Source organism: Acinonyx jubatus, chromosome A1 (assembly GCF_027475565.1).
Source record: "Acinonyx jubatus isolate Ajub_Pintada_27869175 chromosome A1, VMU_Ajub_asm_v1.0, whole genome shotgun sequence".
NCBI lineage: Eukaryota > Metazoa > Chordata > Mammalia > Carnivora > Felidae > Acinonyx > Acinonyx jubatus.
In genome coordinates this window covers 105,138,486-105,247,697 of record NC_069380.1, presented here as the reverse complement: position 1 = coordinate 105,247,697, position 109,212 = coordinate 105,138,486, and the positions used below count along the sequence as shown (strand labels likewise).

The following is a 109,212-nucleotide window of genomic DNA, read 5'->3' as shown; positions in this document are numbered from 1 at the left end:
ATCATTTTAGAATTTCGCATTATATTCTTTCATATCTACCTCAAGTTTGGATGCAGCTACTGTTGAAATGGAGAACTATCAACTAAAAAGACAAGTTAACACCTTCCAACACACACACACACTCACCCACCCCATACATTAGTGTAACAGAAACAGGTAATCATGCTAAGGCTGGAAGCATTACACGTCCGGGGCAAAAAGTAGAGAACTGCTGAATACCACTAGTTTAGTGTGGTTTCTGTGAATCTTACCAATGAGCAGGATCAGGAGGCTGTCTGGCATCTTTCATCCAAAGCAAGGTTTACGGCGGTACCTGGAAAAGACAGAGACAACGAGCTTCCACTAGTCAGTGCTTTGCCAAATTAATGGAATGAAATAAAACTTTCTGTAGCATGTCCAAAGATGGGTAGGCACCAGGATAGGATACAGTTCACTTTTATCCCAGGCTTGTTTGTCAGCTTCTAGATGCGCAAAATTAAGCTCCCTGGTGGGCTGACGAAATTTAAACCCCAGGACTCCTCTGGCAAATGCATTTCGCTTTTATTTCCACCTCACTTTCTTCCCGCCTATGCAGTCTGCAGCCCCTGAGCTCATTTAGACTGGAGTCTAATATCCGTGCTTCTGGTATCTGGTTTGTTTGGTCCCAACTGAGTCTTTCCCTTCAGAAGATAGATCTATAAAAAGAAAACGGATATTTTTAATAAGCGTGGAAAACTTTCTGGTTACAAATGTTTTCATGATGAGACCACTGGCTGAAAAATAAAATTTGAAATGAGACAGTCTGGGGGCATTTTTTAGTGTGTAGATAACACTCCAAGAAGGATAACACCCTGGGGTAATAACCTGGGAGGAAGTACAGAATGCTAAACACCAAAGGGAATAAGCAATTGAAAAAAAAAAAAAAAAAGGCCTGGGGAACTCTTAAACAGAAGTCAGGCAAGGAAGCTGACCCTTCCTGTCAAACAATGAACTGAATGCTAGAAGCACGGGTATCATCTGGGAGGTGGTGAGAAGGGCATAATCTTAGGTCCTGAACCTTACAGTGTCAGAGTCTGCATCTTCACTATATCATTTGTTGATTCAAATGCGCGCTAACGTTGGCACTCAGCAAGATTTTAATTGTTAAAAGTTGTTGTAAGATAGTAAGGTGTCATTGCTCCTGTATTCTTGCATTCAGAAATCAGAACCTAACACAGTTACCAAACCTAGCACAACCTAACTAGCTGGTTATCAGTAACTGTTTATTATTAAAATTAAATCACCGCTTTTGTACTGAAACCATTTCTTTTGCTGTATAGACTATCACTGCTGAGATAAAGTTTATGGCAAAGCAATAAATGTAAAATTTGAAAAAACAGCTTGAAAGGGAGGAATGCCTTATCATTTATGTATTTACATATGCCTGTGCCTGCCCACATGCAAAAGTCATGTATAGAAATGTATAAAATGTGATATGAATTAAAAATGTAATGTTTGTCATGTGTCTTTATATAATAAAGGATACCTAGATACAGAGAACTTAAATGTATCCAGTGTCATGAAACTTTTTTTTAATCTTTTTTTAAATGTTTATTTACTTTTTTTTTACTTTTTTTTTTAACGTTTATTTATTTATTTTTGAGACAGACAGAGACAGAGCATGAATGGGGGAGGGCAGAGAGAGAGGGAGACACAGAATCAGAAGCAGGCTCCAGGCTCTGAGCTGTCAGCCCAGAGCCCAACGCGGGGCTCGAACTCACGGACCGCGAGATCGTGACCTGAGCCGAAGTCGGACGCTCAACCGACTGAGCCACCCAGGCGCCCCTATTTATTTACTTTTAAGAGAGAGAGCACACGTGGGGGGAAGGACAGAGAGACAGAGAGAGAGAGAGAGAGAGAGAGACAGAATCTGAAGCAGGCTCCAGGCTCTGAACTGTCAGCGCAGAGCCCAATGCAAGTCTCGAACTCACAAACTGCAAAATCATGACCTGAGTTGAAGGATGACGCTTGACTGACTAAGCCACACAGGTGTCCCCAGTGTCATCCAACTTTTAAGTGGCAGAATATGGAATAGAATCTAGTTCTCCTGACCATAATATTACATTGTATCTAGTAACTTTGATGCTTAAACAATTTATTAACTACAGTAGTATCTCATGATGAGTTTCAAACAAGAATCAAATTATAGCTTGAATGTTATGGACATTATGTTCATGTTTTTCTGGAATTTTTAATAAATGAAATGCTCATCTTGGAGGTAAAAATACTTCTCATTATTTATAATCAGATTTTTAAAAAAATTTTTAAATCTTTTTATTTATTTTTCAGAGACAGCGTGTTAGCAGGGGAGGGGCAGAGAGAGAGGGAGACACAGAATCCAAAGCAGGCTCCAGGCTCGAGCTGTCAGCACAGAGACTGACATGGGGCTCGAACCCACGAACCACGAGATCATGACCCTAGCCGAAGTCAGATGCTCAACTGACTGAGCCATCCAGGCACCCCTATAATCAGATTTTTATGTTTATGCTATTGTATTATTATGGACTTTTCTACTTTCTAAATAAGATAGGGTAAATTTAATTTAAACCTTAAGGTTTTAACTCAGAAATTTTAATTTCACTAAAGGGTATCACAAAATTTTAAATATGAAAGTGTTTCCAACACTTGATTCATTTTAATCTGTTCAATTTTTATAATGTAAACCATGAAATATATGAATAATAAAGACTAATGGGTATTTTCTGTGTGTCATGCACTTAGACCAATAAAACTTCCTTGTCTTCAAAATACTGATATATATTAGTTTCAATTTTTATTATATATAAACAATACCTTATTTATATCTATACTTTATTTTTTAAAATTTTTTTTAACCTTTATTTATTTTTGAGACAGAGAGAGACAGAGCATGAACAGGGGAGGGTCAGAGAGAGGGAGACACAGAATCTGAAACAGGCTCCAGGCTCTGAGCTGTCAGCCCAGAGCCCGACGCGAGGCTCGAACTCACGGACCGTGAGATGATGACCTGAGCCGAAGTCGGATGCTTAACCGACTGAGCCACCCAGGCGCCCCTATATCTATACTTTAAAAATAAGGAATGTAGAAAATCAAAACACTTGTGTTACAATAAAATAATCCAAAATTGCATGTACACCATGATTGTAATATAAAAATATTCATACGTATAAAGAATGAAATGCAAAAGTAAGTTTATTTGCTAATACAGACTTATAGATTTGTGCTCCTCTAGACATTTACATAATGTTATATATTATTTTCAATAAAAATTGAGTGCTCTGTGTGTGTTTTCAAATGAGAAAACAAGTGTTTCCTCCTACTGTGCTTAAATTTTTATCTTCTTAGTGATCAACTTAGGGAAACAGAACTTAATTTCAATTGAATTAGAGACATTAGTCTTATTCATATGTTTTGGTTCTGTTCAAATTTTTACAGATCACAAGTTCGTATTCTCTTATCTTCTAAAAATGTCATAGTTTTCTTACTTTCACATTTAAATTTGCGATTAATTTGTAATTGATTTTTGTTTGCGGCAGGATGTTGAAACAAGTTTCATTACTTTTCCACGTGGATATCCAATTTTCACAACATGGTATTTTGAAATCAGTGTCATTACCCCACCGATCTCCAGTACTATTTTTCCACAAGTCAAGTGTTCATATGCACAAGGCCATGTTTCAGGCTTCCCTGTTCTGTTCCTTTTTTAATTTTTCTACCTTTGTGATACCATGATAATACCTTAATTGTTTTAGCTGTATAGTAAATCTTTCATTACACATTTTATTTACTTCATAGAAGAATATTCAGATTAACAACATCTTTTTTATTGTTGTAATATGTATTTGAGAGAGAGAGAGAGAGAGAGAGAGAGTGTGTGTGTGTGTGTGTGTGTGCACGAGTCAGGGTGAAGGACAGAGAGAGAGAGAAAATCCCAACCACAACCCTGAGATCATGACCTGAGTCGAAATTAGGAGTAGGTTGCTCGGGGTGCCTGGACGGCTCACTTAATCTTCTCACTTAGGCTCAGGTCATGATCTCGCAGTTCAGGAATTCGAGACACGCATCGTGTTCTGTGCTGACAGCTTAGAACCTGGAGTCTGCTTCAGATTCTGTCTCCCTTTCTCTCTGCCCCTCCCCTGCTCATTCTCTCTCTCTCTCAAAAATAAACATTAAAAAAAAAAGAGTGGGTTGCTCAACTGACTGAGCCCATAGAAAGTCTAACATATATGTAACTAAAGTCTCAGGAGAGAAAAAGACAAAGAATGAGACAGAAGGAATATGTGAAGTGATAACAATTAAGAATTTCCTGAAACTGATTAAATACTTCAATTCATAGATTCAAGAACACTAAATTCTGATCAAAATAAAAATTTACAGGCAAATAAGTGGGAAAATGGTTAAAGAGGACACAAAAATAGAAAAAGGAACAAGAAAGAAATCACATAAAAAGCATGTAGATACATTATAGGTTTTAGCTCATAGAGGCATAGAGTCTACCATTTCACCTTTCTAATCTAGTTCGAATGGCCTCTTCATTTCTTAAATTTATGAAAAATAAGGGTTTTAATATCAAATAGCATAGAATCTCATTAAAAGTCAGAGAATCTCTGAGTTCAGTCATTAATACTATATTCAATACTTATAAGTCAAGGATTTAACAGGTTTATTGTGTGCATTGCCCTAGTATTCAATTCCATCAAGATTCAAATGGGCCGAAGCTTTATGTACACACATTTAACATCAACTTTATTTAGCTTAGCTAATTCTAAAGAAAAACATAGTAATAATAGATATAATATTAGAGATATGGGGCAAATGGTCTCCAAATATTTATAATCTGGAAGACACTAAAGAGATAGGGAAACCAGGAACTAAAAGCAAGGATAGAAATAAAGATGAATATGTGCAGAAGACAAATTCCATTTTTTCTGTTTTTCTAGGCTCTACTACAGTTCTCTGGAGCTGCTCGTTCACCTAGTATGCAAATAATGTGGAATTGGGGGTTCGTGTGAGTATTTCTCCCATCTCATTTTCCTAGCTTTATGCTTGCTTATTCTTGATAATGAAAACAATGCCAGATGGTATGGCCAGTTAACAGGCTCTAAGAGACAGCTACCAGAACTTAAATGGGAGTTAGTCTCAAATAACTCAATTCAGTTGCTTTCCTTACTGTGAACTGGAAATGTGCAATCAGTTGGCCAGGGATAGATTGACTTACTTTATGTTACTACTTCAAGCTTTGTTTAATGCAGTTCTGTTCAGAAACTGCTTGTGGAGTAGAAAAGATTTCTTGGTAAAGACAAAGTCTGTGATGATTGTTGAATAGTGACTATGAATTACCAAGGTTGAAAAGGGTATGGGGGAAGGGTGGCTAACACGGGGATATATTTAAGAGATGTATTTTAAAATCTTATCATGGGAGAAGCAAAGGAGTAATTTCTGCCTCTAATCAGACAAAAGTTTCTGACCTGATGAATTGGGTGAAAGGATAATGGTGCAGTTTACTGTGATTAGAAATACAATCGATTGAAATCGTAAGATGCATCAAATTTAAGAAATTGGATTACAAAGAGGTGCAAGAGGCTTTGAGAAGAAATGGAAGAGAATCCAGAGAAAGCAATATTCTAGAAGTCAGGAGATTTGAGAGTTTTGCAAAGAAATAAGCACCCAAAGATATCAAAAGAAGCCTGGGAGTCTAAATAGAAAATAGTGAGAAGCCATTGGATTTAACACTATGTTGACTACTAAGGAATTTTAGAAAGCAATTTTGACATCATTATGGCATCAAAAATGAGATTTCAGGGGCGCCTGGGTGGCTCAGTCGGTTAAGCATCCGGCTTCGGCTCAGGTCATGATCTCACGGTCTGTGAGTTCAAGCCCCACGTCGGGCTCTGGGCTGACAGCTCAGAGCCTGGTGCCCATTTCAGATTCTGTGTCTCCCTCTCTCTGACCCTCCCCTGTTCATGCTCTGTCTCTGTCTCAAAAATAAATAAACGTTAAAAAAAAAATTTAAAAAAAATGAGATTTCAGTGAGTGAACATGCAAAGGAAGGTAAGGAAGTAGAAATAACAAGGCCTAGTAGACGTTCAAAAACCTAGGCCACAGTGACATGGAATGGTAGCTATAAAGGAATCAAGGTTGAGGGAAGGTGTCCCCCTGCCCCGGCCCCAGAAGGAGTAAACTGAGAGATCAGAAAGTCCCAGGGGACTGGTAGGATTAAATAGAGGGGAGAAAGTACACAACTGATAGAGAAAATACCAAGTGAGAAAGAGTGGTTTTCGTTTTTTAATTTTTAGCTGTTCATTTATTTATTTTTGAGAGAAAGAAAGAGAGAACAAGCAGGGAGGGGCAGAGAGTGAGACAAAGAATCTGAGGCAGGTTCCAGGCTTTCAGCACAGAGCCTGATGCAAGACTTAAACACGTGAACTGTGAGATCACGACCCAAGCAAAAGTCAGATGCTTAACCGACTGAGCTACTCAGGCACCCCTGACAAAGGAGGGTCTTGACGGAAAGTAATGGTAAGTGGTTGGTCATAAAACAGAAGGACATTTTGAACATCTGAGAGTAGGCAAAAATTGTTTAATGAAGATATAGATGTGAATGTGTTTAGAGAGGCTTAGCTGTGTAGATGATGCATGATCATACCTTAAATGATGAAAGATACATTGATTAAGCTTTACTCTGAAAACTTAGTTGAAGTTGGTGTTTAATACAAGGGATATAATTAAGAGAAATACGACAGTTTGTAATAGTCATCCACATAATAGAGACTCTAAGTAAGATGAATGATACTGTGAACCAATCCAACAAGAATATTCTAATTAAAAAATCTTGCATTCCAGACTGAGCTTGAATGACAGTTATGGGATGGAAGGGAGTTGCTGATGTCGTGTAACAGCTATGTTCTCATCAGGAAGGCTGCCCTTAGACTTCAAGGACGTCAATTCCATCAACCAAAGAAAAGGCCAGCAGTCATGATGGGGTAAATACCTGAGATGGCAGAAGTCAAAGAGGAGGACATGCCTAAAAATATGTAGAAAATAAGAGCTGAGGAAAGAGTTTTTGAAGTATTCACCACAATTCACTGCACCTGGTAATCTTCTATTTATATTGGCCCCTGGGATTTCGATAGAGCTCATACATCCCTGTTTGTCTGGTTTACATCTGTTGTCACAGCATCCTTTCCTATTTAACATTTGTCATGTGGTGAGCCTAGATTTAGGCACACCTGGTTGAACATTAGAACTAAGAAAGGTCATGCAGAAGTTAAGTGAATATGTCAAGTTAAGAGGGGTAAGAAAATTTTAAATTAGATCGCCATGTCCACTGGTGTTTGCCTGAAGCCACTCCCAGCCAAACCATTTTGCTTTAAAGTAATTTGACCTTGATATGCTTGATTTTATAAGCTTCCCTGTTCAAACTGCAGGAGATTAGCTAAGGCTGAACTACTGACCTGATGATAAAGATCTAATCACAAGAAAAATGCCCCAGAGGCTCATAAACTGAATCCACTGAATCCAATGCTTTTAAAATTAAGAGCCAGCCACCTAAAAAGAAGTAGTTATTTGTAGCCACAAGTAAAGGACTGTATTAGCATTTTTTTTTTTGAGGAGACAAAAGGGAGAAAAATCAAATTAATATCTCCTTTTCCTATTAATTTGCTTTGCCTTTCTTCTTTTCCCTCCCCATTCTGGAAAAGCAGCTTATAATTTGAATATTGTTTCTTGAATACAAAATCAATACAAAAGCCTCTATAGACAGATAAGGGATTTTATACTTCAGTGCAGGATTTTCCAACGTTGGCATTAAACATGCTTAGGAGGCTCATTAAAACACAGGTTGCTGGGTCCTGCCCCCAGAGTTTGTTTCAGTAAGTCTGCCACTGAGCTGGAGAGTGGAGTAAAACTCGGGGATTTCTAATGATGCTGCTGATGCTGTCCCAACCCACACCTGAAAGCCTCTGCCTTACTACAGGTAGCAACTCAAAATACTCTCTTCCTTGTGTGGTACTCGAGAAACCCTGACTCATTCTTGCCCCATCACACTGCTGCCCAGATGCGGTGAAAATTCAGGCCTGCACTGAAATCCCACATCACTCATGATTAGTCACATGCTTCAGGAGACTCTGACCCTCAGCGGCTTATGTGAGAATTAAGTGAGAACATAGAAAGTTAAATGGCTACCAAAGTAAAAGGCCTGATGAGAAATCCAAAAGTCCACTGGTTACCGACACAAAGCCTACGGGAGCCAGAGGGATTAGCTTAAATGAGCTCATTCCCCCATTTGTTAAGTGTGCTCAACATGGACGCCTGATCAGGGCAGAAATCATCCATCTGCAGTCACTAATCAGTTTCTTTCATATTTTGATATGATTGCAATCTTAGTGATAATGGGAAATTTTACAGATTTCTTTTCAGATTACTTTTTTTTAAGTAGGTTCTACACTTTTTTTAATACAGCAATTTTACAGATTACTTTTTTTTTTTAATTTTTTTTCAACGTTTATTTATTTTTGGGACAGAGAGAGACAGAGCATGAACGGGGGAGGGGCAGAGAGAGAGGGAGACACAGAATCGGAAACAGGCTCCAGGCTCTGAGCCATCAGCCCAGAGCCTGACGCGGGGCTCGAACTCACAGACCGCGAGATCGTGACCTGGCTGAAGTCGGACGCTTAACCGACTGCGCCACCCAGGCGCCCCCAGATTACTTTTTTTTTTATTGGAGCCCAACGCAGGGTTTGAACTCATGAACCTTAACCAACTGAGCCACCCAGGTGCCTCTCATTTTACAGATTACTTCATAAAAGGAGACAAACAGTAAGCCGTTGTTCTAATGTAGTGCTTCTTAAAGTTTTTTAGGTCCTGAACTTTGAGAAACTGAGGAAAGCTATGGACATTTTCCCCAAGTAAATACACACGGTTTGTTGGGGGAACAGTTCAAGACCTCCTGAGAGATCTGTATTCTCCAAATTCAGAACCTCTTGTTCTAAGCGCTTCAGGTTGATCCCCTGCTAGTAAATGAGCTTTCCACAAACCTAGGATCTGAAAGTCTTCCTTCTGGGAGGATTTCAGAATCAGGAAGGGCTAGGCTCCCCGCCTTAACCTGACAGAGTCTGTGTCTTTAACTTAATCTTCTTTTGTCCTAGAATTGTATTCATTTTAGCTGTTGTGAAAAATTACCACAAACTTTGCAGCTTTAGAACAAACTTATTACCTTAAAGCTCTGGAGGTCCGAAGTCCTAAAATCAGAGTGTCAGCGAGGCTCTAACAGAGCATCTGTTTTCTTGCTTTTGTTTGTTTTCTTGCCTTTGTGAGCTACAGGAGGCTACTTGCATTTATTGGCTGATGGTACCTGCCTCTGTCTTCAAAGCCAAGGGCCTAGCTTTCTTAAATCTCTTTTTCACATGCGTATCTCTGGCCTTCATTCCAAGGTCTCTCTGGCTTTCCTCTTTTCCTTTGTGAGGCTTCTGTGATTACACTGGACCCACCTGAAAAATCTAGGATACTCTTCACATGTCAGTATCTTTAACTTAACGATTTCTGTAAAGGCCCTTTTGTATGTAAGGAAACACATTCCCAGGTTCTGGGAATGAGAACAAGAATCATGGGGTATGTGTGTGGGAGACATTATTCTGTCCACTAAAGCATTCATTTTATTATTATCCCTCTAACATACACTAGCTCTTGGTTGATTATCATTATTTACAATATCAGTCAAATACAATTAATAACTGCGGATTTCAGTTAAACATTTTAAACTTACTAGTAGTAAGGAAGGACACTGAGAGCTGCTCCGTGAAGTGTAAAAAACTTCTAAACTTAGATATTTATACACATAAATTAATAACGTTTTTAGTTCTCAAATCTAAAACTTGCACATTGTGGACACATGGTCAAAAGAGCCTATATTTTCAGAGCAACTGAAAAAAATAAATAGAAAAAAACCAAACTAGTTTATCTTAAAAGCACATGATGTAATCCATCGAAAATTCTTGAGCTCAAATATAGAAAAACACTACGAAATGCAGGAAGAAAGACATGATTACACAGAAAGATTGTCAAAAATAAAATGTTATTTTTTTAATTGACTCCATGTTCAATATGATTTTTAAGATAATATGATTTTAAGCTGAATTATTAGTGGTATAATATTTAGAAAAGGAGATCACATTCATTCAAAAAAGATTATTTTCATTTTTAAAAAATTTTTTAATGTTTATTTTTAAGAGAGAGAGAGACAGACTGCAAGTGGGGGAGGGGCAGAGAGCAAGGGAGACACAGAATCCGAAGCAGGTTCCAGGCTCAGAGCTGTCAACACAGAGCCGGACGTGGGGCTCAAACTCACAAACCATGTGATCATGACCTGAGCTGAAGTCAGACGCTTAACCAACTGAGCCACCCAGGCGCCCCTAAAAAGATTGTTTTTAAAGCATGTATCCACCAGACACTATGCTAGATAATGAGGATACTCTCTACTTTGTACTGTTACTATGTCCTCATTTTTAAAAATTTTAGATTCATAAAACCTGAGTAAAAAATCACATTACAATGACAGGAAAAGGCCTAAGCTTTAAACTCAATAAAATCTTGGTACAATGAATTTTTTTTTCTGAATTATTGTATCTGACCATGCAGTTTTATTAGCAAAAATGCATTTAAAACTTTTTTTCTATTATTGGTTGCATCACGCAAGGTTTTAAACCATCTGCTTTTCAAAATGCTCAATTTGACATCACCATCTGCTGAAGGGGATTAAGAGCACAGTTACCTTGATGAGCCCTGAGTAACATACAGAATTAGTGAATCACTATATCATACACCTGGAACTAACTTAACACTGTTTTAACTGTAGTGGACTTTTAAAAAATTTTTAAAAGGAAGAAAATTCTGACACATGCCACAACACACATGAACCTTGAAGACATTTTGCTAAGTGAAACAAACCCTCTGCAACATTTGAAAACTTTTTTTTTTCATTTTGTCCGTATGTCTCATGAACATCTCTCATTACACACTACCGTATAACCAATTACAGAATTTACCTGCAATCATTACTTTTAGCTAAACTTTTAATAGGTTGAGATTTTAAGCTGCAAGAGTAGTAAAGATGGCATTATAAAAATCTTTTAAACCAATAATTATTTACACGATATTCTAAATTGTCTCAACCTTTTCCACAGACTCATTATTGGATTTGGGATGGACACATATTTTTAAAATCCTTGGGGCGCCTGGGTGGCTCAGTCGGTTAAGCGTCCGACTTCAGCCAGGTCACCATCTCGCGGTCTGTGAGTTCGAGCCCCGCGTCAGGCTCTGGGCTGATGGCTCAGAGCCTGGAGCCTGTTTCCGATTCTGTGTCTCCCTCTCTCTCTGCCCCTCCCCCATTCATGCTCTGTCTCTCTCTGTCTCAAAAATAAATAAACGTTGAAAAAAAAATTAAAAAAAAATATAAATAAAATCCTGAGTTGATGCATACATAGGCAGATGCATAAGAGTTGTATGACAAGAAGTAATTAATTCCTCTTCTTCAATGAAGAAAACATGGAAAAAAAATAGAAAAACATGAGCGGTGACTGGTGAGTTTATCAGGCTGCAGACTCAGGTGCACAGGAAGGGCACCCAGGCCTTGGTCGCTTTGATCACTTGACGCTGGCATGAGCTGACCTGTCCATCATCCCACTTCCCCCATCTGGTCTGCAGATCAGACCAGAGGCAGGCACATCAGTGGCAGCTGAGCTTCCTCCCCAACTATGAAGCTTTTTGTTCCAACTCTTTCATTATGACAATGACCCTCTAAAAGCCTTGGAACAATACTTGGCTGGGCTCCTGAACCATGCTGGCACAATTGGAATTCTCTCAGACTATCTCAGACCACTTTTGCTTAGACATGCCACAGACAGTTCCTACCACACCACGCCATATTGGATAAAGGGGTCCTTGACATCTTGCTGCCTCCCAAGGCTTTACTTGAACTGGGGTTCAGACTAGCCCCCTCCAACCACTGCTCCAATTAGGGTTTCTACTGTTCTTTTCTTTCCTGGTATTTGGCCTCAAACATCAGCTGTTGTGATTCCCTGGGAATCACAACAATATTGAACCCTTTGGTATCCCCTACTGCCTCCCCTCCCCAACTTCTAGTCTGGTAAACTGGAATATTATCTCCAGAGACGGGAAACAGTAGCCCTGACTGACTTTGCAGCTAACCCTTGTGAAACTCAAAAGTTATGTATTGACTTCTTTGTTCTGTGTTCTGCTGTGTTCTTCTTTGTTCTGTGTTCAGGCCAAATCTGAGGTAATGGCTGCCTGTTGCCCTAGCTGGGTAGCACAATGGTGAGGAGAGAAGGGGAAGGGAGGAAAAGCTGGTTCCTGGGATAACTAGGAGGTGGATACATATTCAGATTCTTAGTCTCAAACTTAAAAACACAAGAAAAAGGACAAATGTGTGAGTGCATATTTGGAGGGGAAGCACTTAATTTATGTGGAATTCTTGAAATTACAGGAGTTGTGAATGAAAATAGCTCCACCTGAAAGGGCATAGGATTGAGGCTAGCATAGGAACTTACCTATTCAGGTGAGAGGGAGAAAAGTGTTGGTTAGTAAACCAGCTTTTCAAGGTTTGTGTAGTTTGATTTGTTGTAATTTTTTCTGATAAAAGTTAAATTTTAGATTCTTAAAATGCTATGAGGAATGACAATGGGCTGGGCAGAAAGGAATTCACTCCCATTTTTACAAGTTCTCTTCTGGTCACATGGTGGTTGCAAAATTTTTACCTCAGGAGGGGTGCCTGGCTGAGTCAGTCAGTGGAGCATGTGACTCTTGATCTTGGGGTTATAATGTCAGACCCGAGTTGGGTGTAGAGATTCCAAAAAAAAAAAATCTGGGGCTCCTAGGTGGCTCAGTCAGCTAAGCGTCCGACTTCGGCTGAGGTCATAATCTTGCAGTTTGTGGGTTCAAGCCCACATCAGGCTCTGTGCCACAGCTCAGATCCTGGAGCCTGCTTCGGATTCTGTGTCTCCCTCTCTCTCTGCCCCTACCCCACTTGTGCTCTGTCTCTCAAAAATGAATAAATGTAAAACAAATTTTTAAATAAAAAATAAATCTTAATTTTTTTTTATTTCTGAAAACAATGAAAAAAAAATAGGGAGAATTTGTCCTCATCATCTTCTCTCCCTCTTGTTGAAGACTTTCAATCCTAAACCTCAGACACTGCCAAATATTTGAGAAGTTGTCTTTCTGTTTTTCTTAAATTTATATATATTTCATTGTTACTGAAGCAATGCTTGTGTTTTGCTAGACAATTGTATTTTTCAACGCACAATATAAATTTTATCCTATACAATAACAAGGAAAGAATCCAGGCACCAGCCCCAAAGGGCCTTATGATCTCCTGTCTAAGAAAATAATCCACTTAGTTCCATGGAGAATAAGATGCCATGATTCCATAAGGGGAATGATATGAAATTGATAATCTGAGCCTAGGTCCCCCAGGGACACAGAATGACCCCCAACCTATCCTGGGCACTCAGGAAGTATGCTGCCAGCTACTGATACCAGGAGAGCAGCAACCCATACAGAGATATCCTTACTCATGCAATCTATTTTGGCATTTGAAGGCTTGTTTAATCCATCTCTTAAAGAATCGTTTACAGAAGGTAATGCATGACAATGTTTATTCTTATAAATTATTTCTTCACGATAACAGCCACATCCAATTTCATTGTCCTTTTCCCCTTCCGGTTATGGCTTAGTACTACTGCTAATAACCTCAGACTTTGTGCTTGACTTATATTTGAACCAGATTTAGCAGCTTTCCTCGAAGTCCCTGATGTGTTTCCTAGTAGATACTGAGCACATCAGGATACTTTCAATGACAGGTAATAGGAACCCCAGTCAAACTAAAGGGACTTCATTGCTTCCCATAACTAAAGGTCTAGATGAAGAACAAATTACTTGAGAGGTCCAGTTTGGGATTTTGCTCCATTTCTCTGCAGTGCTCAACTCCACGCTTCTGTATGTGTTTTTTTTTTTTTTCTTAGCTCAATCGCACATCCTTGTTTTTTTTTTTTTTTTTTTTTTTTTTTATTTTATTTTTGAGAGAAAGAGAGAGAGAGTGCAAGCACGGGTAGGGGCAGAGAGAGAGAGAGGGAGACCCAGCCTGGGAACAGGGTCCACCCAGGCTCTGAGCTGTGAGCACAGAGCCCGAGGCCCGGCTAGAACTCAGGAGCCATGAGGTCATGACGTAGCCAAAGTCCGACACTTAACCAAGTGAGCCACCCAGGCATCCTGTCAATTGCCACATTAATTGTAACACAGCTGCCTTCAACAGTTAGGGCCACTCGCTTCCTCATTCACCTCTGGCTAGAGAGTGTGGCTTTCCATTGTTCTCTGTTAAAAGTAAGGAAGGACTTTCATGGAAACCCCCAGGAAACTTACCATGGTGCCTCATTAATGAGAATGTGAAACTCATTTCTAGTCTTAACAAGCCCACTTAACAAGGGAATATCAACAGCAACTTGTTCTACCCCATAAACTGAGGTCAATTACACAAACCTTATAATTAATAGAAGGAGAAAATCATCATCATCACCATCATCATCACTATTTCAGATAGGTTAAGGAAAGTAAACGTACTGGCCTTCATTTATGGACTTCTTTTTCCTATTAGAGACTCCCATCCCTGCATCTTGCCAGTAATACTTTGGTGACCTACTCCCTCAGCATTTAGCTTCACATAGTCTTTTTCTGAATTTGTATGCCTAACTCCTTCATTTCCATGCTCCTCCTGCAAGCCTTCTCAATCAAGCACACTACCTCTTCCTTGGTTCTGCTAAATAAAGGCGAATGAATATCCTGTTTGGTATTCATTCCTGTTTTAACTTGCTCATTGATTGACACATAGATAGCTTTGTGATGAACAATATGAGGGAATATTATTTGTTACTTATGATCGTTGTTGTCATGTCTGGATTATTAAGGTTTGGGAATCCACCTCTTCAGGAATGTAACCCTCTACTAAAATCTTGTTTCCATGGGAAAATGACTGCATTTTTATTATTTCCATTGCCATTAAATCCATTTATTATTTGAATTAGTATATGGCTCTAAAGTTAGATACTGGTTTTTCTAAATTAATGTGTTCATTCATTCATTAAGAATGATATTGCATGATCTAAATCCTGTACATATGAAATAGCCATCTATGTTTTTGCAAAATGAAAATTACACACAGTTGTGTATATTCAGTAGGTAGACGCAACAAGCATTTTTTTTTATTACTGAGTGTACCCAGAACCTTCACATTTGTTGTCCATTTCATCTTCACAACATTTTTGTAAGATTTATACTTAGAATTATGGATTTATAACTCCTATTTTACAGGTGAGGCAAATAAAGTTTAGAGAAGTGACTTCCCAAAGGTAACCCAACTAGGTAAGCACTGAGGCTGTGAGAGAAGAGAACAAGTAAACCTGACTATAATTACACTTTACTCCTGAGTTTATTTTTTATTTTTTTAATGTTTATTTACTTATTTTGTTTGAGGGAGAGAGAGCTTGAGTAGGAGAGAGGCAGTGGGAGGAGACAGAGAATCCCAAGCAGGCTCTGTGCTACCAGCTGGAGGCTTGAACCCACAAACCGTGAGCAAAACCAAGAGTCAAACGCTTCACCAACTGAGTCACCAAGGTGCCCACTACTCCTGAGTTTAAATAGAAAGTCATAATGCTGGACACTGGACAGCGCAATGTCAAGGTGGCAATGCATTTCCAAGAGCCACATATTAAAAGAATATTTTGGTATGCATTAAACTTCTACATCTGCAGTGTGGGCCAGTAGATATACACCACTGTTTGGGAAGTATTTTAAGAAATAAAAATCACTACAGATTAATAATAAGAAAGATCATCATTTGCTATTCCATAGAGTTTTTAGAACTTGTTAATCTGATATCTCTCTTACACAAAGACAATAATTTTCTTAAAATTGCCCAATATTTTACATTCCGAACCTAGACACAAGCCTATACATCTCTGGGTCTTTACTGACCTTAAAAGTTTTGAGGAGTGCTAGTCAGGTATTTTGGAAAGTGTTCTCATTTGGCATTTTTCGGATGCTTTTTCTCACGATAAGACTGGGGTTATCTGTGGGTTACTGCCCACAGTCTTTTTTTAGTCCAGTGTGAATGACTAAAGGCTAAGAAAAACATATGAGAAAACTGTATTATTGCTTTGTTCTTTTTATATATGAAACTTCTCCCATTTCCCAGAAAAAAATTAACTCCTTTTACTACAAAACCCCATTTGATCTAAATGGCTTTTCATGTTTTCATAGCAGATGCATTGTGATAGCTTCAGATAATGTTTTCTTCTTGGGTTTAGAGTATGAAGGTAATTAAATAGCAAAATCAGATATTTTGATGCAGATCAAAAACAATTGGCTATTTATAGACTTCCTTTTTATTTTTATGTATTTTTATTTTTTACATTTTTTTAAAAGCTTATTTATTTTGAGAGATGGAGACAGTGTGAGCAGGGGAGGAGCAGAGAGGGAGAAAGACAATCCAAGCAGGCTCTGCACTGTCAGCACAGAGCTTGATGCAGGGGTCAAATCCATGAACTGTGAGATCATGACCCAAGCTGGAATCAAGAGTCAGACACTTAACTGAGCACCCAGGAGCCCCTAGATTTCCTTTTTTTTTTTTAATTTTTTTTTTAAAGTTTATTTATTTTTGAGACAGAGAGAGACAGAGCATGAACAGGGGAGGGGCAGAGAGAGAGGGAGACACAGAATCTGAAACAGGCTCCAGGCTCTGAGCTGTCAGCACAGAGCCTGACGCGGGGCTTGAACTCACAGACCGTGAGATCATGACCTGGGCTGAACTCAGACGCATAACCGACCAAGCCACCCAGGCGCCCCTAGATTTCCTTTTTAAACATAATAGTTTGGCTTGCTTATCAATCACCAAAATATTTGACTACCATAGTTTGTGCAGATTTGACCATTCTCTTTGATATGAACCAATGAGGTCATATTTTTGCCTTCTTCGTTTTCTTGGCAACATTAAGAAAGAATTACCTTTTTGTTTGTTAAATTCAGTCTGACAGAAATTTGTTCATTATGGTATTGCCTTTCTGGCATAAGCTTTCACATATTATCTTCAATATTTTTAGCTCATTTTCATGAGAGTATAATATCTGGTCTCAATACTGCAACTCTTAGTATATGGAGAATTTGCTTTAATTTTCCTTTATGTCATTGACAATTTACAAAACATATGCCTGTAGAAAATGGCATTTTTTGGCTCAGATGTTCACTTATAAAAGATAGTACATTCAAGAAATAGAACAAAGAAGAGCCATAGTAAAAAAAAAAAAAAAAAACCAATAAATAAATAAATAAAATAAATAGCAATGACTTACCTAATTCCATTCCCAAATCTGGCATCACGATGTCAGCATAAGTCTGTCATTGGCCCACCCATTACTGGTATGGGTCTCTTCTTCCCATCCATCAGGTACATGGAAGCCAAAGTAATCCCTTGGCTGCTCTTTCTATTCCAGCCCTAATTCATAAACAGGTAGAAAGAGGCAAAATATCTGCCAATTCTAAGAGAAGTTCCTCATGAATCATACTAGAAGACCCTCAGAAGCACAATTAATGGACAATTCTCTGAGTATTTATCTGGAGAGTTCCTTTATTGCAATTCTCTTCCATATCAAGAATTAAAAGTTAAGATACTTAATATCAGTTTGAACCAGAATTAATCTAATTTACATTTTGGAAAGCAAGATGGCAGCACTTAATTTCAGGTAACTTTGGCTTCTCTTCCACCTATCATTTCCCTCACCTTTGGGTCTATGTCCTGAAAAGTATGCCGTGGACACTTGGAGAAGAGGGCGTGTATTGGGTTACGTGCCATACAGTGGTCTCTGAAAAAACCATTGTTTTATTTGGCTCCCAAAGATCCATGCTGTTAGTCACTAAGATGCCCCTTATTTCCAGCCCCCAACCCTCTATAAGCCCAATGTCCTTCTCACTAATCTCCTGCTAAAATGGAAGTTATGGGAACCATTCTATTTCTGAAATAGCCTCATCTCTGTGTCTCTAACATCAGAGGCTTTCCACTCCAGGAGGAAGTCTCTTTTCTATATTCTCTTAAGGACTTTTTTTTTTTTTAATTATAATCAGAAACCTCCTTTCCCCCTGCTTCTATCCTAGCAAAGTTGGATCTTGGTAGGAGTTCCATTTCTCATATTCTCATATATATATATATATATATATATATATATATATATACAGATATATCTATATAGATATAGATATCTATATCTATATAGATATATCTATATATCTATATAGATATAGATATAGATATATATGTTTTGCAATTGTTCTTAACAATACATGTGGCCAACTTCCTTCCCCAAGTTTCTAGATGTTTTGTCTTACTTCCCAACTCTTTAAAAACGTAAATCCTTAGTGTCTTTTGTTTGAAAGGCATTTTGAATGTCATGCAGTCTTATTTTCTTTCTTTTATGTCATGAATTATTTTATGCGCTGATGGAAATTTTTTATAATCAAGAGAAAAGCAGAGAAACTCACTATCTCAATTTGCTACAATTACACAGAGGGCCCATCTTGGTCTTTATATGTATTTTCAATGTGGCTGGAGTTTCTTTTGCCTTTGAAGCAGTTTTCAACTGCTTAATTGTGAGGCTTTGTTTCCCCCATCCTGCTGTTGTTTCTTTGACAATCTGATCCCAGGTATTTTCCATTTTCCAGTAATTTCTGACAACGTTTTATCTACAGAAGACAGACTCTCTTGTCCGCCCCCCCCCCATCTTTTAGTGGATTATTGTCTTCATAATATTCTGTCTTTTACTGTAATGGATTTGACAGGAAAGGTGTGGGTAAGGGAGTGAGATGTGTATGCTAAATTCACCATCATGATCTAATCTCCAAAGATTTTAAAGAGGAATTAGTAGAAAAGTGTTCAGATTTATTGCAGTAAAGAGCACCCATAAATTAAAAATATGTACATAAAGGCAAAGCAGTTTTTTAATGGGAAAGGTAAAGAACACCAATCACCAGTATAAAAATTAAATGCTAATTTATTCATTCACTTAATACTTTTTTAACAAACAACATTTATCCATTCTCAGATAGTGGGAGAATACACTTATTTAATTCATTCTACTTATCATTTAAAAACTTTTATTCTCTTTTAAAATTTTTTATTTTTGCAAAATTGATTATATTTTCTTTTTTGTTTTCCTTATCCTAAAGTTTGGCCTCTTATTTCTATGTTACTTATGGTTAACCTTTACATTTAAAACATATTTCAACCTTATAACCTTTGTTTTTCCAACAATGACAAAAAGGAACTACAAGATCTGCAAATTCTCTTCCAACCAAAATAAGCTTTTTAGCATGGGAGGCAACCTGAGGCAAAGCCAACTTTCCTTCTGGTTGCACAGGGAGCCGGGTTTACGGGCAAAGGAGCTTCCTGACGAGCTCCGCTCCACTTCTCAGTCCAGCTCCACACTCCCCCCTGTGGGAGAAAGCTCGCTTTGCTGAGAGCTGTTCATGTGGTTCTAGCTTGAAGCACACCTTGGAGCTTGGCACTTGCAGATTGAAAGAAGTGCAAGGGTGCTTATTACCCTGTCCTTGCGATAGTGTTCTCAGTTAACAACTCACAAGTCTGCTCACACTCAAAGCCTTTTCCTGCCTCCGATCTTGGGGTACATACCTGCATTCTTGTTCTAGTCCATTCTTTCTCTGTATCATTAGTGGTTTCTAGAGCTCTGTTGGATTTTATAATGAATTTGATCCCATTTATGTATCTTTCAAAAGTTCCTAAATGTTTCGAGCTTACCAGTTTTCTTGTTTTGCTCTCTCACACTTCTGTTTCTTCTATCATCGGAATGTGAATTCAAGAGAAGGGGGGATAGAAGTGCATATATTTTGGCCAGTCAGCTTCCTCTACTGGAAGTTTATAATTAAAAACATCAGAAAAAAAAAAAAACCCACCTCAAAACACATATTAATGAAGATGATTTTATTGAGTTTTAGGACAGGGCAGATAAAAATCAAATATTGGAGTAAAAATAAACCCATTTTTCAAAACTAGAAACTAAATATTTAAAAGTACATTTTTACTAAGTGTCTAAATTGTTACCCACTTATGTATCATTTAGAATCTTTACAACTAAAGCAAATATTAGTTATGCACTAAACCCCAAAATAGGTAAAACAAATAATCAACTAGAGTTTGTTTTGAATTAAAACAAATTAAAGTTCCTACTAAAAGAAAAGCTGTTGCATATTAAAGAAAATACAGCATATGTTGATTAATGTCCATTCCCTTCCTCCTTTAATGTTAAAGAATCACACTCTCCTCTCCTCTCACCTGTCCTAAGAAAACATATGAAAATCCAATACGTAAAAAATCTTAAAGTTTGACCTCCCCTAACATGATCTGATCACAAAGTTCTTTGGTCAAGGGAACATAAGACTTTTTCAAGTTATCCATGAAATAAAGTGGGTCAGAAATTTTCAGTGGACTAAACCCTTCTTCCACCAAGTGAAACTTCTGTAGTTTGAATGTCCCTGTTGTTTCCATCTTCTCCTGTAAAATAATTGCCAGAATTAGTGGAATCATTTAATATTGTCTAAATTATATAAACAAAATATTCAGTAATGAGACTATAACGTTTAATTATAACACTTTCATAACCATTGACCATCTCTCTATTTACTACTAATAATTCAACACTAGAAACTTTAAAATGCCCTCTAAAACACTGAAATCTTTAGCTCAATTTACCGCTGAACTTCATTCAACCTGTAAGAATTACGAAAATTGTCGGGTCACCTGGGTGGATCAGTCGGTTGAGTGTCCGAATTTGGCTCAGGTCATGATTCGTGGCTCGTGAGTTCAAGCCCCACAGTGGCTCACTGCTGTCAGTCTGTCAGCAAAGCCCACTTCAGATCCTCTGTCCCCCTTTCTCTGCCCCCCTCACTTGCAGTCTCCCCAAAATAAATAAATATAAAAAAAAGAATTATGAAAATTGTCAAAAACTAATTACGCTTGATTATAAACCCTCTAAAACACACAGGCTTATCACTTTAATTCACTGTCAGTACATTATGTACAGAGAAAGCTATTAGACACCAAGAAGATAGAAGTTATAAAAGAGAACATTCTATTTCATAAGGCAGAATTCGATAAAAACCAGAAGGGGTAAAGGATGATCTAATACTTGGGTTGCCAAACTCTGCACTAAGGTGCTTTGCAGTATCCCTGGTGAACTTCCAGAGTGTCCAAGGGATATTTTAAATTTTCTAGGTAAACCCTGTGACATCTCAGTCACCACTTGCAAACTACTAGCTCAAGGTAGTTCACAGTTCCTATAGTAGTTTGTGATACATTCTTTCCAATGGTGTCATGTTTTTATGAAACAGGGTTTTCAGTGGTTGGCATGATAAAAGGGAAGTACAGCCGAAAATCAATGTGGGACAAAGAATTAGGCTGGTTCTGTTCAGTCTGATCTAATCCCAGGGTTTGAGGAGTTGTATAATGCCCAATTTACATCTCTTTGGTACATCTGGTTATTAAAGAAAAAAAGCATTTTTTCTTTCACGTTGTATGCATTACTTTTTCAAACAGCAACTAATTTGTTAGACTTATGAATTTGTTTTGACCCAAATACTGAATAAATCAAAGTTTAGGTATTTGCTTGACTGCAGAATGGCAGGAAATATTTGCTGAGACACTATAGATGCCATGAATCTAGAAAATTTCAGAAGCTCTGCTTTAAGGGATTTAAAGGAGATAAAATGGGGGCAGCTGGGTCGCTCAGTCAGTTAAGTATCTGACTTTGGCTCAGGTCACAATCTCACAGTTAGTGAGTTCAGGTCCTGAGTCGGGCTCTGTGCTGACAGCTCAGAGCCTGAAGCCTGCTTCAGATTCTGTGTCTCCCTCTCTGTCTGCCCCTCCCCCAATCCAGCTCTGTCTGTCTCTCTCTCTCTCTCTCTCAAAAATAAATAAACATTAAAAAAACACAACAAAAAAAGGAGATAAAATGTAACCCTTTGTGGTTGTTTCAGGCATGGAGAAGGAGCTTGTTTTAAATCAGATGACTATGTAGAGGTCCTTATAAAGGTTCTATGAGTAATACGGCCATTTTTATTCAACCTTCCGAACTAATTCAAGAGCCAAGCTCTCTGTGAATCTCCTTCCCTGATCTCATCCTCAGTGTCCCCACCCTTTCCCAATACTGTCATCACAGAATTAGATCTATGTAGAAACACATACTCTTTTTCTCATTTTTAGAAAATTAGAAGCTCACTGTACTTACACTATTGATGTTCACCCTTAAAAGAAAAAAGGCTCTATAATGTGCCAGGTATATTTCCCCAGATTAGGTAATTTTTCATTAGGTAATGAAAAATTATTAGGCAATGGTTTAATAAGATCTCATCTAATTATAATATTTTAATTAACATTACTCTTATTCTAACTTATAAAGAATATCACAAATTTTTATTGCTATAAACAATACTTTGAAGAACATCTTTATATATAACATTTGTTCATCTTTGATTATTTCCTAAGGATATATTTCAGAAAATGAAATTACTGAGTCAAAACATGTAAATTCTAAGAGTCTGATTATATATTTACCAAATTGTTTTCTAGATAGATTATAACACCTTGTGTTTCTACAAGCAGAATGAAAGGACCATTTAATTTCATTGTACCCATACTGAGCAATACCATATAAAATTTTTTTTTGTAAATTTATTGGCCAAAAAAGTCATTTTTTAATTTGTGCTAAACGGACTTCGATAAGATTTTATTTTGATAATACAGTTGCTTTATTCATTTTGTCAGAGGTGACCTATGCTTTTTGCTCTGCTTATATCACATCATTTATAAGAATTCATTTGTTAAATAAATATTTCGTCTGCCAACTATCATGCATTGTAATAAATGCTGTAATACAAATACTGTAATAAATACAAATACTGTAATAAATATAATAGTCACGGCTCTAGTTCTTTGAGGTGTTCAATGACACTAGAATATTTTCTAAGTTTGTCCAAGACTGATTTAGACTTCTAGAGTAGTTCAAAGCTAAAATATTTCTTCTGCTTCATGAAAGTGAATTGTAAGGTGCCCTAGGGGAAAAATGTTTAAGATATTATTTAATCTATCAACTGTGTACTCCATTATAGTACACTATTTCTAGGGTGGTATGGGGAGGGCCAAGAGGAAGTAGGATATGCTTATAAAAGGGAAAGAATTCTTGTGGTATCAGGAATGCTCATATCTTGACGGCAGTCAATGATGAATGAAGCAACATGGGTGATAAAAGTGTATAGGCCTTAAAACACACACACACACACACACACACACACGTGCGAATATAAGTAAAGCAGGAAATTTAATAAGATGGATAGATTGTATCACTGTCTATGTCCAGGTTATAATAGTTTTCAAAAAATGTCACCACTGGAGGAAATCAAGTAATGAGCACACACAGGACCTTTCTGTATTATTTCTCACAACAGCATGTAAGAATGTTATACATTGTAGATCATTCTACAATGATCTCACTAAAAATTACAGTTGAGAATGTGTTCTTCTGCTTTGCATCCACTTACCTTTAGTATTTCAGAGCGTTTTAATGAAAATAATCTGAGGCAGTGTATACAAACAGAAAAATAGAAAATTATGTAAATATGTATTTATGACAGTTAAGATGATGTGTCCCACTGGCCAAGTAATGACAGGCCACAAAGATGCTCAACAAATGCTTTAAAGATGAATATGAGGCCATCAACTGCTCCCCTAGGAATGTAACAGTGATACGACAAATGTATCCAGAAAAGCTCTATGTGATTGGATGTTAAGAGGTGATAAGTATGAGCTTTGGGTTCACAATACTAAATACATGAATGGCTGAATAAATGGGCAAGCAAACTGATACAGTAGCTAAGTAAATTTTCTTTTTACTGTTTTTTATTCTAATAACCTAACAAGAGAATGCCCAGCTCTCACAACAAATACATTCAGCAATCCCTAAAGGTATAAAGTCCCAGAGGGAGGGTAGACAGAAGGAGATAAAAATTAAAAGCAGAAGTGCTTAAAGCCATTTGCTTTTAGGCTCTGCACACATCCTGCAGACACCTTGAGGTCAGCTTGGTGGAACATAATTTTAGGCACAGAGCACCAAATGTCTTCACAAGGCTTGGGTGAGACGTAGTTTTGGCTTGAAACCATCTCTGAGGTCTTGAGTGAAGAGGCACAAAACGATCCCATAATGAGGACAAAGACAAAGACATCCTAGCATTTCATCACACTCCCTTCTATAATTAGGCTTCGAACATGGCATAAATTAGCATCCTAATGATTTTCAGTGTTCTTGAGATTTTCTAATAGAAATAAAGTGCTCACAATATCTAAAAGATAAAATATTATTTTGTAAGTAGACCATCTCCTGGATTCCTGGTCTTGTAGTTCAGTTGAGTCTTTACCCAAGTACAATTACCTGAATTCTTAAAGGTCAAGCAGTAAGATTACCTGAATTCTTAAAAATCTTGGGCAGGCATAAGCTGGTAGAAAAGATACAACTTGTTCATAAACTTTCTCCAAGTCTAACGACTTATTTGGTTTTAAAGTAATAGAAGCCATTCCTGCTTTTCCTTCATAATCTGAAAAAAAAAGTTGGAGGTAGCATTAATTTTACAGGTACTAGGTGATTTTTAAAATGGTCCTGTTAGGGGCGCCTGGGTGGCGCAGTCGGTTAAGCATCCGACTTCAGCCAGGTCACCATCTCGCGGTCCATGAGTTCAAGCCCCGCGTCAGGCTCTGGGCTGATGGCTCAGAGCCTGGAGCCTGTTTCTGATTCTGTGTCTCCCTCTCTCTCTGCCCCTCCCCTGTACATGCTCTGTCTCTCTCTCTCCCAAAAATAAATAAACGTTGAAAAAAAAAATTAAAAATAAATAAATAAATAAAATGGTCCTGTTAATTATATACTAATTGTTGCAAATAGAGACATTAATCATGTCACAGCAATAACAATGCAACAGTAGCATAAATGAGTGGGTCCTTCCTGGAGCATATGATTTGCTCCCCAGAAATAAGTTATAAAACAGGGAATGGTAGACTCTATTCTTAATCATCCACACCACAAAAATGAAATAGATGGGGTGGAAAACACCATAAATAACCCCTAGTTTACATCCTACAACCATTAATGTAAAATATTAAGAGGAGACATTTATTTACTGGTGAATATATTCCAGAAATATATCCATGTTAAGAGTCAATGCAAAAAAATAAATAAATAAATAAAAGACAACATTGTTTTCAAATTTAAAAACTAGACTGCCATTTCCATAACTAATTCCACAGATCACTTACTGCTGATCATGCCACCTATGGATTTTTCCAGGGAATCAGAATCTCCTATAGCTTTCCTCCAGCACCCAATGTCTGTTAGAGTAAATATCCCCTCCTCTGCCCCCCACTTAATACTCCCACCTCATGTGTCCTGGGCACCTACAAACATTAGTTGGAAAATATTGTTGTTTATCAAAACAGCACAGAAGAGCAAAGGGACATAGCTATCCTCTAATTCCAAGCTGGTAACTTTTCTTTGCCATTTTCGCCATCATGAGAAATCCTCTTCTGCATACTTTCAAAGATAAATGAGGCCAAACAGACTTTAAAATTATTTTTGAAGAAGACTCAACTTAGCTACAAGTCAGTGTCATAAAACATTTAAACTAGAACATGTCCACGTTTAGTAGCATGTATAAACTCTAGTCATAAAGAGAACAATAATAAACTATGGAAGAGCTGTAACTATTTTCGAGCAGTGAGTCACTAACCAGAGTTTCCAAGCTTTACCTAAAAATACACACATACATTAAAATTAAGTTGGTACCTGATGGGACCATGAAATTTGTTAGCCTGGTCTAGAGTCACTTGCCAAGACAAGACTAAGCTACTTATTTTAATTGATAAAAAAAATGAAATGTGGCATTAGTAAGATCATTGCAGAAGTGAAGAAACGTGGCACATTCTATTCGGAGGATTCTTCCCAAACCTGAATTATATTCATACCTGGCACCACCACCCCATACACGTTTGTTTCCTGTATGAAATCCAACATCCCAATAACATCAGCAACCTCTGTGGTTGCAACATTTTCTCCTTTCCACCTAAATGAAAGAAAGAAGTTCTGATTAATACACCTATATTTGAAGAAGTAGGTACCCAGTTTTAGTTTTAGTGTCTTGTACGTGGCTCCGTGCCAGTACCTAGTAACTGAACACAATGGCAGATTTCAGAACGAACGGAAGGCATTTGTAAGGGAGCACACTGTTGACAAGTCAACAAAACCAGAATCGGTGTTTTAGTGAAAATTACTTTATCTGTGTTTCATTGGTATAAACTGGTTACTGTAAAGTGTTTTTTGGTAATACGTCATAAAAGGAAAAGAATGATAAATTCCTCTTTATTTATGAGATGTATTAACAGTTAGTACAAAACATTCCCTGTCTCCAATGACAGAGATAGAAAAAAATGAAAGGAAAGCTATAGTGGTCTCTCCACGTACCGACCCCCTTCAACTTCTAGGGATTAACCCCTTTGGTTCCCTGAATGCCAATGAATATTCTATTTCAGTTAAAATAATTTTACGTATGGTGAGCACATAACATGGTACCAGAAGGTGAGGAAGTAAGAAGTATGACTCATTTATTCATTCAAACATGTTTTTGAATGTCTCCTGTATGTTCTTCACGGTTCTATAGTCATAGACCATGACTAATAATTTCATAAACCCAAAATAATCTTAAGGAATTAAGAAAGAAATGTAAAAAAGATAAATTTGGCTCTTTCACTGTTTTTATCATTAGGTCAAGAATTAGACCATATTTGACCAGATTGGTTTCTGTTTCAACCCTGCCATTTAAACACCCAGAGTGGATGAGGTCAAATATAATAAAAATAAGTTCAGAGGAGATATATATATACACACACACACACACATATATATAATATTTTATATATATGATATAAACATATATATATTTATATATCTTATATATTTATATATTTATATTTATATATTTTATTTATATTTATTTATTTTAAATATATATTATATAAATATATAAATTTATTTATAAATATAAATATATTTTTATTTATTTATATATTAAATATTTATACATTATATATTTTTATATATTATATATTATATTTTATACATATATGAATGTCTAAATATGTCCAAAATGTCTAACGTTTATTTATTTTTGAGAGAAACAGAGACAGAACGTGAGTGGGTTACGGGCAGAAAGAGAGGAAGACACAGAATCTGCAGCAGGCTCCAGGCTCCGAGCTGTCAGCACAGAGCCGGACGTGACAGCTCGACAAGCTGTGAGATCATGAAGTGAGCCGAAGTCGGACGCTCAACCGACTGAGCCACCCAGGCGCCCCTGTCTATTTTATATTCCAACGAAAGGAGCTCAATGATTTTGACCACACTGATTCATTAAAGTAATGATAAAAATTGACATCAAGATTTAACTTACGTTTCAATCTCACAACAGATGGTCCATGAATTTTTAAATGAGGAGACATTATTGAGATAAAAAGCGCTCTGTCTGCCCTGAAGGTAAAGACGAGGGCATCTAGAATGTTTCCATAGAGCCTTGCTTAGAGCACGGTTCACAGTCACAGAACCAGCAGTACAACCAATGTTATTTCATACCTGAAAGTGTCTCCAATACGGTCCCAAAAATAAAGGAAATTCTCCTGATCTTGGACCATTAAATCTCCTGTGTTAAAGTAAACATCTCCCTTCTTAAAAACATCACAAAGCAGTTTCTTTTCTGTGTGCTTCTTATTCCCAGCATAACCAAAAAAGGGATTATTCTCAGTCACTCGAGAAATGAGAAGTCCAGGTTCTCCTGGGAGAGAAAAGCATTTTTCAGTGATTGGATTAAAACGATTATTACACATATCAGGCACGTACCTAAATGGTATCTGACCAACACAACCAGGGTTGCCGATCTTCCTCTGAACTTATTTTTATTATATTTGACCTCAGGCACTATGGGTGTCTGCATCCAGCATATCCTTTCACAGACTGCCACAGACACAAATTACTTTGGAAAAACTAACAAAAAAGGAAAGCGAATGTCAACAAAACCATATTAAATTTATTTTACATCCTGCATGGATGACCAAAGGCTACTTTTCTTTTATGTTAACTAGATTTTAACACTAAAAATAATGACAACCCTATAAATAACCACAATAATAATGTTAATAACATTATGACTGTAGCGATGTTTATTGAGCATTTACTATGTAGCAAGCCCCATGAGCCCCTTGCAAATGCTAGCTTGTTTATTCCTCACAGAAATCCTTTGAAATTGATCATTAAAATTCCTATTTCACAGGGAAGAAATGGCCCAGAAGGGTGAAGTAAATTACCAAAGACCAAGAGATGAACAGGAATGGACCCAGAACTCAAATATAAGTCTAGGATTCTGCAGCAAGGTTTCTGTTCACTACTATCTCTGGTCTAGAAGTTATTAGAAGTTTAAGAAAATGTTTTATTCTTATGGGATGTTGTCTGGAAATCTTCAATGGGCAAGAGACAAGGCATAAAAGTTATTAGTATTACTTAGAAACATTATCTGAAAAAATTTTTCGATCAGATTTACTCAAATTGATCAGGATTTTGCCCAGCAAGCTGCGTGGTAAAAAACTACTTCTATGAGAATGATAGAAGACAAAGGGAAGCAGCAATCACTGCCTGAAAAAAATTTTTTTTAAATGTCTATTTAGTTTTTCAGAGAAAGAGCGGGGAAGGGGCAGAGAGAGGGAGACAGGATCCAAAGTGGGCTCTGTGCCGAGAGCAGAGAGCCCTATGCAGGGCTCAAACTCACAAACCATGAGATCATGAGTTGAGATGTGAGAGCATGACCTGAGACATGAGATCATGACCTGAGCCGAAGTCAGACGCTTAACAGACTGAGCCACCTAGCTAGGCACCCCTGTCCCAGAACATTCTAAGGCCATTGTTGACTTCCTGTGAAGAGAGGCAACATCCACATGATTGATTAGACGGGGTTAATTCCAGCACATTGGAGAGTGATTTATATCATTTTAACATTCTCTATTCAACTCTCATTGCTTCCACTCATTCTGGACATCCTGGCTTCCAAAGATATACACCAGTGGCAAAGCCATGCCTGCTCTACTACAGAAAAGGCTCCTGGTTGTCACTGTCATCACTGACACCTCCATCATCATCATCGTCATCATCATCATGGCCATTGCTACACTTTCTGAGCATTTTCTGGGTACCAGTCGTTATTCTGAGCACTTTATTTTATGTATCCCATTTGAGTCTCATCACAAACCTATAACACAAGCCCTCATATCATCTCCATTTTAGAGGTGAAGAAACCGAGAAAGAGAAAGTAACTTGCCCAGTGTCACATATTTGCCAAATGTTGGAGATGGTTTTTTTTAACCAGGTTCATCTGACTTCTAAGCCTGTCTTCCATCACATATTCCTTCAGTCTACATATCCTCTATTTCAGAAATTTCCAAGCTTCTCTTATTTCCCTTAGAATTTATGTTCTTTTTTTCTTCGAAACACAGGCTTATAGTTTCTTCCCTGACAATTAATTATTACAAATGCTTAAAAAGATCATAGTGTTTCTTCTATCTGTTCTAGGCAAATGTATGCAAGGCAAAATACCATTAATAGAAAAAAATACTGAGTAATTCATAATGAGAATTGCAAAACACTAAAGCAGATGTTTGGGGACAATCTGCTTTTTAAAAAACCCTGAGTTTACATAAGCAGTTCTGGGATTCAAGTTCCAATGTCAGATATGATTGTAATTGTAATAAGTAAAATACACCAGGAGTGCTTGGCTGGTTTGGTCGGTAGAGCGTGTGACTCATAATCTTGAGGTTGTGAGTTTGAGTCCCATGTTGGGTATAGAGATTACTTAAACAAATAAAACTGTAAAATAAATAAATAAAATAAAACAAAACACACTAGTTAAGTGTGTGTATAGTTTAGAAATGGCTTTTTTTCTTGGACACAACTTATAGAGTTGCATTAGGGAAAGATATTTTATAGATGCCCTTAGGCTTGAAATTCAGAGAAGAAGGAAATTTGTGTTTTAATAGATAATGCTTATATTCTTCCTAAGCTTTCAGCTACCAGAACAAACCAACTGACCAGGCTTGCAACCTTTATCTCCACATTTGAAGTAACAATTTAAATGAAATCATCTCTGAAATGTAGTCCAAGCATATTCTGAGGCGGCAAAAAGTAATTTTGGCCTGATTTATTCAGACTGAATGTCTAAACAATTCCAAATGCACATATCTACATTTAAATTCCTAGACTGATTATATGCAGCAGCAAGTTAATTGGGGCACTTGCTTTTATTAACATGTCTAACCAAAAATCATCATAAAGTCCTTCTTGGGGGAGGAGGGAAGCGAGAGGGAGAAGAGAAGTGGGGAGGTAGCAAGCCACATGCCAGGCTCTCAGTAGGGTTCTACATCTATCATCTCATGTAATTGTGAACAATAACCTCATAAATAAATATTGTCACCTCTACTCTACATATGAAGAAAATAATCTCAGCCTGAGTGGCCTGCCCAGAGTTGGACAGTTTCTAAGTGTGAGAGCCCACATTTAAATCGAAGTCTGCCTGACTTTCCATTATACCTAGAATGATAACTAGGGCATTGTTTTTCATATTATATCTTAGTCATATGGGACATTAGTGCCACTATTACAGCTAGACATGGTGGACTGAGAAAAATGTAAGCCCAGGAGTGCCTGCATGGCTCAGTTGGTTAAGCATCCAACTCTTGATTTCAGCTTAGGTCATGATCTCACAGTAGTAAGACTGAGCCCTTCGTCAGGCTCCACTCTCTCTCCTTCTCTCTCTGCCACTCCTCTGCTTGCTCTCTCTCTTTCTGTCAAAATAAACATTTTTTAAATAAGGAAATATGAGCGCAATAGTAATCTGTTCTAAATTTCAATATCTTACTGAGTGACCCATCTGGGATCCCTAACATCTAATAATTAAACTCTTCTCCCTGCACTGAAATTCCAAACAAGTCTCATCACATATTAGTAAAAGCCATTCATTCTAAATTCAGTAGTAATTAAACAGAAATTCAGAAACATTGCCTGAGGGGACGTGGTCAAACACAAGAATCTTACCTTTTTTCACAGGAATACACCAGCCCTGTTCATTTCTAATGGGTTCATCTTTCTGAACATCATACTTTATCAAGTCAAAAGTGAATAAAAGCTGCCAAAACAAAATTAAACACACAATAAAGACAAAAACAACAACAAAATATTCATTTGTGCAGTGACACCTACCGGTTATGGACTTTTTGTTCTGTCAGTTGAAATAAAGAATGAGAATGTAGATTTATCACTATAAGTCATCTTTACTGATAAAAAATTAACTATGTATTTGAAACTCAAAACTGAAGGCAATAGTAAATAGCACTTGTATACTGGTATTTACTTCAATTTCATTTTATGTTGCACATTATCTTAGGAAAATGTTAATTTTATTCTTTCTTCCTCAATTACATATTCTACTAACTCCAGGTAAGAGGAACACTTCTTGCCTTCTCCTTCAGAAATCATTCAGAAACAGCCTTTGAAATAAAAGTTTTAATAGAACTAAAATGTCAACTATGTGAATGCAAGGATTTTGTTGTCTACTTTAAATTTACAATCCCTTGAAAAGGGAGGGATCAGATGCCTAAAAAATACTTATTTGACACGGACTTTGAACTTTTTCCCTAGGCCTTTCACCTTAATGTCCCTAAACTAACTCGGTACCTCTGTGCACTCATGTGCTATGAGATGGTAAATTGGTAGAACACACTCACCAGATTGGGAAGCAAGCTAATTGGACATCTCTCCTTGTCCCCAAATATTTCCAGCTACCCTGCTCTTGTAATGTCCATGTTACCATGCCATGCGGATTCACAATCCACTAACCTGTGACCCTGGGAGAAAACTGCAGAGTGGTTCAATCCAACTCATTTATTTTATATATAAGGAAACTGAGGTTTTCCTGATCCATTAAACAATCTTATTAAGGAGAACTAGAAAATGGTAAGCTAAGATGGAGATAATAAAAGGAGGTAAGAAAAAATAATAAGGAAGGACACAGAGAAGACAGAGACCAAGAGGAGGAGAAACAAAATGAACAAATATAGAACAAGTAAGTGGGAAAAGATTAATAAAATTACTGAGGTAAATGTATTATTTACAAAAACAAATTTTTAATGTTTATTTACTTTTCAGAGAGAGAGAATACATACACACAAGCAGGGGAGGGACAGAGAGAGACACACACAGAAGCCGAAGCAGGCTCCAGCTCTGAGCTGTAGCTCAGAGGCTGACACAGGGCTCAAACTCATAAACCATGAGATCATGACCAGAGCCGAAGTTGAACGCTTAACGGACTGAGGCACCCAGGCACCCCGAGATAAATGTATTATTTATCATTGAAGACTAGACACAAACATTTGTTTTTGTTTTTTAAGTTTATTTATTTATTTTGAGAGAGTGAGAAATAAAGCACACGAGCTGGGGAGAGGCAGAGAGAGAGGGAGAGAGAGAGAATCCCAAGCAGGCTCTGTGCTGCCAGCATAGAACCTGATGTAGGGCTTGAACTCATGACACCATGAGGTCATGATGTAAGCCAAAGTCAGGAGCCGGAAGCTTAACTGACTGAGCCACCCAGGCACCCCTATTTTTAATGTCAGTAAAATCCACATGTAATTAGAATCACAATTCATTACTTGTGATGAATATAACTGACACCAACTCATGTTGATTGAGTGCCTACTGCATGTCAGACACTGCTACAAGCTTAAGAACAGCATTTAATTTAATGGGATAATTTAATGAATATTATCCCATTTTAAGATGTGGGTCAATGAGAGAGGAGGCAAAACAAAATATATTGTAATTCTAGACATAAAGATCCTTTATTAAAAGGCAAGCTTGCATCTTGTTGGTCTTCGTCTGTAATTGGGATAACAGCTTTCTGGCCACTTGCCTAATGACTGGTAAAAGGAGAGATTCCAGAAGTTCCAGAACTGCATTTATCATTTTGATCAAACAGGAACAGCGCCCTTGTTCATTACCAATCTCCTTTAACATGTTTTATAGTTTGAAAACTTTGCTCAGGAGCTGATGATATCAGCATTAGTGTTGTTTCTTTCAGATTAATTGGTCAACCGCATTCATGGATGTGATGCATTCTACACCAAACAAACCATTGTGCCTGTTGTCACATATAGGGGACTTGCAGGTCACAAACTGGGTAATTTTATCATACGAATGACATTTAAATATATCGAAGCATCTTGAGATGGTCTGGGTCTGAGTATTAAGTTTCAGCTAGAGGGATTTCTATTTTTTTCTTGCCTTTGAGATTCCACATGATTACAAAAATGGCTGTGTTATAATAACACAAATAAAAGTAAATAAATCCCCACCTTTTAAAAAAAATTTTAAGTTTATTTTATTTATTCACTCAGAGAGAGAGAGAGAGAGAGAGAAAGAACAGTGGGGGAGGAGCAGAGAGAGAGGGAAAGAGAATCCCAAGCAGGCTCTGCACTGTCAGCGCAAAGCCCAATGTGGGGCTGGAACTCACGAACTGCGAGATCATGACCCGAGCTGAAGGCAGGCGCTTAACTGACTGGGCCACTTTAATATCCCCTGATTGTATATGCGCACACACAGGTATAGGTATGTGTGTCAAGAGCAGAGCTGCACGGGATCACATTCATAACAGACTAGGTAAACGGATCCCCAGCACTGTGAAGCACACACCGGGGGGCTGTACACAGTGCCTCAGAGTTCCCATACATGTCCGCATGCTTTTGTCTATTCACATCTGTACATTTAGAAGCTGGAAAGGAAATACAAAACTCACTGCCTCTGTTAATCGGTTATGTTTATCTTGTTTGTTTTCTGCCTTCCCCAATAGAATATAACCTGCACATCAACAGGAATCTATGTCCACTGTGTTCATTGGGTTCACAGGATGAGGCATACTGAAAAATTTTAATAGACTGTATAAAGGAGTTCATTTGATGAGCATCATTACAAATGTGTTTAAATTGATAGAGAGAAAGGTAGGAAACTGATTAATAAAATATACTCTCTGACAAATGAAACCATACCATTTTAGGAAGTGAAACCAATTTAAATTTCCTTGAGTTTAACCAATGAAAATGGAACTCAAGTTAAATTACAGTGTTTCTTTAGTGTAAAAGATATCAGTCCCTGTGAGGTAAAGAATTTAACCTTAACCGCAGAAGTTAACCGGAGGTCTGGCTTTCACTCTCAGCTTCTGGCAGATAATCTCTATGCCCCTCCAATGCCATGGCCAACAGTATGTTTGTTAGCCTCAGGCTGTTTGTTCGGCATGTGGATAGTGACAATACGAGTTAGATTTAGTGTCTGAACCACACTGATAATGTGATGTAGGGGCGGGGCCTTGGGTCCCCTAGCTTGACCTCTTGAGGGATTGGAGATGGAGGTTAGCCCCAGAAGCAGCCAACTACATGTAAATGTGGACGTCAAGGCTGGTGAGTTTCCCTAGCTGGCAATACTCCATGTACATTGTCATCTGTCAATTCCAGGAGAGTAATGCCATCCTGTCTCCACAGGAAAGGAGTAGAAGCCTTGCAATTGGTGCCCTCCCGATTCTGCCCCATTGCTTCCTCCTCCGTCTGATTTTAATCTGTATCCTTTAGATCCTTTAGATGTAATAAATGGTAATTATTATGCATAACAGCTTTCTGTGAGTTTTGTGAGTACTTAGTGAATTATTGAACCCAAAGGGGGCTTTAGGGACTTCATAACTACAAGTGCTGTCAGAGGTAAGGGAGGGCTTGTATGGATTATTGCCTAACTTCATAGTTAGCTAAATTTCCTAGTCCATAAAAAACACCTACTTTTAGGGCACCTGGGCGGCTCAGTTGGTTAAGCAACTGACTCTTGGTTTTGGCTCAGGTCATGATTTCATAGTTCCTGGGATCAAGCCTCGCATTGGGCTCTGGGCTATCAGCACGGAGCCTGCTTGGGAGTCTCTCTCTTTGCCCCTCCCCCACTCTTCCTCTCTCTCTCTCTCTCTCTCTCTCTCTCTCAAAATAAATAAACTTAAAAAAAATGCCTACTTTTAAGATAATAAAAAAGTTTAAAGACATGTGAAGGAGACTTTTATTTACACTGTATTATGGACTTACTATGTAAGATGAAAGAATTAGCACTTGTGTTTCGGCCTCTGCTCCCACCCAATTCCCATCATTGTTAGTGCTATAATTATTTTTATATTTTCAGGATTTATACTTCCATTCCATCTATAAACATAATTTGGAGCTGTTCAATCTTCTATATTTAAATGGATTCAATCAATCCTGTTAACTGAAGGTGATTCCTTCATTTCTAAGTTCTGTTTTATCTTCAGGATGACTGGACATTTTCACTAAGTGAGTTTGATAAAGTATCGCGTTCCTGTAAATACATGGGTGTTATAGTCTCTGATTTCTTAACTTTTTGAGAACACCTCTTTCGACTCAAAGAACAATGGGGTCAGAAGTAAAATTCTTCGGTGAATACATTACTTTGTTTTTTTGTTTCTTTCTGGCATTGAGTGTTTTGTCCTCATTTTGAGAGAAGCCCTAAGCTGTTTCGCATCTTCAACCTACAGTTTGTACAACCTTTGTTTTCTCTGCTTCAGCATCTCCTTAGAGATCTTTAATTCGTGTTCAGTAATTTCAACAGCATATATTTTTCTGATGATCATCCTGCATTAAGTTATTTGTTCCTGGAACACAATGTGCTCTTTTGCTAAGATTCAAGTCTTTAAGGAAGTTTTCCTCTATTAGGTTTCAAATAAGAGTCTCATCGGGGCGCCTGGGTGACTCAAGTCGGTTAAGCGTCCGACTTCGGCCCGGGTCACGATCTCGCGGTCCGTGAGTTCGAGCCCCGCGTCGGGCTCTGGGCTGATGGCTCAGAGCCTGGAGCCTGCTTCCGATTCTGTGTCCCCCTCTCTCTCTGCCCCTCCCCCGTTCATGCTCTGTCTCTCTCTGTCTCAAAAATAAATAAACGTTAAAAAAAAATTTTTTTTTCAAATAAGAGTCTCCTCTTTAATTTTCTTTTTCTGCAGGGACACCAATTAGCACAAGTCAGATAACTGTCTATGTTTCCAAAATCTTTCTAATTTATTTTGTATTCCTATTTGCTTATTCTTTTTATTGTGTTTGTGTGATGCCTTAATCCCATCTATCTTGCTCCCTAACAATATTACAGCCTATAAAGCGGTGTTCATTTGTGCAATACTTTCATCTTCCCTTTTATTTTTTTTTCTTTGAGCTGACTCTATCTACTTTCCAACTCCTTTTGTTGATTGACATTTCCCTGGAACTTTCCTCTCTTTTGAGCTCTTATTTTTATTTATTTATTTTTCAATTTTTTTTAATGTTTATTTATTTTTGAAGGAGACAGAGAGCATGATCAGGGGAGGGGCAGAGGGGGGGGGGGGGGGACACAGCATCCAAAGCAGTCTCCAGACCCTGAGTCTCCAGACTGTCAGCACAGAGTCCAACACAGGGCTCAAACTCACGAGCCCTGAGACCATGACCCGAGCTGAAGTCGGACGCCCAACAGACTGAGCCACCCAGGCACCCCTGAGCTCTTATTTTTAAAGAGAGTATCATTGCAATTTTTGAAATTAAGGGGAATTAAGGGAAACATTCCCTGGCCATTTCGGAGGGCTTATTATTTTCTGTGCATCCATATTATTTTTTCAGCTACCTTTTATTAAGATTTATCTTTTCTCTTTTTTTTCAAGTTTTATTTTCTCTAGGGATTTTGTGTTTGTTCCTTCCCAATTATGTTATCCGTGGGTGTAGGGATAAGGAAAAGCCAGTCTGTTGCTGTTATCAAATGCAGGTTCGTCTATCAAAGGCACTGTCACAAAATATAGTGTTTGCTCTGAGGGCACAAATGGCACACATAGCCCTTCAGCTGTGTGCGTTTAAATGGTAAATGTGACACACAAGAAGGACACTTGGGTCACAGGAGCTCTGTGTTGATACCTCTTCTTTTTCCTTCTCTGTTAATATCCCATCTTTGGAGGCTGATTGGTCTCTGAGACAGTAAGTGGAGAGGAGGCCTCCATGAAGTTTAAATTTGTGAGAGACAGACTTATCAAATCTCCCCACACGATCATGAAGCAATTATTGGTCCAAATTTTTCAGCTTCCCTGCTCTGTAACAAACTCATATGCAAATGAAGTGAGAAAAGATAAGGTAGAATTCATATGATATGAGGTACCATGTTTTTCATTTTCAAACTGAAAACATAACCTAGCCTAAGTTTAAAATCAGAAGTTTTCCAAATCAGTTGGAGACAATCATGCCTTCTTGCTTTATTGACAGTATTGCAGTCTGACAGGGAATTTAAGACATTATAAAATTATAATAAAGTCAAGCCAGTAATGTAAAATACAAATCTTCTTCATTGTGCTCTTGTTGGATGATTACTTTGCAATGACTCAGCTTCACTAAAGAGCTTTAACATGAATACCAAATTTTTAATGGAACCATTGCAATGAGTCGAGAAAATTAACTGGAAGGAGTTGTAAACCTCGGTAGTGTCAGCACTTATTTTCCCAAAATTACTTTTCAGAATGTACATGCATGTCTGTGATGTCAATAAGACCCTCAAAATCCCAAAGAGCACATCATAAAAATAGTTTGTATCTTCTCAAGGTTACAAACATCAGAGCAATTTCTATCAGCTTTGAATCTATTTCTCTGGTTTTTAAAAATTATATGTTTATCTCTTTTGATGCTCCTCACTGTTTATTTTATATTTCTTTAATTTATGTTCTTGACTACTTCCTTCTTTTTATTTTCTTTAGGTTTATTTCAGTTGCTTTTTATGTATTTAAAAAACACTTTTTAAGTGTTTATTTATTTTTGAGAGAGAGAAAGACTGTGAGCAGGGGAGAGGCAGAGAGAGAGGGACACACAGAATCCGAAGCAGGCTCTGAGCTGTCAGCACAGAACTTACAAGCCATGAGATCATGAACTGAGCTGAAGTCAGATGCTTAACTGAGCGGCCCAGGTGCCCCTCAGTTGCATTTTAATTAACCCCCAGAAATGGATATTTAGCTCACAAATTTTCAACCATTCTTATGTGAGTCCAAAAATTGTGAAATACAATGCTTTCATCTTGATTCAGCTCAAATTACTTTTTAACTTCAATTATTTTTTTTTTGTTGACTCAGTGGAAATGTAGTGATGTTTTGTTTCCAAATATATGGGAGATGAACTAGCTGTCATTTATTTATTTATTTTTGGGGGGGGGACAGAGACAGACAGAGCATGAACGGGGGAGGGTCAGAGAGAGAGGGAGACACAGAATCGGAAACAGGCTCCAGGCTCTGAGCCATCAGCCCAGAGCCTGACGCGGGGCTCGAACTCACGGACCGCGAGATCGTGACCTGGCTGAAGTCGGACGCTTAACAGACTGCGCCACCCAGGCGCCCCGCACTAGCTGTCATTTAAAACATTTATTTCCACTTGAATTAAAATGCTGTTGGAAACATCATCTATATTCAACCCTCTGAGATTTGCTGGAATTCCCTAAGTGGCCCAGTAATCTTTGTGAATGTTTCATAAGGGCTTGAAAAGAATGGATGTTCTGCAGTTTTTTTCAAATTACTTGTATTTATTATTATTATTATTATTATTATTATTATTATTATTATTATTTGGTAGGCTCCACAACCTGTATGGAGCCCCATGCCGAGCCCCACGTGGGGCTTGAACTTATGACCCTGAGATCAAGGCTTAAGCTGAGACCAAGAGCTGGACACTCAATGGACTGGGCCACCCATGTGCCCCTATTCTGCAGTTTTTAGAGGCAGTGTCCTATATATATTCATTAGCTCAAGTAGTTTATTTATTGCATTATTCTGTATCATTGCAGATTTTCTTTGGCTTCTTCTATCAAACATTGAAAGAGCTATAATATAATATCCTACTATGATTCCAGCCTTATTTATTTTCACTTGAGTTTACATATATTTTGCTTTATAAATTTAGAGACTATTTTCTTTACTTTCACTTTTGTTCCTTAAAAAAATCGATGACTATAAACTCTATTTTGACAATTACTTTCACCAAACCAGCTGAAGACATCTGTTCAATCTTTTGTCTTCCACAGTTGTTAGTGAGAGATCAGCAGGAAGTTGTTTACTCCTAGATAAGTGATTTGGGGCAGCTTTTACGATTTTTAGTAGTATCTTGATTCATTAGAAGCCTGTACATAATTTTTGAGTGATATAAAAATGAAGGGTAAGCAGAAACCCTGCATTGAAAATACTCAGGCAAAATAAAAAGAGTCAAATTAACAATGTATTAGAAACTTTGCTTGCTGTTTATACATTATATCATTAAATTTGAAAACAGAACAAAAGACTTAGGTATCATTATCCCTACATTATAGAGGAAAACATGTGAGATGGTTGAGATTTTCATAATCTATGTTCACCTAGAGGCCATGACTTTATAGAAGTTCTCAACTTAAAAAAAAAGGAAAAAGAAAGGTGATAATATTTACCATAATTTACAAACAAAAAGTCTAGAAGAGAGGTAAGCAGATCTCAATATATTTCTTTTGTAAACAAAATACCGTACTTACTTTGTGAAGGAAATTTGTTCTCCCAACGGATCCAATTTTCCCATTATGATTCATTAAACAAATGTTTCCTTCAGTAGCTCCATAAAGCTCACACATCTTAATATTTCCAAATCTGTCTAAAAATTCCCTCCATACATCACTCCGTAGGCCGTTTCCAACTGCCAAACGCACTTGATGATCCTTTTCTCCTTCTCTCTGTTAGAGGAAAAGATTTGACTTGTAATTGATTCATTCTAGTTCTCAGCTCTTTCTCTCATTATTATGACTTAAATGGAAATATCCAGAAGTTGGGTGCATATATGCAATAATGGAAGGGAATTTAAAAACAAATCATGCTTAACTCTGTTGCAGAACCACATCCAATAGCTAAGGAAACTAACACTGGCCTAGAGTAATATAGCTTTTACTATCTGGTAAAAGCTCTTCCCACATTCCAGATTATGAAAGCCTTATTTTGGTAGAGATTAGGTAAGGAAGAAAGCTTATTTCAGGAAACAAGCAATAGTTTAAAAGAATTATAAAATGTACCTGAGTTTATCCTCTCCGCTCTACTACTTACTATCTGTATAACTTGGAACAAAAGATTGAATACCACTATAATACTATAATTCTCATTTTATTCACTTGCTGATAACTGAGAACATCTATCTCACCTATGTACTGCAGTAGTCATGTAAACCCACCACATAGCAGGTGGGAAACAATAAACTGAGGTCATCTAATCACTATAATATATGACAGTGCAAATATTATGGCAACTACTTGTAAATATTATTTTTGAATGCATAATATTCTCATATTTTACTTCTAATTTGTATTTTAGAATTGAAAGAGAAAACAGAACTATATTTTCTTCTACATTCAATACAATACAATACATTAAGTAACATGAATTATACACTGACCAAAAATGAGAACCTCATACCTGTTAGAATGGCATTTTTTTTAAAAAGATAAGAAATAACAGGTATTAGTGAGGATGTAGACAAAAAGAAACATTTGTGTACTGTGGGTGGGAATGTGCATTGATACAGCCACTATGGAAAATGGAATGGAGATTTCTCCAAAAATTAAAAATAAAACTCCCATAGGATCCCATACAATTCCCCATCTGTGTATTTATCTGAAGGAAATAAAAATGCTAACTGAAAAAGATATGCACCCCCATGTTCACTGCAGCATTACTTACAGTACCCAAGACACAAAACAACCTAAGGGCCTACTGACATGTTATCAGTCAATAAATAGTGGTACACACACACACAGGACTACTATTCAGCCAAGAAAAGGGAAATATTGCCATTTGCAACAACATAGATGGACTCAAGGGTGTTATGCTTAGTGGAATAAGAAGGAGAAAGACAAAGACCATGTGATCTCACTTATATGAGAAACCTAAAAACAAAAGCAAAACCCAAAAAGTCCCCAAACCCAAAGCTCACAGATACAGAGAACAGAAATGGGGAATGGGGAAGGGTGAAATGGGTGAGGGGGATCAAAAGGTACAAATTTCCAAATATGAAATAGTCATGGGGGTGTAATGTTCAGCATGGTGAATGGAGTTAATAATGCTGGGCTGAATATTTCAAAGTTGCCAAGAGAGTAAATCTGTTTCCATCACAAGAAAAATAAATGTGTAACTATCTGTGATGTTGGATATTAACCAGACTTATTTTGGTGATCATTTTGCAATATACACAAATACTAAATCATTATGCTGTACACCTAAAACTTACATAACGTTAAATGTCAATTATACCTTACCAAAAAATTAGAGTCAGACTATACTATCAATGTAGTTATGGTAAATCCATGATTCCCACTGAGCTACCTCCATCCTCATCAAAATACAAACTTAACAAAAAATAATAATACATCAACAACAGTAATAAAATAGAGAAATCAATGTCCCTGACACTTAGAATTAAAAATGATTGGTTGATCACATTCTTTATCTCAGTTCCTTCTCAGTCTTAAAGGAAAGATTTAACCGATCAATTCTCAAGAACAAAGAGAATGTGAGTGAAAGGTCATTTTGGAAACCGCAAAGTAAATAGGTAACAGCCGTGGGGAAGGCTGACATCAAAGTCCATAGGTGGGGCACAACAAATGCCCTAAGGTGTTATGGAAGCATTCTTCAAATAGAATGAAGAAGGTAGAAGCCTGGGTGGAAAACAAGCAGCCACACCCACAGATAACGTTGGCACGGGTGATATACATCTGGGCACCTGCCCTTGCTACACATTAGGCAAATACTGGAGATTTCCCCTCTGGAGAAGTCCATCCAGACAGACACCAGTCTGGGTTGAGGAATCTACTGAAAATAGTAGTGTTAAATAAAAGGTGAGATCATTAAACTCAGAGCAAAACTAATCTATAGTGATAGAAATCAGAATATTGTAGGCATTTGGTGGGACAACGATTCTTAAGGACATTCAGGGGGAAGGTCTTCATGAAAAAAAATAAAATTGCTTAAAAATACTTGAAGTGTTAAATCATAATGAGAAATTTCAGCTTCAATGGAGAGTTTGAGATGAATTAGTATTGCAATACTAATTCATTTAGATGCTAACTCATTCGGCATTTAGAAAGCTCAATGCCTTTTTAAAAAGGCTATTATTAGAAATAAGATGTTGCTGCATCCCAATGTTTATAGCAGCACTATCAACAATAGCCAAAGTATGGAAAGAGTCTGAATGTCCATCGATGGATGAATGGATAAAGAAGTTATGGTATATATATATATATATATATATATATATACACACACACACACACACACACACACACACACACACGGAGTATGACTCAGCAATCAAAAAGAATGAAATCTTGACATTTGCAACTACGTGGATGGAACTGGAGGGTTTTATGCTAAGTGAAATTAGTCAGTCAGAGAAAGACAAATATCATATGACTTCACTCATATGAGGACTTTAAGACACAAAACAGATGAACATAAGGGAAGGGAAGCAAAAATAGTATAAAAACAGGGAGGGGGACAAAACATAAGAGACTCTTAAAAATGGACACCAAACAGAGGGTTGCTGGAAGGGTTGTGGGAGGGGGGATGGGCTAAATGGGTAAGGGGCACCAAGGAATCTACTCCTGAAATCACTGTTGCACTATATGCTAACTAACTTGGATGTATATTAAAAAAAAAAAAAAGAGCAGAATCTGGTAATTCATCACTTACATACAATATCCAGTGCTCATCAATTTTACCTAATTTTAATGAATTGAGATTTAAATTTAAAAATCGATTCTTGGTTTGAGTCATTAGAAAAATTTTAACTGTATTTGGAACAACTTGGTCATTTGAATCTATTTGCTTTAACTGTAAATTTTGTGACCTCTACATACACACCAGATTCAGGCTTAGTTAAAAAAAAAAAGGGTTATAAAATATCTCAATTTTTTAAATATCTGTTATATGTTGCAATGATATTATCTTGGATATAGTGGATTAAATAAAACCTATTTTTAAAATTAAAAAAAAAAAGGATATGTGTCATCATTGTACATGGCAGGGGTGAGGGGGGTGGAAATTAGGGAGTAAATCTTTTCTCCTGGGTTGTGAAGACTTCCTAGGGGAAAATGGGCAGGACAATTTATTCATATGTTAATTTTTAAAATTAATACATTTCAATTTTTATATTAGATATTTTCTGTTCATCCGTTGAATTTGCTTTATGACCTGACACTAATTTATGATTAAGTCTAAAGAGTCTACTCCAGACCTGGCATGCAGAAAACTCTCAATAAATATTGTTGACCAATTAAAAAAAAAAGAAATAAAATGTTGCAAAAGTCAAGTTGTAATTATATTTTAAACACATTCTGTGCCTCAGCTATGAATAAAATTTACATATTATAATTTCTTTATAATAAAAAACTGATGATCAACATATTTTAAAATGATCACAATCATATTGGTACCAAAGAGGGAGAAGAAATGTATGTATATATGTGAGTAGGAAGTCAGGTAGATGACAATTAAAAATCAAGGGGTGCCTGGGTGGCTCAGTTGGTTAATTGTCTGACTCTTGATATTAGCCTGTGGGACTGAGCCCTGCATAGGGCTCTGTGCTTACCCTGGAGCCTGCTTGGCATTCTTTCACCCTCCCTCTCTCCCTGCCCCTCTCCATTCCCCGTCCCACCCCTTTCAAAATAAACTTTAAAAAAAGGAAGGAAAAAACCTGAAAAGTCAATAGTCATATACGTATTTTATTGAGAAATACGTGACTATATAACAACCCAAAATATCTTAAAATAATTAAGAATGTTTACCTGTAGAGATCAGGTATTGATAGCAGGGGGTTACTATTTATCTTGAGAGCAGATTGATTTTTTAAAACTACAGAAGTCCTTATTTGATAAAATAAAAATTAAAGAAACTAAATAAGAGGCAAACAAGAGTGTGGGTACATCAAAAGTAAGACTCCAACTTGCTGATTTCCTTAGTCCCACATCAATAGCGTTTAAGGTAAACATTCTCCAGACAGAAAAAAAACTCACTCAGACAAGAACAGCTCCTTCTTAGACAGAGGATTCTTTTCTACCACTAAATATAACCCTGAGCAGTTCTGTACTGGCTCCCAGCTCCCATGGGCATGTTGGATATTGCCTACCTGGCATGGAACTAGTTCTTAGATTTTCCACTGCCATTTTTCTAGACAAAACAGTAGTGCTGCAAATCTTAAGAGTTATTCTGCTTGAACAGAGAACAATCTTTTATATGGTACAACTCTTGGAAGCTTTTCAGGTCAGAGATGAGTTTCAGCAAGTATCATTATTTCTAAAATGTGTTGGCACACTCCAGAAAACAATAAGTAGGTGGTTTACAAACCAAATTTCATAGACTTTAACCTGTGTGGGCCACAGCTATAGAAGTTTACTAAATAAGGACATTCATTCAAAATAATTCAATTGGTAGAAAAATCAAGTTATCAAAACTAGGATAAGGCTTTTGTCTGAAAAGATCAAATGCTCTTATCTAACTCTCAAGGTATCTTTATTCTATCTACTTCAAGCAGAGCCTGATGTAATGACTACATTAACCTGGCATCCACTGGCATGATGAACTGGGAGGTTGGTAGGGGTCAGGAAATGGAAAAAGGGGGTCAACAGAAAGGGAAATGTGAGAAAGAAAACATAATAAGGATTGGCAAAGGGAGCTTTAAAAAAGTGACCCTGGAATGTATGGAAATTGGAAGGTGGGTCTAAGAGTTGCTAATTATATCTGGTTTTGTATGTGTACATTTTATAATTGCTCAGAAACTAGCCAGTACATCATCTAAAACACAACCAAAATTTGTCAACTCCTGCCTACAATTAAAAAAAAAAATCCCCTTCTCTGTCCATAAATTCCTTCAAAACTTCTTTTTTTATTAATTTTTTCTAATGTTTATTTAATTTTGAGAGAGAGAGAGAGAATGCAAGCAGGGGAGGGGCAGAGAGAGAGGGAGACACAGAATCTGAAGCAGACTCCAGGCTCTGAGCTGTCAGCACAGACACCGATGTGGGGCTTGAACCGACAAACAGTGAAATCATGACCTGAGCAGAAGTCAGGTTCTTAACTGACTGAGCCACCCAGGCACCCCCCTTCAAACCTTGTTAGAACAAATTCCTATTTCTTCTAATTCTCCCTGAGGCAGGAGGTTACTACCTAAATATCTCTAGATATCTGAGCTGCATCGGGAATGGAATGAGGAAAGCATGCATAAATATAAGTACAATTAGATGAATGAAGGAATATATAACACTTACATATATACATGTGCAAGAGAAAGACACAGACTGGCAGAGAGAACAAGTAATGAGAGAGACAAAGTGATGGAGAGAGAGAGAATACATAAGGGACAAACAGAGACCCATGGAAAGCAGGAAAGACACATAGTAAAAATGAAAGAAAGTGAGAGAGACCTACACAGAAGAAAGCAAAAGTGACACACAGAGCAAGGGACAGAGGGCAGGGGGAGGAAAGGGTGGGGAGAAAGAGAAAGACAGAGAGAAAGGATAGAGTATAAATAAAAGAGAGAAAGGGACAAAGAGTGAAATAGAGATACAAACAAAAACACAGTCGGGGCACAAAGACAACAGTGCTTGCACACAAAGGGATGCGATCTCTCTCTCTCTCTCTCTCTCTCTCTCTCTCTCTCTCGTGCACACACACACACACACACACACACACACACTCACACACACATAGGCAGAAAGGTAGGAAGAAAAAGATAAACCAGATACAGAGAAACATATTCAAAGAGAGAGAGAAAGATGTACTCACAGAGACACAAAAAGAGAGACACATGGTTGCCCAGAGAGACACAGGTACTGAGACATGCAGAAAGGGATACAAGCAAATAGAGAAACAAACAAGGAAAAATAAGTAAGGTAGACACAGACAGAGAAAGAGGGCAAATACAGAAATCCAGAGGATGATGTTGGACAAAAAACAAAAGACATGTTTGCAGCCAAATCAGCAGAAGCAGAAAGATCGAGAATATGTTTGAGTCCCTGTGTCCAGGTTATTGTATTACCTCATTTTAATCACCATGATAACCCTATAAAATAAGATTATTATCCCCATTTTGCACACTGGGATAATGAAGTTCAGGTCCAAGGTCATAGACATGAAATAAACAAGAGACAGAATTTGAACTCATGAAAATGAAAACCCTGTGTGGGCAGGGCTGTTGCCTTTTCTCTCCTCTGCTGTGCTCCATTGACTAGGCCAGTGCCTGGTATATAAGAGATGTTTAAAACATATCTGTGGAAGGAAGAAAGAAAGAGAGGGAAAGCAAGTCAAAAAAAAAAAAGGAAGACAGGGAGGGAAGGAAGGAAAAAACAGAAGAGAAAAAAACAGCTCAAGCCCCCTAACCCCATACCCCCCAAAGCCCATGTTCTATTTTTCCCAACCTTTCCCCAGGATTTTAGTAATAGGAAGCAATCAAAACATGGGTTTCTAATTCAGTAGTTAGTGCCTAAATATTTATAGGCTTGCACACATGCAGAGTAAGCCATTTTAGAACACACACAAAGTATTCATTTTATCTCCAGCCATTTAAAATCCCATTTGAATTTTTTTTGAGAGAGAGAGAGTGAGAAAGAGAGAGTGTGCAAGTTGGAGAGGGGCAGAGAGAGAAGGAGAGAGAGAATCCCAAGCAGGCTCTGCTCTGTCAGTGCAAAGTCGGACGCGGGGCTCAATCCCACAACCTTGGGATCATGACCTGAGCCGACCTCAAGAGTCAGACACTCAACCCACTTGAAATTTAAAAGTGAATCTGCTGGATGAACCTTTTAGACAGACCTTTTAGGACAGAGATCCCAAGGTCTTGGATTTCAGGAGAGCACTTTTTTCATGTGCCTTTCAGTACCATGTATCCATTCCAACTTGGACATACAATGCCCAACAGATGTGACCATACAGCAGTCACATCAACTGGAACCAAGGCTCTTGTTTCTCCAAAGTGTTCTTGGGGAGCTGTTTTTCCAGCAGCGTCTATCGGTTGAGCTGCTACAGGGCAGTCAGCGGTTGAACTACAGCAACCTCCTACTGAGTCATTTATTTATTTATTCAACTGCTGAAGTGGGCAGGCCTCTAACAATACCCTCCTAGAAACAAAGTCTTCTTCTTCCAGAACATGTGCTTAATCCTCCTCAGAAAATCTAAAACACACCCAAGCAAAATAGCCTCTTTATGTGCCTATGAAAAATGAAACTCTGGAGGTTCTGCTTAAACACAGGTAATTTGGCATCAACTATGATTTCTCAGGAAACAAAGAGCATCTGTTGATAGATGGACACACAGAAAAGAAATAGAAATTGACAGTGAAAACAAAGGGGCAAATCCTTTCTGCCTTCAGTCCCGGATAACTAGCTGCTTAGTGCGTAAAAAAAAGTATGGTCTAATTCCTAAAGGATCATCTAAAATTTATAACAACACATGTTAAGGATTATGATTCTTCCATCTTGATTCTCTTTAACGTCAGACCTCTTTTTCCCAAAGCCCACTGATAATTATGCATGCATAATTGCATGTGTCACATCAGTGCACTCCATATAATAGGAATGAACTACATTCCAACAGTTTGCTTCCTTCACAGCCACTCCAATATTATACCTTGAAAAAATAAAGGCAGTGAGCCACATGGGTATTACAGAATGGGTACAAGAGTAACACTAAATGCAAACAGGCTGTCAGAGAATCCTGGGGCAAAGATTCCAGGCCAAAAAAAAAAAAACCCTGCAGCCTCTCTTTTACTGAAGGGGGAAAGGAATGGCGGGGGACAGAGTGGAGGCCTCTGTCGAGAAGGGACCAGAGAGTACTTGAAAGGAGAGACCTGTACTGCTAACTGGGTGCGGGCTCCAGCACCCCATAAGTCTTTGCCTCCCCAGCGTGGGTTTGGGCAGGCCATAGTTTCCGAGATGCCAGGCCACAGTTCCACAAACCATTTGAAGGCACAAATAGTAGCTTGAAAAGACCTCTGTGATTTCAAGTGTTAAAGCAGAAATTTCTGCAGCCACATCGTGGGCTTATTTCACACTTATCTTTTAGATATAATATTAAGAGGAACTGCCATTTGCAATCTGCTTCTGAACAGGTGTTTTCTAACCTGACAGCACTCGGGGTGGGGAACTCAGAGCAGGGGGAGAGTCCTGCTTTAGACCGGAGACATTTCAAAGTTGCCTTGTTTGAGAAAGACTGGTTCCAAGAGTCTCTGCAAGACTTGCCTTGAACCTGAATTTTATTTCATCTAAGTACAAAAAGGGCTGTGTAAACATAGAGGGGAGGGTAATCTTCTCTGGAAACCCAGAAAAAGGGTCACCTGAGCCACAACTACTGTGATTTATTAATGAAATGTTCTGAAAAGTGCAGGGGCCCATTACCAAGATAATTTCTGCTCTGAGCTGGATGCAGCAATGGTCTCACTTGCTCCAGGCAATGATGCAAACCTTTGATTTATCCAAACTCCCTCCGAGTTCTGTCCTCAGGAACTTGACTTTCTGATTTTTATAAAAAAATCTTTAACCTTTTATTTTATTTATTTATTTTGAGAGACAGAGCTGAGCAGGGGACAGGCAGAGAGAGACAAAGACACAGAATCCAAAGCAGGCTCCAGACTCGGAGATGTTAGCACAGAGCCAGACACGGGGCTCAAACCCACGAACTGTGAGATCGTGACCTGAGCCAAAGTCAGATGCTTAACCAACTGAGCCACCCAGGCACCCCTTGACTTTCTGATTTTAACTGAGCTTACCATGCAGGGCTGGGACTAGTGAAAGATCGTGCTGGTCATGAGTACATGAGTATCCCAGCAATGAGGCTTCTTACATTGGTTACTTTATTTAAAAAATAATAATAATTCAACAGGGGAACCTGGGTGACTTAGTGGGTTAAGTGTCGGACATCAGCTGAGGTCATGATCTCACAGTTCAGGAGTCTGAGCCCCGGGTCAGGCTCTGTGCTGACAGCTCAGAGCCTGGAGTCTGCTTCATATCCTGTGCCCCTCTCTTTCTCTGTCCCTCACCCATGCACACTTTGTCTCTCTCTCTCAAAAATAAATAAACATTAAAAACAATTTCAAAATAACTCAACAAATTTTTACTGAGCACCTACTATACGTCAGGTGCCATTGTGAGTACGGAGGATATAATTATAGATGAAAAAGATAAAGTCCCTGCTTTCCTGGAACCTATATAATAGTAGAAGGGAGGGATTAAGAGAGAATAAAGAACAAGTACATATAAAATCTATAACAGGGTAATAAGTTCCATGAAGAAAAATAAAGCAGTAAACAAAGACTATGGGATAAACATTGTAATGGAGTCTGACTCCATTCTTGGTGTATGACTACTGATAGCCTTCAAGCCCCAACACTCCCTTCTTCCCCCGCCTCACATCTGGGCAAGCAGGAGAGAAAGCCCAGCTTTCCTTCCCTTGGCAGCAACAGGAAGTTCAAAGCACACAAGCAGCCCCACCTGCACAAGACCACTCACCCTAGTGCCTCCTCCTCATCACAATAAAAGCTGAGCCCATCCCTTTCTTCTGCTTTCTGAAGCCATTTTTAAAACATGTTTATTTATGGTGCGACAGACAGAGAGGGTGAGTGGGGGAGGGGCAGAGAGAAAGGATCCAAAGTAGGCTCTGCACTGTCAGCACAGAGCCCCACGTGGGGCTTGAGATCATGACCTGAGCGGAAATCAACAGTTGGATGCTTAACTGACTGAGCCACCCAGGTACCCCTGAAGCCATTTTTGGATTCGCTTGGAACCCTGCCCTGCTCTCCCCAGAAAGCCCCATTATGTAAGTAATAAACCTGTTCACATTCTCTTGATGCGTGTATGGTATCATAATGTGGCCACCACACTACACATCAGTAGGATCTGTGGTCAGAGAAGCTCTCTCTGGTGAGGAGGATTGGGATGGGCTAGGCAGTGAGTCATGCAAATATTGAAGGAACATTCAAGGGGAGGGAACTGAGAGCCCCCTTTCATTGAAGGAAAATCAAGGAGGGCAGCAAATGTGGTGGAGTGAACATGGAGAGAGAGCAGTGTGGCAGGGAATTGGGGGATGAGGGGACATCCCAGTAATGGAAGCAGACCACATAGAGCTGTGTGGTCTGTGATAAGGGAACTGAGATTTTCTTCCAAGTGAACCATCAGAGGGATTTCCATAGTGGAGTAACACAACCTGACCTATATTTTAACAGAAACATTCCAACTGCTATGCAAGAACAGAATTTAAGGGGACAAGAGTGAAGTGAAGAAGAAGCCAGTGGTAAAATATCAGAAGGAACCATAGCTGGCTCAGATGAGAGCAGCAGGGAGGTGTTAAACTGAGGTTTGGTTCTGGATGTATTTGAACGTCAAATCTGTAGGGTTTGCTCAAGGATTAGATGGGGTGTGAGGGAAAGAGAACTCCAAGGGAGATCCCAGGGTGTGTGTGGCTGAGGACTTGGAAGAATGGAGTTGTCATTAACTCGGAGAGTCAGGTTGGGGCAAGGAGAGCATGCCAGAGGAAGTGGTGAAAAGTTGGGCTTTGGCCACTTTTGAGATCAGGTGTCAGGAAGATTAAGGAAGATCCAGCAATGGAGACCATGTAAAGCTCTCAACTGGCATTCTTGAGCTTGGTCGATATGAGTCTAATCTAAACACATACAATGATAAAGGGCAATCTGAACCTATCACGCTGGAGACTAGCTCTTCAGTTTAGGCATATTCCCTAAGGTAACAAAAACTATCTCCGGAAGCCTCTTCCAGGGAGTCCCTGGCCATTGTGATCAATCTGTTTCCATTTGAATTCCTGCACTTAACTCATTAACCCTTACATCAACTCTGGACATAACTGCTATTACACTCATTTTATAGATGAAAAAACTGGGGTGTTGGCTATTCAGAAAAGCAAGATAATTTGCTCAAGATCACAGAGCTTTTGAGACATGGAAGTTAGGCTTGAATTTCAAACTCCCTGATGCCAAAGGGCAAACAAATCAAATTACTTGCCTGATGTCACATGGTGAATTAATGGAAAGGTTGGAATTAGCCCCCTGACATGTTTACTCTAAATTTATTGTTATTTTTTTCCATTGGGAATAAAATGATCATTTGGAAAATTCTAGTCATTTATCACTTGCTGAAGATTCTTGTACTTGATCATTGCAGGGTAAAGATTGGCCATTTCTCACTTTGATTTTGTATGTTCATAGCAAGGAAGTCAGGAACATACTATTAAAGGAAGAAGCAACGTGAAAAATTGCAAATAAATGATAAAATAATCTTAGGTATAATTTTAATATTTTAAATCAATTTGGACTGTAGGAAAACCTCACTCACATACCATATATACAGGAAAAATAGTATATAATCCAAAAGGAAACAGGCATCATATTTTCAGGATTTCTAATTTTACATTTTTGTTTTCAGTGTTTTTAGTTGTGAAAACACAATATTATAAAATTACTAATATGTTAATATTTTAAAGTTGTACTTAAAATTTATGCTGTATTGAAACTGGCTTTTATAATTAAAGTGTGATTTTTATTGGTCATAGACCAATTATTTTCAACACTCACAAAAATTACTCTCATTTTACAATGACATATGCAGAAAACATTACCACATTCTGTTTAAAAATAAAATCCTTCCATTTGTATTGGGCTTCCCAGTTTAGATTTTTTTCACATATATCTCATAACTGGATTATGTGAGGGACAAGTGAGGACAAGTAAGTACTGTCACCTATTTTAGATAAAGATGGCAAGTATGGCTCAAAGAGAAGTGACCAGCATAAAGTCATACGACAAGAATTTGAAACTGAGGGGCACCGGGGTGGCTCAGTCTGTTAAGTGTCTGACTTTAGCTCAGGTCATGATCTCATAGTTCATGAGTTTCAGCCCCACTTTGGCTTCTGTGCTGACAGCTCAGAGCCCGGAGCCTGCTTCAGATTCTGTGTCTCCCTCTCTCTCTGCTCCTCCCCCATTCATGCTCTGTCCCTCTCTCTTTCTCTCAAAAATAAACAAACATTAAAAAAATTTTTTTTTAAGTGGGTGCCTGCGTGGCTCTACAGTAGGTTAAGAGTCCGACTTCAGCTCAGGTCATGATCTCATGGTTCATGGGTTCAAGCCCCATGTCAGGCTCTGTGCTGACAGCTCAGAGCCTAGAGCCTGCTTCAGATTCTGCGTCTCCCTCTCTCTTTCTCTCTGTGCCCCTCCCCTGCTCATGCCCATGTGCGTGCTCTCTCTGTCTCTCAAAAATAAACAAACATTAAAAAAAATTTTTTTTAAAGAGTTTGAAATTGAACCTGTGTCTTTTGATTCCATAGTTAATGAACTATCTGGTGACTTTGTGCATAAAGTAAATTTCTTGGGAAATTTAATAAATAAGGGATATGTGTACTCTTAATGGAAATCATAACATGAATGGTAAAAGCAGATAGACAGAAAAAAATATGTGTATTTTATATGTATCACTACTAATGAAATATGAATCATTAAATTTTAAATTAGCAATTAAAATCTTTTAATAATTTACACAGTCTAAAACATTCTCAAAATATTCATTAATTCCCTGCTAATTCTACTAGCATTTAGGGTGCTTGTAGTGATTTCTTATCCTAGTCCTTCTGAGGACTATATTTGTATATTTGTAGTTTCTAAGCAGAAAAGAAGGTTCTGGGAACCTGCCAACTTTTCTAAATGCTTTCATACCTAGTATGAGAATATTAAACACACCTTTGATTTACTTAAGGAAAAGTGAGTTTTAAAAGAGAGATGATTTACTCAACCATATAATAATATGTTTCAAATATCTGGGAGAAACAAATAACAAAAAATGTATAAATATCTTAAAATGCCTAGGTCTTGGAGATAAAATCAATTGTTTTGAGTGTTCCAGAGAAGAAAATGGTGATGAAACTAAGGACATCTTAATAACAATTATAGGTCACATTAATTTAAAAATGTCATTCTTTAGAGGTTATTAAGTGTGATGAGAAATGTTTCCAGACCTTCACGCTTTGATAAACTACATCTTTTACAAGAGGTGGAATAAGGAAAACATGATGATAAAACATTTGAGGTTATGTAGAAACTAAGAACATGAAAACACGATGAAAGAACAAATGTTCTTCATATACCCATTAAGGTGCATTTATTCACCTACATCAACTCAGCATCATTTAGTATCTTCTAGTGGAATCGTATCCTTTGACACTACTATATCTTCTTCATTCCCACCTCCTACCTAAATACGACAAGGAAAAAGCTTGTCTTGTCTGGTCTTAAAGCTTGGAAGAAATGATGGGCGTTCTTCAGGGAAAAGAGGGTGGGTAGTTTTTCAAATTGAAGTCTTAAAAAAATCTCACAGTGCCAATACTTGATCACTGTTACTCAACATTTTTGTTTTGTTACACTCAAAAAAGCCCAGCAATCGCTTAAAGGTTCCCCACAGGATTGTCCAAACACTGCTAGTGAAAAAACTCAGTAAAATTTATATGGCTTTTGATGAGCAATAATTAATAAATATTTATCAGTTATCCAGGTCCTGCAAAATGTCTCTCTTTTCATAATGGGAATCGAGTGTAACCCCTTTTGTCAAAGTTTTAATGCGCTTTAACCCAAGTATCTAGAATCCTAAAGATGCTTTCTAGCTGCCAGTGAATTTTTTGGCTTTTAAGAAAAGAGAAGGAAGAGGGGCACCTGGGTGGCTCAGTCGGTTGAGCGTCTGACTTCGGCTCAGGTCATGATCTCACAGTCTGTGAGTTCAAGCCCTGCGTCGGGTTCTATGCTGACAGCTCAGAGCCTAGAGCCTGCTTTGGATTCTGTGTCTCCCTCTCTCTCTGCCCCTCCCCCTCTCATGCTCTGTCTCTCTCTCTCTGTCAAAAATAAATAAACACTAAAAAAAAAAAAAAGAAAAGAAAAGAAAACAGAAGGAAGGAAAGGGATGTAACTTATGATGTATACACTAGAATACATATACCAAAATACATATACTAGAAAGTACAGGTAGGCTATGCCTTCAGAATGTGAAAACATAGGTGTTTTACATGGAGACAAACTACATTGCCCAAATGATAAACCATAACAATAACTTGAAAAAAAAAAAAGCATTTCATATGTGCACCATAACATAGGTCTTTGTTTTGCTAATTATATCCTGCCCCCTGTATACTTTGGGCTCCAGATTCCCACATCCAACTGTATATTCCACTTCTTTACCTTGATGCCTCATGAACAGACCAAAATTAACAGATACAAAAGGAATTTTATTTTAATTTCTCAAATCTTGATTTTCCTCATCTCTGCAAATGGCTCCCAATTTACCTATTTTCACCAGAAACCTGAAACTCATCATTGATTTTTTTACTTCACTCCCTACCCCTGAATTAACAAATCTTATTATCATTCCCTCAAATAGGTCCCAAATCAGTATAGTTTTTTCAGTTAGCCTTCGTGTTTTTCCAAATGCTCTGATGGGAATGACATGCAAATTTCTCCTTCACGTAGACTGAGCCCTTCAAGATCTGGTCTGTCAGTGGCCTGGCCAAAACTTCCTTCTCTTTAAATACTCAGACTGTGTCCTTTATTTTATTTTGCTTTGTTGTGACTGCAACCCCCCAGCTTTTCCACAGCTCAATCCCACTTGCCATCCCAATTCCTCAGCTCATAGGTCGCCATTTCAGGGAAGCCTTCCCAGACCCCTCAACCTAATTAGCAAAGTCTCACCCTCACTACCCATCATCCTCCACCGTCTCACCCTCTTTTTCTTCATCACACTTGTCATTGTCTGTAATGAATTTCCTTCATGTGTTGGCTGGTTTATTTTCTCTCTCCCCAAGCTAGAGTGTGAGATCCATGAGAAAAGGAGTCCTGTTTGTCTTGGGTGCCCCCATATATGGAAACCTGCAATATTACCTGAATGAATGAGTGAGTGACAGATATGATCCTATCCCTAGAGAAGGCTGCCTGCTGTCTTAGGCAGAATTTATTTAAATATGATGAAATGCTGCAGGAATCCCCCAAACGATCGGTGATATGTAGCACTCCCCCGCGTTCCTCACCAAGCAATATTAAATGCAGCATTACTGGTATGAAACCAAAGAAGTAGGTCCAGTCAGAAGTTGTATGATGGCACTTTGGTAACGCAGAAAACGTGGAGGATGGATGTGAGGAAGAGCTGCTTTCCTACTCTCCAAGGAAAAGAATAATTATTCCATCCCTCTGAGTAAGAAGGGCCAGAACCTTGGCTGTTTTAAAAGGGCAGTGCTGCTGCCAGAAGTTTGAGGCATATCCAATGTGTACGCCACAGGAACTTTTGTAATTGGACTTTTGAAATGGAGAAAAAAGACAGGGTTTAGGGGGTGGATAAATGCTTCCATCCAGGGAAAGCCAAGTCCAGGGTGTTTTTATGCAACTAAATAAAACCACATACAGCTTTGGGCAAAGCTGTATTTATTTTCCTCTCCCCTCCTCCATTTGCCTTCAGGTAATTGCTTTAAGATTATTTCACACATACTAACTTTTCCCCCAAAGAACTTTGGTTAAGAATTAAAATATATAGGAATTCTGCTTTTAAACACTCGACTCAGGTGGTGAATTCTACCTGCAGGTAAATCTCCTTTGGAATATATCACTTACACTTGGATGGACAACAAATCCAGATGTATTTGTAGAATAGGTGATTTTGCTTTCTTTTCTTCAAGGATTTATTTTAACCAAGTGTCTAGGAGGCTTCAAACCACGGTTTATGAGACATACACTTTTAACTCCCTGAGGGTATGGACCCTATCATCTGTTCACTGTCTGGCTGTACCAGAACTCAATGCTATGCTCACAGAAGACATGGCCCCTTCTCTGCAGAAGCAATTCACTGAAAAGAATAAATACTGGACAGGGGGAAAAAAAAAAGACCTCCTTGAAAGTGTAAGATGTCATAACAGAATGACTTTCTTCTTTTCCTGATCTTTAATGCCAAGAACTGTTTGTTCTCCTTCTGTGTGAAATCAGCAAAAGTGATTAGGTAATACAATGCATCCCTGCTTAAGAAAATTATTAAGTTTCTGTCTCTCTCTCTCAAAAATAAAATAAACATTAAAAAAGTTATTAAGTTTTCCTTTGGGCAAAGCTACTTTTATTTCTTTCTCTTCTCCACTTCCTTCAGGTGAATGCTTAGAGAATATTTCACAAACACTATCTTTTCTTTGAAGAACTTGGGTTAAGAATTAAAATATTTAACTAACAGAAATCGAGTGCTCTACTTTCAATTCTCGGTTCTCTCAAATTCTCTGCAGCTATAGCATTTTCTCAAAATTAGTGCATTAGAAATTCAGAGAGGTGAAAATGATATTTCATTTTATAAAAAAAATCAAAGGAAAACACTCTGAAAAAAGATTTTTAGTGAACATGACAAACTATTAATACCTTTATTATAGGAAATGATAGCTCAAACAGGTAAGAGAAAATATTATGTGCTAAAGACATAGATGAGTAAAAGGCTCAGAAGAGACATTTTCAGGTGAAAAAAGATAGAAAATTATTCCACCTTGCCAGTAATCTTAACAGAAAATTTAAAAACATGTTTGTTTCTAGTCTATAAAATTATAAATAAAATTATAGTTTTCCCATTAAAAAAACAAGACATTCTTTGTGCGAACAAAATATTATTAAGAAGCCCAACTAAATTGAGTTTCATCTATCATATCTGAAAGGGTGGATCTTGAAGATTGGTCTATTTTCCCTGTTCACCTCCTTCAGGGACTTTTGAGGAACCTCGAAGGAGGTGCTGGTTCCCCATGAAGCATAATTAGAAAACCATATTTTTAATATCACACAGTACTGATAAGAGACCGTACAATATGCATCCTCCCACAATGGTCAATGAGACTCTAAATCATGTTAACCATTTCGAACGGCAATTTGGAAATATGCCATAAAAATCACCAAAATATCCACGTCCTTTGTCAGCCTTCACTTCTGAGCCCCTATACTGGCGATCTTGCATAAAGATATTAATGGCAGCATCATTTAATACAGTAAAATGTTAGAAAAAATTGCATGTGTTCAACCATTCAGTACATACTTAATGAGAAAAAAGTCTTGCAAAAAGCTAATGTTGTTACTGAAGGATAAGGAGGAAAAGGAATGGATAGGGGCACAGTTCAGAAAGTTCATGAAGAAGTACCTAATCTATCCTTTACTGAAGGTGGCTCCTATTTTACTGGAGGGCATTAATTCCCTAAATTATCTTAGTCCAGATACCACATTACCAAAGAACACAATGAAAACTAGAAGAGAAAATATGTCAGGCTGTGGCATTATACTTAATTGTTCTACCAGGTCTTTTCAGAAGACCACAACACCGACATTGGCAAAGCCTCCCGAAGAGAACAAAGGTCAGAAAAGTCTAGAACATGTCTCTGAGACTCTCTGTCTTAGCGATAGATCGAGGGAATCTGTAGCTAACTGAAGCACTCCTGACCAAGGAAAGAACAAGGATGGCTTCTGGCCGCAACGGGGGTGGGGGGGTGTGGGTCGGGAACTAGACGGGAGGTCTCTACATGGTAAACTATGAGCTTAAAGTGAATGAGAGCATTTTATAAATAAGGTTATCCAGTTTCACATTCTTTTTGTGTTTTTCTGCCCTGTGTAATCCCATATCTTCAACAAAGTCTTATTTAAATGCTTCCAGCCTAGTCTCAGCTGTGCTGTGGGTAAAGGAAGGATTACATGTCCATATTTTAGCCAGCCAGAGAAGACATCTGACCCACCATCCATGCCTTAAGCTGGCATGATGATGGCAAAGGTGATGAGAAATGAACAAAGAAATTTAGCAAGGGTCAAGGGCAGGTCATCAATTCTGCTGCCCGTCCTACACAGGGGGCATTGTCTATCACCATTATTCATGGGGCTGGTGGAGATTTGATTACAGAAGCCCACTTCTCTATAGCCTCAAGAATGTTTAGAAAACCAGACAGTTAAAAAATAAGCACCTTGAAATATAAATGAGATCAGGAAAAGGAAAATAACCTCTGAGGCAAAAAAGCAAACAAACTAATAAAGACAAACTTCAGGCTCTTGCAACTCTCTCTGCTTGTCTATTTTCAGAAAGGGGCAATTTGTCAATTGTCTGTGGAAATGATTGGTTTAGGTGGGCAGACAAACATACATCAAAGCAAAATTTCTTTTTAAGTTGAAATCAAAACCAAACAGAAAGATATATTAATATAATCACATATTCAAAAGAAAAGAAATAGAAAACAAGTCTAATCCATGTCATTAGTTTTGTTTTGTTTTTTCAAAGAACAGCATTTTAAAAGATTGTCTAATTCAACCTTGTAATCACTGCTTTCTGTGTGCATCATCTAATGTCATAATCAGATGTGTGCTGTGTTTACAGAAATTTTAATCAGTCTAAACACCAAGTGGACTGGATTGTGGGTCTGTCCTATCCTGCCACCATAGAGAGCACATTAGTACAATCCTGCCTAGCTCTCCTTTTATTTTTTCTGACTTGTTTTACATTCATTTCATCTTGGGGTATTGCAAACATCTGTCAGTCAGTCAAACTATGCTCTGGAAGAAGTAGAATATACACGAACAAAAATTAATTTTCTCCCCATGCTTTTTCTTTCTGAAATTACTTTTCCTTTCTGGTAATGATTATTCTTACCTTAGGTTGTTTGCAAAGATAGTGACAGAGTTCTCCAATATACTGAAACACAGTCACATTGTACTTTCTACAGTCATTCCAAAACTGACTTGCTGAGAATTTCTTCTTTAATACACAAGTAGCTCCTATGAGAAAATGCAAACAAAACACAACACAACACAACAACAACAACAAAAAAAAACAGGCACTAGGGGAAATATTTGAGGGCAGAATGAACAGAAAACTAAAATGATGTTGCCCTGTCTGGTGCACTTGTATTCAATTTCAAGACTTTTATAATCTATCAGTGGCCATTTATATCAAGCTCATTTGAAAACATTAATCTTACAGTCCAATAAACTTTTTAAAAATTCATGTTACAATTCTGTATTTTGGCTACAAATATATTCTTTTTGGGATGAAAGAAGCAATCAAAATGCTTAGGGAATTGCAAGCGTTAGAGGATGACTACAGATAAGGGTTAGTCTTCTCCACAGGGATCAACAATATTCATTTACTTTTGACCTTGAATATGTACATCTTATTTACTTTTAAAACCTTAAAGGAGCCTTAGTATTTCTCAAGGTTGAGAGTTAGTAAGGTAGAGTTGGTAACATAGCACCAAAAACAAGTTCACTGATGGCTGCAGAATTTAACTGTAACAACCTGATTTTCACAACAATGTAAATCATACGACTTTTTCCAAGGAAAATGCTAATGTCTTGACCCTCATCTTTATTTATTTTGGACACTGATCATAGTCTAAATATGCTCCTCCATAAAATTACTTTATTGTAGTTCAGACATATACACTGTGACATATAAACACACACATAACTATAGTTAAGTACTATTTCAGGGCCAGACACATAATCTGAGCATGTTTATGAATGAAATCTACTGAGTCACAAATTCTACCAACTGAGTTACTGGATGCCCGGGTACCTTGTCTTCAAAGACAGGCTCAACAATTCCTTCTATACACTTACCTTTGCAATGTGCATTTGCCACTCTTCCCTTCAAGGGATAGGGTCTATTTCCCCACCTCTCAAATCTTGAATCTGGACTGGCTTTGATCATCAAAATACAGGTGAAATTATCTAAGTGATTTCTGAGGATAAGCCTTTAAAGCAATGCAGCTTCCACATTCACCCTTGTGGAAGGCTCCTAGTACCATCTAAGGAGGCCAGGGTAGATCATCCAAGGATGAGTGACCGCATGGAGAAGGAAGCCCACTCAACAGTCAGCTCCAACCACAAGGCCAAATTTCCAAGGCACTGGTCTTTCCAGTTTCAGGAATAATATGCTATGCCATGAAATTATGTCCTTTTAATAAACGTTCTGTTGTAATTATATAATAAGCACACAATCACTCTGAATTCTACTGATAGAATTTCAAACTTTAACACAAGTTACAATTAATAGGCATTTTGAAAACTTACCAGATATAAAATAAAAACTTACCTAACTCAATACATCCACCAATTCCCAGAAGAGCTCCTGAACTATGATACAGGGGAAGGGTTATATAAATGATGTCATTAGCAGTACAACCAAAAGCCCACAAGCCAGCAGAGCCCTTTAAAGTCTGCATCTGAGTGATCACAGCTGCTTTTGGTAGCCCTGGAAGACAAGAAAAGAAATATATGTAACAGAAAGTTTATGCTGGTATCAACTACAGTGGCAACTGAGACAAAATACATCAAAATATTACATGTGCTTTATAGGGACCATGGAAATGTGAACTGCCACTGTACTTAGTTCCTAGAATCTTGGATCTACCCAGAAGAATCAAAAGTCAAATTATATAGAGTTTGGGATGCCATAAACTTCAAAGAGCCACAGCTGCTACAAGAATGACAAAAATGTCCCAAATCTGAAAACGTACACCCAAAATGAGGCAGATCACAACATAAATCTAAATTATACTTAAAATAGAAATTTTCTAGTGAGCAATTCTAATTCCAAGATTCTGTCTCAAGAACCAGTAGTTTTATCATGTTTCATATGTCCTGAATTAAGATCATTATAGAATATCAGATTCAGTAATACATAATGTTGAAACAGTTCTAAACATTCATGAGCCAAACATCGATCACTTTCTTTTTCCCTTCCAGTCTTCTTCTATGTACAATGGGTTTCTTAAAAACGTTTGTAGTTGTGATTAATATATAAAACGTTTTGCTTACTTTTTTTAATTTTCCATATCGTTATAGTCTTTTGGATTACAATGCCAGCATAATAAATTCATCCAGTTAGTACACAATGTAATATGAAATTGGCTTATCTGAGATTGAATATCAGCAATTTCATGTTTCAACATACAATTCCTTAGCATGGGACACAACTTGTTTTCACAATGATAAGTACTCTCTCTTAAATTCATTTGTTAGATTAAATGCTACTTTAGTCCTATTTTGTTTCACTTCAAAGAGTTCTAATATTTTTGGAATGTCTTCACTCAGAGGGTCCCAGCCCAAATCTACCTCATCAATAGTTACTTCACTTCACAAAACGCAACGGTGACAAGGAGTATCATTTGTTGTTCCAGAGATGCAAGTGGAAACCAACGTCAGAAAAGCCACAGGAATAAGCAAATAACAGGATTAAAAGTGAAGAGCAGCAGATAGTGGAGCCAGAAGTATAGCCTTTTTCTCTACCCCACATACTGATACAGTCCTACTCACTATCTGTCAAAGGCAGGTCACTAATGTCAGTGGCTCTACAAACTTACTGCTGCACCTAGGTGGACTTGATTTCCCACTTCTAGAAATGGAGTCCTAAATTTCACAATGTGTTTCCCAAACGGAAGTACTTCCTTATTATTTTCAGCTTGCCTTGAAGTCTTATAGTAAAATATACCCCTACAGTGATGTCAGCTGCGAGGCTGTGTGAGTCAGTCCTTGTTTCTCTTCCCTCTGATATACAACTAAGGGGACATGGATAACTATCTCCCTCCAAAAGTGCCGCGGCGTAGCTCACGAAGACACCCCAGAGATCCATCCACTGGTGGATACGATCATGGCTGAACTGGACCCCAGAGGCAATGACAGAGAGAGGGAAGTGGCACAGGAGCCGTGGAGGCAGAGAATGAGGTAGCTGGCCAAAGAGCAGGCCAGCATGACCCTTGTGGCGGAGGAGATCCAAGGTGAATGAGTGGTGAATTGGCCTGGCCACATGTGCTGCCGCTGGAAGGACCAGTTGCTCTCTCTCAGGAGTGACCACAGTGACTGAGGGGAGGGAAAGGAAAGTCAAAGAGGCAGATGAAGAGAAGTGAAGCAAAGTGACTCCTACTGGTTGCCCCAGGACTCAAGAGGACCACCCATAGATCTCTAGGATACCCTTCCTCCCAACACTTGATGATTCCCCCTACAAGGGCAGAGGCACACCCAAAGCCCCAAGCGCTAAGTAGACCCCCAGGCCCCCACCACTCTGCCTTTTTGAAGTGCTGCCAGCTCCAGAAAGAGAAACCAAGAACTGGTGCTATAGCGCCACCTTCTGGAAAACAAAAGGAAGGCTCCTAACTACCTTTGTTTTCAACTGTTTGTATCAAAGAAAACAAAACCTTGCCTGGGACACCTGGCTGGCTCAGTAGATGGAGCGTGAGACCCTTGATCTCTGGTATGTGGCTTGGAGCCCCACATTGGTGTAAAGCATTACTTAAAATATTTACCAAAAAACCCACCTTGCCTACGTAAGAAAAGTGTCTGCCACTTTAAATACGGTGCCACAGGCACTTTTCATCAAACATCGTGAAAAATCAGGGTAATACAGTGTAACAAAAAGAAAATGACAATATTTCATGAACAGAACCTCAAAATATGGAATAATGGAATCTAACTGGTATGGAATTTAAAATATCTATCATGAAGAAATTCAATGACCTACAAGAAAACTCAGAAAGACAATATGATGATCTCAGGGATAAAATTAATGAATAGGAGTACTTTACCAGTTCTGGAGCTGAAGAATTCAATATATGAGATGAAAGATGCATTAGAATTCACTGGAAATAGACCAGATCATATGGAAGAGAAAATTAACTAGATGGAAGATAAAAGTATAGAGATGATTCAGGTGTAAGAGTAGATAAAAAGTAGGATTTTTAAAAAGTGAAGAAAACCTACGAGAACTATCTGATTCCATTAGAAACGCCAACACAAGAATAATGGGTACCCCAGAAGGAGATGAGAGGGAGAAGGGGGCAGAATGAATATTTAAAGAAATAATAGCTGAGAACTTACCATACCTGGGGAAGGAACTGGGTATATACAAGTCCATGAAGCTAATAGAATACCTTAGTATTTCAATGCAAAAGATCTTTTCCAAGACACATTATATTAAACTGTCAAAAGCCAAAGATAATGAAAGAATGATAAAGGTAGCCAGGGGGAAAAGAAGACAACAGTCTACAAAGGTACCCCCATTGGGCTATCATCAGATTTCTCAGCAAAAATTCTACAGGCCAGGAGAGAATGGAATGAAATATTCAAATATTGGAAGATAATGGAAGATAAAAACTGCCAGCCAACAATAATCCATCTGGCAAAGTTCTTTCAGAAATGAAGCAGAAATAAAGGCTTTCCCAAACAAACAAAACTGAGGGAGTTCACCACCACACGAAATATTGAAAGGAGCTCTCTGAGCTGAAACAAAAAGACAAAAATACACAAAACTCTGATTAAGTCGCTAAGTAGTCAGAACTAGAATACTATAACTCTTTGTTAAAATAGTATAATAAACTCCTAGTTATAACATAAAGGATAAAGGAAAATAGCATTAAAATTAGCTCCTGGGGCGCCTGGGTGGCTCGGTCGGTTAAGCATCCGACTTCAGCTCAGGTCATAATCTCGCAGTTGGTGGGTTTGAGTCCTGCATCCGGCTCTGTGCTGATGGCTCAGAGCCTGGAGCCTGATTCCGATTCGGTGTCTCCCTCTCTCTCTGCTCGTACTGTGCTCACTCTTTCTCTCTCTCAAAAATAAACATTAAAAAAATAATAATAACTAGCTGCTACAACTTGGTAATAAAATCACAGCATAAAAAGAGATAACTTATGACATCAAAAATATAAAAGGGCAAGAATAAAAAGACAGAAACTTTATAGGTGAATGAAGATAAATCGCTATCAGCAGAATAAGAACTATTTTATCTAAGATATTTTATGTAAATGCTTGGTAACCACAAAGCAAAAATCTAGAGCAGAGACATTAAGCATAAAAAGGGGGGAGACTGAGCAAACCAGCATGGAAAACCACCAACTTCCAAAGGAAGACATAAAGGGAAGGGAAATGAAACAATGGAAACACAAAATACCCAGAAGGCAAAAGATAAAATGACTGTAGTAAATCTTTGCATATCAATAATCACCCTGAATGTAAACAGATTGTACTGTAAGTCAAAAGGCACAGCGTGGCTGCATAGGTTAAAACAAACAAGACTCAACTATATGCTGCCTATAGGAGACTATTTCAGCTCTAAAGACACACATAGGTTCATAATCAAAGGATGAAAGATGATATTCCAAGCAAATGGAAATGAAAGGGTGGCAGGCATAGCCATATTTATATAACAAAACAGATTTCAAGCCAAATGAGTAATAAGAGAGAAAAGGTCATCATACAGTAAGGGGTCAATACAGCAAGAAGATACGATGATTGTCATTACATGTTCTCCACACCTGAGCATCAAAATGTATTAAGCAACTAATAACAGATCTTAAGGGAGAAATAGACAATATAATAATTGTAGGGGACTTCACATTTGATCTTAACCAAAAGACCAAGAAGCAATTGTAGGGGACTTCAATACCCCACTATCAACAATAGGTAGATCATTCAGTAAGAAAATCAACAGGGAAACACTGGAATTGAACCACATTTTAGAACAAATGGGCCTAATAGATATAAACAGAACATTCCATCCAGCAGCAGCAAAATACATATTCTTCTCAAATGCAATGCAAACATCTCCAGGGTAGATCACAAAACAGATCTTAGCAAATTTAAGAAGAATGAAATCATACCAATTATCTTCTCTGACCAGAATGGTATGAAACTGGAAATCTGCAACAAGGGAAAGTGAGCCTCCATCTACAAATGGTGGAGGCTAAACAATACACTTCTAAACATCCATTGAGTCAAAGAAGAAATCAAAAGGGAAATAAAAAATGTATCTCAAAACCAAAGAAAAGAAAACACAACATAACAAATATGGTGGGATGCAGCAATAGCAGTTCTTAGAAGAAAGTTTATAGCTATAAATACCTACATTAAGTAATTAGAAAGGTCTCAAGTAACCTAACTTTACACCTCAAGGAGCTAGTAAAAGGAAAAATTAAGCCCAAAGTTAGCAGAAGGAAGGAAATAATGAGGATCAGAGAAATACAAACCAAAATAAACAATAAAAAAAAATCGACAAAACTAAAAGCTGGTTCTTTAAAAAGTTCAACAAAATTGGTAGACTAGAGAAGAGAGAAGAATCAAATAAATAAAATTAGAAACAAAAGAGAAGACATTACAACTGACACTATAGAAATAAAAAGGATCATGAGAGACTAATATGAACAATTATATGCCAACAAATTACATAACATAGAAGCAATGGATACATTGCTAGAAGCACACAACGTACCAAGACTCAATCAGGAAGAAATAGGAAATCGTAACAGATCAATAATGAGTAAAAAGACTGAGTATAAAAAAACCAAAAACTCCCCAAAGTGAAATCTCCAGGACCAGCTCCTTCACTGGAGACTTCTACCAAACATTTGAAGAAAATATTGACAAGGAAGCAACACTTCCAAATGCACTGTACAAGATCAGCATTACTTTGATACCAAAACCAGATAAAAATACAAGAAAAAAAAATAGTAACCAATATCCCTGATTAAAACAGATGCAACAATTCTCAATATTAGCAAACTGAATTCTAGAACACATTAAAAGCATGATACACCATGACCAAGTGGGATTTATCCCTGGGATCCAAGGATGGTTCAACATAGGCGAATCAATAAATATAACACACCACATCAATCAGATGAAACCTAAAAATCACACGATCATTTCAAGAGACCTAGAAGAAAAGCATTTGATAATAAACATCCTCTTTTAATAAAAACCTTTAACAGACTGTGTATTGAAGGAATACACCTCAACATAATAAAGGCCATATGTGACAGTCTGACAGTTCAACAGAGAGAAATTGAAAACACTCCTAATAAGATCAAGGACAAGGCAAAGGATGCCCACTATTACAATTCCTATTTAATACATTACTGGAAGTCTTAGCAAGAGCAATTAGGCAAGATACAGAAATAAATGTTCTCCAAATAGGAAAGAAAGAAGTAAAATTGTCATTATTTGCTGATGATATTATCCTATATAGAGAGAAAATCCCAAAGAATTAGGCAAAAGACTATTGGAATTGATCAACAGTTTCAGTGAAGGGTCAGGACACAAAATCAACATACAGAAATCAATTGTGTTCCTTTACACTAATGATGACTCATCTGAAAAAGAAAGAAAACCATCCCATTCACAATAGCATCAAAAACAATAAAATGCATAGGAATAAATATACTCAAGGAAATAAAAGATCTGTACAATGAAAACTATAAAACTTTGCTAGGGGGTGCCTGGGTGGCTCAGTCGGTTAAGTGTCCGACTCTTGATTTCGGCTCAGGTCATGATCTCATGGTTTGTGAGTTCAAGCCCCACATCGGGTCCTGTGCTGACTGTGCAGAGCCTGCTTGGAATTCGTTCTCTCCCCTCTCTCTCTCTGCCCCTACCTCACTTTCTCTCTCTCTCTCTCAAAATAAATAACTTTAAAAAAAAAAAAGAAATTAAAGAAGACACAAATAGAAAGACATCCCATGTTCATGGATCGGAAGAATTAATATTGTAAGACTTGCCAAACTACTTAAAGCCATCTACAGATTCAAAGCAATCACCATTAAAGTACCAAAGGCATTCTTCACAGAAATATAGGAAACAGTCTGAAAATTTGTGTGGAACCACAGAAGACCCCAAATAGCCAATGTAATACTGAGAAAAAAAGAACAAAGACAGAGGTATCATATTTCTGAATTTCAAACTATACTACAAAGCCACAGTAATAAACACAGTAGGCACTGGCACAAAAATAGGCATATCTACTAATGGAACAGAATGGAGAGCCCAGAATTAAACCCTGGCATATATGGTCAACTAATATTTGACCAGGAAGCCAAGAATACCTAGTGGGTAAAAGGTAGTCTCCTCAACAAATGATGCTGGGAATACTAGAAAAACATACGTAGAACAATGAGGGGCACCGAGGTGGCTCAGTCAGTTAAGTGTCAGCCTCTTGATTTCAGTTCAGTTCATGATCTTACAGTTCATGAGATCGAGCCCCACATCAGGCTTAGAATGTTCTCTCTCCCCTCTCTCTGTCCGTCCACATGCTTGCTCTCTCTCTCTCTCTCTCAAAATAAATAAACTTAAAAAGGTGTTAACAACATATAGAACAATGAAATTGGACCTCTATCTCACACCATAAAAAAAATGAACTCACCATGTATCAAAGACTTAAACATAAGACCTAATACAATAAAACTCCTAAAAGAAAATATATGGAAGAAGCTTATTGATATTGCTCTTGGCATTAATTTTTTTAACATGATACCAAAAGCATAAACAATAAAAGAAAATTCAACAAATGCTTCTTTACAGCCAAAAAACAAAAAACAAAAAAACAAAAAAAAAAAACAAAAAAAAACCCAAACAACCAGCCAAATAAAAAGACAACCTATAGAATGGGAGAAAATTTCTGCAAACCATATATCAGATAAGGAGTTAATATTCAAAATATGTAAAGAAGTAAATCAACTCAGTAACAGAAAAAAAAATACAGTTAAAAACTGGGAAGAAAAACTAATAGACAGTTCTCCAAAATGTACATCAAAATGGCCAGATACCTGAAAAGATATGCAACATCACTAATCACCAGGGAAATGCAAATCAAAACCACAGTGAGATATCATCTCACACGTGTTAGAATGGCTACAGCCAAGAAAACAAGAGACAACAGATTCTGGCAAAGATGCAGTAAAAAGGGAACATTTATACATTGCTTGTGGAGTGTAAGTTGGACTCAACATTATGGAAAACAATATGGAGGTTCTTCAAAAAATTAAAGAACAGATTTACCACACAGTCCAATTCTACTTCTGGATATATACCCAAAGGAAATCAAAATGTGATTTCAATCAGATAATCTGCTCTCCCATGTTTATCACAGCATTATTCATAATAGTCAATAGATTAAAAAAGATGTGGTCCATATACACAGTGGGATATTATTCAGTCATTAAAAAGAAAGCTATTCTTCCATTTGAGACAACATGGATAGACTGTGAGCACATTATGCTACGTGAGATAAGTCAGAAAGAGAAAGACAAGTACTGTATAATGTCACTTATATATGGGATCTAAAAATGTTAAGCCTGCAAAAACCAGAGAGTAAAATGTTGCCAAAGGATGGGTGTGTATGTATGGGGGGGGGTGGGGGGGATAAAAGTGATGGTGTTTAAAGGTACAAACTTTTAAGGAATAGTCAATAAGCTGTAGAAATCTAAGGTATAGTACAAGGAATATAACAGTAAAATTGTACTATAATTATGTGATATGCTAAATATCACTATATAGAGATATTATATAAATGTTTCAAAGTAATACATTATATACTTTAAATTTACAATGCTACACATAGAATTTATTTAATAAAAATAAGTTATAAAATAAAATACACTCCCATGTCTGATGTTTGAATTTTATAGCCAAAATCTCCTACTGCCCACTACACGCTTCTCTAGGTATTCTCTGGCCCCATGTAATGCCCTATGGCTGGTACTTTCTCCTGGACCTCCTACTACTGATCATTTTTACCTGTTTTGGCTCAACCTCTTTGAAATGATACTTGATCTTCCAACTGAGATTTGACTCATGGTGCTATTTCTATCTATCTCCCAACATATATCTCACTGAGACAACGAGCACTATGTATTGCATACAAACTAAACTCCAGTTTGCTCTGGTAGGCCTTCTCTGATTTCATCGTATATTTAATGCTTTGTATAGTAACCAAAATTATTTACACGTTGCACAGTCAACTGGGGTACCATCTTACTAATAGTAGGACATCATTCTTTCCTCTGATTCAACACATTCACTGATAAAAAGCCAACATTCTCATGGGGTTTCTGGTCACAGCAGCACATAGAGCTATGAACCAGAGGCTTCAATGACTCCTAGACATTTTACCCAGGTGAACCTTAAGTCCACCCTGTTGCCTCACCTGCTTTGACATATTCTGACAAGCTTTGTGTTCCATGTCTACTAAAATGGAAGATAATTGATCTCATATGCAAAGCTGGCATTGTCTTGCATTTTATCCTAACTAAAATTTACTAATTTTTTTAAAAAAGAAATCTCTCTGGCTCTTCCTGATAGCTTGGCATCTCACACCATAGAAGTTTGTTGTCCTTCTCATGCATGGGGAATCTCTCCAAATTTTCTTGTTAAACCCATTGGGTGAGACTAGCTCCATCTTTGGCTTTTGGTAATTCAACGCCTTTCTCTTCTTCATCCAGAGGATCAAGCATTTATGTGTTGTCTGCTTCCAAGAAGTTCCCACCCATGGTCCTTCAGTCACTATATTCCCTACTTCCCACACTGTTCCTGATTTCATGGCAACCCAGCTTTAAAAGTAGCTTTTTACTAGGGGTTGTGACCAAAAATAAGGATGCTTTATCTAGGTGTTTCCTGTGAGCTTATGTACCTCCTTCAAAGCACACTAGTAAAGTAATTAGCCATGTTTCCCTTCCTAATCTGGTTAGCTTTAAGTGATAATGACCTTGTTAATGTATTATAAGCCATCCAAAGTATTCAGTTAGATTTTTTGATAAGAGACAACAATTATGAACTTGTCCGGGAAATGAAAGCGATCAAAACTTGATGGAGGTTAAAGTTGGAAAGAAGGAAAAAAGAAATAGGAGAATAAAGTTTGTTACAACAGCATTTTAAAGTCCTGCCTTTAAAGAGTTAGAAAGCACATTAACATATTAAAGCCCTTGTGGAGCCCAATGGTGCAGAAACTTTGATATTTTTGTTATGGTGTTTCTCAAACTTATGTGGTCATAAAGTCCCTTTTTGATTTTTATTTCATTTTTTTAAGTTGTGAAGGGATATGCTGTACAACAGACGTGGAGAAAAGATACCTACTATGGTCTCCAAAGTGCTCTCCTAACCTTCTATGAATCCCTAGCATTGGAACTCCTCACATGTCCAGGAGGAGGTCCAGGCATAAAGGTGGGAGGGAAGCTGTGTCCAGTGAGTTGAGGATTAGGAGGATAAAGAAGGGAGAGATGATCCAATTCAGAGGTAGGAATAAATAATTTAAGGAATTCTGGGATAGTTTTGGAAAAATGAAAAAATCCATAGGGTCAAGGAAAAGGAGCGACAAAGGACAGAGAGATTGAGATGGTGTTAGCCACTGGCTTCCAGGCATAGTGTGGCAGGCAGTGACCTCGTTTTCTTCTTCCCCCTCCTTCTTAGGAACAGTCAAACCAATGGCTCCTCTGTCCAGGCTTAAACAGCTTTCCTAGAGATTCCTGAAGCTACCTAACCAAGCCCAGTGAACAATAAGAGAACTAGATGTTGGCAGATAGAACACATACACTCAAGGCAAAAAGAATGGAATTACAGATGAAAACAACCAAATTTTGGAACAGCAGAAGGACAGCTGTGTACACAGCATACCCAAAAAGCTGACACAGGAGATAAACCTTGAGGAAAGCTGATCTGCCCCCACAGAATCCCAAAAAGGCTCAGAAATTTCATTAGCAGGCACCCTATTGAAATGGAAGATAAATATGGAACTATAAACAAGGAGCTTTATAGAATGTCTAAGAAACCATGATGTCAATGTTATAGAAAAGGGAATCTATATAATTCTCAACCTTTGTTCATTAAAATATCACATTATCACTTATGTCAAAGAAACATGAATGCCATCAAAACTGAACTCAATCTTTTTCTCACTTGGAGACAGAATGTGTCTGCTCAGATCCAGGAATATATTATTTTGGTGACCTTGGGCAAACAGAACTTGGCAGTGGTAAGAATGGATAGGAAATGTTTAATACCAGCTGACAGGCTTCCTTATAACCTGCCAAAAGGGCTTATGAGAAGATTCTCTCTCCATCATTCACTTTTTCAAAGCCCACTTTCTTTTTTTTTTAAATATGAAATTTATTGTCAAATTGGTTTCCATACAACACCCAGTGCTCATCCCAACAGGTGCCCTCCTCAATACCCATCACCCACCCACTCTCCCCTCCCTCCCACCCCTCATCAACCCTCAGTTTGTTCTCAGTTTTTAAGAGTCTCTTATGTTTTGGCTACCTCCCTCTCTAACCTTTTTTTTTCCTTCCCCTCCTCCACGGTCTTCTGTTAAGTTTCTCAGGATCCACATAAGAGTGAAAACATATGGTATCTGTCTTTCTCTGTATGACTTATTTCACTTAGCATAACACTCTCCAGTTCCATCCACGTTGCTACAAAAGGCCCTATTTCATTCTTTCTCATTGCCACGTAGTATTCCATTGTGTATATAAACCACAATTTCTTTATCCATTCATCAGCTGATGGACATTTAGGCTCTTTCCATAATTTGTCAAAGCCCACTTTCTATATCACTTCCTAACTTGCATCAACACCTTCTTCATTATCAACATCCTAAGACTTTATTGTGTGAGAATCAAGTGACTTTTATAACATCAAATGGCATACTAATATAAATGATCATATTTATTACCCTTACAGTCACTTAATTCAGCACAAGATTTTGAGTTGCAAAAGCAACATTTTGTATTAGAGAGAGATGCCTTTTATAAAAAAATATTAATTAAATCTTCAAGGAGGCTCCATATGGTTTTGTCAGACTCTTCGATAGCATTATATTATTAAATCGTGATATCTGTGACCAGTTCTGTACATTGCTCTGCTCTGTTCTTTATAAGAGGACCCCACATTGCTTAGACTTTAAGTTAAAAGGGGATGACATTTGTAGGACACTCCCTGTGTAAGATCATTCACAAACCAATTTTAGAAGAATGTCAATAAATGCTTCTTGATATTTGTTTTACAATTCAAAAAATAATACAAAATTATAGCCCTAGATTGCTTCCACTATTCTGGTAGAAATTATGAGATTTACCCTCCGGAAAAGAGAAGCCTCCGGAAACCTCGGGAAGAAGAAATACTGAGCAAATAAGGGGAATAAAAAAAGAAAGTCTGCCTTTGCCTTCAGCTCCCTTTCACATTTGACTCGTTTCACCCTTTGAGAATCCTGTCTGAGGAATCTGAATCGTCCACAAGTAACAAACTGAAAGACACTGACAGTCATGAATTCCCTGACAAAATGTCCTTTACGATGAAACCAAACAGTCCATAAATTCCACTCAGGCACACAGAGACTCTAGTCAGGATTTGTTTTGGGGGGGTTTATGTGTGTTTCTTTGTATGCATTTTCAATATGAAGTGAATATTTAAGGAAATCCTCTAGGATAAAGGACAGAGACCAAAACAAACCAAAAGATAAAAGGATGTTGGCAAAATAGAGACAAGGTAGAGAGGAGAAATTTTCAAAAAATTATTGGTAATATTCTGAGAGATACGGGATAATAAATAATAACACAAAAATAACATGGTGGAAAAAAGAGGCATTTTCAGAGAACAGAGGTTTGGAAGATAAATCTCTCAAAAAGTAGATGAAAAGTAAGAGAAGGAAAATGGGATAAAAAGATTAGAAAATTAATTACTCAGTCCAGGAGGACCAATCTTTAAGAAGTTACAGTTTCAAAGACAAAAGAATAAACAAACAAATATAATAGAAGGAGTACATGGGCAGAAAGAATAGAAATAAAAAAGGAAAGAGAAGGGGACAGAGAACTTTTTTCTCTTTATTTTCCAAGTACCTAGACTTGTAAGACATGAGTTTCCAGACAGAAAAGGCCTATAAATTTCCCAGCAAAATGGATAAGTAAGACCAGGCCCAGTATAAGTCATCACCTCATTCGGGACCACTGAAGACTCACAGGAGATAATAAAAATCCCCCACAAAGAGAAAAACAACACCAGCTTGGATGTAAAGGCAAAGAAATCAGAAAAGAAATGATGTCTCACTATGTATCCTGGAAGTCAGAACATGGAGCCATGTCCTCAAACCCTGGCATATAAATTTTCTTCTAACCTAGAATACTACGTGGCTAAGCAGAAGGGTAGAAAATAAGACATTGCTGGATGTGAGGACATAACCATTCATCTCCTAAATACTCCTTAGCATATAGCTACTGGAAGCGGGGCAGTGAACTGAGGAAACTAATTTAGGATCTAGGAATTGGGGGGTCAGAAAAAAAAACTGAAGGGAATTCCCAGGACAATGGTGACAAATAAACCCAGGATGGTCAGAGAGCAAGGGGTTGAGACTGAAATCATAGGGAGGCTCCAGGCAAAAGGTGGCCAAGAACACATGCTTGACAACATACAGACTATGTTTTCAATATCAAAGGTGAGCATTCTTTTTGACAAAGGGGTGAATATGAGTGATAGGTGTATAGATAACTAAGTAAGCAAGCAAACAAAAACAATAATGTTTAAGTCCAGGTTGGGGGGAAATCTTACACAAAAGGAGATAATAGTGTTTACTAAGTTATGATACTGATACCAATCCAGTCAAAATTAATGATGACACATTAGCAGGATGTTGGGGAAAGAAAGTGTCTGCACCATAGAGAAAGAAATAAATGGAGAGAAAGAGTGGCTGGTGATAGAAGGCAAATCCTCATTTCCATCATGGGAAATCAGTAGATACTTTTCAGTAAGAATCTACTAAATATCCAGTAAGATACCTGTTTTGTTTAGAGAAATGGAGGTGATTCCTAAAAAGAAAGATCTAAAAATACTGAATGCATTTGGTTTGGGGAAGGAGAAATTGAGGCGGCAGGGGGTGGGGGGGGTGGGCATGCCAGGTACTTTTCTCTAAAATTTCTTAAGCTATTAGAATTTTTCATCTCTGTGCTATAACTTTAACACAAATAAGTATCAAATAAAATAAAAATTAGTAGTACTTTTGCTTTCAGCCTGTTGTACAATGCATTAAACAATCTGGTTTCAATCTTGAAAAACAAAAATTGTTACTAGTGGCTTTGGCATGTTCTCTTTGGGCTGGGGGAGTGGTGAAGATTGTTTGGAAGACCAGTCACTTTCTGTTTTTAGCAAGAAAACAGCCATACAGATAGATTGGTTAAGTACCTTCTGTTGGAAGTTTTTAAAACATATCATTTCTGAAATTTTATTGTCTCTTGTAAAGTCCAAAGTCAGACTAAATGTATGCAGACAATTTGATACGCATTAGCATTTTCCAGTTCATTTATCAAAGCTGTTCTAAATGAAGTTAAAAGCACAGCCTACTTTCCAGTGTAAAAGAGATCGTTAGCCTCCAAAGAGTAAATTTAAAAAAGAGAGAGAGAGACAAGCACATACATACACAGAAGAGGAAAGAAAAAGAAAAATGTAAGAAAACTATTTATGCAATAATAGTTTGCTTATATTACTGCCTGTGCCCAGGAAATGAGGAACAGAGTATTTTTAATGTACTTAATTCAAACACCCAATCATCTTCACACTAACTGCAAAAGTGTATTTAGCCTACCATAAAGACCATTCAACTTTTCCTAAGAATCAACTGAGTTTAATATTTTGTTGAATTCTTAGGCAGTTTATTCTTTTTATTTTGGTGTGTTGTTATTTTTACCAAAAAAAAAAAAAAAGGTGTGAATGTTTAGTTACTTGATCCTATTTTCTATCTTCTCCAAAACATGCAGGGCTTCCAAGACTTCCTATTTGTCACGTGTTCCAATGACCCTAAGGAAAAACTGGGAGAGCCTGCTATAGGTGCTTAAATTACAGCTATAGCTGGATTGTGTTTAGGATTTAACATGGTACATGAAAATAGAGAAGACCTTTAAAATAGACTAACGGATTTTTGAATCCAGTAAGATAATTAGAAACTACTTCAGCTAATTTCTTCATTTTATGCATCAGGAATCTTAAGGAACAGAGAAGCTACCAGGTATCTTGCCAAAGAGGCTGGCCAAATTTCACACTCCGAGCAACTGGGTTGGGTCAAACTGTTCAGACATTCCAGAGTCCTTCGTCGAATCAAGTTTGAAGAAAATCTTTCTAAATGAGACAGTGGCCAAGTGAACAGGGTAATTTGCCACGTTGTGGTTAGAGCAATTAACTTTTTCATCCAGGTTTGAGGGTTCTAAGATCTAAGAGCCTCAGGACTTCTTGGATGCATGCTTTTTCAGATGTTTGCTGAGTACCCATGGTGACTACAGTTGCTTTGCAAATATGTTGCTTTCTTTTTAATTCTCAAGATGAAAGGGATCGTACCTGTTGTTCCAGAGGTAAAGATATAAACGTGAGTAGACCTAAGGCTTGAGGCAACATGGTGGCTGCGTGCCACAGGTTTGTCAGATGCCGTCCTCAGTTTTTCTTTGAGTGAAATCACGCCTCGTGGAACAGAATCATTCATTGCCCAAACACTGATACCTTCTGGGATTCTCGGCAGGATTTCTTCTATAGTTCCAAGCAAATCTAAAAACCAAAGGTTTAGGAATAAATAAATAAACCATAAACCTCAAATGATTAACCTGTGTTTTCTTTTCTCTGTTGAAACAGGGATAGAATGTAAATAGAACACGGACTTCCTTTTCATTAGGATAACTATATGATTCTGATTCAACCGGACCAATTGAAAGGGAAATCTGGTTATCACCTGACTTAATACATTCAAATAGGCTAATTCAAATTGAACTTCACAGACACCATTATTCAGATTATGGTTTTTTCCAATATTTAAGTGGAACTCTTTTTATATCCTGCTTTAAATCTACACTCAGGATACTAAACATTTTCCGTGAAATACATCTTAGTGGCTCATTATACCCAAAAAAACCATCTGTCTGTCACTGTTTAATTCTACTATTCTGCAATACATTCAGGAGACTCCCCTGACTCTTCTGGTATCATAAGATCATTATGGTTTAGAGACACTTTTGGAGTCAAAAGTTAAGGAAATTAGAGATGTCCTTTTCTCTGGATCAGGATAATGGAAAGTCGGCTTGGGGTCGCCTGGGTGGCTTAGTCAGTTCAGCATCCGACTTCGGCTCAGGTCGTGACCTCATGGTTCACGAGTTCAAGCGCTGCATCATGGTCACTGCTGTCAGCCTGTCAGTGCCGAGCCTACTCTGGATCCTTTGTTCCCCTTTCTCTCTGCCCCTCTCTTGTTTGCACTCTCCCTCTCAAAAAAATAAATAAAACTTTTTTTTCCTAAAGTGAAAGTCTTTGAAAGCAAAAGGAGGAAATGAATGTCTTCCAGAAAAGGTAGTAAGATCCTCAGTTCCCAGCAAGGTGCAACAATGGCAAGCAAGTAGGAGCAGGTTGATGACAGCAGCACCCTCCATCAGCAGCAATGGAATCCAAGGCTCAGCTAGAACCAAGGTCAGGCGAAAAGGGAGGCAGGGGAGTAGAAAGAAAATCCTGAAACACTGGTGTCTTCAAGCCTGAAGATCTTGAGAGTCTCATAAGACAAAGAATCTGGGTTGCAATAAAGGTTTCAGAAAGGAGAAAGGGACACCTCTCTCAAGAAGCATCTACCGTACAGATCACAACAAAGCAGAGAGAGCCTATGTTACATTAACTTGGGAGACTGAACTAAATCTTCTTAATTTGGTCATTAATGTAGAAGAAAATGTAATCTGCTCATGGGGAGAGGTGGGTAGAGAAAAAGCAAGACAGAAGGTGGGCATGAGTCCCTGAGGAGGAAATACTTATTAAGGTACCCAGCACACTGTAGGATATAAAACAAGGGTGGAGGAGGCATCTTTTTCCTGGAGAGTCTTTGCATAAGCCAGTGAGGAGGCCTTCTTTTTTTTTCCAGGGAAGAGACACAGTTATTTACATATTTTAAACTCTTTTAAAATTTGACACTTCCCTACTTTAATATGGATCTCTAACAGTGAAGTTTGACTTTTACATTCCACAAAGGTGCTCCGATTTTGGTTTGGTATTCCTATAAAGTGTCCTAATTGTCGAAGATATAAGTGATTTCTGAGGGCTACATTATTTATCTTAAAATCTACATTATTGTATTGGAGATATAAAACACTAATACCCCACTAGCCTGTAGAGTTAATACAAGAAATGCCAAAGATTACCAACAACCACCAGAAGCTAGGAAGAGTCAAGGGAAGATTTTTTGCTTAGATCCGTTAGAGGGAACATGGCCCTGCAGACACTTTTATTTTGGACTTCTAGCGCCAGAGATGTGAGGGAATAAATTCCTATTGTTTTAAGCAACCTAGTTTGTGATCTATTACTTCAGCAGCCCCAGGAAATTAATACACCAAGGTCACAAGCTGGTGAACAGAACTGTTATTCTTTTTTTTAAATTAATTAATTAATTAATTAATTAATTTTTAAATTTACATCCAAGTTAGTTAGCATATGGTGCAATGATGATTTCAGGAGTACATTCCTTAGTGCCCCTTACCCATTTAGCCCAACCCCCTCCACAACGTCTCCAGCAACCTTCTGTTTGTTCTCCATATTTAAGTCTCTTATGTTTTGTCCTCCTCCCTGTTTTTATATTATTTTTACTTCCCTTCCTTTATGTTCATCTGTTTTGTACCTTAAATTCCTCATATGAGTGAAGTCATATGATATTTTCTTTCTCTGAGTGACTAATTTCCCTTGTGCGTGTGTGTGTGTGTGTGTGTGTGTGTGTGTGTGTGTGTGTACCACAAATTCTTTATCCATTCATCCGTCCATGGACATTTGGACTCTTTTTATACTTTAGCTATTGTCGATAGCGCCACTATAAACATTGCAGTGCATGTGCCCCTTTGAAACAGCATGCCCGTATCCCTTGGATAAATACCTAGTAGTGCAATTGCTGGGTCATAAGGTAGTTCTATTTTTAATTTTTTGAGGAACCTCCATACTGTTTTCCAGAGAGGCTGCACCAGTTTGCATTCCCACCAACAGTGCAAAAGAGATCCTCTTTCTCATCATCCTCGTCAATATCTGTGTTTGCCTGAGTTGTTAATGTGAGCCATTCTGACAGGTGTGAGGTGGTATCTCATTGTGGTTTTGACTTGTATTTCCCTGATGATGAGTGATGTGGAGCATTTTTTCAAATGTCTGTTAGCCATCTGGATGTCTTCTTTGGAGAAGTGTCTATTCATGTCTTTTTGCTCATTTCTTCACTGAATTATTTGCTTTTTGGGTGTTGAGTTTGCTAAGTTCTTTATAGATTTTGGATACTAACCCTTTACCTAATACATCATTTGCAAATCTCTTCTCCCATTCAGTTGGTGGCCTTTTAGTTTTTCTGATTGTTTCCTTTGCTGTGCAGCATCGTTTTATCTTGATGAGGTCCCAACAGTTCATTTTTGCTTTTGTTTCCCTTGCCTCTGGAGATGTCTTGAGTAAGAAGTTGCTGCAGCCAGGCTCAAAGAGGTTTTTGCCTGCTTTCTCCTCTGTGATTTTGATGGCTTTCTGTCCTTCATTTAGGGCTTTCTGTCTTACATTTAGGTCCATCCATTTTGATTTACTTTTGTGTATGGTGTAAGAAAGGTTCATTTTTCTGCATATGTCCAGTTTTCCCAGCACCATTTGCTGAAGACACTGTCTTTATTCCATTGAATATTCTTTCCTGCTTTGTCAGAGATTAGTTGGCCATATGTTTGTGGGTCCATTTCTGGGTTTCTTATTCTGTTCCATTGATCGGAGCGCCTGTTTTTGTGCCAGTACCATACTGTCTTGGTGATTACAGCTTTGTAACATATCTTCAAGTCCGGAATTGTGATGTCCCCAGCATTGGTTTTCTTTTTCAAGATTGCTTTGGCTATTCAGAGTCTTTTTCAGTTTCATACAAATTTTAGGGTTGTTTGTTCTAGCTCTGTGAAGAATGCTGGTGTTATTTTGATGGGGATTGCACTGAATATGTAGATTGCTTTGGGTAGTATCGACATTTTAACAAAGTTTGTTCTTCCAATCCAGGAGCATGGAATGTTTTTCCATTTCTTTGGGTCTTCAATTTCTTTCATAAGCTTTCTATAGGTTTCAGTGTATAGATTTTTGAACTCTTTGGTTGTGTTTATTCCTAGGTATTTTATATGTTTTTTGGTGCAATTGTAAATGGGATCGATTCCTTGATTTCTCTTTCTTTTGCTTCATTATTGGTGTATAAGAGTGCAACCGATTTCTGTGCATTGATTTTATACCCTGTGACTTTGCTGAATTCATGGATCAGTTCTAGCAGTTTTTGGTGGAATCTTTTGGGTGTTTCATATAGAGTATCATGTCATCTGTGATGAGTGAAAGTTTGACCTCCTCCTGGCTGATTTGGATGCCTTTTATTCCTTTGTGTTGTCTGATTGCTGAGGCTAACACTTCCAATACCATGTTGAGTAACAGTGGTGAGAGGGGACATCCCTGTAGTGTTCCTGACCTTAGGGAGAAAGCTCTCAGCTTTTTCCCAGTGAGGATGATATTGGTTGGTCTTTCATATACAGCTTTTATGATCTTGAGGTATGATCCTTCCATCCATATTTTCTTGAGGGTTTTTATTAAGAAAGGATACTATATTTTGTCAAATGCTTTCTCTGCATCTACTGAGAGGATCATGTGGTTCTTATGCTTTCTTCTCTTGATGTGATGTATCACACTGATTGTTTTGTGGATATTGAAACAGTGCCCTGCATCCCAGATATAAATCCCACTTGGTCGGGGTGAATAATTCTTTTAATGTATTGTTGGATCCAGTTGGCTAGTATCTTGTTGAGGATTTTTGCATCCATGTTCATCAGGGAAATTGGTCTGTAATTCTCCTTTTTAGTGGGGTCTGGTTTTGGAATCAAGGTAATGCTGGCTTCATAGAATGAGTTTGGAAGTTTTCCTTACATTTCTATTTTTTGGAACAGCTTCAATAGAATAGGTGTTAACTCTTCTTTATATGTTTTGTAGAATTCCCCTGGAAAGCCATCCAGCCCTGGACTCTTGTTTTTGGGGAGATTTTTGACTACTAATTAGATTTCTTTGCTGATTATGGGTCTGTTCAAATTTTCTATTTCTTCCTGTTCCAATTTTGGTGGTTTATATGTTTCTAGGAATTTGCCCATTTCTTCCAGATTGCCCTTTTTTATTGGCATATAATTACTCATAATATTCTATTATTGTTTGTATTTCTGCCATGTTGGTTGTGACCTCTCCTCTTTCATTCTTGCTTTTATTGATTTGGGTCCTTTCCTTTCTCTTTTGGATCAAACTGGCTAGGGGTTTAACAATTTTATTAATTCTTTCAAAGAATCAACTCCTGCTTTCATTGATCTGTTCTACTGGTTTTTTGGTTTCGATAACATTGATTTCTGCTCTACTCTTTAGTATTTTCTGTCTTCTGCTGGTTTGGGACTTAATTTGCTCTTCTTTTTCCAGCTCTTTAAGGTGTAATGTTAGGTTGTGTATCTGAGACCTTTCTTCTTTCTTTAGGAAGGCCTGGATTGCTCTTACGACTGCCTTTGCTGCATCCCAGAGGTTTGGGCTGTGGTGTTATCATTTTCATTGGCTTCCATGTACTTTTTCATTTCCTCTTTAACTTCTTGGTTAGCCCATTCATTCTTTAGTAGGATGTTCTTTAGTCTCCAAGTATTTGTTACCCTTCCAAATTTTTTTCTTGTGGTTGATTTCGAGTTTCATAACATTGTGGTCTGAAAATATGCACAGTATGATCTCAATTCTTTTGTATTTGTTGAGGGCTGATATGTGTCCCAGTATTTGATCTATTTTGGAGAACGTACCATGCACACTGGAGAAGACTGTATATTCTGCTGCTTTAGGATGGCATGTTCTGAATATATCTGTTAAGTCCATCTGGTCCAGTGTGTCATTCAAACCCATTGTTTCCTTGTTGATTTTCTGTTTAGATGATCTGTCCTTTGTTGCTAGTGGGGTGTTGAATTCCTGTACTATTATGGTATTATCATCAATGAGTTTCTTTATGATTGTGATTAACTGATTTATATATTTGGGTGCTATCATGTTTGGAGCATAAATGTTCACAATTGTTAGGTCTTCTTGGTGGATAGACCCCTTAATTATGATAGAATGCCCTTCTTCATCTCTTGTTACAGTCTTTATTTTAAAATCTAGATTGTCTAAGTTTGGCTACTCTGGCTTTCTTTTGGCGACAATTAGCATGATAGATGGTTCTCCACCCCTTTACTTTCAATATGAAGGTGTCTTTAGGTCTAAAATGGGTCTCTTGTAAAAAGCATAAAGATGGATCTTGTTTTCTTATCTGTTACCCTATGTCTTTTGATTGGAGCATTTAGTCCACTGACCTCTAGAGTGGGTACTGAAGATATGAATTTATTGCCATTATGTTGCCTTTAGAGTTGGAGTTACTGGTGGTGTTCTCTGGTCCTTTCTAGCCCTTGTTGCTTTTGGTCTTGTTTTGTTCTTTTTCTTTTTTCTTTTCTCCCCTCAGAGAGTCCCCCTTAAAATTTCTTGGAGGGCTGGTTTTGTATCATGAACTCCTTTAAGTTTTGTTTGTCTGGGAAGCTTTTTATCTCTCCTTATATTTTGAATGGCAGCCTTGCTGTATAAAGAATTCTTGGCTGCATATTTTTCTGATTCAGTTCATTGAATATATCCTGCCACTCCTTTCTGGCCTGCAAAGTTTCTGTGGATTGGTCCGCTTCAAAGTCTTATGGACTTTTTTTTTCCCTTCCTGCTTTCAAGATTCTTTCCTTGCCTTAGTGTTTTGTGAATTTGACTATAATATGCCTGTTGATGGTCAGTTTTTGTTGAATCTAATGGGTGTTCTCTGTGCTTCCTGGATTTTGATGTCTGTGTCTTCCCCCAGGTTAGGAAAGTTTTCTGCTATGATTTGCTCACATAAATGTTCTACCCCTTTTTCTCTCTCTTCATCTTCTGGGACCCCTATGATTCTGATGTTATTCCTTTTTAATGAGTGACTCAGTTCTTCAATTCTTATATCATGCTCTTTTGCCTTAGTCTCCATCTTTTTTTCTGCTTCATTATTCTCAATAAGTTTGTCCTCTATATCACTGATTTGATGCTCTGCTTCCTCCATCCTTGCCACTGTGGCATCCATTAGAGATTGCTGCTCAGTTACAGAATTTTTTATTTCATCCTGACTAGCTTTTACTTCTTTCATTTCTGCAGAAAGGGATTCTAATCTATTTTCAACCACAGCGAGTATTCTTATTATCATGATTCTAAATTCTGGTTCAGACATCTTGCTTGTATCTGTGTTAAGTCCCTGGCTTTCATTGCTTCCTGTTCTTTCTTTTTGGGTTTAATTCCTTCATTTCATCATTTTAAAGGAAGAAAATAAATTAATAAAGTAAAAAAAAATTAAAAAATTAAAAACAACATGGGAGTGCAAGCTGGTGCAGTCACTGTGGAAAACAGTATGAAGCTTACTCAAAAAACTAAAAATAGAACTACCCTATGACCCAGAAATTGCACTACTAGGTATTTATCCAAGGGATACAGGTGTGCTGTTTTGAAGGGACACAGGCACCCCCACGTTTATAGCAGCACTATCAACAATAGCCAAAGTATGGAAAGAGCCCAAATGTCCATTGATGGATGAATGGATAAAGAAGTTACAGTGTGTGTGTATACACACACACACACACACACACACACACACACACATACATACAATGGAGTATTTCTTGGCAATCAAAAAGAATGAAATCTTGCCATTTACAACTATGTGAATGGAGGAACTGGAGGGTATTATGCTAAGTGAAATTTGTCAGTCAGAGAAAGACAAATATCATATGACTTCACTCATATGAGGATTTTAAGAGACGAAAGAGATGAACGTAAGGGTAGGGAAGTAAAAATAATATAAAAACAGGTTGGAGGACAAAACATAAGAAACTCATAAATATAGAGAACAAACAGAGGGTTACAGGACAGACTGTAGAGGGGGCAGTGGGCTAAATGGGTAAGGGGCATTAAGGAATCTACTCCTGAAATCAGTGTTGCACTATATGCTAACTAATTTGGATGTAAATTTAAAAAGATAAATAAATAAAATTAAAAATTAAAAAAAATTGAAAAAATTTAAATAAATGCCTATAAAAAAATTTAAAACATAAAAAAATCAAATAAGGGTTGCTAGATCCTAGGTGTGTTTTGGTCTGGTTGTTGAAAGAAGGTTGACAGATTAGAGAAAAAAGGAAAAGATAAGAAAAGAAAAAAAAGGAAAATATTTTTAAATTAGAAAAAATAAATACAATAAAGTAGAATAAAATGAAATGATGAAAGTCTAAAGAGAATTTTAAAAATTTACAAAAAAGTAAAAAATACAGTAGAAAAAATTAAAGAAAAATATTTTTAATAAAAATGGAAAATAAAAATAAAAATTTTCCCTTTCTGTATTCAAGAATAAGAAAAGAAAAAAAAATTGGATAGATGGATCAGGGAACAGAATGAAATACGATTGAAATTACATCTGGTCTCCCCTAGAAGTCAAACTATGAAGCACCTTATAGTCCGTAAACTAAGCAGGCAGAGAGACTTGTGGTGTTCCTCAAGAGCATGGTTAGCCCATTTGGGAGGGGCTTAGTGTCATGGTTCCATTCTCCACTAGATGGCACTGCTTAGCTTACCGGGGTGGATTGTTGTGGTGCTTGTAGGCATGTATGCACATGCTCAGGTGAAATTGGCATACCCAGCTACCCAGTCTCTAGTTTTAGAACTCTGTGCTCTTTCCTACTGGCAATCTACACCCCTCCTTGTCTCTGGCTTCTGTCCACTCCCTGCTTCTCCACTTTCTGTGACCAACCCATCAGGCTGACAGGTGGCACTTCCTTTCTGAGTTTTATCTCAGATGGGGCTGTGTTTCCCACACCCCTCACTTCTGAGGGACTGTGGCTTTGACCCACTCAGACCCTCTGGGGAGGGTCTCACTGACCAATGGCTGGGTGCTGGCCCGCCCCCAGGAACATCAGCAGGACCATGCTGCTGCCAATGACCAGAGACTGCTGCTCGGTGCCAGGCTGCCCCCAAAAAGTTTGTGCGATCATGTAGCAGCAGCATGTCAAGGATTATGGTTAAATCACAACACACATCTGGCACCAGGCCTCACCCTTAATGTCCTTGTTTCAACACCAGTGAATGTTGTGTTCTCTGGGTTCTCCTTTGCCTGTGGAGAGGCCACACAGCCTCTACCAAATATCCTCGCAGCAAAGGAACCGCCACTCCCCATGTGACCTGAGGGCCTCCTGGACCTTGCTGTCTGCTCCTGGGGATTTGCCTTTCCCACCAGAGCACTGCCAGGCATTGATCTGCGGAGTTTTCAGACTCTGCACATCCCCTGTTTATAGAGTCTTAATGGAATTTAAACCCTCTCCTTTCTCCTTTTTCCCTTTTTTGTTCCGTCCCTTGTGGCTGTTTGCACTCTTCCACTTTCTCTTCCGCTACTTTGGGAGGGGGGTGCTCTTCCCATATTCTCCCTGCCATCTTCATCCTCTCTCTGCAAGCAAAAACAGCTCCCTGCCCTCTGTGGTTTCTCTCTCCCCCATTGCACCTCTCTGTGCTGTGTACCTGCTGAGTTCTATGGTTCAGGTGGTGCAGACTATTGTGTTAATACTCAAATCAGTTTTCTAGGTGTGCAGGATGGTTATTGTTGATCTGGCTGTATTTCATGGATAAGACACAAAAAAAACTTCTATGCTGTTCCACCATCCTGGCCCCTCCTCCAGAATTGTTATTCTAACCTGTGTTTGATGATCTCTTCAAACCTGTGTTTGATGATACACTACCTCATAAAAAAATCAATTATAAAAAATAATATTAGGGGCACTGTGTGGCTCAGTAGGTTGAACGTCTAACACTTGACTACAGCTCAGATCATGATCTCACAGTTTATGAGATTCGGCCCCACTTTGGGCTTTGCACTGAGCATGGAACCTGCTTGGGATTCACCCTCTCTTGCTCTCTCTGCCCCTCTCACCCCCAAATAAATAAACATTAAAAAACATTAAATATTAAATATACCCTGGTCAGAATGTTCAAGTACATATAGATATGAACATTTCCATCCAAACAACTATATTTTTTTCTAAACTTTTAACAAAATTTTAAAAATAATTACAAGATATATTTGAAGCTGAATATATTTAAAGCAGAGTGCTGCATTAAACACCTTTTTTGAAATGTAAATCAGAATCTGATTACCTCAAAAAGCCATCTGTCAGCCACTACTTAATTCTACTATAATTCAATACATTTGGGAAAAAACTCATGAGTTAGTTCCTCAAAATCTATCATTCAGATTGATCGCAAAGAAACAGCAAGAGAAATATGTCAAATGGGACCAGGTTTTTCACAAGTAAAACCTGCAATAAAACTAGGGAAACACAGAAAATCATAAGGAGTTCATATGTAGAACGTAGGGAGGAAAACTGGGACTTGAACTTTTCTGAATTAATTTCTATTCCTATAGCGAATCCAAAGAAAATAAACTGTAAGAGTCCAGAGTTCCACTGAGCATATACAGCATGCTGCAGGTTGCTTTGGTAAGAAGAAATGAAAAATCACAAGGAATGCTGGCTGGTGCGGGGGGGGGGGGGGGGGGGGGGGGACAAGCCATAAATAAGTGAAAAAAATAGGACAAACAAATCATCTAGACTTTCTATTTTCTTTTACTTTTATTTTAATGACTCTTTCTCACATTTTGAACATATAAGTACAAGTCTCTTAAGTGACTCATTTCATTATCTTAATTTCAAATCGCTCACAGGGAATTGTAAATTAACAGCATAAACTTTTATATGTTCATAATGGTTTGTATGTCTAAATAGGAAAAATAAGTACAAAGAAAGTTAGAGGATGATACATTCTGGCCCCAAATCTTTGTTGGAATTGTAGAGGCTAAAGAAACACTCAGGGGCATCTGACTGGCTCAGCTGGCTAAATGATCGACTCTTGATTTCAGCTCAGGTCATGATCTCACGGTTCATGGGTTCCAGCCCAGACTCAGGCTTCATGCTGCCAGTGCAGAGCCTGCTTAGGGTTCTCTCTCTTCTTCTTTCTCTGCCCCTCCCCTGCTCGCTCTCTCTCAAAATAAATAAGTAGACTTTAAATACATATATATGTATTTTAATATAGATTAATATTTACTAATATTAATATATATACTTATTTAATATATTTTTAAAATATATGTATATAAATATATATTATAAAATATATATATAATAAAAAACACTCAATGTTGTCAAAGAGTCATGATTTTTACAAGAAAAAGGAAGTGAGTAGATTCCTAAGAATTAGAGGAAATACAATTTCATTTCCTTCATATGTTAACATTAAACTGACTTAGCTGAAACATTTAGAATTCCACAGAACTTTCATCACACAAATTATTTCTTCAGTATTAGTAGGAAATGTGGGTGAGGATAGTGAAAACTGAAATAAAAATTTAAAACGTCTTGCAGAAGATAAAATATTATTTTATTTATCACGGCCAATTTATGTTAACAAAATGAAAAGTTTCAGTGTAATTTTGAAAGTAAATTCTAAACATTAAGTCCTGACAGAAAAGAGCATTTGTTCAAATGCCTCAAGGAAATTTGCCTGTGTTTTTCATGAAGATTTACTCTTTAGTGAAGTGTGCTACCACTGAAACCCAGAGAACTGTAAACATCTCAAGGTAATGATGTGGACCCTAATCCATACTTGAGCGGACTGTGCCTGGCACACACACGGGAGTTACTGGACAGAGATGTGCTTACGGAACTGAGCTCTGCCCATGGGATCCACTGTGGATGCAGGGTTTGACGGAAAACTACCATAAGTGAGACAGCTGAACATTCTGTGACCTTTAATTAAGTCAACATTATAGGACAAGGCTGAAATGGAGAAGACTTTCAAAGCAATAGGTTCTTTTAAGAAACACTTATTATTGGAGCACATGGGTGGCTCGGTTGGTTAAGCATCTGACTCTTGACTCTTTCAGCTCAGGTCATGATCTCATGATTCATGAGTTCAAATCCTGGTTGTGATTTCACAGTTCAAGCCCCTGTCATGACCTCACGGCTCGTGAGTTTCAGCCCCATGTCAGGACCTGAGCTGACAGCTTGGAGTCTGCTTGGGATTTTCTCTCTCTCCCTGTCTCTCTGCCTTTCCCCTGCTTGTATGCATGCATTCTCTCTCTCTCTCTCTCAAGAGAAAAAAATAAACTTAAAAAAACACACATTATGTCTCAAGCACGCAAGGCATTTCATTAGGTGGTGTTGCAAGCATAAAAACAGGTAAGTTGTGATCTCTGCTTATGATCATGTAGCACTTTTTGCACCAATGAAGTTGTTTCTCCATCAAGTCTCTTATTCCTATTTCTGATAGTACAAATGCAATTAGTAAAACTTAATATATCACTCTACTATGCCATTAACACGAATTAGGTTATTAAAAGGCTTGCAAAGGAAGAGCTTGTGGCTCTTAATATACTTGAATTCTTAGGTAAGAAGAAAACTTACATGAAATTCAACTACAAACGTTTAGACTGAGCTTTTCACACTCCAAAGCAATAATCACACAGAATCCAAAGTGGAATTATAGACCTCACTTCATGCTTTAACTACCATCCTACTACTTAGGGCAGCTTTTCAGCAGCTTAGAACAGGTTTTTCATAGAAAACATGGGCAGACTCTGGTTTCTAAGAAAGTTGACATTTAGTTGATATCCTAATGAATATTAGTTTATTAATTATCATAATAACCCTAGGAAGGGCACAGAAGCACAAGACTTTCAATTGTGATAACATATTCTTCCCTGAAACGATTTTATTAGCTGCCCTGAATATATGCACATGAGTTTGTAAGGGGGTTTATGTGTTTTCACTCTTGGCCATCCCCACCCATTTTGAGGAAGAGACATCATATTCCTTATGGGCAAAATTGTGCAAAAAAAGAAAAAGTAGAACACTTCATTTGACTTTGTTTCTAGCACATCTCCTATTGCCAATGAAAAATTATTACTCAAGTGGGACCACAACGCCACAATATATTTGGCTTACTATTTTTCAATGACAAAGTAGTATAAACCAGTAAATGCATAGAAAAGCTCTCTAGACACAGACTAAACAGTAGGTAGAGGATAAAGTGGTAAAAGGCAATTACAAGGTGGTATTTCTACAAGTTTCGGACCCCATCAGAGTTCTTTTCCACATTCCTCTTTGGTTATAAATGGAAGTATCCTCTTTTTCTCAGCCACAGAAGAGCTAACCCATTTGGCTGCTAATTTGTGCCTGACACTCTTCCAGCCCCAGCTGCTGATGACGGGGAAGTGGACATGTTTGCAATGCTACTGGGGAGGACACAATAGATACTTAAAACCAGTTCACATGGGCCGTGTGCCATGTGCCTGGAACTCCCTCCTGTCAGCCCTCTCCCCAACAACGACAGAGACTCCTACTTCGTATACATGTCTCTGCTCCTCTGCAATTAAAATTAATTATAGCAACCATTTAATGGAGAGATACTATGGTCCAGTGACTCTGTTGCGTTCTTTCCATTTAATTCACACAAGACCCAGTGATACTCATTGATCATCTGCTATGTGTTGGCAGTCAGTTAATGGCAGAGCTAGGATCCAAGCCCAAGTTTTCCTGGCTCCAAGATGTATACTTCTCCCATTTTACCCTGCCACTTCGCTAAGCAGTCATGATGTCCTTTTAAGTAGTTTTTGCTCCTGCCAGTATTCAAACATCATCCCCTTACAGTAAACACGTGTTCAGCAGACAGTGTAAATAAGAACCCCATTGAGTGTCCCCATGATTAGAAAAGAAAGAGAACTACAAATGTATCAGGACTTAGAACACTGTCTTTTTTAGTTAATGAATCATGAAGCCACTGAACCTTCCTATTGAAGTGAGCAATTTTCTTTTGGAATGGAGGTAATCTTTGACGGAGCCGAGTCTAAAATGGAAAAGAAAAATGCAGAACAGCCAGTCATTCCACTAAACATTAGCAAAAATATTAAAATGCCCCCCAAATTAAAACCAATATATGTGAAGATAATTATGGCACATGGATTAAATGATAAAAGTGTACATGAGCCATGTATCTTATCTGAATATGCATTCCTTTCTATACAACTTAAAAGGACTTTGTTTTTCTCCTAACTCTTCCTCTTGGTCTTTAAAAAGCAGTTATCTTTATGGCTGATACTCATTGGGAGAATTACAAAGGCTTGATGACTGGAACAGTCTGAATGAGATGGTTCATGAAAACTAATGAGGCAAACCTGCATGTTACTTTAAGTTTATAGTACTGTTTCTTGGGAACAGGAACACAAAACCCTTCCAAACATGTTGAAACACAAAATACTATTGAATCTAAAGTAAGAGTTCAGCGTAATATTAATATGTATTTTTTAGCTATCCACTGATAATAATTTGTGTATATTCAGAAGGCAGAGAGTACAAAACACACACATGCAAGTAAATCTGAAAACTTGGGGATGCCTAGTGCGTCTAAAAGACTTCGTACTTTTGGGAAGTCATGATCCTAACACTTAGCAACATTAATATAAAATAAAACAACAAAGAAATTCCACGGATATATCTACTGTCAAAATCAGTTACCAGATGAACAGCAGAGGGACAGTTTATTAGCAAAACTATGCAAGTAAACAAAAAGGTATTGAGTGTATATATGTACTTTGGAGTTTTTCATTAGTTCATTCATTCATTCATTCATCCATCCATCTAGACAATAAATATTTGTTGAGCATCTCCTTTGTGCTAAGTTCAGGGAATTTAGTGGTGAACCAAACCAACTTCCTTGGCTCAAAGAGCTTACATCCCCATTCTGTCTAGTCCCCAGAGAGACACAAATAGCAACTAGAACTTTACCACTCCATTGGGTGGCTGTGAATAGCCAGAGTATATGAGAGGCAGGACGGTTTAGTGGAAAAGGTACTGAAAGAAAGTAAGTGGATAGATGAAAGGTGAGAGAGAAGGAAGGGAAAGGGGGAAGGGTGGGGTGGGGGGTGGGGGATGGAGAACAGAAAAGAAAGGAAAAGATGGAGATGAGGGAATGAACAGGAGCACGAGGACAAGGACAAAGGTGTACCCAGCAGGCTTTTGCATCAGAAAATGCAGGCTCTAGGCATATGCTTCTTCTACATATGTGAGCTTCAGGGAACAGCTTGCCCTCTCTAACCTATGCTTTCCTGATCTTTAGAACAAGACTACTATGGCTGTGGTGAGAATCACATAAGATATACATATAAAAACAATTTGTAATTTATTAAGTACTTTAGAAAAGGAAGAGATTATTTATTATTATTATTAGTAGTAGTAGTAAATAGGTCAAAGAATATAATTACACAGACTTTTTAAAGTGATATACAAGCATCCCAACATTTTCCTATTTATTCTAAGCAAAGAGAAAAGCATATAGACATAGACAATCATCTTGGCAACAGCCACTATTACTAATATCAAAGTTGAGATATTGTGAGGAAAGGACTAGGTTTAATCTAAGCCTATTTTTCAGTAAGCACTGACATTTTCCAGGGAAATCTGAAATGCCATTTGACACTTCTTCAAAACTACAGAGTACACACAGGAAACTTCCTAGTAAGTATTTTTGAAACTTTATACTGTGAGAGAATGAAATACAAGTTTTAAAACCATTTAAATTGCTTCTAGCTATCTGTGTATGAACTACCTGGTGTTTTACTATTGGCAACTTTTATTTTACTATTTTTATATAACTGGAATGCGTATTTTTTCCTAGTAGTATCACCAGGGGACTGACAGCCTCAGAAACAATTAGGCTCTACAGTCCAGCACTGTCTTATATAGGAGACCAGGTTGGGAACATCTGCTCTTAAACCTGAGTTGTGTCAACCTGGACACCCTCAATCAATTTCTTCCCTTCGATTTCCAATATATAACTCTGTACCTGCCTCTCGGAGTCACTGGGAATATCTTTTACATAGTCAGCCTTGAGTAAAAGGCAACTGTTAACATTTTTGTTACTGCCACTAACAATTTGCCTGGTAGATTAGTTGCTATCTTCTCCCTTTGACTTGTTCAGGGACACAGAATTATAAGACATTATCTGGCCTACCTGTAAAACCTGTTTGAAATCGATTCTAGATAACTTCTGGAAAATAAAATGTTGTTAAAACATACCAAAGTAAGGTGTTTGGGGTCCTATGCCAAACCGCGTACTAGCCTTTCTTATAGCTAACACCTGATTAGATGGTAGCAGCAAAATCCAAACAAGTTTCCTTATTAAAGGCCTCAGATGACTTAATAATGATAATAGTAACAATTATTTCAATTCACTAAGGCTTCAGTTGGCACATACCAGGCATTCAGCTAGCCACTTTACATAAGGTCTATCATTTAATCTCAGAATTACACTGTGAAATAGATGGTATTGTCACCATTTGCAAGTAAGTAAAACGAGAGGGAGCACAGCAGATCATCTTATCCTTAATGTCTGGCTTATCTCCATCTCAACCATCTGATTGTTCTTTCCACCTCAATACAGTTTCCCTGGGGATATAATGGTTTAATGGTACATCTCCATCAGAAACATTCCATGAGATTCTAAGAGCTCTAACATTTAAGGCTCTAAAAACCGTATGTATATGTTTAACTCAAGATGCCAAGAATACCGAATTTCTTGTATTTCAGGCTAAGAGCTTCAAATATAGAAAGGTGCTTGTGATATAAGCCACATCTTAACAACAACAAAAAAAATCTAGTAATTAAATGAAACGGAACTGTCCCATAGCCGAAAAACTTATGTACTTTATATATTTTAAAGATATGCTGAAAAGAACTGTTAAAAAGATTTAAGGTTGATTTCCCCACCTATCTACTCCTAAGCAAATTGACTGCTGTCGGCTTAAAAGTCCAGCATCTCAAATAGGCTTTTATATACCAAAACTTACTGTTGGTGTTAAAAACAAGGAAACAATGCAATTAAGTTACTGGCAAGGAAAGCAAAACTCTGGCACAAGTAACACTGCAAAATTAATTGGTCCTAATTAGGCAGTCACTCAGCAAAGAGCAAAGTTGGAATGTCTATGTTGAAAGGTAACAAGCCCTATACATTTTGAGAGGAATCCCTCAGGAGACTGGCTGTAGGATGTTTCTCAGGTTGGCTTTAAAAATATGGCTACAGAAACCTTTTCAGGGACACTCTGGCCCTCTTCCTTTGCTCTTGTCAAAGGAATTTATGGCTTTATCAAATTTCAGCACAATTTAATTTTGATTTGTTCTAGAAACTGTGACCTAAATTGGATTTAGTGATCTAATTGGATTGAGCAATAATAGGGGCAATGGAATAAAATGTTAAAATATATCTAAAGAAGAACTATGATATTTTTTTTTCTGCTTCATTCACATTCATTCACACTTGCCCCATTCACCATGATATCAAAATTCTGTATGACTTATTTATCCTGCTTATGGTCACAGTTCAGAGAAAGTTCATCACGCTAGTTAAACTTGAACAAATGAGCAACAAATGAACAAAAAATATACAGGAGAGACTATGCAGCTTCTCCACTCCTTTAGATTAAACAAGACAAAATCAATGCTTGAGAGTAAACATTTTGCTACTTTATCAGGTCCTAAGTTGAGCTGGAAGGACAATGGGAGGAAGGAGAAATCAAAGTCTTGAGTAACCTTTGTACTATATATCGCCTAACCCATTATTGTGTGATGTGCAATAATGATACAAGAAAGGTTACTAGTGAAGTTCTACACCTTCAAGATCACTTACATATCAATGTAGATAATTTTTCCAGACTGCTCTGTGAATCTAAAAACTCTGCATGAGTTGTCAGTATGTATCTATTCATCTAAAATACTTAAATACTTTAGCTAAGCTCCTTGCCATGGAGCCTCTTCATCCTCTACTTCCCTGGCTTCATGCAAGAAGAATATACATAAACCCGTTACATTATACCAAGTAAGTATCACTTGTCATACTTCAATTCCACTTGGTGGTGCAACTCAACTTCCCAGGTTGTTAATGAGGTATTCAACCAAAAACTTTTCTTTGCAGTTCTGTGTCAGTATGTGTATCCAAAGCCTAACCCAAGGGAGGAGGGAGACAAGACTAGAACATAATGGAAGCGAAGAAAAAAAATGCAGAGATGGGGGAGAGCAAGAAGCCTAGACTCCTCCAAGAGCCCGCCCACTGGCTGGCAGATGGGAGCCTAACCTTGCTATGCAAGTCCCAGCTTGCAGGGATGGCAAAATAAGAGCAGACATGAAGATAAGAATTCATGCAACTCACATTAATGTGCTCTTCAAATGTAGTCAACCTTCATATTGTTACTGTTAGAGGTAGGTAGGTATTCCACAATGAAATGAAAGTAACTTTCCTACTCATCAAATAATCTTGTCAGATCTGACAAAACTAGACCTTACCGAATTCTATCTCTCTGTGTTCTTGCATTCATGGAAGATACCAATAACCGTAAAACTGCCCCTCTTTCAAAATAGTAAGAAGCAGAGATTTCAGAAAAGTTTTCTGAACCTTTCCTGGTGGTTACTAACCTAGAAAAGGGTAAGTGATTGAAAGAGAACAGGGGATATTAAACCAGCAGTCACAGAACTGTAAAACTATTTTGTAGCCATACTATGCACACTTCATCACACACCCGAAGTATTAGTTGTGAAGTGTTGTAACCAACAGGGGCCAGGGAGCGATGACAGGCAGGGTTGCCTTTTGCCCATGGAGACCTCACCCGGACGGGCTTTTTACCTGCACCCACCACGAGGGCCCTGGGCTCACAGCTGCGGATGCAATGCAGAAGGGAGTTGGAGACAATGTTGGAATTGAGGAAGGCCACCACGCAGCCCAGCTTGGCCAGGCCGAACCACACATGGACGAAGTCAGGCTCGTTGCTCATCAGCAGAGCCACGGTGTCCCCCCTTTTCAGCGTGGAATGGTTCAGGAACACGTGAGCCACTCTGCTACTCCTTTTGTCCACATCCTGGTAAGTGTAGATGTCTCCCTCATAGATGATGAAAGGTTTCTGGGGCTGCTTCTTGGCAAGACTCAGGAATTTATCCAGGACAGTGAACAGCTCCCCTTTCAGCACGTACATCTCCAGCCGAATTCCATAGCGTACCACCTTCAGCAGGTACCAGAAGTCATCCCAGAAATAAGGGAACACCAGTTTCTGCACGAAATGCAGGAAGCCTATTCCAGCCGCTAGTCCTGTTAACCATGGCAGGAGCATGGGGGCAACCGGAACAGAGAGCAGCTTGTGATCCCAGCCCTTTTCAAATGCAGCTTTCCGCAGAGACCACGGCTACTCAGAGCTGAGGGCTGGCACCTGCAGCTTGAGTCAGCCTTTCTGGGAGGAAGAGGGTGATCTTGAGAAACAGAACCAGAAGTGTGCACGGAAGAAATCGCCCCGAGGGATGCCGGGGATAAGGCTTAGGTCATCACCTATCAGGGGCCTCTCAATCTAGGAGTCCAATTCGCAAGCCCCGACGGCTGTCCGCGCCCTGCGGGGTTCTCTGGCCCTCTCAGCCCTCTCGCTGCAGGCTGGCTCAACCCCTGACGGCTTTGCGGCCCTGAGCCAACCCCACCACCCTCAGGAGAACTATGTCCAGGAGCAGACGTTCTTCTGCTGGGTGTGGGCTTTCGGGCGGCTGCAACTTGGACGCTGAATTCGAGCCTGGAGAAGCTGGAGTTGGCGAGGGCTGACAAGCGCAGCCGCTGCGGGTCTTAACCCGCCAGAAACCTCGCAGGGTCTCAGGGCCACGCCTCTGCCGGGGATGCCCCCAAGTCAGGTGGGATCCAGGCCCGAGCCCCGCCCCTGCTCCGCCCCGCGCCCCCACCCCGCGTCCAGGAGCTCCCCCCTCCCCTCTGGGGGTACGGACACACTGGGTCCCCGCGAACTGCTCCGGGTGGCCACCATCTCCCCTCCTGGTGCTCTTGGGCTGGTGTATCTCTGCTCGGAACCGCGGCCGTGTCGTCCGCCTGCAGCCGGTCTCCAGGCTCCCGGCCAACCCCTGCTCGGGGCGCCGCCGCTGGGACGGCTCGGGCTCCGTCGCCGCCTCCTCTCTGGGCGCGCGTCCCGCCGCCCCGGAGAGTGTGCCGCTCGACCTGGGCCCGGGCCTCTGGCCGGGAAAGGACGGTCCCCGAATGCAGGGAAAGCCGGGGATCCTGGAAGTCGTGGCTAGAGTCAAGGGCAACCAGGCTGCTGGAATTGGGTCGAGAGAGTTCATTCACTAAACAGTAAGACCTAAAATCGCTGGAGAGGCGATTGGAAGAATTAAAAAAAAACAAAAAGTCCCGACAGAAAGAGCGAAAACGACAAAAAAAAAAAAAAAATTATGAATTGGTCAGATCAAGGAATATTTGAACTCTTTCTTCAGAAAACACAAAATTGGGTTGTTCTACAAAAAGTACTTTTGAAAACTTAAAGTTTGGTATTGACATGTATGTTGAAATTCTATCCTTACAGTGCCTAGTCATTGCTCTTTACAAAATGTTCCAAAATTACTGATTGATGTGGAAACTTAAGTCCATATCTACATCCATATTTCTTTTTAGGTGAAAAATACTATTCTCTGTCCTTAACAATAACTGTTTTTTAAATCCCCCATTTAGATCGGGAACTTGAACTAAGAATTCCCAAAATGGGAGAGGAGATGGTGAAGAAACAAGTAATTGCAAAGAATTATAAAATTTTCTGCAATGATGAAATTTTAACTGAAGGTAAAAAACTGAGGGGCATTTAGTTACACTTTTTTTTTTTCTTGCAGACACCATCATCCCAGGCCCCTGCTTTTAAGGAGTGTGAAATAAATGGTTAATTGTACATAATGAAACCATTAAGCATTGCCTCACATTTCCCTCCTTCTTCTCTTATGTTCTGCAGCTGGGTTCTAGCTAACCTCAGATTTCCTAATAAAGAAAAACCTGGTAACTCCAAGGCCGACTCTGGTTTATCAATCTGAAAATGATTACTTTGAAATCACAGCGAAGAGCCCAGGAGAAAGACAGGCTCTTTGATCTGTTTTGCGCAGATGAAGAAATGCTTTCTCAGTTTATTAAGAAGGGATGGTCTTTTCAATTCAAAAACATCTTTTCAGTTAAAAAAAAAGTGTTAGTATCAAGCAGTTTACAACTTGAAAAGTCAGTTTATGACTTGAAAAGTCAGTTTATGACTTGAAAAGCACCTTTGAAATTGGATCCTTTTCTCTCCTAGCTGTAATCTGATTCAGTCACCTGGAAAAACAACTTTCAAAGCAGATCCAGGAAGACTATGGGAAAGCAGACCATGCAGACCATGAGCAGTGGGTTTCAGCTTTTGGATTTCCACTAGAAGTAAAATCTGTCCTCCTCTAGTGGGAACAGAACAACTAAGGAGACACAGGTTTGCCATCCTTTAATTTGTTAAATTAAAAACATTAAGCACACGTTAAAACAATTACCTGCTACTGTCACCATTGTTTTATAAAGGGAAGGATTTATTTCAACATTAAAAGCCAAGAAAGGAATACTATTATAATAAAGGACAGTCTTTTAAAATAAATAAAATTAACTTCATGAAAAACTCATTGGGTTACACTTATTTTTCTCATCATTTTTTTGAATGTTCACTTATTTTGAGAGAGAGTGAGCGAATGGGGGAGGGACAGAGAGAGAGGGAGACAGAGAATCCCTAGCTGTCTCCTCAGGGTCAGCACAGAGTGCGACCCAGAGATCATGACCTGAGCTGAAATCAAGAGTTGGATGCTTAACCGATTGAGCCACCCAGGTGCCCCTTTGTTTTGTTTTGTTTTTAAAGTAGGCTCCACACCCAGCCTGGGGCTTGACCTCAAGACCTGAGATCAAGACCTGAGCTGAGATCAAGAGTCAGACACTTACTTAATCAACTGAACTACCCAGGTGCCCCTCACATCATGTTTAACATCACCCCAAGGCATGGAGATAGATTTTTATCAACTACAGATATAAGTGAGTCACGAAAATATTTGGCACCATGAATATGAGACACTTTGATTTATTAGGAGAGCTACAAGCTACATTGCCAAAATTTATATGGGCCAAGAACAATTCCTCACCTGAAATCTCACCATAAAAGAGTCAATGAAAATATTGGGACAGCTAACCAGTATTGTATGTACTCTTAAATCAGCCCATGTGTCTGTTCCTGGTTTTTTTTTTTTTTTCCATAAATTTGGTATTCACTTTCAGAAAGAACCAAAGACAGCTCAGTAAAATATATATAATTATTTATTACAGTTGCTAATTATTGCAAAATGGGGGTAAGACACTAAGAATAACTGCAAGGGAGTAAATTTATTGTTAAATTAAAATAAAAACAAACACATGGGAAGAGTCTAGATGTTTCTGTTACTATTACTTTTGATTAGGGACAATGCAGTATTTCTCAGGTTCCCTTTTATGGAATATAGAAATTTAATTGCTTTTAATGTTATCTGAAAATAAATATTGTGACTAAATGCAAGTCAATGCAAATAAATCCCCTTCCTTTATTTTCAGTGTATATATGATCTCCTCTCCCCCATTCCCATTTCTGGTTTGATTTTCCCCTCTAACCTGCTCCCAGTCCCCTCTGTTGCAGATTGTTTAGGCAGCAGATAGAAGTAAAACTGAACAAAAAGCATCATATAGTAGACACAGAGTCATCTTATGCCCATAGGATTTTACCACTGTAACTTAAGAATTCTGACTTTGTGTAGACAAATTACTTGTGTCTGTAAGTATTCTGACAAAATTCTACAGCAGTCATATTTTGGATTATAGGAGGTTTGGGGAAGGCAGAGGTTTAGAAAGTCAAAAATCTGCAAAAGGTGTTTGCAATGGGCCAGGAAGCTGAGTTCCTTGACTGTAGCAGAGCTTGAGGAGGTGGGTGGGAGTGGGGTGGAATGTGTGAAGGAGACGGATTGGTAAAACGAGGTAGGGAAGGGTGAATGTAAGACTTCCACTTAACACTTCCATACAGGAAGGGGGTCTCGCTCAGGTTTTAATCACTGTCTTCGTCTCTCATCATAGCTTGATTTTAATGGGAAGCCTCAGTCTTCCTACTGTCAGTTGCTTTGTTTGTGTTAATGAGCCATCATTGCCCACAAGATTATTCCCCACAAGAACTCATGAAGCCAATTCAACATTAAAGATGAGAAGTGGGTTAGAAGGTTGGGTGGTATTAACATTACCATATGTCTTAGACACATCAAACACTTCTTGAAATGTAAAATTTTTACAGCACCAAATAAGTGATCCTATAATAACAGTCTGGGCAGCAATTCTCAAGCAAATTAAATGTTTAACTATCATTTTTGCCACAGACTACAAACCATGCCTAGAAACTTCTGCCAATCACCATCCTGCCAAGAAGATATTTTACACATGTATTTTATTCATGCATTTTAGAAACAGTTTTCTTATATCTAAGTACGTCTGTTTACGGCAACCTTCCCTTCCTCAGTGTTGGTGAAATATACCATTTGGGAAGGACATTTATGCAAAGTTTTGTATGTTTATTATGAATCCTCAGGGTAGCTTCATTTCTATTTAATAAGCCACCTACATGGAGGCAGGTCATTTGGTCATTAGTGACATAAATCAAAGAAATTCTTTGGCAACTTTTATTAGGAATTAACAATGTTCCAAATATCACAGTGAGTTCTTCCATGGGCCCCACTTTTGCAAATCCCATAGGGTCTAAGATTTAGTCTCAAAGCTCTGGGAGGGGACAGTGGGAATTCTGAGATTCAGCATGAATATTTCATTTCTTGGCACATCCTGGAAATTTACAACACTCAAAATTAAATATTTTTCCAATGGCTTAATTATAACAATTATTTCTCCCTGGGTAGACAGGTGGTCCAGTGCTGGTGGGCGGGTGCTCCAGACCTGGCACTACTCTGCCAACTTCAACTCATGCCTTCTATTTAGGGGGGTCAAGGCAGCTGCTCCAGCTCTTGCCTGCTCCCAGTCTCCAAGAGGGGGAAGGGATAGGGACTGAAGGAGTCACCTCATTTAGTGTCTTGTTGTTTTATTTTATTTTTTAGCTTTTTATCAAATAAAATTTGCAAACACGCATAAAAGTAGAAATAATATAATAATAATAGCCCCTACCATATAGTCATCACCTAGAGTTCGTGATGGTTAACAGTCTGGCCAGTTTGTTTAAACTATTTTTTTCTGAAGCATTTTAATCACAGACAACATAGTATTTCTATCCTAAATATCTAGGGACATCTCTGAAAGAAGGACATTTCCCTACCTCATCACCATGTCATGATCACATGTGATAAGATTAACAATAATTCTTTAATACCATCTCATACTTAGTCCATATTTAATTGCTTCCAAAATGTCTTTGGGAATTGGTTGGTCTAAAACCAGAATCAATTCAAGCTCTGAAGTCTAAATTCTCTTTTAATCTAGAAGAGTCCTTATCACAACCTCTTTATCTTTTCCCCAGAAGTTTCCTTTTAAAAGACAATAGACCAGTGGTTGTGGAGAGTGTCCCACCTTCTGCTTTGATCTGATTGTTCCCCCATGTCCCCTTTAAAATGTTCCTCTGTCCCCCATATTTCAAGTAAACTGAGAATTAGACCTATAGACTTAGACTCCGGTCAAGCACTTTTGGCAAGAATACTTCATAGGAGAATCTATGTATTTTATGCTGTATTACATCAAGATAAACATGATATCTAGTTGTTGTGAATCAGACTGCTCATCACGGTTGATGATGAAATGTACCTTACTGTATACACTGATGTCCATCTTGCTTTTTCCACCTAATGTACTCTGGTGACGCCAATCTATCATTATGCAGACATTCTCCTCACTTCCTTTTATGGTTGTATATACTCCATAATGTGATGATATCATAACTTATTCAACTTGCTCTCCACTGATGGGCTTGTTTTTAATCTTTTGCCATTATGAACAGTGTTATAAGTAATGAATCTATGCACATGGTATATATTTTTCCCAATGTAATTTTGGGATAGCTTCCTAGAAATGGGATTTATTGCTGAGTCCAAGAGAAAACATATGTATTATTTTTCTGGATACTGTCATTTTGCCCTCCACTGGTTCAGGTTTCACAGAGAAGAAAAAGCAGATCCAGAGAAGCTGCTTAGGCATAGCCTCGCAGGGCATTCATCATCTGAAATAATTTGTTAAATTAACTTATGACTCTTCTGGAATCAGAATTTACTTCATTTTTATTTTTGTTTCTAAATATACTTAGATTTTGAGCTTGTCATTCCTAAACAAAGTAGCATTCAGAAATTTATGATAAAAGGAATAAGATATTAAAATCTTCACATATTTCTGTGATAACCCTCACATGATTTTTTTTAATCAATTGGATCAAAAACTGAAACTATTTGCTCTTTAAAAACTTTAAGTATTTTCCTTCTCATTCTTGATTACATGAATATTTGTGAAGATACCTTATCTATCAGATTCTGGAAGTTAACATTAGCATTTAGTTTATGAGGAAGAATCATTCTTTCCAACACGTTAATACTTTATTGGAGGGGCTCCAGATTGACTCAGACGGTTAAGTGTCCGACTTCAGCTCAGGTCATGACCTCACAGTTAGTGAGTTCGAGCCCCATGTCGAGCCTGGAGCCTGCTTTGGATTCTCTGTCTCCCTCTCTCTCTCTCTGCCCCTCCTACACTGGTGCTCTCTCTCACTCTCTCTCTCTCTCTCTCTTTCCCTCTCTCCCTCTTTCTCTCTCTCAAAAAGAAATAAACAAACATTAAAAAATTAAAAATTAAAAAGTTGAGAAAAATACTTCATTGGATGAAGTAGATGATGCCCTCAAAGGTCCTGCCCCTTCACACCTCAGACCTAAAACAAGTTCAGGCAACTCAGCCTTAATATTATTCAAGCCTGAAACCATAGGTGACACCTTTTAATCATATATTCATACGATTCAAAATTCCTATTGCACAATAATTCATGTGAACACTATCTGTGCCCTACATCTCTATCTCATTATCACGATGCAGATAAAGAAGAGTTCTAAGAAAAAAAATTTCTAAGAACTATTTTTTAATAAAAATTCATGAGATCAAACCCAGTAAATATCACCTTTCCAGACGTTTTGAACATTAAAGTTGATATTTTGATACTAAAACAATATTCATTAATTGTATCTATATGGTCACTACCTATACTAAATTAGCCAACATTTAAATGAAATTATTTGTTACATCTTTCAGGGTTTTTTTTGTTGTTGTTAATTTATTATTATTTCCTGTTTATTTCACTAGTTTGCAAGTGCTTATTGCTACAAGAACATATTTCTGTTTACTTGGCTTAGCAGCAGGCAAGGAATCATCACATTCACACAGTGAATTAGTCCAGTATGGGTTTGGTAGGCTGGTGACACTTGGGTTGGAAGTTAAAATTTCCAACATATCTGTACTTACTGGATTTACACACAAAGTACTTTGTCTGAAATATCTTGTGTAATGAGGTTGATATGTCAAAACATTAATGTCCTAAAAAGAAAGGCAGCAATGGAATTGAGTGAGTGTTTGCTCCAACAAACCTGTATCTTTGGACTTGGGTACTCCTTACTCCAATCCGATTTACTAGAAACTACAGAAGTTGAGGTACCACCTTGATGACTCAAACTAGAGAATTTAAACTGGCCATCTAACCAGTATAGCCCTTGATTTCCTTGACTGGGAAGAATTAAATTGGATCTAACAGTTTGCTGACAGCAAGCAAACAATCAAGAAAGAAAGAAAAAAAGAAAGAGGGAGGGAGGGAGGAAGGTAAGAAGGATGGAAGGAAGGAAGGATGGGAGGGAGGGAGGGAGGGAGGAAGGGAAAGAAGGAAGGAAGAAGGGAAGGAAGGGAAGAAGGATGGAAGGAAGGAAGGAAGGGAAGGAGGAAGGGAGGGAAAGAAGGAAGGAAGATGGGAAGGAGGGGAAGGGCGAAGGAAAGATTGAATCAGATATTTATATTGCAGTGACTGTTCGTGGGTGGTACATGTATTGCAGTTTCATCTATAGCATGAGTATACTCATGTATACCCTGGACTGGCCCTCTGGAATGTGAAAAGCTATCCCAGAGAAGGACCATAATAGTTTACTTTTATTCCTCAGGCCTGCACCTTCCCTTCCCTTCCATTGCCTATGACTGCCTTCCCTATTCTCCACACACAATCTACAACCCACACTCTGAGTTTTTCATAGTGAGAAGAGAAATAACAAGGAAGCTAATTGAGAAAGGAAAGTGGAAAACCTCCAAGGTGGGTCCTCCCCTTATGTACTGTCTCACCAGCAAGATGCACTGTCAGTCTCCCAATGAAGCTTTCACCTGTCAGAGTTCCCCATCCTTCTCTTCACTGGACTTCTAATGCAGATTTTGCAAGGAACTGCCAAGATAGTCATCTTTTGCATAAAGCAGAGTGAAAATCCCTAATGTTTAACTAAACCTTAGGGAAACTGATTGCAACTGCTAGCAAATGAGAGAAACCAACTAACGCCATGCAGATTTAAACAGAAAAGGAAGGAGGGAGTTTGGGAAGATGGCGGTGCAGGAGGACGCTGGGCTCACCCCGTCCTGCTGATCACTTAGTTTCCACCCACACGTGCTTAAATAACCCAGAAAACCTCCAGAAGACTAGCAGAATGGATTCTCTGGAGCCAAGCGCAGAGAGAGGCCCATGGAAGAGGGTAGGAAGGGCGGCGAGGCGGTGCACGCTCCACGGACTGGCGGGAGGGAGCCCGGGCGGAGGGGCAGCCCGCCGGCAAAGCAAAGCCCCCGAGTCTGGCTTGCAAAAGCAGAGGGGCCGGATGGAGTGTGTTCTGACAGCAAGCGGGACTTCACATCTGGAAGGTTATAAGTTAACAGCTCTGCTCGGAGAGCGGGAGGGCTGGAGGACAACGGGAGGGAGAGTTGGAGAGTTTTTGAGCCCCGGACAACAGAGCTCAGCTTGGTGGGGAACAAAGGCGCTCGCCAGCATCATCTCCCTCGCCCATCCCCCAGCCAAAATCCCAAAGGGAACCAGTTCCTGCCAGGGAGCTTGCCTGCACTGCGCGCAGACACCCAACGCTGTGCTTCTGCGGATCCATCCCTCCGGCAGCGGGTCTGACTCCCTTCTGGTACCGCAGAGCCCCTCCCGAAGCGGATCACCGAAGGATAAGCAAGCTGAGCCTGCCCCTCCCGCCCCTCCCGCCCCTGTGCACCTTGCCGAGCCACCCCAGCTAATATGCCAGATTCCCAGCACCACAAGCCTGGCAGTGTGCAAGTAGCCCAGACGGGCCACACCACCCCACAGTGAATCCCGCCCCTAGGAGAGGGGAAGAGAATGTACACACCAGTCTGACTGTGGCCCCAGCGGTGGGCTGGGGGCAGACATCAAGTCTGACTCTGGCCCCGCCCACCAACACAAGTTATTCAAGACAGCACAGGGGAAGTGCCCGCAGTCCCGCACCACTCCAGGGACTATCCAAAATGACGAAACAGAAGAATTCCCCTCAAAAGAATCTCCATGAAATAACAACACCTAACAAACTGATCAAAAAGGATTTAAACAATATAACAGAAAGTGAATTTAGAATAATAGTCATAAAATTAATCGCTGGGCTTGAAAACAGTATAGAGGACAGCAGAGAATCTCTTGCTACAGAGATCAAGGGACTAAGGAACAGCCAGGAGGAGCTAAAAAATGCTATTAATGAGCTGCAAAATAAAATGGAGATGACCACAGCTCGGATTGAAAAGGCAGAGGAGAGAATAGGTGAACTAGAAGATAAAATTATGGAAAAAGAATAAACTGAGAAAAAGAGAGATAAAAAAATCCAGGAGTATGAGGGGAAAATGAGAGAATAAGTGATGCACTAAAGAGAAATAATCTATGCATAATTGTATTCCAGAGGAGGAAGAGAGAGGGAAAGGTGCTGAAGGTGTACTTGAAGAAATAATAGCTGAGAACTTCCCTGATCTGGGGAAGGAAAAAGGAATTGAAATCCAAGAGGCACAGAGAACTCCCTGCAGATGTAACTTGAATCGATCTTCTGCCCGACATATCATAGTGAAACTGGCAAAATACAAGGATAAAAAGAGAATTCTGAAAGCAGCTAGGGATAAACGTGCTCTAACATATAAAGGGAGACCGATAAGACTCGTGACGGATCTCTCTACTGAAACTTGGCAGGCCAGAAAGGAATGGCAGGAAATCTTCAATGTGATGAACAGAAAAAATATGCAGCCAAGAATCGTTTACCAGCAAGTCTGTCATTTAGAATAGAAGGAGAGATAAAGGTCTTCCCAAACAAACAAAAACTGAAGGAATTCATCAGCACTAAACCAGCCCTACAAGATATCCTAAGGGGGATCCTGTGAGACAAAGTACCAGAGACATCGCTACAAGCATGAAACCTATGCACATCACAATGACTCTAAACCCATATCTTTCTATAATAACACTGAATGTAAATGGACTCAATGCGCCAACCAAAAGACATAGGGTAACAGAATGGATTAAAAAACAAGACCCATCTATTTGCTGTCTACAAGAGACTCATTGTAGACCTGAGGACACCTTCAGATTGAAAGTGAGGGGATGGAGAACTATTTATCATGCTACTGGAAGTCAAAAGAAAGCTGGAGTAGCCATACTTATATCAGACAAACTAGACTTTAAATTAAAGGCTGTCACAAGAGATGAAGAAGGGCATTATATAATAATTACAGGGTCTATCCATCAGGAAGAGCTAACAATTATAAATGTCTCTGTGCCGAATATGGGAGCCCCCAAATATATAAAACAATTACAAACATAAGCAACCTTATTGATAAGAATGTGGTAATTGCAGGGGACTTTAATACCCTGCTTACAGAAATGGATAGATCATCTAGACACACGGTCAATAAAGAAACAAGGGCCCTGAATGATACATTGGATCAGATGGACTTGACAGATACATTTAGAACTCTGCAACCCAAAACAACAGAATACACTTTCTTCTCGAGTGCACATGGAACATTCTCCAAGATAGATCACATACTGGGTCACAAAACAGCCCTCAACCAGAATTGAGATCATACCGTGCATACTTTCAGACCACAATGCTATGAAGCTTGAAATCAACCACAGGAAAAAGTCTGGAAAACCTCCAAAAGCGTGGAGGTTAAAGAACACCCTACTAAAGAATGAATGGGTCAACCAGGCAATTAGAGAAGAAATTAAAAAATATATGGAAACAAACGAAAATGAAACTACAACAATCCAAACGCTTTGGGATGCAGCGAAGGCAGTCCTGAGAGGAAAATACATTGCAATCCAGGCCTATCTCCAGAAACAAGAAAAATCCCAAATACAAAATCTAACAGCACACCTAAAGGAAATAGAAGCAGAACAACAAAGACACCCTAAACCCAGTAGAAGAAGAAAAATAATAAAGATCAGAGCAGAAATAAACAATATAGAATCTAAAAAAACTGTAGAGCAGATCAATGAAACCAAGAGCTGGTTTTTTGAAAAAATAAACACAATTAATAAACCTCTAGCCAGGCTTCTCAAAAAGAAAACGCAGATGACCCAAATAGATAAAATCATGAATGAAAATGGAATTATTACAACCAATCCCTCAGAAATACAAGCAATTATCATGGAATACTATGAAAAATTATATGCCAACAAACTGGACAACCTGGAAGAAATGGACAAATTCCTAAACACCCACACACTTCCAAAACTCAATCAGGAGGAAATAGAAAGCTTGAACAGACCCATAACCAGTGAAGAAATTCAATCAGTTATCAAGAATCTCCCAACAAATAAGAGTCCAGGACCAGATGGCTTCCCAGGGGAGTTCTACCAGACGTTTAAAGCAGAGATAATACCTATCCTTCTCAAGCTATTCCAAAAAATAGAAAGCGAAGGAAAACTTCCAGACTCATTCTATGAATCCAGTATTACTTTGATTCCTAAACAAGACAGAGACCCACTAAAAAAAGAACTACAGGCCAATATCCCTGATGAATATGGATGCAGAAATTCTCAATAAGATACTAGCAAATCGAATTCAATAGCATATAAAAAGAATTATTCACCATGATCAAGTGGGATTCATTCCTGGGATGCAGGGCTGGTTCAATATTCACAAATCAATCAACAAGATACATAAAAGAAAAGATAAGAATCATATGATCCTGTCAATTGATGCAGAAAAAGCATTTGACAAAATTCAGCATTCTTTCTTAATAAAAACCCTTGAGAAAGTCGGGATAGAAGGAACATACTTAAAGATCATAAAGGCCATTTATGAAAAGCCCACAGCTAACATCATCCTTAATGGGGAAAATCTGAGACCTTTTTCCCTGAGATCAGGAACACGACAGGGATGTCCACTCTCACCGCTGTTGTTTAACATAGTGTTGGACGTTCTAGCATCAGCAATCAGACAACAAAAGGAAATCAAAGGCATCAAAATTGGCAAAGATGAAGTCAAGCTTTCACTTTTTGCAGATGACATGATACTATACATGGAAAATCCGATAGACTCCACCAAAAGTCTGCTAGAACTGATACATGAATTTAGCAAAGTTGCAGGATACAAAATCAATGTACAAAAATCAGTTACATTCTTATACACTAATAATGAAGCAACAGAAAGACAAATAAAGAAACTTATCCCATTCACAATTGCACCAAGAAGCATAAAATACCTAGGAATAAACCTAACCAAAGATGTAAAAGACCTGTATCCTGAAAACTATAGAAAGCTTATGAAGGAAATTGAAGAAGATATAAAGAAATGGAAAAACATTCCATGTTCATTGGTTGGAAGAATAAATATTGTCAAAATGTCAATACTACCCAAAGCTATCTACACATTCAATGCAATCCCAATCAAAATTGCACCAGCATTCTTCTTGAAGCTAGAACAAGCAATCCTAAAATTCATATGGAACCACAAAAGGCCCCGAATAGCCAAAGTAATTTTGAAGAAGAAGACCAAAGCAGGAGGCATCACAATCCCAGACTTTAGCCTCTACTACAAAGCTGTCATCATCAAGACAGCATGGTATTGGCACAAAAACAGACACATAGGCCAATGGAATAGAATAGAAACCCCAGAACTAGACCCACAAAAGTATGGCCAACTAATCTTTGACAAAGCAGGAAAGAATATCCAATGGAAAAAAGACAGTCTCTTTAACAAATGGTGCTGGGAGAACTGGACAGCAACATGCAGAAGATTGAAACTAGACCACTTTGTCACACATTAACATTGTGTGACCACTTTGTCACACAATAACATTTTGTTATTCACAAAAATAAACTCAAAATGGATAAAGGACCTGAATGTGAGACAGGAAACCATCAAAACCCCAGAGGAGAAAGCAGGAAAAGACCTCTCTGACCTCAGCCGTAGCAATTTCTTACTTGACACATCCCCAAAGGCAAGAGAATTAAAAGCAAAAATGAACTATTGGGACCTCATGAAGATAAAAAACTTCTGTACAGCAAAGGAAACAGTCAACAAAACTAAAAGGCAACCAATGGAATGGGGAAGATATTTGCAAATGACATATCAGATAAAGGGCTAGTATCCAAAATCTATAAAGAGCTCACCAAACTCCACACCCAAAAAACAAATAACCCAGTGAAGAAATGGGCAGAAAACATGAATAGACACTTCTCTAAAGAAGATATCTGGATGGCCAACAGGCACATGAAAAGATGCTCAGAGTCGCTCCTCATCAGGGAAATACAAATCAAAACCACACTCAGATATCATCTCACACCAGTCAGAGTGGCCAAAATGAACAAATCAGGAGACTATAGATGCTGGAGAGGATGTGGAGAAATGGGAACCCTCTTGCACTGTTGGTGGGAATGCAAACTGGTGCAGCCACTCTGGAAAACAGTGTGGAGGTTCCTCAAAACATTAGAAATAGACCTACCCTATGACCCAGCAGTAGCACTGCTAGGAATTTACCCAAGGGATACAGGAGTACTGATGCATAGGGGCACTTGTACCCCAATGTTTATAGCAGCACTCTCAACAATAGCCAAATTATGGAAAGTGCCTAAATGTCCATCAACTGATGAATGGATAAAGACATTGTGGTTTATATACACGATGAAGTACTACGTGGCAATGAGAAAGAATGAAATATGGCCCTTTGTAGCAATGTGGATGGAACTGGAGAGTGTGATGCTAAGTGAAATAAGCCATACAGAGAAAGACAGATACCATATGGTTTCACTCTTAGGTGGATCCTGAGAAACTTAACAGAAACCCATGGGGGAGGGGAAGGAAAAAAAAAGAAAAAAAAAGAGGTTAGAGTGGAAGAGAGCCAAAGCATAAGAGACTCTTAAAAACTGAGAACAAACTGAGGGCTGATGGGGGGTGGGAGGGCGGGGAGGGTGGGTGATGGGTATTGAAGACGGCATCTTTTGGGATGAGCACTGGGTGTTGTATGGAAACCAATTTGACAATAAATTTCATATTTTGAAAAAATAAATAAATAAACAAACAGAAAAGGAATTGCCAGAAAGTCTAGAGAACTGGACAAAGCCAAGGCAAGAGCCAAAGGAGTTTAGACACGATGAGTACAGCTAAAACCACACCTTGACCAAGCACCATGTGGAGGTAGGCGCTGCTCTCTTTCCAACTGTATGTGAGGTATAGTACCAGACACCCAGTTCCATGTGGCACCAGACAGGGTACACTGATGCACCAGCCAAAGGCCTTGTAAGCTGCCAGATGAATTCTTGCTCTAGACCAAGGGCTTGTAGGGTTGTACCCATCCCTCACTTCTAGGGCCTGGAGAAAGAACAGTGTTTGGACAATGGAGACTTCATAGTAGGAGATGGGTCCTGCCTCCCCAAGCATCAAGAGGCGGAGAATTCCCCAAAAGTAGGAAAGAGCTTCAATAACTAAGCAGGCAGAAGTAAAGTAAAAGGCCCAGTAGAGGGACACTTTAGATGACCTGAGTTTTGTGAATTTCCCTATTTGTTAGTTTCAAACTAATGTTTTTAGATTTATTATCAAAATGTTGGG

At 38.3% G+C, this 109,212-nt stretch overlaps 1 protein-coding gene across 1 annotated transcript; it reads right to left on the bottom strand.

The window, feature by feature from the left end:
* Positions 1 to 20,035: 20,035 nt before the first annotated feature.
* Positions 20,036 to 94,925, bottom strand: SLC27A6 (solute carrier family 27 member 6). Its single transcript, XM_027076777.2, has 10 exons — positions 93,929 to 94,925; positions 75,470 to 75,673; positions 60,435 to 60,593; positions 58,992 to 59,116; positions 39,825 to 40,019; positions 31,287 to 31,377; positions 27,786 to 27,984; positions 26,129 to 26,226; positions 24,581 to 24,711; positions 20,036 to 20,620 (listed from the first exon to the last, which is right to left on the bottom strand). Exons 1-10 carry the CDS (start codon positions 94,407 to 94,409, stop codon positions 20,444 to 20,446), a joined length of 1,860 nt encoding a protein of 619 aa, XP_026932578.1. The 5' UTR covers positions 94,410 to 94,925; the 3' UTR covers positions 20,036 to 20,443.
* Between the last annotated feature and the right edge of the window lie 14,287 nt (positions 94,926 to 109,212).

What these genes read in the sequence shown, in the direction of transcription:
- SLC27A6 (XM_027076777.2), bottom strand. Translation starts at nt 94,409, where the DNA reads ATGCTCCTGCCATGGTTAACAGGACTAGCGGCTGGAATAGGCTTCCTG. An exon ending in CTTTACCTCTGGAACAACAG is followed by an intron (nt 60,594 to 75,469) that starts GTACGATCCCTT and finishes CTTGTCTTCCAG; the next exon opens with GGCTACCAAAAGCAGCTGTG. An exon ending in CGTATTGGAGACACTTTCAG is followed by an intron (nt 26,227 to 27,785) that starts GTATGAAATAAC and finishes TCTTTCATTTAG; the next exon opens with GTGGAAAGGAGAAAATGTTG.